Genomic DNA, 115,420 nt, shown 5'->3' on the forward strand with positions numbered 1-115,420 from the left:
GCACACACACACACGCTTACACACATGGAAGTGCAGATGCCCAAAAATAACATCCGGCTTACGCCCCAGCCTTGATGGGATGCATCCTTAATTGAACAGTGAATTCATTTAAAGGTACCAATTCCCATGCCAAGTGAACAATTAGGGTTCTCAAAAAAAAAAAAAAAACTTTTCAACACCTAAAGGAACAAATGACGATTTAGTGAAGTTAGAAAAAGCTACATTATATCAAGGCCACAGAGTGCTCATAAAAGCAATTTAATTGAAACCAATTACCAATAAGACATGAGCCACAACATGCAGTATTTCATAACTTGCTTTATTCACTGTAAAATGCAGTCATTGAAGATTCTAATATCAAACAAGCCAAGTAAGGTTAATAAAGGTGCTGTCTCATGCTTAAACCTTGAAAGGGTAGTACTTGTGGCCACTGATCCTGCACCAAAAAGAGCACAAGAAATAAAAAAATAAATTGAGGAACAAACCGCACGAGATGGCCTACTTGTGTGCGGCAAGTTGAATATTGCAGTATCAACCATGCGAAAAAGTGGGGCAGGGAATGTGGAAGCTCCAATGACAGCTTTTAAAGAACTTGGTGGATGCCACAGGGTATCTCTCAAGCTCACTCGGAGCAGTAGCCAATCAATGTGCACTATGTGGGGAAATATGAAAATGACATGCCAGCTGGGTGTCTCTGTCAAGAGTGCCAAAATATTTCTAAAATAACATGTGGCAGATACCACAATTATAGTCCTTATGCTAGGTTACTCAGAGAGGTGGCCATTATTTGCACGAGAAATTTAAATGCATAATTGGCCCATTACTAAAACTCACTAGTTAAATTATTAGCTAATTAATTTATGACACGTGTTGATAGGTACTATTTGTAGCCGGGGAAAGAATCCTGTCGATGAAACCATATTTGAGACAAGTGCTTTGTAATTCTACTTTATTAAAAAAAAAAATGTAGCTTTACACACTGTAGTACAAATGTAAATGGACTACGTACGTATTTCTTCACAAAGGTTCGGGATATAGTGTCATTTTGAGAATTCGTTTTAAATGCACCGGTCTTGTGAACCTCCTCGCTACAATTTGTAAATTACAACATGTGCCATAAGGTAATCAGTAGGCTTGTGCGAATATTCGAGCACTTCGAATATTTGAATGAATATTACAGTATTCGAATTCTCTTCGAAACGAACATAAATTCTAGGAAATTTCGAAGTATTCGAAATGAACGAATAGACATATATAAACCGCATGTAACCCCCTGTAAAGGTGGTTTAACTGCAGTAAAGGTGTGCTATACCGTGAATACACCTTTCCAGGAGAAATCTGCACTGCCGCTAAGCCCCACTTCAAGGTTAAATGAACATAAAGTAAAACCTCGTTAATTCAAAGTCACTGGAAGTGTGAAAAATCCAATTACGCGGGTTTTCGAATTAACCAAACATACAAAAAGCGGGATGCAAGGAACTTTGAATTACTGGAAGTAATCAGAGGTGGTCGTTTGCTGTGCCTGCTAGTTTGCGGCTACAAAGGTTATGTTTTCCAGCAATACCTGGCCCCAATTTTGCTGCTAAACTGGGGAAACGGCGGGCCTCGCTGCTGCCAGTGCAAGAAAAAAAAAAAGAGGAAAAAAAAAAGGTCTCGTGGTCAATTGAAATGCGCGCCTGCGGAAAAAAAAACATGCTTCGCTGCAACACAGTGGTGACACGCGGGCAGCGTGTCGCCTGCTCCTCGCAGCGTCAGCGCATCACGATACGACCGTTCGCCCATTCTTCCTGTTAAACAATTTAATAATGACCAGTGTGACGAAATTCGCGATGTGTTCTGGGTGGAAAAGATGATCATTGAAGTTTTCGAACTGAGTTTTCGAAGTAGGTGTTGCAGGCAAGTACTCCGCCAGCAGTATAAGTGTGCAAATTGCTGGAACAACCGCCAATCGGAGGTTTGCATATATCGCGAATTCCGCCAGACCGCCCTTTATTAATTTCTCTATTATTCTCCCCAAAAATGAGTAAATCGTGACGCACTGACGTTGAGAGAAGCATGCGTCATGCTGCCCGCGTGTTACCGCTGTGTTGCAGTGAAGTACGTCTTATTTTCCGCAGGCGCACATTTCAGCTGAGCACGAGACTGCCTTTTGTTTTGGTTTTTTTTTCTCGCGCTGGCAGCAGCAAGGCTGGGATGCTTCACTTGTCACCCATTAGTATCGCTACACTGCACTGCCTTGTGGCTCCTAAGGGCCATCGCTTCTGCAGATATGCGGCTAAATCGGGATCGGGAATTGGCACATGGCACCCAAAGTTTTTGAATTAACCGGGCTGGTACTGACCGGCGCTTCAAATTATCCACTCAAATTTACATTGCAAAATACGGGGCCACAGAAATCCTTCTAATTATGTGAGATTTCGAAATAACCAAGTTCGGATTAATGAGGTTTTACCGTATTATCCTCACATCGATTCATCATTTTTTAAGTTTAAAAGCTTGTTATAACGGCTTATATGCTATAAGTACAGTAAATTTTGAAACGTAACATATTTTACAGCTTATCACTTGCATTCTACCGAAAGTCAAATCCTGCTATTACTCAAAGTTGCTTCCACTTCCCTTTGAACCAAAAAGAATGACATATGCATATGCCTTGTTTCAACTTTAAAAAGATTGCGCTGGTTAGTTGGGTCATGACAAATATGCTCATTTTTATTTATAATATGTAATATAAACTATTCGAATTCGCTTCGGACCTAAAATTTACTATTCGCACAAGCCTAGTAATCAGTTAAAAATTTAATTAGTGAATAGTAGTAATTATTGAAATAAGCATTTCGGTTTCTCTAGCAAGTAATGTCGGCTTTTTTGAGTAATCTAGCTCAAGGGCTCGAATTGTGCTATGAAATTAGATGAGTTCAAGAATGACGTATTCACGCATGCACACACCCACGCATTTGTGCTAGTTCTTTTTTTTTGTTCATACTGTACAAGAGTGGAATCAATTGTCTTGTGACCAAGTGTGCTGTTATAACAAAGACTTGTTTTTTACAAGCTGTACCCCCCCCCCCCCCCCCCGCTTACATGCTTTAGGGCAAAGCAGGGTATTTCTGAATAAATAAATAAAAAAACAAATAAACTAAAACACATACAGTGCTCGTGTTTTGTACGCTATACACATTTTGGTTGTTTGAATGTGCCATTTTTGCACTCGATTAATCTTATGCCAAAATTAACTACCAACTAATCCAACAAGTTCTTTTAGAGTTGAATGGGCCTTTTTCAGGTCTGAACAATGCCTCTAGTGGAGATCGCTGAAATCGAAACTGGGGGTCCATGGCCTCCGAAATTGCCCGCTGCGTGCTGGTAGACATTCTCGGAAGCCTGGTAATTTTCAGAAAAATTTGCAAACTTTCCACTCCAGGTGGCGCTCAGTTCGCTCCTGTCGCCACGCTGTGACCCTCAAAAAACATGGCGCACATGTCGTCACCGCCGACGCGCACGCGCAGACTACCCTCATGAAAAAGGCCCATTGTGCTATCTGCTACAGGTGATATTTTAAGAATTTTTGGCAGTTTTTGTACAAACACCCTGGGTGCACCATGTAGTGTCTGACGTGCGTTGATTTGTTAGTGTTGCAGGCAAGCAAGCAGTAAAGAAAAAAAAAATGCCAGTGAATTCAATCGTCCGATACAGTGCGCAATTTTTTAAATGTTTGTTCGTTGAAATTTCTTAAAAAATGCTTAAAGGTTGGTTCACAGTGTGGAAAATGATCAACAACAAACATTTACAGAAAATAAAAACTATGTTTGATAATTTGAAACCTTGTTGATACACAATTGTACAATGTAATCAACAATAATGGTACGCTGAGCTTACCACGAAAGAACAAGGAATCTGTGGTCCCTGTTGAAACCATTGATAGTGTCCATTTCTTCTGGTGTGAGCTTGAAGTCAAATACCTTGGGGAATAATGCAACCAGCAAAGAAAAGATATCGTCAATCGAAAATGTAAGTGCTGCTCATGCAGGTATGAAACACTTTGTTTGAAATATTCCAATCTGCTTAAACTAAAAGCTGTAAAGCAATGAACTACACATTATTAGTGCAATCAGTATGTTATTTAGAGTTAGCACAATACTCATAGGTACAAAAAGTTCACAGTGAAGGTGCTTAGTAATATTTTTAGCAAATTGTAATGCAGAGCACATTGCTGTCGCAATGAAGAAAGTGCTAGATGGTACACAAAGTGAAGACATACAGCAAACCTCTAAGTTCCTATATGAAGTTACATATGTGACACTACAGTCAAGCTTTGCTGTAATGAAGTGGGTTAAATGTGCTAATGAAAATAAGTTATTATAATGCCCATGGAATTCAAACCTCACAATAAACAAAACTTCCTACATATGAATACATTTTTTATGAGTACATTTGTTTACTTCTAATTAATAACAAACATTTACTGGTTATTCCATGCCACTTAGGCCTAAATCTGGCGGTGGGCGACATTGTCTGCTGTGGCAATTCAAAACTCTCAGCTGTCGGCCCCTGCAATGCACTAGATGCTACTTTACTATCCATGACATATGGTACATAGCAATCTGCACTGAAGGTATGTATGCCGATAACCCGAGGCTGAGATGAAAAATGGGAGGTAGGGTGGGAGGCAAGTCCAATATGAGCAAGAGGTGTGTTACAATTTATCTGGCTACATGCATGCAGTCAAAATGAAAATTTCAATTACAACCATATGCATTATTATAAAGCATACATACATTGAAGTTGGAGATGATCCTCTCTTTCGTCACACTTTTTGGTATAACAATCACTCCTCTTTCGATCTGATAGCGAATCAAAACCTGGGAAACAAGAACACATGAGGCTGGTGCTGTCTACTGCATGAAAAGCAACAAAGTTCCTATCTGACAACACTACCTGGTGGTCCAATGTCAAGTGGGACAGAGTTGCATGCTTTTAACATGTAAATTTCAGTGCTAATGTTTGCCTTCTTGTTTCTTTCCTGCATTAGAGGTTGTACTGTTTTATTTTACATCACTTAACATGTAAAGCACAAACGAAAACTTGTTGATGGCGTTGCCGTGATGTTCCGTATCAAGTGCCCTGCGAGCAGTCTGCTGTGGAATCAAGACAGAGCGTGTGGGTGCTCAGAGGGGAGACTGTGAGCAGGACTGTGAGCAGGGCAGGAGAGGGGGGAAGGTGAGTGCGTCCAACATGAGGGGTGGAAGAGATGGTTGCAAGTGAAGTGTGTATCTCCCTCTTTAGTGAGTGTGGCCTTGAACCGCCAAGCAGCGGCAACATTGGTAAAGAATTAGTTCAGAAAAAAAAAGCTTACAAATTGAGCGAAAAAAAAAAAGGTCCGGAACACTTGGTATAGTCTTCTGCTTTTTTCACGGTAGGGAAAGGGTTAAAGAGATGCCTCTACATACTAGTTTCAAAACATGTAAATCCATGTGGCAGGTCAGTTTTTAAAAAATGACTGACGAGATTAACACAGCACATGCATATATGAACTTCAAGTGATTGAAGGTGTGTAAGAAATTGGAATGTCCATATATATATGGCTGACAACAGTGAAGGTGAAACTTTTGAGTAGAAATTTCTAATTTTAGGCTAAAAATTTCGAATGCTGATTTTGAAAATTAGACTTACTTTACCAATCTTTGCACTCAGATGTTTATAGGTGCCCTCCAGGAATATGACAAGCAGAAGGGTGTGTATGGGTTTCTGTGAGAGTTCCAGAACTACAACACAAAGAGGAGAGATGTATACCTGAGCAGGCGTTTTCCCATGAGCTTCAGCAATGGCCTTGATTGCAGGCTCTTCCATGAGAAGTGGGTCTCCTGGCTTCGCCCTGAGAAATGCATGTATAAATTATTAATTTACAAAGATACTCATCAGTATAATTTCCTATAATGAAAAAATAGAATTGGATAAATACTGTATATTATAAGTCCTGAGACACCTCAAACATACAGGGAAATTGATAATAAATTTTTGTTAGGGTACACCCAAATTGCTTTGGAAGTTTCACAGGTGTACTTGCAAGCTGCAGAACTAGCATACAATGTCATTAACATGACAACACTACTCGTTTGTTATGGTGAGCATTGCCTACTGCAATGTACATTGAAGGCAAGTAAAATTATCACACATAGAAAAAAATATTGCAACAATTAGGTATACTGCATTACTAAACATGGCTACTTGTGCACTGTAGGCTGCAGCTGCAGTATATGATCAGCATAAGGTGTAGAAGAAGAAACAGCCAAGAAACATGGCAGAGTTTTGCAAATACTGGCAGTTTCTTGAGATGTTATATCAAGAACTTAGTATAATGTGTCATTGTTCATAGCATACCTTGGTATGTAAATAATGAACACAACATGTTTCAGACCTTGTCTGCACATCTATGTCATTAAAATACAGTAATACAACTGTACAGTAATACAGTACTAATACCACCATTGTAATACAACTTTGATGGTGACTGACTGCTGGGATTACATGCCATGAGAATGTGAATGCCTTCGACTGGTACTCTTCCACTCTCAGGAGCTTCAGAAGCAAAAGCAGAAGGAGATCAATTTGCGCCCTCGTTTCTCAAACAGGTATAATAAGCCTTTTTACGGCTCTTGTAGAGCCGTAAAAAGGCTCATATATCTTCATCATATATAATTGTGGCAAGCAACACTACTGCATGGTGCACAGCAAATATTTCTTGAAGCAGAAAACACTGTGAAGTAAAAAGAACAAGGCAGAACAATATTAAGTTGTCCTTACAGCTGTCATTGATTTATTTGAAGTTTTTCATGAACAGTGCTCCCTTAATGCTTGGGCAGCACGGTTTTGTCATAGTACATGGAATACAGTAAAACATCATCTATGCTGACAAGTCCAGCATATGTAACTGTGGCTATTCTTCAAAGTGTGTTTGCAAAAAAACTTTTATGTACATTTGTAAAGGCAACAACACAAAAATATCGAGCAAATAAAAATTACTATAAGGTGACCAATTGTATCAATTTTTCAGCCTGAACTACTGTTATATAGCTAAGTGAAAAGCCACAGCAAGATGAAATACACATGGTTCTAATTGCTGTCACTGTCTTGGACAATGTGCACAGAAATGCACGCAAGAGTTCAATGGGGTGGTACACGTATTGTACAAATGTTTATCTTCACTGAATGCAGGTTATAATCATACTGAAAGCTCCTCTAGGAATACTGTACAGTCGAACCCACTTATAACAATACTCAAATGCAACGAAAATTTCATTGTTATAACCGATAATTGCTATAAATGGGTTGCACGAAAAAAAAAAAAAAAATGCAAAATAGGGGGACGCTGGCTTGTGAGAAAACTATAATATCGGATGGGATATGCCAACAGATATCAGTGATAAGGATGACAAAGCTGCCGATTTTTCAGACACGCTTGAAAATTTTGACGCTTTCATCGGACTGCCACAAGCCCTATAGAGCCAATGTATGACTGCATCTGTCATACATTGGACGTTGCAACACTTCCAAGCCTCAACTTTTTACTTAAATTGCATGTCCGAAAGTGCGTTAAAGGGACTGTCTACCGTCCTTCATCGCTTTTCTGCTTTGTACCGCAATAGAAAGCGTACCGTCTGAAGTGTCCCACCTTGCAGCGGTTTCTCTGGAAAGTGAATAGAAATTTTTAAAACAGAATTTTTCAATCTGAGTTCGGTCTTCTTCCATTGGCGTGAAACATGCCCACAACACTGGTTGGTGGACGTGATAACGATTGTAGTGCCGGTAAAAATTAAAACCGAGAGCACATGTGATTACCGTAGGATTACTTTATTTTCGCTGAACACTATTGTAATGAATGTAACAGTCGTTTTCAGCGCGCTAGCGGTTAAATGAAGCCTTATTATACGATTACAGAACACTTGTTTTGCTGTAATTGCAGTCTATGCGGTCATTTTAGCACTGCTGCCACAATCGAAGCCAAGTCGATTCATCAAAAAGAGACAATAAATGCGCGCCTTCACAGCACAGCACATGTGAGACATCCTACCAACAATACAGCAGCACAGTACGACCAGCGCGGAGAGCCGCATGGCATAGCACATGAGTTGAAGCAGAATAAATCGATGACGGCGCCGCGAGCAGCGTCACCGGGCGCCTTTTGAATGCGTGAGAAAAAAAAAAAAAAGGCAAAAATTACTCTCTGACGCAACCGAAAGGTACCTCAAGTGCGTAAAATACAATTTCAAGTTATACATGTTTGTTTTTAAGCAAAATGAGTCTACCTGCAAGGATTTCTTGTCCTACCAGTGGATTGAACCACATCGCTGTTGGGTGACGCTAGCGGTCGTTCTTTCACGATTTTCAACATAAAATTAAAAATATAATTTCTTTTTTATGGGGCAAAAGCATGCTCATTGCCGCCGATGTGACGAACGATCTCATTTTCACCACAATCAGAAAAATTTTTCCGAGCGGTAGACAGTCCCGTTAACAGAAGCCACCGCCGTTCCCGCACCGCAGCGGATTTCAAAAGTCAGCTTTGCTGCAATGCCACAACGCTATGCGGTGAAGCATATCGCAAATCCGAAGGGGCGCTGGGGGGTTGTGGGCAGGGGTTTAGCAGCTTGAATTTCTCGTTTTCATCTTTCTTTTCAAGTATTTTGCGCCCCATTACCTTTCAGCACAGACACCCAGCAGCCAGAATTCACTGTTATAACTGACAATGCGGCATGCGGGCGTTGCTGTAAGCGGGTTATTTCACCATAGAAAACATACAAAATTTGACGGTGCAGCAGCTTCTCATTGCTGTAATCGATATATTGTTAAAACCGGTATTGTTATAAGTGGGTTCGACTGTATATGTTTTGGCTGTTGCCATACGGTGGTAATTTACAAAAACACTTCCTCAAACAATTGCACAATTCAACTTACCATGGGCGATCAGGAGAACCCAAGGGACTGTAGCCAGTAACAGCGATGTTATGCTTTTTGCAGAAGTCAATCAGTTCACTCTGGTTCAAGTAGGGATGGCACTCAATCTAAAAATGGACAAAAATAATCAAAATAAGTAAAAGTCAAGCTAAAGTGCTACCATTAGAGATGATCATTGAAGAGAGCCACCCAGTTCGGTGCACAAATTTAGCTTTTTGTGAAACTTTTTCAAGTGAGCACAGGTTACAATGCATATCACTGGAGTAGAGTCCTGTAGAGCACTGCACGGGCCCGGGCCGGCCCGAAAGCCCGGGCCCGACCCGGCCCGCGGGCCGGGCGGGTAAGGGATTGTTGGATCGGGCCCGGGCCGGGCTCGGGCCCGTGATCTTCGGGCTCGGGTCGGGCCTGAGCCAGGCCCGTATTAGGCCCGGGTCTCATACGTATCTGTATAATTGCGTGTGTACGTTGTTTGGCTTTGTTTTTGTTGTTTTGTGGGGTTTAACTCTCCGAAGTGACCCAGGCTATATGAGATGCTGTCGTTGAGGGCTCCGGGTAATTTAAACCACCTGGAGTGCATTGGCGTGCACAGAAATTGCACAGTACAAGACGCCTACAATTTTGCTTCATCGGTATGCTACACGTAATTTCAAGAAACGCCTAATATAAGTTTCCTCCATTATAGTGAGTGAAAGGCGTTCTTGGGTACCGTGTAAGGAAACGATAAAGTGCCTAGATTAGTGTATATAAGATGTGTTCACTTCAGCGCTCTAATATACAGTTGTTTTGGAAGCCCTTAGTCCGGTCTTGCTTTAAGGCATGGCGGTCACAGGAAGACGACGAGACAGCCACCTTCAGGGAACAGCGACGACGGTGGCTCGCTTGCTAACGGGTGTGCCTCGCTTTGACAGATCTATGGCACTGCAGTCGCGGTGACTCGAGGAAGAAGGGCGGGACAAAGAACCTTCTTGCCTTGAACACGAAAACGTAGTGTACGTTGGGTGCAATTTCCTGCCGAGGAGACAACACGACAGCTTTAATTTATGTAACGCTGCCCAGCCTGGTGTATTCCTCCCAGAAGCAGCTAGAGCACTTTTTTTTTTCATTCCATTGTGCAATAGATGAAGTTCGCAGGACACTTGCTACTTTTACTCAACAGCCCTAGCTCGTATGCGGTTGATGTAGACTAAAAATGTCTGCCATGTTTATTTTTCCCATTTTATGGAGGTATTTTATAGTCGTTCTTTGAAATGTAAAAATAAGATTGCGTGGTTAGCACTGCGTGCGTACATAGAACAGCCAGCCATGACTCCAATTATATTTTATATTGCCCTGCAATTATTTCGCAAGAGCGTTACGGGCGTAATTAACCGAAAGTATACACAGTACCAGTGAAAGTCGCGACACTGAAAGAAGTTCCTTAAACAATCTCTAGATAATATCTGGTGTGCGGCAGGTATCTTCACAATCACCGAAGGTTGGACAGTGTCTCCTTTATGCTCAAGGCATAAGTAGCTGAAACGGGCCGGGCCGCGCCGGGCCGGGCCCAAACCTTTCGGGCCCGGGCCGGGTACGGGCCACATTTAAGAACACCGGGCCGGGCTCGGGCGGGCCGGAGCAGGGAGTTTTCGGGCCGGGCCGGGCCCGGGCCGGAAAAATCGGCCCGTGCAGTGCTCTAGAGTCCTGGCCTTCTGGTGAAACTTATAGCATCCTCAGTGTTTTAGTGCTTTTTAACAATGAGGGGCACTCTCATGCTGGCCCCCTGAATCTCTAGAGAACTGTCTCTAGACAATCTCTAGACAACTCTAGAGTGCTGCAGAAGCACCATCACAGGACCCAGCAACAATAGATTTGGTAGCATGTAGAATGGTCTGTGTACTTTTAAAGGCAAACTCCGGCGATTTTTCGAGGTCGATGGATCTCACTGAAGTTTGCTGGGTACGTTCCTTTGCACGTTTCCGTCATTTATGCCAAATTACAGGCTTGAGACATGCGCAGATTGTTTGCAAATGAATTTTAAAGATTGTCTGCAAACGCCCTCCTGGCTTCCCACAATTACTGGCAACATTGCGTTTGTGACGTCAGTATTGGGAAGGCGGCGGAAGTGACGCAGCCGAGGGCACCGCTAACTTCGGCGCTTCGGCCGCTACAGCGAGCGTCTGCTGTGCACAAGGCGACAGACAGCGTTGGTTTGGCCGGCGCTTAGCTGGTCGTCCCGACTGTCACAGTTTTCATACTCCGCGCCGGCGTGACCAGCATGCCTTGCACGACTTCCGGTTCGTTCGTAACAACGTCTACGTCATATGTAGGCAGTTCACTTGGTTGGGTTTCAGTTTCGGTGTTGCGCTTTTTTGCTTATTTAAAATTATTCTCCAATTTGCCGAGTATTTCTGCTATCGGGCCCGCAACACGAGCGTCTCAGGAACATAAAAGCACCATTACTTTGACATGGCCAAAAAATCGCCGGAGTTGACCTTCAACAAAGCTGCTCGGTTTATGGCATTATTTCTAAAGAAGAAGAACAGTGTGCTGTAGAATGCATCTGTACCACAAACTGCAGGTTATGAGCCTGAAAACTTGATTCCGAGATAGCAACAACTCATTGGAAGGTTGCTGCTAGTTGCGCTGTCTCATATGCAGCAAAAATTCTGACCATGAGTGATTACGTGCACGAGGTGACAAGGAACCCCTCACTTTCCAGGTTGGCAACCACTGAGACTAGGGCAATGTTACGGATGAAAGGAACAATGACAGCTAATTTCAGAGTAAGAAGCACATTAGCTGGCCCATCCAAGTGCTTGAAGTATGTTGTCTTGACTATAGGCTCATGGTACATGGCACAAGCAAACTTGTGAGTGCATTTGTATCTGGAACCAGCTTGAAGGCCTCACTGTGCAAAAAGCAAGAATGTCATATGCACAGTCTGCATATATGTGACTGATACTGATTATGTGAAAAGTGAATAAAGTTATTGAAATTCACTCATTTTTTAGTCTAATAAAGTGTCAGTATTGTATGTAGTATGTTGCCTTTCTTGTGTATAAAGCTCTGTAATAGGCCCAACTCTGCCTCAGATGTTTACGTGCAGACTACCGTAAGTCATTCTTAAATCTTTCCACAGCACATCACAACCCAAAATGTATCGAAAAAATGGTGCCAGTAGGATCAAAGATTTACTTTTGGAAAACATGATCTGCAGCTATAAATATAATAAATTATGCAATAACCACAACTGACTCTTTTATTAGTTCAAGTTCCCTAAAATTTCTATGAATAGCATAGCACACATGTAATTGTGGAACTGAAACCAACGAGAGCTCAAAGCATGTTCATTTAATACGAGTACTGAAACCAGCATGTTCATGTCAAGATATGCATTCTAAAAATTTTGCGTCGATACACTTGATGTGTCATATATCATCTTGCTATCGTGCTTACAGGCTTCCTTGTACGCACTGAGAAGCTACAAGGAACATCCACATCTTTTTGTCACAGATGTCGGGACGACCACAAAAAAGAAAAAAAAAACTGATTTTCAAAGAACTGAAACCTAAACTCTGTTGCTAGTTTAAGGATTTTAACTAAATAGACATTTATTGAGAGCGTGCTGGCTTCAGTTGTGTAACTAGTACATCATGTTTCCATGCTAAAACTGAATGTGTGAACCTGTAACATAGCCGGTTTGATCTTGGCTGCTTCTATGAGACGAAGCAGCTGGTCTTTGTTGAAGTTGCAGACCCCAATGCTCTTGGCTAGCCCCTTTTCCACGCATTCTTCCAAGGCCTGTGCAGAAAAAAAAAAGAAAGCACAGTATAAAGAAAAGGGTAATAAAGAAGTTTTATGTACAGCCAGTGTGTCGGAACGGAACGAAAACCAAAAATGAAAAACGAGAAAAAAAGAACGATATTTTTCACCGGAACGAAAACTTAACCGAAACTTTATCTATTATTTCGTTCTGGAGTGAAACCGAAAATTTTTAAATTGTTTTTCGGTTCACGAGAAAACTTCGCAATCCTGAACAATTGAGGTCATGCAACGTGAGCAATTATGCATATCTCAGGGTACAGTATTAGCGCATACCTCAGGTAGGAATTCCAAAGCAAAGATATGGTGAAATTGTGCAAAAAACGGAAACAGTGGCAACCAAAGATGTTTATATTAACGCAATGGACTTTTGCACACCTGTCACGCAGGCCAGCGTGAATAGGGCATTGTCGGCGCTGAAGTTTGTCACAGCGAAAGTTGTTTTGAGATCACAACAGCCGATTTTGGTGCCATAGTTATCCGCCAGCACCGGTGTCCATAACCACTATCGCGTGAAAAAAGAAAAATTAAAATGAGAAACAAATTTCTAAGATTGGATGGGATTTTAACCCATGCCCTCCGCCTATCAGTCGAGTATTCCACCACAGTGCCACGCTGGTGCTTGTAACTCCTTCGCAAAAATACTCTATACAGGCGTCATGTCGGGCAAGGAATCATGTTAACAAACGTAATATAGCGTGGCAGAAGAGTAAATTACAACCTGACGTCACACAATGCGAATTGCGCCATCAGTTGGTCGTTGAATGCTTCCAACCCGTTACAAAGGGCTCAGCCATAATTCTTCATCGTCATCAGCCACAGCACAAAGTGCACATAATGCCTAATACAGATGTGTAGTGGGTACCACGATTCTCAGAAGAATGACGAAAAATGGCATAGCGGGTGCTTCGCTACTTCAGAAAAATTACGATGATTTATGGCATAGTGGGTACCTCGCATGTGTACTTGTATTAGGTGCCCCAAGAGAGTCTACAGCGGGCTCTAGAAAGGCTGCTCTTCCAGCTTTCGCTGTGACTTTGCTGCATTGTTCCGTGCAAGACCTGGTGACTTTTTATCAGAACAGCGGTCTCGCACATCAGAGAGTACACTCAGTGACATGCTGCTTCTAAGATCACGCTCACTCCCTTGACACAAAGCATTGAGCCCGCTAAAAAAAATCGTAATTGACTTTTGACAAAGTAAGTGCTATGACCTTGAAGGGTATCCTGGTTTGTGCTAGTTGGTAGGAATTCGTGGTAGAGTTACTTCCACTCCTCTGACGAACGTGGGAAGAACATGTTTTACCCTTGTCCCACTTTCTTAAGAGGAGGGCAAGTAGCTATATTACAAAACCAATGTTTTTTATGATTACCTTAACTTCAAACTTTTGCGTACAAAATAAAGAACATTTTTTTTCGTTTCGGAACAGAAATGGAACGGAACTTTTTGCAGTGGAACGAAACTAAAAACAAAACGAAAAACATTTCATTCCGACACCCTGTGTAGAGCTTGCCAAATCTGATAATCAAGCTTCTAAACTTACCGCCCAAGTTTCAAGGAAGTCCACATCACTAAAGATGAAATCTCCATTTTCATTACGAGGAAACATATCACCACCTTCCTGCAGAAAAACAAAGCAGCAGTAGCACCAGTCACGAATGAAAGGGCCCTTAGACAACACTTTCACAAATATTCCTAAATCATCCACAAGGCTTGGACTATGTGACCTCTTGACAAAATAAGCAGGGAAGTCGGGAAAAATTCTTGGCACAACTCAGGACTATAACACAAGCAAAACACTTCCAAGACCAGAGAATGTTCAGCTCTAGCAGGAGACTGCTTGAGAAAAGTAGGCTATCATTGCTGGGGGTTACACTCAAGCACGTTAGTGATTACACAAGAACCACTGCCTTGATGTCGTCAGGGCCATAACTAGGGGGGGTTGAGGGGGTTCCTCTTTTCACACTCACCTGGTAGCCCATTGGCCAGTGCATGAGATATAGGTCAAAGTACTCCAGGCGCAGCTTTTTCAGAGACAGCTCACAGCACTCAAACACTTTGCTCCTGCTGTGGTATGTGTTCCAGCACTGAAATGTCATAACATTGTTTGTTTATATACCAGTGCATTGACTTTTATCACCGGGAGCCTGCATTGCATTGTTTGAAGTAACAGCTATAAAATACGACTCAGTTTACGATGACAGTTGTGCATCAATCGACACATTTCTTGCTAGATGCATATACATTACGCTACAGTTAAATCCACTCATAATAAATGCGCTGTCACATATTAAAAAAAAATGGTTACACCAGTTTTTTGCTGAAGTTGTAATCCCTAAAATAGAGCAATGACTGTGCAAAAAAATTGAAGAAAACTTTATTTTAGAAGTTATTGTAGTTATGAAGCTGTTTATTATGGACAAACACTTATCTGTAAGGACCTCTGTGGTATACTGTGCATTTTATGGATGTGAAATAGGTGATCTTTGGTGCATTCATTTAATCAGCGATAGTCAGCTCAACCTTTTTTTATACATTCTTAACTCCCGACTACTCCATCCGCAAATCTTGTTACTAAAGTCAACATCTCTGTGCACAGCTCTGAGGCAATTCCTTCATCTGAATGGAGATAATCTGCAACGGAACAGGTTCAGCAAACCACTCAAAGAGGCCCTGCAACATTTTTTGTTATGTGGTGTGTGAGGATGCTCACATGTCCTGCAAGCCGCCATCTTCCCCGTGGGACACAGGACAAGCAGAGATGCCACTGTGTTCTTATGGTAACACCACCAGGTGGCAAAGGTACAGGGGACCATGAGCATTGGTGCTCTGTCTCTTCTGCATGATGAGGAACTCCACAGGGTGATTGCATGGATTGTCCCAATGGACTTCTCCACATTCTCCCAAATGCGCACCCGTTCACACGAGACAAGACCCAAGAAAGACATAGGCTTGGGTCTCCGGCAGGGATAAACTTTAATCCCTTGTTGTCCGAGCGTGGCGAGTCGAACATTTCGCATTGCGTTGCATTGTGTGCGTTAAATTGACATGCTATTATTTGCATAATTTGACTAGCAGGCTTGCTGTGTAAAGGGTGCAAATAAACGCCATTTTGTTGCTTCGGTTTTCACTATGATGTACTGTGTAATTTGTTCTTTGAGCAGAAGAGACCCCCCCCCAGGTATACATAAATTACATACATGGGACAGAGCCTACTGTTGGAACGAAACATTATCATTGCACTGACATGAAAGGGCAGTAAGACAACACAGAGATGGGGCGAGTATTGCCGGTATTCCTCTATCACCACAGCCTCCCCCATGCTATGTAAAGTACCTCAAACATGCCACGAGCAAAGAAACGTCTGTGCGTGCCAGTTGCAAAGTGCCCACTACACGTATGTAAGGCAATATGTGCACCTACGCAGCTGCACACTATGTTGATGGTGATGCTGATGATGATAGTTATTGCTGGGTGCTTTGTAATGGGTGGGCCTTTAAACCACCCACTCACTGTGCACTTCCTATGGAGTGACACCTGGTGCAATTCCACGATTCTGTCATGCAATATTAAACTGAGAATTAAGGTGGATCCACATGAATCAGAATGTCAATCTCCTTGCCAAGCAACTGGAAGGCGCATTGTGTCTAGCTGTGAATATGCATGTGCTTGTTACCCATGAAACATAGTGCCGCTGCTCCCTAAGCAAATTATAAAATAGCACTATTCTTTCCATTTTTAAGACCATGTGTTTGTTATGAAAGAGATCACTATACAGTCAGCTAACATGTATTTAACGAGTGCAGAAAATGTATGAAAAATCTGCATGAAAAAGTTCTATTGCTGGCAATTTACATCAAGCACTCTTAAAATGTTGACACTTTCAAGAACTGTAAATGCTAATGAGCACTCGTCAATTATTGAGTGTCTATATAAGACAAGCTTAGTTGGATCAGTTATACCAAGTTAACAAATCAGTAGCCTTTACATGCCCAATATATTTTGTTTATACATATTCAAGTCGTTGCTCCTGCAATTTCACGACTGAAGGCAAATTCAAGACAGCTGAGGTTTCACTGTAGTCATCCTAGTTGCGGATTACAATGCATGGTTACATTACACATTCACATTCCATCTAGGTCTATTGAAAAATGCGGCCATCGTAGAATAATTGCAACACGAAACTACTAATACTGCAATATTAAGTGGTGTGATTGACTGAAGTTTAATATCATTCAGGTGCCCAAACTTTATGCTTTCACGTTAATTCTCACGTACAAGAATGCTATCAGAACAAACAATGTAGATATGTTAACAGTGTTCAACCTTAAAAGTCATGTGCCCATGCATAATCTACGCCGTGTCACCTCTTGGTCGATACCATTTTGTTGGTCTACTTACAGACTTCAAACAAGTGCCTATAAACTTCAGAGTTACCTCAACACACTTGAACGAAATATCACACTGGAAGTAATATTGAAAAATAAGTTAACCGATGTTTTACTGCTTCTGCTATAAACGCCTATGTTTTTCGCTACTAGGACAGGGTTTTACCCTTTAAGACAGTTTTTTTTGCAACTACTTGGATGGTGTTTCGCTCTGTTTATTATTCTCTTTACATTGTGTTGTCGTTGTTAAATTATAAATTGTTAGCAAAAACGTTCACATTGTTTCTAGTTTTTTACATATATTTTTTGCTGATCCCTGCTGTTTGTATTTTTGTATTGTGCATTTTCAAAATCAAAATGTGATGTAAAGTTATTAGAATTTTGTACGCTTGTTAAAGTTAATCTGCGTTCTTGCCACACTGCCATGTGGGGTGCAATGGGGTTTTTCTCAAGCTGCTGAATGTGGCTTTTACCCTTGCATCCGCACTCTCCTTATGTATATTGAAGAGGGAAAGATTTCATTTCATTTCAAACTACTTTGGCGCAGCCTCTGGAGCAGCTAATGCCTCACTTTGGAGCAGCAAATCAGCCTTTTGGAGCAGTCGCTTGTCACACATTTTAGAACACAACTGTTTAAGTCTCTAAGCGAAACTAGATTTACCATGTTAAAGAAAGTATATACAAGCACACATGCACGTATATTTATATCTCAGAAGGTAAAATTAGCTCACAGCTCCTCGCTTTCCTGTGGACAGTCCTAAATTTCTATACATCCATCACACCAGGTTGCCTGACATTTCCTCTCAATACACTTCGTATTTTTTATTCAGTGTGGCTTTCCCTGATGCTTCAAGCTGCGCAAATCTTCCACTCATATTCTTTTTACTATCGAAAAGAACTAATATTGTGATGATGTTTGCGCTTTCAATACAACCTAGGCGTTCGGGTTTCATTTGACACCGATAGTACATGCTGTCGCACTTCATAGAAAGAATCGCTAGGCTTTTGGTTTGTTGGCGGTTAATAAAATAGAGGGTTTAATAAGTAATTAGTGTATTGTGTCCGAATTCCAATGCTGCGGCATGCGAAATCAGAATGAAAGGCTTCGCATTTTATTTAGACAGGTTCGTTAACTTGAATTTCTGCCGAAGTAAAGAAGCAGCTCCGATATACCGGGATAGTGTGCTACCATGCTTTGCTAACAAAATCACACAGGCCACTGCAGCAGCTGTATTGTTGATAAATCCTGACCATTGTATGGTATGAAAACTTATGTGCCCTGCATGAAGTCTTCTGGAAACCAGAACAAATAGGACTACAATTTTTTTGTAAAATAAACTAACTCAAACAAAAAGATTTATGTGCATGCACGTACTACTTACTGTAGTTAATACAATCAATCTTCATACAAAAGACTGGAATTTCACAAAAACTTGTAATTTCAACAATTATTACATTTTTTCTGGCTCTACAACATTCAGTAACTATCTTTACCCGACTTCCCACCCCCCACTTCACAGCCAAAAAATTCAACATGCGGGATTAACGGCTGAATTGAGTCTAGACAGATATTAGAGTACTGAAATAAACCTTGAGTACGTAACAATTATTAATACTGTGTGCTGCCACAATACATGGCAACTTCAGCTTCCATTTGCCCCATGCACGGTGTTGATGCCTGGGTCAGTATACCAAGCTCTTGCACAACCTGCCAACTTACACGACTTTACATGCCGCCATTCACTTGCGCTCAGCAAAAGTTTACGGCAGGGCACGCGCTTCGGTGCTGAAGTTGCCATTTACGAAACACTGTGTGCATGCCCTTGCAGCTGGGCAAGGTGGTCGCAAGAGGCAAAGGTGTAGCACAAATGGTGGCTAGGCATGAACATTATTGAAGCTCAACCATGAGCTAGCCGGCAAATGCGATTTACTTTCTCATCAGCATTAGCTCAATCAAATAATATTCTCTGTTGAGTGCATAGTTAATGGCCTTGAGAAATTATTTTTCAACTGCACAGCTCTCACCTCTCTGCTCCAATGACCACTAATAATTATAATGGTAACGTAGGTATGTATTTCGATTGCATGTCATCTTCTTTTTTCCCCCGAAAGACTATTAAAATGATGTCTTGTCGCACACTCAGCGCAAATTATACAATTTCTTTCGAAATGTAGCAGGATGTAGCAGATTTTACCTCTTGGCGCAGTTTGGTGCAGCAAACACAACACTGCATTCAGTTTTATCCATTATACACTTTAAGAGCTTACACAGGCTGCTCAAAATTATACACACACGAGCCATGAAATTTCATATGTATATTCAACAGTGCATACCTTCCCTGTGATCCAAAGGTCTTTCCTCTCCACAGTGCCATCCTTAATTTTGTCTTCAATTGCTCTTCCTACTTCTTCTTCATTTTGGTATGCAAATGCACAATCAATGTGCCGGTACCCAGTATCAATGGCAGTCTTCACAGCCTCGTACACTTGACCTACTTGAGACTGCCGGGTAAAAATAACAAAGCACTTTCACAGCACGCCAGTCAAGTCACAAGGCAATGCATAAGTAGGTGTTTGGAGAATAGATAAATGTGGCCTTATTTACGACACCAGGGTGTTAAACTGGTGAATAAAATGTTTTAAGGATGCACTTTACATGTTCCCTTCAACCCTGCACACATAAACGATAACATATTACAAGAGCTGTTTTAAAGAAGCAAGTAAGCACTATACAGGTTGTCCCGTGTGACTTGAGCCGAGAATTTAAAAATGAAAGGCACCCAGAAGCGAATAACGCATACTATTCGCACTAGCCCATGGACCACATTATTTTACTCTCACACCAGCGTTTTAAGCAAGTATAGGTAGTCTTGACCCCAGGTAGCATCTTTCAGTGCAGCTAGCACAGGGGCTGCGGGTTTGACTACGTCACAGCTGATGGCGAGCGAACAGTGGCAGCAGGCATGTGATAAGGACAGGCTGGACACTGTCGTGGTCATTCACTCCACCTGACCCGCAGCACCCTGTCAAAGATGGCTGCCCCCTACAAGTGATGAAAATTCTGGTCTATAGTTTCTCAGGCTATTTTTCATTTTCGCCTGAACTAACTTATTAATTATGTTTATTTACCCACCTTTTTATCTATTGGTTGAAGACCCAGAGTATGACCACAGAGTTGTAAAGCACCTCCAGAAACCATCGATTGTATTGTTTGACGTATGATACGTCTCAGTCTCACGAAGTCCTTTTTTTCCGCGTTGCAAAGAAAGCACGCGAAATATGAAAAAAGTCATGCGACGGAGCCCTTGTGCGCTTCTATCGTGCTGTTCTCAAGCATGCAATTGGTAAACAAGGTCGCCCGCGTGACTGCCCATGGGGAAGCAGCGTGTTTCGATGGTGGCTGGCATCTTGGAATTCAGCTTTTGTCGGATGACGGTAAAAATTCATGCTGCAGGTTGAGCGATGCCGAGGCGATAAAGCGCCCACAAAATGCTCCAGGTTGAGAGTGCTGCAAGCTTGAGAGCAGCACAATAGCAGTGCGCAAGTTCTCCATCACATGGCTTTCTCATATTTCATGGGTTTTCTTTGCAATGTGAAAAAAAAAAGGAATATGTGAGGCACATCATACAGAAAACAATTCAATCTGTGGTTTCTGAAGATACTCCACAACTCTGCATTCATACTTTGGGTTTTCAGCCAATAATTAAAAAGTTGGGTAACTAGAAATAATTAATGAGCTAGTTATGAGAAAAAATAAAAAATAACCTGAGTAACTATAGGCTAGTGTGAAAGTATGCATTAGGTTCAATTCGCTTTCGACGCGCCTTTCATTTTTAATGTCCTGGCTAAAGTTATGTGGCACTGTTGCAACTTGGAGCGTACGAAGCCCAGAACTTCCTACTTATATGCAGTGATGAGAAATTTCTGAACAGGGAATGCCCTCCAATGACATTCCCTGTACATACATACTGCATTCACACAGATCTACATTAACCAAAATGAAAGCTCACAACCACTAGCCTCAATGGTTCCTGCCAACAGGAAAATGCATGGTAGAATGTTTGTGACAGTGTACAACACCTTTACTTTTTTTTTCATACGCTAGGGTATATTTCAACTGCCATGAATTAATTTTTATTTTAAGGGGATATGGAAGGGTAGATTGACCAAAAAAGTGATTTCTTTTATTTCATTACTAAAAAATAATACACACTCTCAGGAGCAAAACCATGCATTGGTGAGCGCGTAGCCCTTTAAAAATGGCGCCAAAGACCGCGCCTCCTAACAGATATGCAGGCTCTTTTCCATCATTGTTTCTGCATGTATGCTTTTATTAAATAACAACTATGGCTAGATTGGTTGAATATATTCACTTCCTACTATTTTCATACTTTTTGCTCGCAAACTTTCCCACCAAAATGCTGTTTTAGCGCATATATTGCTGTACGTTGTGAGCATGTTCCGCGCGTGTTTTTAAATATAAAATCGTCTTTCTCTTACGATCAGTTTTCTGATAATTTTCCGAACTTGATGTACCTTTTCTGGAGAACTATCTGACCGATCGCGCTCAAACTTTCCCAGATTACACCTAAATCCCTTCCAAATAGTCTGAACCTAAAATTTTGAAACACTGTTTAAGTTATGAGTAAGAACAAAAAAGATTAATTGGAAAGTCTCCCTCACGACGCGTGACAAGTGAGGACAATATATATATATTTTTTTGTAAGATAAATGTAGGAGCCCGTTTTTGATAGGTTGGGATTAATACCAATATCATGTTGAATAAGCATGCCAAATTTCACGGTCATACTATTTTTGGTTTTTGAGAAAAGGTAAATTTAATTTTGTGCACCAGTCTGAAATTCGGTACTCAATCAGAAGCAAGTAAGAAAAGCTACAGGGTCAATATTGCTACATGCATATTGCCAGCCCCTTGGACCATTGCGCGTGTGCGCCGGACGAAGAGAAGGAAGATCTCTTTCCGCTCGGGCTCTGAGCTGAACCGGCCAGCGCTGCAACCGCTACTGTAAATATATCGTGTAAATAGCCTACAGTCTACCGAGTCGTCATTCACGTAACAATATTGCACAGACTAAAGGCCAAAAGCTCTCTTATTGAGCACGTAAAATTTCACAACAAAATATGGTACAGTTCCTGAGATATAAAGCTGAAACCAGGACAACCTGTTCACCCTACCATACCTCCTTACTAATGTAAAGTAAGGGTGTGCGAATATTTGAAAATTTCGAATAACAAATAGAATACTGTTATATTAGATTCGGTATTTGAATCGAATAGTGTATATTCAAAATACCTAATATTTTTCACACAATCAGCACGTACGAGAAAACCCTGAAGCAACGATACATTGGAAGAGCAAGGGGTCATTTTTACTAGCTTTAACAATTGAATTACCAAGATGCATGCAGACCCAGCTTTTAAGGAACTATCGACGCTATATAGATAATCGGATAAAGGCAGTTTCACCGAAGCGAAAGTGTCACCAATCCACTATCATCACCTCGAGACTGGTCATGGGACGGCGGAGATTGTGGCTGCATTCGGATAAAGAAGTGCAATTTTTGTACACGTTTACATGACTAACAACAGGCCCAAGCGTTATGTTGATGTAAATTGTTCTTGAAGATGTAGTATTCACATTTTATAACATACATAACCGGACCGCTCACACAGTCATTTTTCACTTGTGAACGAGGCTCCCGTACGGGGGCCGAAACGTCGTGCTTTTATTTGCTTTTAATCGTGGTCAAAGTGTTGTTTTAATTGTCTTCAAGATGCAGTATTCAACAATGATATTTACCTGTCTTTGGTGCTAAGGCCCATGATGTGATAACTAATTTATTGAATGTTCAGCTGCATGTGCAGTGCTCGGTTAAACACTGCTTAAGTCTTATGCTTCAGTTTTATTTAAATGCTGGTGATAAATTGCTACCTTGAATACTGTAGTCACTGCTGTATTTCATTGTACAGTTACAAAAAATTGCGGGATGCTTAAAGGGACCGACAACTGCCCAGAACATGAAATGAGATGACTCCACTGATGGAAAGATTGTCCGTCGCATTGACTCAAACCAACCCTGTTTTTTTTCGTGAGAGATAGATTTACATTTTTATTAATTAAAAGTCACGAGCTTGGCGGCAAAAACATGAACGATCCGATGAACCCGGCCACGTGACCATTGATTGCTGTACGTGGTCGACGATTTGTTTGTTAGTATTGAAATGTTGTTTGTTTCTTTATATTAAAAGGTATTACACCTGTACACAGGATGCATATGTTGGTGAAGCATGAAAGTTAAATTTCAGTGCAGTTCCAAGCAATGGCGTGGCTCTGTGGTAGAACACCCGCTTCCCACGCAAACGGCCTGGGTTCGATTCTCATTTGAACCGAAGATTTTTTTAATTATTTATTTTATTTGCATCTTTCTCAATTTTTCGGTCACTGAGAAGAAGATTTTTTGCTCACAACCAACGACGCTGGCACCGACGCCGACACTGGAATTTCTGCGAAACGAGCTCTTTAAGGCTATCACGTTAAAATATTCCAAATGCTCTAGTCACTGATGCATACCTCAGTTTACATAATTGTAGTAGATTTTGTTGCTTAAAAGTAACCGTAATGTTCCTTTGTTAAAGTTTGTGAATATTTGTAGCAAATAAAGTGTTATGGAATTCTAGAGCTGTTTCAAAAATGGTTGCCTTACTATTCAAATAGTATTTGAATCTTATTCATATTCGATGTCATCACTATTCGATTTGGTTTTAATATTCACTATTCGCACACCCCTACTGTAAAGAAAAACTGAACTATTTCATGACCTTGACAGAGTTAAAATCATGTTCTGCATTTATTAACAGAACCAAGGCTGAACTGCCACTCCCTACCAGGGATAATGATGATTATGAAAATGTGCACTGTGCTAGAGGTAGAACTTCTGCAACTTCCATTGTGTCTTGGTTGCCACACTCACACTTAACATATTCCTGGAAGCCTCTAATCTGCATGCTGTCTATTGACAGCGTTTGGGTGATCATGACACCGATTTATTTAAATATAGTTTGTGGGCACAAATTATGACATACAAAAGAAAAACAGCCCACACACTTGGCGTTTCATATGTGTGTTGTCATTCTTTTGTACGTCTTAACTTGAGCCCACAGACAGACCATCTTAACAGACCGTGCTAAGTAGCCCAAGAAAATGAACTGATTTACTTGCCATAACTGAGCAAAACCCGACAATGCTGCACGTAATTGCCCTAATTGGTCACCAATATAGAGCTACGTAAGTGTACACAACATGCTATTTACAGTGAAACCTCGGTGATACGATCACAGCTCATACGAATTTCGGGGTGATACGAATTTTTCGTTGGTGCCGGCCAAGGCCCATTGGCCTCGATGTAATGGAGTACGGTTGTTGCGAACCGATTTTCACCCAGTGACGTTTGATACGAACGTTCGCTACCACCCAGGTTCGATATCTGCGCTGTCGCGGAAGACGCGCCAAGCACGTGCGAGCGTGGGAACGCAAGCGTGGGCATGCGCGCCACACCGCGAAATCGTCAAAATCACGGTGTAAGAAAAACACTTTTCTTACGGTCAGAACAAACCTTCAGAAACGAGTCACGGCCTCCGAGATTTTGTGTGCGAATCTTTCAGGCTCTTATGTGCCTCCGTGTTCAGATTACAGAGGACATTAGAGCCTTTTTTTTTTGTCTAACGCGTCGACGCAGGCTGCTGTCATTGTACCGTGTTCATACGTGCCTGCCTCGTGCATCAGACATCATGTAACAGGTGGACGAGGACCGAAAGAAGGCGAGGACGGTCTTGGCGAAGGAGTCAGGCCTCACAACGTGAACATGCGTGACCGTTGAGGTTGCACTTGTACGGGCACGGCCGTAAATCTCCCCAAAAAACATCCCCAACACCTCCACGATAAAAAAAATCACAACACAGGACCATTGTTCTGTAATTTTGTGGCCTTGATCCATCACGTGCAAACGCTTCTTGCGTTACTTTCGCTGCAGTACTTCAGTGTCATGCTACAAAGCATACTAAAATTTGGACGGAGCTACTGCTGTCGTGGGTCACAACGCACCTGGCTCATTATTTAAATACGCGCGTACGGGCCGTATATTTACGAGTGCTGGTATGATTGCCGACATCTAAAATCTTAACTGACAATCATTCAGGGTTCTTCCTGACGTTGCTGCGGCCCTTAAAAAGAACAAATGAAAATGGACGCCCGCTTTCTTTTGTCGCATGCTAATTTTCCATGCCTTCTGGTGATACGAATTTCGGATGATACGAATATTTTTGATGGCCCCGTGAGATTCGTATCACCAAGGTTTCACTGTAGTATACATACAGTTATGTGAACAATGTAGTGGGAATGTGGAACACTTTCACAGCATTAAAGTATAATTTCATACATGCTTACATTAAATGCAAGAACTTATTAATGGTGAGGCGGGTGATTTTTTGTCAATTCACAGATGAATGCATTAATTTATTTCTTTATTTACATATGCTATTTATGGAATATATTTTTATATATACTATTATGGAATATATATTTATTTATATATACAGCTGCAGAATGAATAAAATATGTTCAGAATACTAATGGTTTTTAAGTGTGTAACAAGCTGAATGAGTGAATTCTGTGCGACTAGGGAGCATGTATGAATAGATGAGCTAGTAAATGCCCTCAAAGCTGAAACTTCTCAACGTGGCACAGGTAAGCTTGCATGAAGCCAGCTGCACATTTCCATTGCAGACTTCAAACCGTTATGCGAGCGCGGGATCATAAATTGTGGCACACCTGCAGTACATGACGCTGTAGGAAAGTTTCTGTGCTCATACTGTGCTACGCTAAGTGAAACAGGCTTGACAAGAAGCCATATACAGCAACATGCTCCTTTTATGTTAACCTCTACTTTCTGAATTACAAGTAGTGGCACAGAGATATAAGGTATCCGTAATACGAAATTTTCTAGCCTACTTGCTTTACTCATTAGATCAGTTGAGAATTAGATTAACTGTCGTATCTGATCCCTCAAATAATCTGCTAGATGTTCGCTGCTGCAGGCAAAAGGAAAAGATGTCAAACTAACACGGATGCACATCATGATGTCTTCACGCCAATATGAGCTTCATAATAATGTTCTGTTAGTCATGAAATTGGACAGACAGTTCAGCATTTTACTACAAATCCCCAGGTTAGCAAGGTCCCGCAGACTTGCATATCTCCACATGGTATCATAAGGCCTTCTTAAGGTCCAAGGAAACTGCGAGTCAGTGCTGCTTGCATAAAAACGCTTCTCGTATTTCATGCTGCAGTTGGACAAGATGCAACCTCGAGCCAACTTGAAATCACATCAATTTCCTGTCTGATCCAGATAAACTTTATAATTAGGTTTTCGTCCAGACGTAACTGTAGTCGCCGCTATCGTTACGTCCAGTTTAAAGTCCCTAGATTTTTCCCTGTTGAAGATGTGGTTTACCACAGACGTGAGTACATTATTCTCCTGTTGCTCAGTGAAGGCCCTCTGCGCCCTTCGGGCACGGAAAACTAATCGTGGCTTCGCCCTCGCTTCGCGAGTGCGGCCATTTCGCTATCGCTCAATGGCCGGTTGGCATGGTCACGGTCACGCGCTACTGGCCGCTGTCGCGGCCACGCGCTGTTTAGCCCGCGCGCCTGCCCCAAAGGGGCAGGCGGAGGCGCACGTAACCCACGAGCCGCGTCGCGCTTCTCTGGCAACAGACTTCAGCAACACCTGAGACAAAAAAAAAAAAAAATTCGCCAGCAGCGAGGTTCGAACCAACGTCCTCGCAGTTCCAAGCACGACACGCTAGCCGCTGCGCCACTGAGGCCAGTCGGTTCGGTAAGGCTAACGGGCTGTATTTGTATTGCCACGCTGGACGTAACTTTTAAGACTCGTTATTTTACGTCCAGACGTAACTGCACCGGCTCGTACCGTTACGTCTAGACGTAACGCTAGACACTCCCTAATTTAAAAAGCGCGCCGCTTCTTCCCGACATGTTTGTTACCTTCCAAGTTCCAAGGCCAATCGCGGGAATCTTGTATCCTGATGAAAGAGTCACGAGGGGTACCTTGCTCGCCATGTCGCCGCACAGACCGCAAAGCTGCGCTTGTCAGTGGACTTTTCCGGCACCGAAGGACGTATACAACCTGTAGAAAAACGGTTCAGCATGTTTGTTGGTGGGCGGAAGAACACGATATTCAGTCGTCAACTTTTATGAGCAGTGCCAGGTGCAACAAGAAGCACATTAGTCCCCGACGCAAGCGCAAAATAAAGATAGGAACCAACCCAACCAACCGACACGCACAACCGCTATGAATCGCGATGCTAAGCTTCGCTGTGTCAACCGGGTGCCAGTGCTGGCCCTACGTAGGCGCAGTGTGATGGCCGTGCGGTGGTCCAGGGTCCAGGGCCCGTAAAGGGCCCAAACACACTCGCCCAATAAAGTTCTTCCTTCCTTCCTTCCTAAGCGGTAACAACAAAAACTACGAAATTCGGAGGCTGGCCAACGCTAGCTGTCAGAGTGGTTAGAGATGCTCACCGGCGTGAAACGTTGGGCCTGGCCGAGTTGGCCGAGTGTCGACGTTTGAGTCTTTGAGCAGCTGTTATTTTGTGTGTTCTTGTATCTTTCTGGCGTTCTGACGGCTTGGCAGTTTCCGCAGTGTGACTTCACCCGCACAACAAACTTTTCAAACAGATTAGCTAGGGAAATAGTTCTTATCGTGTGCCGTCCCTAGCACAGCCTAGCATCCCTAGTTCCCTAGACCACTTGTGCCTAGCCTAGCCTAGCATGAGACCGCGGTGACCACGGACCGCGATGCGAAACCAGCGAAACCATTGACCTGCGAATGTTGAAAAGTTACCCGAGTGCAGAGCACACCTGTCCCGGATTAGCGAAAGAAAGTAAATCTATTTCGTGCTTATGGAATCTCTTCTAGAAAATGTTATGAAGGGCCCCTGTAAAGCGCAGCCCGACTACTACGAGGTACTTGGATGTGACGAACTCTCTTCGGTACGTATAATCTCGCGGCATTTTTCCGAACGCTCGTTATTGTGACATCATTATGCGGCGATTAAGTAAGTATTACCTTTATCGAGCTTAGAGTCCACACTGCTGGTGAATCTGCAGGAGGCCTGTGGAGAGCTCTCAATCGATAAGGCGCGCGCGCGAGGTCGTCTAGAGATCAACAAGTGGCTGCAGATTACGGAAACTTCTTTAGCCTCTCTCCTTTCGCTTTATCTAACTCGAATATGTCTGCTCGAACGGCTGCTTACGGGGCTTGCGTTTGAAGGTGGCTGTCGCATGCGCGCTTATTCGGACATGTAGCATATATTGGCTGATATTGGTTTTGATTTACCGACCGGGCTGAAGAACCTGCGTTTGTTCAATCGTTTAAAAACAAACAAACAAAAACGTACTGTACGTGTACAGCCGACTCTCAGCTAAAGCCGGTAATCGGCAAATAGATATCTGAAAAATATCGCATTAATTAATTACGTCATTTCCTAGCTCTTATATATATATATATATATATATATATATATATATATATATATATATATATATATATATATATATATATATATATATATATATATATGTCTGCAACGTACGTCTTTTTGTATTCTCGATCTCTGGATGTCTGCTGGCTTATTTTCGTTTTTTTTCTTTCCTTTTCTTTAACATAAGGTGGTATATTTCGCGCACCGCGTTTATGCTCCCCTAGAACAACAAAAAGACGTACGTACGTAAGACCTGTACTTAAGACGTATACACCAGGGCTGCGCAAGACATGTTCCACGAAATGGCGTAATTAGTGTGCAGTATTTTTGGAATATTTATTTGCCGATCCGCATATGCAGTGTTATCCGGATGCTGCATTAGGGAGCATGGAAATTTCATGTAGTGAACATCTGAAACAGAAGATACGCATAAAAGGCGCAGCTTATAATATACATGAACGCATATCACCCGCATCTACCTTTACAGTAAATCTCGTGAAAATATTAAACATTCACCTAAATTTGCTGGCGGTAAATTAAGCCCTTTCGCGTATCGCAGTCAGTCTTAATTATTTGTAATGCTTCGCAAATTTAATTAAGCACCACAGCTGCCATAAAAGCAATATTGTATCAATTAGTAATATAATATATAATCACATTTCTTGAAAACAAAGAACACGTGAAAAATTGTGTATGTAATACCGATATGTCACACGGTAACTTTTGATTGCGATGTGGTCTGATCCGGATCAGATTTCTTGATCGTGATTGGCTCCCTTAGGCAAGCTGTAGAAGGGAGTCAATCACTGTTGTGAAATATTTGATCACAATCGGGCTTAATCGCTATCAGCAGTGCACCGTGTGACACCGGTATTAATCAGGACCTATAAGAGACCTAATTCGGAAAACTTTGGCCTCATTGCAGGATGAACAACTCCTCTGCGAGTATAAGGTAAAAGCTCTTAAATTCCATCCAGACAAGAACCCAGGCGATCCAGAAGCAGGTACCCTTTCATTAACTGGAGTACACAAAATATATGATATATCTGCAGATTATGTTTTTGTTGTGATTTATATAGCGTAACAAAATACAGTGTGTACCATAGTGTGCTTCCTTTACATCTTCATTTGGTTATCTATCACATAAATTTGATAGAGCACATGTGCCATGGTGGCTCCGACTGAACCACCAGGCCAGTCCTGAAACCAAACACTACAACCTGCGAATATACATTTTGAAAGTGACTGGACTGGTTTAAATTCTTCTCCATTTATTTTGCATGACAGCGCATTGTGAGAAGGTTGTGTTTATATAGTCGTAATTATCTCTGAGAACACAGTAGCAAAGTGCAAAATGGCAAAGAAGGACCTGGATAATACAATATGATTCTGTTCAAATTTTGCTTCATTCATGCACTTTGTGGCTGGAGCAGTGGTCCACCTGCATTATCACTAGGCTTGGCAATTTGTGAATGATGGAATATAAGGATAGAATTGGTTGAAAATAATTGCTACAATACCGTTCAAGGTTTCTTATTGCTTCATTGCTTTTCACGCAGTTTTGCCCCACAATGCGAGCACCTCATAAATAAAGGCATCATTATTACCGCATGCACATAATACTACCATTGGCGATGCCTACAAGCATGTGTCAGTAAGCTGCATGTTTTTATAAAGAAAGGATGCTTTTGGACAACAGGGGAATGTATTCTGGGCAGTAGTGAGGATGTCCTCTTTTGTTACATAGCCTTTTGCTTGATTTTCATTTTATTTTTTATCGCATGTGTATCCCTTTAGCAATAAACTATAACAAGCCAAAGTAAGAACTTGTTATATACATATATATATATATATATATATATATATATATATATATATATATATATATATATATATATATATATATATATATATATATATATATATATATATATATATATATATATATATATATATATATATATATTTTTTTTTTTTCCCTCGTATCTCATTTTGTGCATGTTTGCATGTTGAGAGGAGTGATTGCATTTGAATAAAAGTGAAAATCAGAAGTGCCCATGTATTTAAGTTTTTGTGAACGTTAATATGTGCCATGTGGTAGGCCTCCAAACTGTCCTCTTTGCCTTACTTCATTGGCCATATGTAACGCACTTTAAAAGACTTGAATGACCAAGCAGTTAAGTAATTTAACCACGTGAATAATTGACAGCATCCTTGATTAGTACCGAATCTGAGACATAATGTGTTTCTCATGCTCAGTTAGATTTCTTTCTTATTCATTGTTCATGACCATGTGATTCTGGTGATAATGTGGGCAGGGTCGTCTTTTTGGGCTTTGTAGGCGTCTGCTCATGTTAAGACTTATGTTCTTGGTATTCAGAGGTGTAAATGAGCTTTGACAGGTTGCCTTATATGTCCCTTTAATTAAGAGATCAAAGCTATATGCTGAGGAGAAAATGGTTCTTGTGCCTCAGCTTCTTGTACCTTTATTTAGAGAGAAAGCCACCCCTGTTTAATCATGCTTGCAAGCCTAAGAGCTGCAGCTTACAGAAGTCAACACACAGAAAACCAACTGCCATGCCATTTGTTGTAAAGAAAGCTACACAATGTGTTTGAAAGCACAGCATGCCACAATGTGTTTGAAAGCACAGCATGCCATTTAGTGCATATATTCTTGTTGGGAGACCTTAAATGCCTGAAGCACTGTGGACTGTTGTTAAGCTTCAGTTAGTTTATTGGCTTTGAAAGTTGATCGAACAAGCAGACAGGCTAGACTGGCCTTAGTCCTGCCACCGATTCTCACAGAAGTTCACCCCACTATCCTTTTATTGTCTCCACGAGCATAAATGGAATGCACTGAGTGCAGTCACTGACAAGGTGCCATGTTGGCAAATGCAATGGTGAAGTTTTTTTTGCTTGCTGCTTTCAAATGGGTCTTCTGTACACATACTGCAAAAATGCAGTGTGCAGATTTAAAAACAAAACTGAAACTCCAGGGCAAAATTACCTTGCTATACCTTTCCCCCCAAAAAGTGTGGTCTTGCATAAGAACATACTAATAGGATTTTTTAAATCGTTAAAAATTAATTCTGAAATTAAAAGAAAAGTTTATCCTCATAGTATTTTGTTAAATTGAGGTTCGAAAATATGTGTACCTGATGGTTTAATGAAAGCACACCTTTCTCTTTCTGCAATCAGCCAAGCAGTTCCAGAGCATTCAGGAAGCACGTGATGTCCTGCTAGACCCCGAAAAGCGGAAAAAATATGACAAGTGGAGAAAGTCGGGCCTCAGCATGTCATTTCAGCAGTTTGTCAACCTTAATGTGACGGTATGTTATTGTCTGTATTGTGGTGATGAATTGTAGTTTGTTGATATGACAGAACTCTTTAATTGGTTGTGGCATCTTTATAAATTAGTTCATTTCTATGACTGCATTTTTTTTAATTGGACACTGTGTGCTTATTACTACTTTAACTTGCAGTATAGCATGTGAAAGAAATATTTGTTTAACAAACTGTTGTTAGAAGTGTTCCGAGTAAATTGACTGTGCAGCCCTTGGAATGTTATGTCTAAAGTGAGTGGTCCCCAATTTTCATGAATTATCACTTGTGTGTATTTTAAATATTCTTAAGTACACACGGTGTCTGCTCAGCTATTATGCACCAAGTTAAAATATGTAAAGAACAAGAACAAGAGACGGATCAACACAATTAGTACCACGTGCGTGTAGTTTGGAACCTTGTTTGAGAAACCGTCAGTAATTTCCCCCATTGTCAAATTATTTAAAGTAATTACTTAACATATAAATTGTTATAACTGAAAAAATGCCAATGAGAACCATAAAGCATGTCAGCATGAGCCATTGCCAGCAAAGTGCACATTGAATTTACTCTTTCCAGCAAGCAGAGAAACCATTGAACAAGTGGGAAAGCAAGGTGTTCACCTCAGGCTCGCCATTCAAGGCAGCCTGAAAACATGCTGTTATCGCTGCTGCTCAGCCCAGTCACAGACTAGTATCTTGATTTCTCACCGAGTCTGTTTGGTGGCAGTGTTCTCCCGCATGCAAGGCTGCACAGTCACATAGTACTATTTTTCAAGTTTCATGGCACTTCTTTATTTACCGGGAAAAGTAAAAAATGCGCTGTGTACTTTTCTGGAAACGCCTCATTTTTATGTCTCTTATGGTTCATTACAATCCCTTGACATATTGACAGTTGGAATGTCAAAAAATAGAGATTACTTTTATTTGCTAATTATATGAAAGTACCTAAATAAGCCTGGCAGTTTCTCAACAAGATTCTCAACAATATGCACTTGATCTCATTGGCATAGTATAATTTGTGTGTATGCATGTTTAAAAACTTTGTTGCTTGAGGGCTGCAACCTTGCACACGCTTGCATGGAACAACTGTCTCTAATATGATTGGTTTCATACTTGGATTCTGCACTGCTGTCCATCTCGCTGTAAGCGGAACTCCCGTTAAATGGAACATATTCTCCTGATCACTTCAGGCTCCATTTAACGATACTCTACTGTACAGCGTCCAATAGGAAGCTATTATAGCACACATGTTGAAGAACTTGCCTATCATGATTGCCTGTTTATTGTAGCCTACCGTTCACAGCATAGTGTTTCCTACGAAAAATTACTGGAGCGAACTCTCGTCCTAGTGTCAATGGGAGCTGCGAGTATGGTGGTTCAGTTGTTGCAGAACTGATGGGCAGTACATGGATTTGCCTCAACTTTTTTCTCCTGGCTTCAAATGGCTTTGTGACTTTGCTGTGCATTGATCATTTCCAACATTGTGCATTATAGTAAATGCAACAATCTACAATTATTATGAATGTGTGCAGTGCCTAATTGAACCACTCTGTTTTGGAAAGGATGAGTGCTTGTACATCTGGAAAAATAATGTGTAATAAATAATCTCATGTGGACTTTTTGAAAGCGTAAGCTAGAAGATTGCTCAAACCCATGGGCTAATTGTCATTCTCATGGTAGCTGAGCGATTGCAGTGCAAGTTTCCTACTGCTCATTTTGTAGGAAGCTCTATTGGTAACAGCAAGCAAGCAAGTGGAGGGATCCAGAGAATACTTAAAGTAGGAATAATAGTGGCATAAACGAACATTGTTTCTAAATGCTGATTAATGAAGGCTGGCACCCATGCTCTTACTTGGCTGTAAAAGCACTACTAGATTCTCTGGCACGTCCATCTCGTCTCGATACCAGCCTTCAACTTGTGTGTCGTGCACGTGCACCACATATATGCTCTCCCTTTGTCAATACTAACTCAGAAGGCTTACTGTAATGAAAGATGTGTTCAGGACAGGCTACTGAATGGCAGGAAGCTGGTTCATTTTAGAAAAGGCATGCAGAATGAAGGACAAAGTAAAGTGGGAAGGAAGACTGAAACATGCAAGAAAGTACATGAGTAATATTGAAAAAAACTGTGTGACTGCTGCCTGTACTTCTTCCTCACTCCCTTCTTATATGAAACAGATAAAAATTGTAAAAGCATGACTAAATCCATTGAAACCTTCACATGACTAACGAGAGAAATTTGCTGTAATACATCACTACAGAGGCATGGCTTGCACACAAGTTACCCTACTCTACTGTGTGTGTGCTATAAATGTTTCTGTGGATTGCTTTGTGTAGCTTTAGTTATCCTGAAACTCCTAAACCTAGTTAAGTTGAAACCTGTAGAAGCCATCAGTGTAGCATATCATACAATATTACCTGTTCAGGCTGAAGTGCATTAGTCACTTTTACAATTACTAAATGTGTTTTAGCATTATCACTTGCCAAGTTCTGCTGGCACAAGTTCAGTGTATGTAAACACATTTAAATAATAAAAAAAAATTCTCCAAAGTGTAGCTGTAGTTGCTTGTTAAAAACAAATTGTAAAAAGCAAAAATGCAGTTGAGCATATTTACTGAACTTAATTCATTGCATGAATGCAACATTACTTGAGGTGATAATTTGACACCCTTTACAACTATTTTGCTTGCATTATTTTCTCAGTCTCTTCACTGGGTCACCAAAAAGACAAAGGAGCCAATGCTGATGGATCGCTCTCATCAGGCACCTATCCAAACACGTAGGCAACATTCTTTACTGTAACTTGTTAAATGGCATTACTGATGCTAAATTGCCAAACTGACTGCAACCATGTTGTGCTCAGTTTGCCATATGTATACACCACTTCATCTTGGTGATGTGCACTTCTCAGTACTGTAGTACTGCACTAAGTCTTTAGCATCTATTGCAGCTCTATTTTGGTTATTGGATTATATGTCAAGTGTGCCTGCATGTGAAATGAAATATGTGCTATTGCATGCCCGAGGAGGCGTTTCATTGTTTCTTTGGCCATACATTGCGCCCAGTGCTCGTTCTTTTGTTTCTCTGTTCCAAATTGTGCTACAGGGTTTGTGTAAAAAATACTGGTATATGATTTGGTAGACGTTGCGGGGCTAAATAGTGCATTAATGGACAGAAAAGAGGGAGAGGAGAGCGCAGAACAGAAAGAAAACATGTCTGAGTAACATAGTCTTCTTTTAGTGATACTCGTACAGTCTACTTATTTTTGCATTGCAGGTGCAGATGATTCAAGTGATGTTTTGTCGAATTGGAGGAGCAAGGAACCTGCTGATGAATTGCTGAGAAAATTCAGAAATTACGAGATCTGATCTATCTTGAACAATTATTGTTGCATTTACGCAGTAAAGGCTGCATTATGTGCTGTGAATGTAAATATGTACGCGTCATTAAAAAGTGACAATGTCGCAACTGAATGATATGAGCTGCAAGCCTCAATTCACTTTCCTTGGCACCACACCATCTCGCACAGCTAACACACGCACTTAATGCAAATGTTTCAATGACATTTATTCACAGTCCATGTGTGACATCCCGGCCGCGGCGGCTACATTTTCGATGGAGGCAAAAATGTTTGAGGCCCGTGTACTTAGATTTAGGTGCACGTTAAAGAACCCCAGGTGGTCCAAATTTCCGGAGCCCTCCACTACGGCGTCTCTCATAATCATATCGTGGTTTTGGGACGTTAAACCCCAGATATTATTATTATATAGTCCATCTGTGATGAGAATTGCTTCTGTAGCAGATTTCAGAGATTGTGTATGCAAGGGTTACTCAATAAAGACCGAGTCTGGGTATGATGATCTTTCTGTGCCGTTGCTGCTCTATCCCCTTGCGTTTTGTGGTTATGTTTTGGCTCCATTAATTTCCACTAGAAGCTGCATAGCTGTCTATTGTGGGGAGGATAGTACTTTGTTGTCTCCATTCTGCTGGTTGTGGTGACATTATGCAATTGACGTTTTGTGATAAAAACTGGTGTTTGATAATGATGAAAGATTGTCTCTTTAATTAATGCCTCACACCCTTGTTTGCCACTTACTTGTGCTATTGAACAGGTTTTAAAAATAGAAGTACAGCAAGAGAGGACAGAAATAAATAGGGGAAACAGGATTCTACCTGCTGTGCGGAAGTTTAATAGTACCTATAAAATGCGAGAAGTTGTCCAGCTAATGTGCCTGATCAACTCTGCAGACAGACACATTATGTAATTGCATCAATGCCAAGAAATATGAGCCGATCTGTCAAATGCAGCAAATTTTTTTAGTAGTGGTTGCCAGGCTTTGGCAGAAATGCAATTACTCCATAAATCTTTTTAATGAAATGTAATATTAAAGGAAGACTCTTAGATTCTACTGCTTCCAATAGCAACTTTTAAGTTGCTATTGGAAGTCAAATTACGTTTTTGCTGAGCTGAAAATTTTTCTGCTAAGAGTGTCGCTTTGCTGAAATTTTATTATAAAAGTTAGGAAGCGTCCCTGTGCTGGTCACTCGTACCTGAAGAAGGCCGCTAAAAGAAAGGGACAAGGTTCTTTATAGCAAACTTGTTGAAACCAAACAAATTTTTTCATTATATATGAGGAGCTATAAATGTAGTGATTTCACAGCCTAATAGACATTGTTTCAAGGCTATGAATGGTGAAATAAGCCAGCCATAATATCACTGAACTCGGTGCAAGTGCACTGCGAAAATTTGTGACCTAGTTTAGTTCCTGAACTGGAAAAGAAAATACAAGGCCACAAATGGCAACCAAATTGAGCCATGTACTAATGGCAAATACACACGCACAGCTTACGAATTCAGTGGTGCCATGCTTCTTGAACTGCGCAAGCAAGACATTGGAATGAGTTTAACGCTTCTTTAGGAACATACCCCTGAAAAATTTTTTGTAAGGGAACCAAGAGTAAAGAAAACTAAACTGCAATTTTAACTACCCAGTTCCCCCTCGCCTCATGGGATTTTCACAGGTGAAGTGGTACAGCTACTTCAGTTCCCAGGGGGTGGGTACTCTAGGCGGCTCGCACCTGTATCATCAATGGGAATGGTGAATGGTTGAGTCGAGTCGAAAAACCTTTAGTGCAAAGAAATTCGGGCAGAGAATGGTAGGGCGGAAGGGGATGAGTGTGGTGATGGCACTTGCCTTGGCATAGTGTGATCAGGCTGAAGTGGAAAAAGTGTGGCGGCGACGCTTGTGTCAGTGTAGTGTGGTGGTGCTGCTGCAGTATGATGTAGAGCACTGTGAGAAACCAGAGATGGTGAGATGGCGCAGTGCACTCATGCCAGAGGAGCAAGCGGAGAGCCGTCAACAGCAGCAATGCGAATACAGACAGTGGAAGTAGGACCATGTCAAAGTGGAGAATGTGGCCAAAGACCATGAGTCCATGGAAGAACGTCACCATCTGCAGTCACTCAAACGACAGGAACCAGTGGAGAAGCGTCTACAGCAGAAATGCAATTACATTCCTCACCGATAATCTGTTCCCATATGAATGTTGTGGCCCCACAAATTTTTTAATGTCCTACCCATCCTTCCTTTCTGTTAATTACTTCTGCCCTGTGCCAGCCCTCAAAGGCTGGCATCACGCAAAGCCAATAAAGGACTAAAAAGGAGCCATGACAGGGTGGGCAAGACATGTTGTTAACAATTGCTCCTTCCCACTTGCTAGGAGATATGGAAGGGTGTACATGCATATGTCCAATACGACCAATGCCCACGAGCCAATGTGAAGCTTCGTCACTTCATTTGTACAGTGATAAAATAACTAAATAAAAATAACCGGGCTTTGGAGGCTGCAGGAGAGAGCATGAGACTCATTTTGCAGGACTGCATGAAGCGATTACAGAGCAGTAATGTTTTCTTACCATGCTGAAAAAGTGTTTCAGTACCCATTTATGGGGGATATGGGTAAAAAAAAAATTTGGTTTTTCTTTAAAGAAAAATTTTTGTTTCAGATTTTGGTTGCAATACTCTGCCTAAATGCTATTGTTACTTGCAAAGAGTCAAGGCACTTCTCCAACCAAAAGACATGAAAAATTGTTCTAATTGAGGCATGGTGGCTGTAAGGGCTTCATTTTTTTTTTTTCGTTTGTGATGAACTGCATGAGGATCACAACCGCAAGTTTTGTCCAAATGGTGAGCTTTCCTGGTGCAAGTAGAAAGGAAAGCAGCTCAGGCTGAGTCAGTACCAGCTCATTGCCCAATTTTTACTAGAGCTCGGGCAAAGGCCACGCTTATTATATATGAGGATCTGCCAGATGAAAAGCTGTTGTCACGCTCTGGTGAAAGCAAAACCCTAAACAGCTCTGCGTCTCAGCTGCAAATTTTGGTTGTTGCACTTGAAAAGATGTACTCCATGGTTGTGGGGCATTCTCTGGTTCAACAATGGCCACAAAGACTGATGAAGTTCGTTAAACAGCATATTTTATTGGTGCAAAACATTACGACGCACTGTACAGAGCACTGGAATAGCAACAATAGCAGTCTCTACAACAAAGACAAATTGTAAAAGCGCTTTTGTTCAAGTATATTCTGCCATTAACATTGCTGTACAACTTGCAAAAGAAAGTGTCCATTAGAACAAACTACATCTGTAGGACAAGTAATAATGACAAGCACAATTATACACAAAATAAGATACATCCACAACTGAAAAAAATAAAAAAATAAAATTGAGCAGATGGTAAATTAACAGTGAAAAGGTTTGTCAACCAATGAACATTTTAAAGTAGTAGTCTATCCATATATATATCCTTTTGACTGCATATGCTTATAACTTGTAATTAAACTAAACTAGACTGAAATACTGTTCTGTGTGAAATGATGCCCAGTGCACTTTATACATGTAGCATTTTTTGTGTTGCAAAATGTACCTAAAAGTGGGTACATTATTGATACTCCATATCTGTTAGAAACACTGTCACCTTAGTTTTCTTTACTAACAACTAAATTCACAGCCTTATGCACATACCAGGACATTAAAAATATGCACAGCAGTGAACACTATATAACATTTGCTGAATAGCAAACAAAAGAGCTTTCAAGTATTTCTATGTTGAATGTCTAAGGCTTGTCTACTCAGGCATAATGCTAATCAAACATGGGCTTCCCCGCTCCCACCCTAAAAAGGACCACACAAATTCTTGCATGACTACTACATAAGGGATGTCCATGCGGTAAGGTTGTCAGGACATAACAGAGTAGGACGCCTGTCTATTTCCATTGTTCCTGGAGTATGCATGACGGTAGTTTGCGCTTCATTGTGTCACCTTGCGTCTTCGTTCATCACCAATGCTCATCCTGTCCCCGTTAGTGTGTGGTACATAGTGCAAGAACAATGAACGGTTACCAAATAGCCCAATTTATCACTCTTTTACACCCACCTATTATGTAATGACTGGAAACTGGTCATGACCCTTCAGTTCAATGTAAACTCGCTGTAACAGAGTGTATGACGTAAGTGTGAAGTAAAAAAATAAAATAAAAAAGACTCGCTAGATTAGACAGGCACTAACAAATGGGCGAGCACAAACTCATACTAAAAGAACCTTAAAATCAGCAGATTTTCATGTACTCATCAAAGCATTTCTTTGACTACGCACATTGATCACAGGCAGTGATAGTTCAGCTGTAGAGATGCTACGCAGAAGCAGTATAACACTGAGTGCCCATACGCATTGTGCATACAATTTATGCGATGACGAATATGACGAAATCAGGATAATTTAGAATTAACATTAGACTACCCAAAAATTTGTAAGCAAACAGCAAGCTATTTCTCGCACTTCGCATGACGTGAATTGAAATGAGTGTTTCTCTTCAGATAATGGACGTCAGCCTCCAGTCCAAAGGCTGACTCTGCTTGTTAGTGCAACAAGTAACCTGGCAGGCCTTAACACTTTGGATAATTCTTTCTAAGCCACACTGAACAAGGAAAAGGCAGATGGAACTCTAAGCATAAATGACAGATGAGGGCATTTCCTGTTTATTTTGTGGTCATGCTCTTCAACAGCTCACTGCATTCTTTCTCCAGCTTGGCGATGTTTGCGTCAACCCTGCAGTGAAAGTTTAATTACCAAATGCAATCTCAGTCATGCAAGTCACAAACATTTATCACAAAATTTACATTTAAAGGTACACAAAAGGTAAACAACAACTTAGGTTACAGTGACAGATTAATGTTTGAGAATGTATAAAACTTCAACACTATAGACAACAGCACTTTAGCACAGTAATCGAGAAATTAACACGAATACAAGTTATGACTTGAACTCTAGTGAGACATTTTAGTGATATTCAGATGATGTAGGAACTCCTCAGTATAATTCTGTCACTAGTACTCAACCACTAATAATAAAAAGATCATTGTAGTGCACTGTGAGACTGAATAAAATGCTACTTGTGCATTTTGTTTCAATTCTTAGGGAAAAACCAAAAACTTTTGGCATTATTCTTGACAACAACGCGGGTGACTGAAATGTACTGTTCTCGCTTGGCTCTACACCGCCCATGCACTCATGCTTGCGCACTGGCCTTCCCCAGAATCGGGTTAAAAAAAAAAACTGAATTTTTTCTGCCCGTGCCTATACTCATCAAAAGCCCGCTATCGATGGCTTTCAACTTAAAATTTTGCCGCGTTAGAAGTGCTTACGGACAGCTAACGTTATCCATCGTATAAAACAGGCACTACTTTTCTAGTTCCACGGTGTCATTTACTTTTTCCGCTGCAGAGAGAGCTTTGAACTGCCTTTTAAGTCTAGAGGGCCGAATGCTCGTAGCTTTAAAGATGGTGTCGACATCGCGCGCACCTGCCTCTCGGAAACGGCAAATTTCGGCAGATTATGACGAGTCTGATTCATAAGTTTTTTATGATGGCAGCAGCGAAGACTCGGAAGATGATTTTGACTCATCCGACAGCAGCACAGACAGCGAAAGTGTGTCGAACAGCTGCGGAACGTCAACAGGTATTCGCCGGTAACTTTCGTTTTGATCTCCGAACTGAGTGGTCGCGGTCACGCTCCGTTCTAAAGATATCCGGCATGTTCTAAAGGTCACAGCTGTTATCTGCAGGGTGCCAACACCGTTTGGGCGGGAATGCTTGCTGGCGGCTGCTCAACGAGTGGAGTTTAGCGCGAGAAGGCAACCCGCAGCGGACTTTGCCATTGTGCTCCGAAGTGCCGTGCGGTATTTCGTCTGACCCATCTATTTGTTCGTGCCGTTCTTTGCCTAAGAAATAATCACTGAGATGTGAGACACAACTAATGAATATGCATGGATGTATACTCTTGAGCCAAAAATAGAACAGAAAACGAACATTTTCTGCAAAACATGCTGCACAAGCCTGTGCTTCACCGCATCACGCAACTGCATTGCGCGGTGGCACTATAGCCACTTGGACTAACGTTTTCTTTTGTATTTAAATAATGGTTGCAGATAGAATGCTTATATTTCAAGGGATTTCGTATATGACATTTTTGGTCAGAACGTATATTCTGAATTTTTTTTTTTGTGTTCACTTGGTGCAAAGCAGCACTGATTTATTTACAGAGTGTTCTCGTTTTTGTTAAAAAATTTTCCTACTTAACTTTTTTTTCGACAATTTTTTTAGTAATGTTTGCTTTATGGCTAATGCCATTAGAAAGTGCATTCCTTGTTCTACAGATCAGTACCATATATTGTAGTATCAATAGTTTTGTGTGGCAGTAGAAAAATTATTTACTAGAGTGCCCAAAAATGCCCTATTTTTCCGCCGACAGGGAGATTGTTAAGCAGCGTCAAGCTCCCAGAAGCTGCATCAACACAGAAACACCAGACCACACAAATACATGCAGCGAAGAACAGTGCAAGATTTTTTTTTTCCTTTCACTTTTTTGGCAATATGATTGCTGCCCAAGTTTTAACCCCTTAAGGGCTTATGACGACCTAAGCTCGTCACGGGCAGTCGCCACTTTTTTGCTTATGACGACCTGTGGTCGTCATGGGTCTTCCGCAATGTTCCAAGAGGCTTTTGACGAGCCCAGCTCGTCAAATGGTGCGTTTCTATTTACAACACAGATGGCAGCACGGGTTCCATCATTGGTGCTTTTGTTGAATGAGCTTTTGCGCACTTGTTGGCGGAATGCGCGCCTTGTGTTTCCCTCGCGTCATAGAGGTTTTTGACGAGCCCAGCTCGAGAAATGGTGCTTTTCTATTTACACCATAGATGGCAGCATGGGTTCCGTCAGTGGCACTTTTGTTGAATGAGCGTTTGCGCAACAGTTGGCGGAATGCGCGCGTTGTGTTTCCCGCGCGTCTTATAAACAAACATGATGATTTGATAGATTAGTGGAGTTTATTGGCGCAAGGGCCAGATGTGGCCAAAGAGCGCCAGAGCGATGATAATGAACTGTGCATTACGCAGTGTGGATAAAACAGATGTGACGTGGCTGTAAATGGGCCTAAAAACAGTCGCTGTAAGTGCGTAAGATATACATAGAGTAAAATTATGGCAATAACAAATGATGTGTGCTATGGAGACATAAAATTCATTAAAAATAATACGAATATCAAATAAAAACCTGACGTGGAGCACTAGTGCCTCGGCAGAGCCCTTAAAACAAGGGCATGGCCCTTGTTTTAAGGGCTCTGCCCTTAAACATGGCCACATGGCAACATGGCCACAAACATGGCCACATGTTGACGGAAATGGCAAAAACATCCACAAGGAAACCAGGATCTGGTGCAGGTGGTGCGAGAAGGCTCTCTGCACAGTGCCGTGCTTCGAACGCTATCACACTAAGTGAACTATCAAGGAATAGTGCATTTTGTGCGCGGCAATTCAATTCCAACCTTTACTTTCTAGAGTTGCAGAAATTTTTTGCAGAATACACCTCAAATGCCCCATGTATTATAGAGTAATACATGATGGAGCGAAGAATGGCCAATAAAACATTATTATCTGCCGAAAAAAGTTTTCGCAAATATTTTTTTGTTTTGAACACATTACTGAAGCATTTCGCATCATAAAAAAAATTGGCAATTTTGGAACATATTTTTTTGTTAAATGAGCCCTTAAGGGGTTAACTGACAGCACTACTTCCCAAGCAAGCAAATGAGGCTTTCGTTGTGGCATGAGCTCCTCTCCCTGTCGCTGAGTGCCTGTCTCATGCCGCATACTTCCAAGTACTTGTGTTGTCTGCTGAAAAGCCACTTTGATGATGTGAATTAAGGGAAGATATGACTACCATTTCTCCTGCTTTGTTATAATTGACCATATTTACTATGCATTTACTGCAACCTTTTACAGCAATTGGCCTTCACCATATGACATATAGGTAAACATGAGTGAGAAGAATCACGGGAACACATGGACTTTCATATTTAGTACTAACAGCTATATGAAGCTTTCGTTTTCTGCTGGCTTTATACGGTTATACAGTACGCTTGTCCTGCAACTCTGCAGCACATGAAAATAGGGGTGCAGTTGCACAAGCAGCTAGTTTACCAAACACTTGTTTCATCTCATACACCACTGAGTAGATAAACATTACGCAAAGTTTCGGAGAATGTGAACAAGGGCACAGGTCTATAAACAAGTGCGTGCCGCCTCGGAAAATGGCACTGCAGTTTTGCCTCAGTTGAGGATGATCAATTAACAGCAGAATGTTTCTGGTACTTGAATAAACAAAGTTTCGACCGAAAACTTCCTTCTACTCTTGCAACACATCAGAACAGCAAAACATATGCCTATGAATTAGAGGTTAAACAACTTAAAGCCTTATTCTTTTTTTTTGTGGTGGTGGTGGTGTGGTGGGGGGTGACCTTGCTACAGGGTATTGCAAAAGAACACGTTGCTGGACTAGTCAGTTCGTATTACAGAGTGGACCAGACCATGAAAAATTATGGCCGTTTAGCATGAACAGAAAACGAGGGAAGGGGACAAGGGGAGCGCAAAAGGGCTGTGCTCCCCTTGTCGCTCGTTGTCCCTTCCTTCGTTTTTTGTTCACGCTAAATGGCCATAATTTTTTATCGTCTTCTTTGTAATGGTATTACATGTGGCTAAAAGGACAGTGATAGCATTGTTTGTCTACCTCTACTACATGTCATCTATACCTTTATGTTTACATTTCGCGTGCTCTTCCGTCATTTTGTGACATAATGCACATCTGGGCCCCCCAGCTGTGCATTATGGATGTATAATAGCATCCATATTAAGTGGAAGTTAATAATAATAATAATATCTGGGGTTTAACGTCCCAAAACCACGATATGATTATGAGAGACGCCGTAGTGGAGGGCTCCGGAAATTTCGACCACCTGGGGTTCTTTAACGTGCACCTAAATCTAAGTACACGGGCCCCTTAAGTGGAAGTTGTGGTCAGGTGGGTGCAACTACGCCTTGAATACAACAGCAGCATAAAAATGTTGCCTGGGCACTGGCCTTGCCAGCCATTCCAAGCGAAAAGGCCAGCCAGTACGCCACTACTGTTGTTCCCTCAGACACCTTGTGTATGGTCTCATTAACTGTTCAATCTAAGTTGAGAGCATCTGCTATTTACATATTTTGCTCATGTACATTTAAAAACATACTTACAATTCAAACACAGTGTCAGCTTCATCACACTGTGCTCTGCTTTCTTTTAACTGTTCGTCCATTTGCTGACATAAAGAACTCCAGGAAGTACCATCCCCAGCAGGAGGCAGCGTCTGATCCCGAAGAGAAGGCACATCCGGCTGCACACATGTCTGAAAATAAATAGTTAAAAATTTCACAATGTGCAGCACAAAAGTTAAAATGGTATGTTTTTCAAAATGTCATTGTGGCACTTTTAGTACTATCCTGTTATTGCAGCTTCACGTGTAACATCTATTGAGTGGAAATATTTACTTGAATGTTCTACTAAAATGAACTGTCACAAACAAACAAACAAACAAACAAGCAAGTATGACTGTTTGAAGACTACCTGTTATTTGAAGAATATCTCCTTTTACAGTTTTCCATTTTAAATTTCTGAAAGTGCTTAATTACTAGGATACTTGCCAGTGGAGACACTGAATTTTCCATCAATTCAAATCCTATTTTATGAATGTCAATTTGTGTGACAACATGTTTATCAGCAAAATGTCCATTGTCTTGACAGGAGAGCACCCCTAGTCTCAGATTTCCAAACTTTTTCATTTTTTGCAGCAATAATTTTTTGTATTTAGCCGTGTGCAGTATGAATCTGTGATTGTAGCCTTGCCTTAAAATATTGTAGAAAAAGAACGCCTTCAGCATTCCAAAAAAGAACAAATGATATTGTAAGCTGGTATTGTAACAATAAAATACTTAAGGTGTGAAGAACCTTATTTGCATAGATTTCTGACTTTGCAATTTGGTACGAGTCACAGTGGTAAATTTGTGGAACATCCCTTGTCACAGACATGCACGTCCACATTTGCCTTTGTTTTTCTCTCCCTTAACTTTTTCATTTCTAATCCTTTTGCAGTATCTCATGTATACCATGAGGTGTGAATCATTTTCTGCTCTATTTTTCAGAAATATTTGAAGAATTTTTAAAATAATATAATCTGTTGAGCTTCAGACAGGCCACTGACATGCTTCTGATAAAGTAGAATGTCCCCTAGCTTTATACTCTTGGCACCATATTTTGATGACGTCATGTGACAAATAAGACACCCCAATGTTGCAATCGCATCTTTCTGTCATCACAACTTTTGCAGGCACAGCTCACTGTAAAAAAAAAAGTGAAGGCCAGTTGAGCAGTGCTGGCAATGACTCGCCTTCATTTTATTTAATTAGGCTGTAACTTGCCTCGCCTCCGTTTTATAGGTGCCATTTTTTTTCCACTGAACCACCAGCTGTGCAGGATTCCTATATGTGCTAAGGGACAGCCATGTAGAAATGACAGCATGATAATATGCGCACATTGTGTCAATAAAAAAACGAAACATGGAATTTTTGTTTTATTAATTTTTTCCACTAACACACATAGAGGCCCTCAAAGAGAGCATTACATAGGGACCACATTATAGAAGGCATAAAACCAGTAATTTTCCCTGTTCCTGTGCATAAGAAAGTTTCATGAAGGGATTTTTTACCGTGAGAGCTATACAGCAAAGCAAACAGCAGTTAGTGAGGCTCAAACTTGCATGTTTATATTTGCTCGAACACAGATCAAGTGTTCCCTTTTCTTTTTGTTGTTGATGTTGAAATAAAATTAAACAAAGAAGCAGTTGCTGTTTGCTGGTAACAGTTACTTTTCTTCACTTGGTTCATAATGTGTGAAAAAAAAAAAGATAAATTGTAGGATTAGGTGACTTGTAAATAAAAGAGTTTATGCAAACAACATCAAGAGTAAAAATAAAAAGTCTTTGTGTCATAAATGCGATTTCTTGCCGGGACATGAGGACGAGTCCAAATTATCCAATTATCTGAATTACAGCATTTCATATAAGCCATTGTTAACTCATTACAACAAGGGCCGATTCATTGGCTGCTTTACCACACACATTCATGGACTCATATGTAATACAAAAACAAAAAGGCAGGCCCACGTCTTGAAATTAGCTAATAGTTTAAGTAAGGTGGATAATTGGGCAAGTTGGTATATCTTCATCTTAACACAGCGCACACACACGAACACAGAAGAAAAACGACGACACGAGCGCTTCTATCAACTGAAATTTTTATTCACCACACACATATAAATATACACATTGAAGGGTCACATGATGAAACATATGCGTATCAGTTTACATTTTTATGACATTAGGCGCGAGTTCGGCAGAACAAGATATCACACTTCTTACGTGGCATCTAAAAAGCTAATCTCCTTTTCCAGGAGATTAATTGAGGCCTGACTAATACACCCCTCTCCCCCCTTCTTGATGTGGAAGGCTTCGATGATTTCTCTGACTGTGCGATCTTGATGTCCGTATATGACGCTTGTGTCTTTGAGGACAGGATAGCAATTGCACTTGCTACAATGGGCAGCCAAGTGGGCATGCTCATTTTTCTTTAGCGTCGTTCTGTGCTCTCTGAGCCTTATGTTAACGCATCTGCCCGTTTGACCGTTTGAGCGAAGCGCTCGTGTCGTCGTTTTTCTTCTGTGTTCGTGTGTGTGCGCTGTGTTAAGATGCTAATAGTATAATTGCGGTCAACTTCCATTCATTCGACCCAGAAAGGACTGCTGAAAATGATCGTATTATCCAGCAGTAAAAGTAAGCAAGAGGCAAGAAAAACAACACGGCACACTGCTGACTAATTTGGCAGAATTTGACCAATTTGCAACACGTCCCCTTGAGTCAAACACAAACACACATTCTATGGGCCCAGAGCAGAAAATTAACTTCAAAACAACACCGGAGTGCTTAAACTACATAGAAATTGAATGTGCACTCGTTTTATTATCAAGAAAACAGCACATCTCAGATTCTGGCAGTAAGAAAAAGATAAAATCAGCAAAGTTTATCTTGATGATATGAAACGATGTTTGTCGTCATCATTATTAGGCAGCATTTATCGCTATGGAGAACAAAATGTGTCATCCTCTTTATTGTCAATTGTGCATTTCATGTCCTGCCTTTATCTAACAGCTCCTTAACACTCACAAACAGGATGGTCACCCATGCCAGACTAACCACTTTGTTAGCCCATCCTTCAATGTGTGCAATCCTCCAGAATGCCGACAACATGTGACATAGCTCAGTGACACTAGCTGAACAAGTAAAACAGCTCCTCGAACTCCAGACCTGCACAGATAGCCAGGCTTTTATAGGAGCACGTGCACTAGCTCTCATTCTAACCAATCGCCGTTAGTGTCATTATGACCTGTTTGTCTTCTGCTCAGCAGCTGCCTGGGTGGCACTGGAATGAGCATGTCTATCTTCTGTTGTGACTAGAGCTGTGCGAATAGCAAAATTTTGGGTGCCAAGCGAATTAGAATATTGAAGTGTGAGTGTGAATCGAATAGAATATTTTTCAAGTATTTCTCGAATATTTCTGGAATATTTTTCTAATACTTCGAAGCGAAATTGCAGAAAAAAAAGTTGGAGAGGATTCCTAAGCATATTCTTATGAGACAGCAACATGAAAGTGTTTCTTTTCGCTAGGTTGAAGCGCAATGTAGAGGCCGAATTTTATTTATGTACATGATTTGGCGCAACCAAAGCGTTGCCAACAACACTTTACATGTGGTAGGCAAAGATGCCATTTCCTCAGCCTCTCCTCCTCTTTCAACTTCTGTGGAAGCCCAACTGATGTGGCGGATAAGGGTGTGCTCCCTTCAAGTTTGGAGTCCCAAATCTGCCTCGTAGACATCGATATATAATAACATCTGAAATTTTGGATGCTAAAAAGCTTCGGCGTCCGATTTTTCGGACTTCCTGCCCAAATTTTAGGTCCAAAACAGCATTAATTGAGCCCACACCTTTGCCACATCTTTCATCTCCATGTTGGAACCAGCGTTTTCTTGAGTTAATACACTTGCGACCATAGCGGAGCTTGAAAGGCAGCTTTGCCGCAATACGGGGGTGTGATGAGGTGAAGCATATTGAAAATCTAGGGACCACTTCCAATCGGACATTGTCTCTTGACTAAGTTCAACCGTAACGGAGCTTGAAAGGCAGCTTTGCCGCAATGCGGGGGTGTGATGAGGTGAAGCATATTGAACATCTAGGGACCACTTCTAATCGGACGTTGACTGTCTCTTGGCTAAGTTCGACCGTAATGAAGCTTGAAGGGCAGCTTTGCCGCAATACGGGAATGCAATGAGGTGAAGCATATTGAAAATCTGAAGGGAGCACTTTCAGTTTAACGATGACTGTATTTGTTCTGGGAAAGTTCGAATAGTTCGAATAGTAAAAACTGCAGTGCGAATCGAATCGAATAGCAAACACTATTAGAAAAATATTCGAAATTTCGAATATTCACACACCCCTAGTTGTGACGCATTACCTGCTGGCATACGGAATGGAGTAAAACTCTGATGATACAATAACAGCTGGTATGAATTTTGGTGTGAAAGAAATTCGTAATATTCCCCGACTGAAATAGATTGCTTACAATAAGAAAAAGAAAGGCTGTTCCAAACACATTTCCGTACCACTGCAGGTTACATGAATGCGCAAGCAACAGCGGCGGCAGCAAAGCCTGTGGAACGACCGGCACAAACAAACCGGCACAGCAGGATCTGGGCGAGATCCATAGTCCCCAAGCAACTATCTATGTTACGAGGCTGCACAATCTCTCATTGATCCTCTCCGTTGAGCGGACCGGACCATGCTCAGCACACATCAGAGGAGAAGGCTAGGAAGCGTGCGAGAGCCAGCCAGTGCTTGTTCTGCGGGGTGAGGGCAGGCATGTGCTTCCCCCCCAACGCTGTGTTGGGCTGACCCTCAGTTTCTTTTTCACCAGCAGGCCGGCGGCAGCTTCTGTGTGGTGCTTTCCACTCGCGTACACAACGCTCGCCTCGCGGCAATCGTGATGCATTTCTGCTCAGCAAGTCAATATCGCTGTGCAATGTATTGTTGTGCCGAACTGGATCATGATCTGGATCAATGTTGCAAACCAGTTCGCCAACTGTTGAAAAATTGTTTCTCCAAACCATAACTGACCCAGAGCGAAATGGAGAGCATTGAACTGAAACCCAAACTGAACCTGTATATTCTTCCGTGCAAATCCCTGGTTACATCTGGAAAAACAAATTCTTACAAGACAAAGCAAACCTGCAACAACGCCAGTGAAACCTCGAATGGCAAACTAAAAACATATTATAGTCATGCAGATATAACTGTGTGCTTACACTCTCTGATCGAAGCAGGTTCCAGATAGACTGCTGGCGCTGCCGCTGCTTAGTAGACAGGTCTTGGCTGATAGACACTATACGGTTGGACAACTTTTTTATAGAATGATGCAAATTGCCAAGCTCATGATAGACTCCAAGCATACTTCTGCAAAATAAGAATAGACAGACACAAATGTGTTTGGTAAAAATGTCTAAGCAAGCATGTTGCATAGCCACATTGTGCTATGCATACAAGCATTGCAAACAAGCAGACAAGGAAGGAGAAGCAAGAAATTAAGATGTGATGGCATAGTCTTGGCAGTTTCTTGATGTTGCAGAATTCCTTTTAGAGTAAAATGAGACCAAATACGAGTTTACTTGTGGGCATGCATGCGTCGACACCACTTATTTCCATTTTTTTATTTACAGAGATTGAAGAAGGAAACTTGCTGCAGATTTCACCACTTTAGCTAGGTTACTTGAAAAGGTAGACATTACTTGCATGACAAATAAATGAGTTAATCCACAACCTTAAACTACTAAATTTTTAAACGCGTTTAATTGGCATGAGTTATAAAAATTTGTTTATTTAAACTTCGTTTGTCACATGTTGCAGTGCAGAAGTGAAACCAATGAGTGCTCTAGGCTCATACTTTCACTAGGAGTGCTAAGACTCCCCCAAAGTTACGTCAATAAACAATGGTGTTAGAGCAGTAAATTAATTAATGAACCACCCTATCCCATAATTTGACATTAGCTAATAGTAAACACTGGAATGCTGGATTGATACCTTTGTTATACACTTAAAATTTACTTGCATTTGCTTCATTAGTCAGGCCAAGGGCTGAACATGTGACATCAGTCTGAAAGCCACATCAGTAAGCAAACTGTAAAAGCAAGGACACTTGAGCCAGGATGGAGTTGTGGAACCAGAAAAATTAATTACTATGTGCCTAAAGTCAGTGTCTCATCTCTAAAAGCTGGATCCAAAAAAGCCCTGCCAACTTTTGGCTTTGAACAGTTACACTGACACCTCTAACCTCAGTTCAAAAGTTCTTTAATGGTTCTTTTGACAGCACAAGATACAATGCAACCAAGGTTCATAAAGTACCTAAAATGCGTAAGGCAGTAGGCACGTTTCACAATTTGCTGCACTAGTTGGTTTTGCAAATTCCCAAGTCCCTGTTTCAGAATGTAATGGCCTTTCCTACAACATAACTGCTATAACTTGCCGAACTGTCTTCCCGGAATCATCACTGAATTAGCTTAAGCCCAAACATCAAATATATAGTATGCAGTTTTAATTATGCCTTCCCTTATGCACCATAGTTATAGAGGAGTCTTCAGTGTTATAACATTTCGCCCATCTCAATTGTTAAAACTACCCTTCTCAAAAATCAAAATTTTCTTTTTTAACTTCCAAGAGATGGTTTGGATGGTGAGGAAATATTGACTCATGGAACTGCATAATGCATTTCATTTGAATCTATCGCAACATATGGACAAATGGGGTTTCTTAGCTGCACAAGCGATTTTGGAGGTCATGCTCTGCTGGGCACTGCTGCCTGCTTTTGCGTTGAATGAATGCGTACGGTTGACACCTCAATTCCACAAGTACGAGCAGGAATGTGGTATAAAGGCGGCATCAGTATATTCTTATACCAAGAATTGCAATGACTCTGGCCAAAGCACTTTTTTTTTCCTGCTGAATAGCATACTTTTTTTATTATCAGTAGTTGACAAATCTGTATTAATTATAATAAACAGGACATGTTATGTCCATGATGCTAGTACTTGGAATTTTTTCTGTGACAGTGCTAATCTTGTCTTTTGTTTAGGAGAGTTCTACACAAGGTAAATGTAATGCTTGGAACACCTCAGAGGCACTTACTTTAGTGTGGCTTGGTAATTTCCTTTACTGTCTCTTCACAAAAATATACTATAAGGGCTCAAGTGACAAACCTCATATAAGGGCTGACATGCTTCATGACCCGCTCCTGTTCTTGGTCAAGTTCCCGAATAGTTCCACACATATCCATACACGTGCTGGACACACTGTCATAGTCTGTAATGAAAGTTAATGGCCATACAGGCGGTCAGGATGTAAATTGTACAACCATGCACTAGTTTGTGATGCACATTTCGCTGGATGTCAAAAATGAATTTCATAATTCAACAACTGCACAAGCTTTATAGGCAACCCTGAGTATCACTTACAAAACAGCCCCAATTATGAAGGCAGAGATGATGTGTCACTTGAGATGAGCACAAACAAGTTTTTCTACCATAACCGAAACAAAAAACAGCATTAATGCAGTCACACATGTTCTTGTATGTGTTTTTCCCAATGATAGAACTTTTCTTATTCACAGATATTCATCATACATTAAAACAAAACTTCATTTGTAAAGCTACTGTTATACATGCTTCAGAACATTTATTAACAGGGCCCTGAGTCACCCTTGGTCTTGATGAGAAATTTTCTGTCGATGGCGGAGCTGTGAACATCTCTGCCAAGTTTTGCAGCTGTGCGCGATACATAAGGTTCGTACATTCATAGCAAAGTTGAGCTCTTTCTAAACATCCTCTTTTCAAACAAATGCCTGTGCGTGGCTGTAGTCCGGCTATTATCTATTTATTTATTTAATATACCTGAAAGGCCCCCTAACACAGGGCTTTACATGAGGGTGTGAGCAAACAATATAGGGTTAATAAAACAATGATTCTATGGCATTTCTAAATTTATTCGTGTTGTAATGATGGATGACACTTGAGGGAAGATCGTTCCAGTCCCTGGCTGCCCAAGCGAAAAAGGAGTGATGGTGGGCTGTGGTGAAAGCAGGAGGTGGGTAGACAGCCTTGTGGCGACTTGCGCAGGCTGAAGTATGATGGGCTGATTGAATGAAGGGTTATAATGAAACGTATGATACATTTTGTGATAGAAGGATAGTAGAAATCTTATGGCATAGGTCAAGGTTAGGTAGACCTGCTTTTCTTTTAAGGGTAGTAATACTGGTATGATATGAGTAATCTGAGTAGATGAATCTAACTGCACAGTTTTGAACTAATTCGATGGACTTACTTAGGTTAATTTGGTGTGGGTCCCAAATGGCAGATGCGTACTCTAGTTTTGGGCGAATTAAGTGTTTTGTAGGCTAGTAATTTGACTGATGGAGGGGCAAGATGTAAGTTATGACGAAGGTAACCGAGAGCTCTATTAGCATTGTTAACTATTTTACTTACGTGAAAAGACCAGTTTAGATTCAGTGAGACGTTAAAACCGAGATTAACAATGAGATGTTAACACCGAGATATTTAATGGAACTGAGGGAAGAAACTATGGAGACATTAATATTATAGTTAGCGGTGTGGGTAAGTTTTGGCGTCTATGAAATGAAACAAGTGCAGTTTTATTAGTATTTAAAACCACGAGCCACTTGCGACAACACTCGTCAAGTTTTAGTAGGTCACCCTGGAGAGTAATTGGACCTGAAATGCTGAAATTGGACCTCAAAAAGGAACAGCCACAAACATAACTTCACACCGTCTCAACCACGTACTAACCTATCAAGTTCAGCTTCTTTCCGCACGCTATTGAAAAATGGCATTTATTGCCTGGTACAGCTAGATCCTTGCCTTTAGAAGATTTCTTGCATGAATGTCTTGATTCGCGCTATGTTTCTTAAGAGTTGTTGTATTCGTTTTTTCTTTTCTCCTTATGAAGTTGCATTGCTTTATGTTCTGTTGTATACCTAATGCATAAAATCCACTCCTGCGACAGCCCAATGGGGCTGCAGCATGTCAAAATAAATAAATAAATAAATAAATAAATAAATAAATAAATAAATAAATAAATAAATAAATAAGTCTGTTTCATTTCTCCAGTTATTGTGAACTTATTTTTTTTTTGCAGAGGACACAATTTGAGAATGTGTTTGTTCCAGCCATCGGCATAGCTAAGAAAAAAAAAAAAGAGGGAGGTGGTTCAACCCCTCCCCTTTATGGTACACCACATGCTGCACTATAGTGTCATTTGTTTCTATTCTTTAGTTCTGGGCTGGCACCACTGACTGGCAGAGAGCACTGAATCTGTCTGATGGCTGGAAGCCCGCACTTTCTGAACGCATGAGTGGCATGAACGAGATCATCGTTTTCACGATGATCTCATGGGGGCTGCGACGTTTCTGACTAAGTAACATTCCTCAGTGTAGTTATCCGACTGCTCACTTTTATGCCTAATCACTCAAGGGTGTGCTCAGTTGCTGTAGATTGGTTCTTGGCTCGTGTGTCTTGCATTACACTAGTGTTGCATAAATAAGAGTGCCAAGTATAGGACATGATGCTTTAAACCAATGGCCGCACACCACTCAGCAGTAACAGCTGACAGTGCATTCATTAAGTTTAGTGCACCATTTTAGTCAGCATCACTTGCATGTTTCTATTTTTTTTCTCGTAATAAAGCCAAAGTGCACATTATTTATGGCAAAGTCAAAAAAAAAAAAATGTGAATACATATGGCAACATCGTTCTATTTCAGCTAAGTTGACATATTGCATAGGCACAAGGTATCAGAAGCTTTTGCCTGTTTAAGTGGCATACTCCTGAACATTCCTATGACCATGGAGAAGATGCACCCAGCACAAGTTCCAACAACGCTCGCTTGTTCTTGATGCATTTCTTATTCTTTGTGTGATAAGCGCCGCTGTAGGAGCCAAAGGTAGCAGCTCCTCCCTTTTGGCTATGTTCTCCGTGATGTCAAGCTGAATAAGCTGCTACTATAATTAGCTTGAAACCGCATTCCTTTGGTTATATTAAAAAAAAAACGCAGATAATATGACGAGGCAACTTACAACAATTAAGGGAATTCTGAACATAAAAGATTCATCCTAAGTATAACTGTGATGGAGGCACCTAGTGTTTTCAGACAACTACTGAAAACAGATGATGTCGCATAGCAGACGTGACAAGCCAAATCTGGTAAGACCTAGGAAATAAAGAGCACAAGCATGGAAAAAAAAATCATGCCGACTTGTATTTATGCCATTACAGGATGTTTTGAGTTGTGGAAAACATTTTGGTTTGAGACAGTTGATCGTTCATATTAAATAAGGAGTGGTACAAGACAGGGTCAACATGAGTTGACAGGATGTATGCCAACAGCCAACTGAAGGTTACTCACAAGAACAGTTTTGGGATGTATGCCGACAACCAACTGAAGTTTATTCACAAAGAACATTTAGTATTGGAGTGCATGAACCTGTCACACTGTCGAATAATATTGAAATGAAACAAAACAGCATATCAGTCATCTAAACAAAATTTGCCTAAGGGCATGATGAACTAGGCAAGAGGACAAAAATCAAGCAGTAACAGTAATTAAAAATCAACAATATCTCATCAAGAATGGACAATGAATGCATACTAATTAATGCATTTGTCCCTTCACTTAACATGATATCTGTGGGCTTTACAGAAAAGTACATTGAATGTCAAATTATATAAAGCAGAAACATTCATGCAGGGCTTCTGACATGATGTAGGCCCAAAAAAGCAAATTCAAATAATCCACGAAGTCTATTTTGTTTTTAAAAATAATGACTGCACACAAGCTGAAATATTGGGTGTGCGGAGATCTGGGGATGCTGGCATAGGCAGTCACACAAAGTTACCATGCCTCTAAGCTCACTCAACCTCTGGAACTGCCGCAGATTACTTGCAAAATAGGGTGTGTGCCTTGCGTTTATTGCCCTTATCAGCGTGTAATGCATCGCCCTTTATGACTTTGACCTCCTCGGGCCTAGTTGACTGGAGGAGAGACCTTTGCTCCTCCTTACCAACCCCCTCCTACCATGCTTGCCTGCCCCTCTCTCCTCACCCCAACCTAGGTGCCCCCCCCCCCAAGTGCCTGCCAAGACAGTGGACTCTATAGAATGCTCTTTCTCACGATTCCAGGGTGTACTGCACACAAGGCACGATAGAATCTTATCGCACCTGGACCTTGTATGGTGTATGGTGTATGGTTATCGCACTTGGACCACCATGGTGGTGGCAACAAGTTTTTGGTTTCAGTGTCCTTGTAGCAACTGTTTCAATAATAAAAAAAAGGCTAAGAAAGGGGGGGGGGGGACGAGGTTGATGTGCAATGAGTTCAAGTTTAACTTTGTTTGAATAGACAAAGCACAATATCTAAAGGAAGAGAGGAAGCCTTTTCTTTTTCCTTTTATGAAAGATAAACAATATCTAAATCTTGCATCAAACTAAGCCATGAAAAGGAATGGATACAATGTTTCTTTCCTTTCTTTTTAAACACAAGAAAATGTTTATACAACATACCTCTTTTTTGTTTGCCTTTCTCATAAAGTTGCAACATTCGGGCCATACTGGAGAGAGAAGAAAAAAAAGTGTTTATTTCATCAACAAAGGAAGACAAAAAGCCGAAGAGACAAGAATTGTTTTCACATATACAAAACTCACATGTCGTCAAGAATTTCCAATGGTGTACACTGGCCATATGGTGTCCTCTGACTCTCCTCAAGTATGGTGCACAGTTTGTTGAACTTGTTGAAATAGTGCTCAACTTTTTTACGCTGGGAAAGAAAAGCCAGACTGTCTCATTGATGCCCCAGTTCAAGCTATCCAACACATACAATTAAAGTGCTTTTGCTAGGCAGTGACCGCAATTTATCACATAAATAACACAATTCAGTGCATCGAACACTCGGCAGTGACACTGCCATCAAGCACAATGGTGACAAGTTCTTTTATATTCCTGCTAGTAGCCTTCACTGCATTTCTTCTAATTTGCAACAGTACTGTCCACAGTGACAGCACCTGCAGTGCTTGTTTGTTGGCAGCAGACTGCCCCTTAGGCACGCGCTCAATGTAAATGGAAAGGGGAGGGGAGGAGGGTGAGTGATTTATAGCAGAGCAGCCCCCATTTCTGTAGAGGACTTGCTGTTATTTTCTGCACTTCCAGTTAATGTATGAATTCTTACATACGTGTCCTAATTTCAGTTCTTGTAGAAAGCTTGTGCCCACCATTTATACCTCTGCCTAAACAGAAACACCCCAAAAGTTTCAATATTGTAGGCAGTATGAAGCTTGCACACCAAGACTCCACAATGCCATTTGGCAGAGTGCGGCAGTTCCATAGGATACCATGTATATTTAACCCCAATATAATGAAGCGTCCGTCTGCGATTTCCATATATATCGAAGTTTCACTGCTGCCATCAAGGAAGACCAAGGCAATAAATTGAATCTTCTACAAATGCCACTGGAAGACTGGTTGTGTTACACAAGGTTTTTGCACGCATATTTTTGAAATCATGCACCCCACAAAAGAAAGCAGCCACTGAAGTGCAGCAGTGTCTTTTTCTGGCGGCAGTGGAGAGAGAGAGAGAGAGAGGGGGGGGGCAATGGGGAACTTGAATGCTTGCTTCCTGACTGCCAGAGTGGGGGACACAATGAGCATGCATATGAGCACCCTAGTGCATTCTACTGCACACTCTACAACCAGCGTAGTTCCATATTCCACACTGCCCATGCCTTGCACCAGCGCCCAATTGGGTGTTTTCGTTGTTGCCACGTGTCAAGCAGCAAATGTGAGTAGCCATGGAAGTGGCAGTACTAAATGCAACGAGCTCTCACTTATTTAACAATCGCAATCAATCATGAAACGAGTGGCACTGACAAGGCTGATATCTGTTAAAGAACACAGTCGTGGTGAAATGGTAGAGCAAATAATTGGGGGGCGGGGGGGGACCAACTGCTCAGCTGTGCATGGGTATACTGATCTCAAGGCGTGGCCTTTCTTTTCCATTCTATTCTATCTATCATTTCCCTGTCCCCTCCCCAGGATGCTGTGAGTGCTCTCTTTTGGGTTGTAGAAATTGGCTGTACAAATCAGTTGTAGAAATGGGCTGTAGAAACCTTAAATTACTAACTATGTACTACTACTTTTTTACGGAATAAGGACGGAAAATTGGGTGAGTTGGATTATGTTCATGGCTTACAGCGGATTAATGATGTGGACAAAGAAGAGAGCCAGACCTTGTGTCATCCTCTCTCCTTTTCCCGCATCGCTTTGCACTGTTAGCCATGAATATACATTTCTTCTTAAGCGAACCAGATCGCTGAGAAAAAGGACGTCGCCACTTGTTTCAGGATATGACACAGCTTGCTCTCGTGATCTCAAAGTGAAAAGAAACTATTCTGGACTCTGAAGAGTAGAATAATTTGCCAACAAAAGCAATAAGAATAGGCACTTTTACTGCACATGAAAGTTCTTTTGTTGAGTGTACAATTACAACAAGCTTTAAGTAGTCGACCATGTTTTTCGAGCTGCTTGCAGTTACCCATAAGGGTGCTCTGTGATAAAATTTACTTACAAGACTACTGTTGAACCAATGCGTAGTAGCAACCAAAATTTGAGACACCAGAATGGGTCTTGCTCGATTCTTTGGACTAAATGTGTGCGCAATGTTGAAAAACAGAAAGTTTGGCCACCACAAACTAAGGTGCCATAATTCAGCTTGTTGCCTTGCATTCCTTTCAAGGAAATTGAGACAGAACATATAGCATCTGTTTCGCACCACTCAACACCTGAGGTTTTGATGGCAAGCCATGGTGGCAGAATGGGCACAATAGCTTTGCTTACACTGATTACCAGAGTAGTACCTGCATTTTTTTTTTTACTTTACATGTGATGTACGGCCACTCTGAAGAGGAACAAGTGCCGATTTTACTGATTTCATTACACAAGAGATTTGAATGTGGTTCTCAGTTTAAGACTAATGTCACTCTTTCCCTTTCCAGTCACTGTTGCCCAAAACAAAGTAGCAGGTCAGAGTGCTAAGGTCACCATAAGTACTCTCTCTTTCTATAAAACAAAATTGAGGCACTATATAGGTAGCACTGAATAATACACAATATCTTGGATTTCACTTTCACAACCAATGGTGTTAAAAACCAAATGTTCAGCAAACTTTCATAATGTTTTAGAAGAGGATGACAAGCTCTCCAAGAAAGGATTCCTCATGGCACATGTAGGTATGCAATAATTTTACTATAAACTGGACAGTTTAAATCTAGGACACTAGGCAAATAAAAAAACAATGCATCTAAAAAGCACACTAACCCTTTAATTATTGGCATAAACAGCATCCATAATTCAAGCTATGCAAAAGCTTGGAACGAAGTTACACAAACAAGAAATATGAATAGTAATGGGCACATTATTACTAAAGTTGTAATGAATAATGATTGCTGGGGCTTTACATGCCAAAACCACAATATGATTATGAGGCATGCCATAGTGGGGGACTACGAATTAATTTCTACCACCTAAGTGCAGCTAAATCTAAGCAAACAAGTGTTCTTTGCATTTTGCCCCATCGAAATGCGGCTGCCGTCATAATACTGAAGTAGTAGGCCGAATAATACCTCGAGTAAATATTTTAAATTGCAGAAGCAATTGTATGTGACAATTATAATGTACCATACACTTAGTTCTGGGTACTTGGGCCATATCTCCTAAGGCTTTTTACTCTAGCTATGAGGCAAAGGCATCTGCTGCTTCAAATCTGCTTGGGTTTTAAAATCAAGCCAACATACCTGGTTGTAAACATCACTGAGCAAGTCATCACAGACACACCACTGCTTAAGCAAGCTGGCTGTATCAGCTGAAGATGCACCTGTTAGAGATGTCACAAAAGCTGAACTTTACACAAAGCATTAAAACCTTTGATACAAAGAGCTTAAAAGTGCTAATGCAGGTAACACAATGTCGATTGTAGTCTCGCTCCAGAAGCAACACAGATAGAACAAACTCAAAATTTAGAGTCCCTTTAGCAAATGCTAAAGAAAGCACAGGCGAAAGCCTATGCTCTCACAAGATACTCATTAAATCACTTTGATAGTCTCAGTCAATTGCACTATTACTTCCTATTACGCTTGTTCTCTTTTGGTGGTCTAAACATCACAACAGATTCTACATGCTGAAACTTGGTTGCCGAGGTGTTAATTAACATTCTTATTCACCTTCAATTCTCTTGAACATTTCAATCACTTAAACACTTGATTCATTTTTAATTCACACATGATTCAACGACACACCCTAACTATTTGAATTCCCAAATTCATATTCGATTCACTTTTAAGTAACTAATTCACATTTGATTCACTGTTAATTCACCTTCGTTCACACCCGATTCATCCCATGCACCTTTTGTGGAGAGTAATACTGAAGAACTTTAAAGGGACCGTCTGCCGTCCTTCATCGCTTTTCTGTTTTGTACCGCAATAGAAAGCGTACTATCTGAAGTGAGTAGAAAGTGAGTAGAAATTTTTAAAACAGAATTTTTCGATCTGCGTTCGGTCTTCTTCCATTGGCGTGAAGCATGCCCACAACACTGGTTGGTGGACGCGATGACGATTGTAGTGCCAGTAAAAATTAAAACCGAAAGCACATGTGATTTCTGTAGGATTACTTTATTTTCACTGAACACTAATTTAATTAATGTAACAGTCGTTTTCAGCACGTCAGCGGTTAAATGAAGCCTTATTATACGATTACAGGACACTTGTTTTGCTGTAATCGCAGTCTATACGTTTATTTTAGCACTGCGGCCGCAATCAAAGCCAAGTTGATTAATCAAAAAGAGACAATAAATGCATGCCTTCACAGCGCAGCACATGTAAGACATCCAAACAACAATACAGCAGCACAGTACGACCAGCCGGAGGGCCGCATGGCATAGCGCATGAGTTGAAGCAGACGAAATCGAAGGCGGTGCCGCAAGCAGTGCCACCAGACGCCTTTTTGGATGTGCGAGAAAAAAAAAATTACTCTCCGACGCAACCGAAAGCTGCCCCAAGTGCATAAAATACAATTTCAATTTATACATGTTTGTTTTTAAGCAAAATGAGTCTACCCTGCGAGGATTTCTTGTCCTACCAGTAGGTTGACCACATCGCTGTTGGGTGATGCTAGCGGTCATTCTTTCACAATTTTCAACATCAAATTAAAAATATAATTCCTTTTTTATGGGGCAAAAGCATGCTCGTTACCTCCGATGTGACAAACGATCTTCCCATTTTCACCACAATCAGAAAATTTTTTCCAAGCGGTAGACAGTCCCCTTAAAGAATGCTGTTGGCATTCGTGATTATGTAGTTACTAGCAAAAAAAGTTACTGTTAATACTTTTTCTACTGCACGGAATATGTCTCATGACCATTGGCGTGCAGGGGGTCCCGCATTGTAAAATGGGGGAGGGGGAGGCACTACAGCCAGGCAACTAACTGCTTCCCCGTGTTGCTGCCTTTGATGCTTATCATAAAATGAATTTAAAAAAACCAAACAAATCTTTCCTACACAAACTACATGGTTTATTTCCAGTGAAACAAATTTCCACTTATGTATTTTACTGCAGTTGCAATGCTGTGCAAAATGGTTACAACACAACACAAGGCGAAGAATCCAAGACAAGACAGGCCTTGTGTTGCATTGAAACCATTTTGCACAATATGACCCAACTAGCCCAACAACATGTTTTGATAAGTCGTGATGCTGTACACTAGGGGTGTGCGAATAGTCAAAGTACATCTCGAATCGAATAGTGCCGAATAATGGCCAAAAATGTCCAATATTGAATCGAATATCAAATAAAACAGATTTTATTGAAAATTGAAAGAATGAACAAAGAAGTGATATCTGCTCCATGTCCTCAGACACATAAGGCGGTGAGTGACTGCTACCGAAAACTACAAATTGTCATGTAGAGACACAAGCTGCTGCACATGACCTGGCTTCAGGCTCTCTTGCCGTGATGTTACGGCGTATCCTGCCGTTGAAAACATGCGCTCACTGGGCACCTTAGTAGGAGGGATGTGAATGTATCTCAAAGCAATGTTGGCGATACCTGGATAAAGTGCAGCTCCATGCTCTTTCCAGTATTTCAAAGAATCATCCTGTCTTGGGATCAGGGGCTCATTGAAGTATTTTTGAACCTCTTGACTATAAGGACTGAGCTCAGTGTGCTGGTTATTTTTTGATGCTAGCACTTCCGACAGTCTCCCTTACCTTTTCTGGAGCCATGACGGACGGAAATGACGTAATCTCCTTTAAAATGAACATGCGCTCGGTTTCGGACCAGGATATCGGTGAAAGCTTTAACAAAATGCCTAGTGTAACCAAGTTGGCGTTAGTTTTAGCCACCCCACCCTAACCAAGTTGTGCCATTGGTTTTTGTAGTGTTTTAAATATTCGTCCCGTCGAATTATTCTAAACTATGAATACTGGCTATTCGAAGGTCGAATTGAATTATTTGATTAGGTATTATTCAATTCGAATTTGTAACTCGAATATTCGCACACCCCTACTGTCATAGGTAATAACAGCCAAACGTTTTCGTAAGCTGCTATTTAACACAGTTGTACACATGGTCAAACAGTTTCACGATACACAACCAACATGTCCATTTCCCACTTGCAGTATTATTCCTGCATTTTATTTAGAACGTTTTTAGAGCTCTTCGTCATCATTCAAACTGGGATATACAAGCTTTGTGGTGCTTTGCAAAATAATAAAAATTAAAATATTGAAATTTCCGCCTTCCCCCCCTCTTGATTTTATGGGGGTGGAGTTGTCACAGCTCCCCCAAGTGCACACCTTTGTTCGTACCTATATTCATACCTGTGTTACACAGGTACTTTCAACTGCCTTTGAGTTGAACAACAGGAAACCCGAAAACTGCAGTCTAACTGAACAGCAGTTTTCCTGGAGTTACACAGCACTTGCCATGCTCAGTTACATCACATGGTCATGAGACAGTGCGTGGGTAGCATCTGTAATGACTAAAAAAACTTTCAATAGTCTTTTTCTGACAATAAGTAATTTATGGAGAGCGTTTTAGTTGTTTTAGTACAGCATTTAATTTTTTTTTTATCTAACAGCTGGCTCAATAGCCAAAACAATGCAAAGCCTATTGGTTTTCTTTTTTGCATGCATTTTTAGAGGCTTCACTGATTTTTGTCATGTGCGTGGTTCCAGTAAATGGCCTTCCCAGATTCTGATAAGTATTCCAATCATCATTTCCAATGGCACAACCGCTTGTTCTTCACTGAAGTGCTCGTTATTTCTAACGAAACTGCATTCGTTGCAATAGAGGTGGCTGTGTTATCAGTTGGCATGCATCTACTGGGTTCGTCAGTCTCAGCTGAAGTGAACTGCTGTTCAGATGTCAACGGTAGCTGCCGTGTAACACTGCTATGGTTGAGTTCAACAATTGTTCAGCTAAATGGAAGTTCAAAGTGCTCGTAGATGCTTCCACATCATTCAGGATTATGCACACTTTTCATTACAGTGTGCGTTGATTTGGTTTGCTTTTTTCTTTTTTAAAGACGATAGTCTTTCTTGGGGAACTTAGACGCAGACATTTCGGTCTATCTGTCTGTCTGTCTGTCTTTCTTTCTGTTTGTCTGTCTGTCACTCGAATCAGCCACGCGGCCAAAGTTTAACCACTTTCTGAACGCCCAGCCATCTTGCACTGGTATCGCCGTTCATACTTGTGAACACCGTCGATCAAAAAGCAAATGTTACGCATACCTGAGGCGCAACATCAATGCGTAAGTATTAGGCGGTGTGTTCCTTTACTAGAAAATACATATACAGATACGTAATTCTAAAGTCCCTAGTGTTTCTTGCGCTGCGCTGAAAATGCTAGTGTTTTTTGGGCTGCGCTGCAAATGCGACGTTAGGAGCCAGATGCTGCGATTCAACATAGAGGAGGAGGACTCATGTAGTACGGCCGGCAGAAGACTATCGTCTTTCGACGACATTTGCAGCGAAGCACGCAGATACGCGGCCAATTTTTCCATTTACTTTCTATGCTGCACTTCCTACGCCACCTTGTTCAGATGGAAATGACTGGTCATAATTGTGAGGAGGAATATGGCACAAGTGGCCAATAAGCTGTCAGGTTGTGCATAATATTATATGACTATTTGAAAAATGGCTATGATTTAAACATACCAGGAAGGTCAAGCTGCCATTTGAGCAAAATTATAGTATGTTCTAAACTGCATTCAGAGGTGTACTATTTGGCTCAGATGTGCGTGATAATGTGACTTTGCAAACCAGTGTTTATTTACTAAGGCTTTTACTTATTTCTTAGTGACGTTGACTATGAAAATTAGCTTTAATGCTTTTTCATATTACTGACAACTAGAGCTGTGCGAATAGCAAAATTTTGGATTCGAAGCGAATTCGAACATTGAAGTGTGAGTGCGAATCGAATCGAACATTTTTCGAATACTTCGAAGCGAAATTGCAGAAAAAAAAGTTAAGAGAGGATTCCTGAGCATATTCTTATGAGATAGCAACATGAAAGCGTTTCTTTTCGCTAGGTTGATGAAGCACTGGCGGGGTGGTGTTTCATAGTTGTCTTATCAAGAATGAGGCAATGTAGAGGCCAAATTGTATTTATGTACATGGTTTGGTGCAACCAAAGTGTTGCCGACAACACTTAACACGTGATAGGCAAAGATGCTGTTTCCTCAGCCTCTCCTCCTCTTTCTGTGGAACTTCTGTGGAAGCCCAACTGATGTGGCGGACAAGTTCCAAATCTGCCTCCTAGACGTCGATATATAAGAACATCTGAAATTTTGGATGCTAAATAGCTTCGGCTTCCGATTTTTCGCACTTCCTGCCCAAATTTCAGGTCCAAAACAGCATTAATTGAGCCCCCACCTCTGCCACATCTTTCATCTTCATGTTGGAACCAGCGTTTTCTTGCGTTAATACATTTGCGACCGTAGCAGAGCTTGAAAGACAGCTCTGCCGCAGTACCGGGGTGTGATGAGGTGAAGCATATTAAAAATCTAGGGACCACTTCCAATCGGACGTTGACTGTATCTTGGCAAAGTTCGACCGTAACGGAGCTTGAAAGGCAGCTTTGCCGCAATACCGGGGTGTGATGAGGTGAAGCATACTGAAAATCTTGGGACCACTTCCAATCGGACGTTGCCTTTTGGCAAAATTCCGACTGTAACGGAGCTTGAAAGGCAGCTTTGCCGCGATACGAGTGTGTAATGTGGTGAAGCATATTAAAAATCTGAAGGGGCCACTTTCAATCGGGTGTTGACTGTATTTGTTTTTGGGAAGTTCGAATAGTTTGAATAGTAAAATTCCAGTGCGAATCAAATCGAATAGCAAACACTATTCGAAAAATATTCGAAATTTCGAATATTCGCACACCCCTACTGACAACTGTATAGCCAAGCCAATCTGAAAAGATGCATTATAACTCTCAGCATGAGAATTATATGTGGTATGACTAACACACTTTCTTGACATGAAGAAAAGGCTTCGTGGCTTTGACTAACCTTTGCTTCTCTTCCAATCCTGTAGAAATTCAACATCTGTAGTGTAGCTAAAAAAAAGAATGACAGAAGATGTTAGGAACGCATGAATATCGCCAAACAAGAAACATGTCAAGGCATCGCAGAAACACCATTAGGGGGTTATGTAATAAAGAGGAAAAAAAATTGAGGGAGAGAGAAAGAGAGACACCTGCAGAGACGTAACTTTGCATTCTTTAGATGTTGCCTGTATGATCAGTACAAACATGTAAGGTTAATTGTGCTTAGCTGCATTAATTAAAGGGGCCCTGCAACATTTTTTGAACACAGTAAAAAAAAAAAAAAAAAAAAGAAGGCTATCCATCTGTAGTCAGGGCTCTTGAATGTTATTGCATTGCATGTAGCAGGAAATTTATAATTTAGTGTCAAAAACAGCCTAAATCATTCATTTACTCTCTCCTTGGCAACGTTGTCATCAACTATGCAGCAGGCGGGTGCAAGTAGGTGCGACAGGTATTGGCCGATTTCACAAATGCCGTGACAGAAGACAATCTCAGAGGCCACATGCTGCGTGGTGTAGGCTGAGAAATACTCAAGTTGAGTTGAGTTCAATGAGTTGAAAAAATACTCAAGGCTGTGATGTACGGCAGACTAATAACTTTAGGGTGGTGCATCGCACCATTGTGGTAGTGGTGATGAAAGGAGAGAGAAGGCAGGCTGAAATAACTCTGCTTATACTCGAAGGATTTGAAAAATTCTTGCAGCAAGAGACTCATGAGGCAAGTTAAATAAAGAACATTCTGTCATAACTCTGAAAGGAGGTGCAGGGCTCCTTCAAAGGACACTAATGCAAACATGAAGTTGATTTGGATTGTTAAGGTACCATTCAATAAACCTTGAAGCGCTTGTTTCATGCCATGAAAACACTTAGTTTAAGGGAAAATAGCATTTTCAGGATTGAAGATGAAATACCAGCAAAGAAACAGCGGACACAGAAAATCAATCATGCATGAACTGACCCAACTATCGACATTTCTGCATTTTCAGGGTCTGCATACCCCTAATGCAATTCAAATTGCTTGCCCCAAAGAAGGAGAGAATGACAGGGGACAGAAGCTTTCGTTTACTTGCAGTTTGAGAGAGGTTTGTGATTAAGCAAAGACAGTGAAGCATGCACATTAATGAAACTAGTTAATTGAGAGTGTGCTACCAGCAAAACTTTTTTGACAACCCGTGTTGACCACATCATTGTCAAGAGATGGTGTGTTAAACATGGTGGCTGTGACGTGTTTCTAGCATGTTATTAAATCTAGCGTTTTCAGAGCCCAAAAGCATAGCTTTTGAGATTGGTGGATGTCACCAAAAGAAAATCACCACTGCGATGGAAGTTTTGCACCATCTAGGCTAACATTAAAAAGACATTTTCTCCATGAATCAAGTACAAATGCAAAGCTAGCATTTTATTCTATCTTACACTGTGCTGCAACAATTTTTTTATTACATGTGGTTGAGTACCAGTGACAAAATTATACTGAGTACACGCTTCATCATCAGCCTAGTACTAAAATGTGTTGGAAGCTAAGCAGGGAGAGGTGGCACGGGGGAAGAAGGTACGTCATGTGCGCCTCGTGACCTTGAGCACTTTTTCTTTTTTTCTTCGAACACCTGGCGTACTTTCAATGCGATTGCACGCGCGCAGGGGCAAGTGACAGCCTCCCACGTCGGCCGCAGTAACTACAGAGCGCGCCATGTTCAAATCAGCCAATGGCGTGGAGCTTGTGTCAGTGACGCCATAAGCATCATTTTTCTTGAGAGAAGAGGAAGCGCTTTTTAGCTGCCTTTGAGAATTTATTGTAAATCCCAGGCCGCGTGCTGCGCTGTAACGTTTGGCTCGCGTGTTCTCGGGAGCCTCGACTACCGATCGGCAGCATTTTCTGACCACACTGAAAAAGTGTTGCAGGGCCCCTTTAAGTGTCCGTTTAAGAAATGAAAAGAAACTAAATATGTTAACTTCATGCTAATAAAATGCTTTCCTACACTTTGTTCATAGTTTCGGCAGAGGACAACAGAATATAAAGGCTGGTGCAATACTCAAGCTAGGCAGAACTCAAGAACCATGTAGCACAGTGATGAAGCACTATCAGTTGTATTAGCTTGGTAGCCCGAACAGAGGAAAAAAAAATTTACAGTGGCTTAGCTCGGCTATGCCAGGATATACGTAGCGTTACCTAAGGTTCGACAGGTTATTCTTAGCTTTCCTGGTTGTCAAGCTTCTCCACTTTTCTGCGCCGCTTAGCAGCATTTGCGTTCTCTTTCTCCATGGCTATACCACACTGGCAAACGCCAGCCAGCCGGTCTGACAACTGGCTAACTCCCTGTCCTTCCGTTTTTCTTTTCCTCCTCCCTGCTATATGTATACCCCCACTGATACGTCTGCGGATGCGCGCAAAATGAGAGGCACTATCAAGAGGCTCCGGCACAGCGTCACATGGCCACTGCGCAACAGAGGCGCATAGCTGCGCGCGTTCCGGTGCCAGTGCGTCTGTTGCAGCTATGACGTCACTCCTCTGGAATGCGCAGACCGGTGAGGCGCGCGGCGGCGGCGGCGGCGGCGGCTCCGGTGCGCCGTGTGACGTCACTGCTCCTCGCGCATGCGCAGCACGGCTCTCGGATTGCCACGCGAAACTGCTCCACCTCGGCCAGTGTAGCTAACGCTACAAAATTAACCCCTCTCCAGCAAGCTTATAATGCGAGTGTAAATGCATGCAGACACTACAATGGATTCACTGTATCCTTGAATTTCTGCAAACTAGCTCAACTTTCTGTTGTTTTAAACAACAATAAATGATGCGCAAAAAAATGTCTTAAATGTCTGTTCTTTAATTGGTTGGGCCCATGGTAACACCCAAGGCTATGAGAGGTGCCAGCTGCACAAGAGAGCTGTTTTCTAAATAAAAGTGTGGGAACATGAATGGAAGTAGTAAAAAGGAAGCAGCAGTACACTCATACAGCAAGAGACTTGCACAAATTCTGCAAGAGAGAGAGAGAGAGAAGAGGGCGGGGGGAGGAGGGGAAGAAAAGCTAGTACTGAAAAATAATGTTAATGTGCTTAAGAGTGTAAGTGTGAACACGTATTTTCATTAGCTAGTATGATGCCCACTTTTTAAATTCATGTTCTAGTACTAAGGTCTTGTTTTGGCAATTTTAAACGTAGCAGTGCACCTATAGCTAGTGCAGGAACAGACAAATGAAATGCCAGGTGACAGTAACTTTATCATAATGAAAAAAGGGAGCAGGCTGAGAACCAAAACTGTGCCAGTTAAAAAAACGTAATTAGCTGCAAATTACAGCCAACCATGAACAGTGGTTGTTATGACTATTTCTTTATTTCTTTCTTTATTTATTTATAAAATTACAGCACTGCTGCCCTCAATACAAAAATAAGGAAGTGCTATAAATAGGCAAAAAATAGGAAATAAATACATAGGAAACATTGTTCAAGAAATGTCACTTTTCTTGAAGTGTTCCATCTTGAATTTCCACTTGTTTACATTTTTGTTTATCATATGTACTTCTTGTTTCTTAGTTCAATGCTGAGGGGTAATGCCAACAAGGACAAAGCAACTTGCCTTTCATGCACAACTTTCATCATTGCTGTAAGCTTGTTCACATCAACATGAATGCTTGACAATGCCTTCTGCAGAGCAGGTATCTCTGAACTCAAGTGTGCCCTGTTGAAAAAAACATGTTATACATTCAATACCTCTCAACTGTAAAGAAGTCTTCAGTCACTAGCAGGTACCTCTGAGGCATGGTAAAAAGGCCTGAAGTCAAAACAGCATGTGACAATTCGTGCCAAGAAGATGTTCTCACCGACTGCCAGAATCTTAAGACAAAAAGCTGCACCTGAGCTATGCAATCATGCAGTAGGGTCATACCACGTATTTTGACCACCTGGTACTCTTAGAATCGTAGCATCCTGAAGTTCCAGCACTCTGTTTACATTATTTCAATACAGTCACCATTGTTAGACTTCTAAGTTTGACAGTAAGGGGTAGCCTTGCAAACAATTATTAATCAAGGTTGCGCGCTAATGCTTCATTAAGAAATCATTCACCATTAGAAAACAACTTCTATCTTTGATATAAGCCTGAACAGACAAATACAGGCAAGTGTAATTTGTCTAGCAAATAAAAAATAGCAGCACCTGGGTCATTCCATGCCAAATCATCCAGCGTTTTTCCAACCATCACAAATATGGCTGAAAAATTTACACGTTTTTCTTGAAGTTCGAAACTCATTCTGCTCGTTTATTTCTGTTACGAAAAATTTTCCCACCTATTTGTGAGAGTCTGTAATTTTGCGCCGACTGAGCTAAAGGGCATCAAACAACAATTTTTTTTCAAAGGACGTTTATGGGATGCACTCGATAAAATGGTATTTCCGGCAAGCTATTGAAGTGATGTAACTGTAAAAATAATGACTTATTTATGTGTATTGATTCTTCGAGGGCTTTTTGCACGAGTGAAATTGAATAAAGTTGCAAAGTTTGATATTTTTTTCCAGGAATAAGGCAAACTAAAAGGGTAGAAATGAATTATATACTGGTGCTTAGTTTCTACAGCGCGACTGGACGCGGACGGAGAAGGAACACGCAAACACACACACAGCGCTGACTGCAACTTTTTGCTATTTCCTAACGATCAAGCTAGGCTTTCGAGATTATATCTTTTGCACAACTTTACTGCCTCATTTCGAAGTTTCCTCAGCGACATCGTTAGGAAATAGCAAAAAGTTGCAGTCAGCGCTGTGTGTGTGTTTGCGTGTTCCTTCTCCGTCCGCGTCCAGTCGCGCTGTAGAAACTAAGCATGAACAACCAACTAGCCCGCCAACGCACTTTAGTCAATATACTGGTGGCCTGTTCGACATACTACAAAAGAAAAATAATTTAGTCCCTGAAGGTGTAGCAGATCATCTGAAAAAAAATTGCGAATTTCACTTTTTTTGAGAAAAGCTCTGTATTCAGCATAAAAAAACTTGCTTTGGTGGTCAGACTAAAAATATGCACGATACTTCATTTCAAAGTTCTATGTATTAGCTGAACATAGGGAAAGTTACAAGAGGGTATTATTTTTTTAACTTGAGAAATATTTTTTGAAATTTTGTATCTCCACCAGCTTTTCGCCGACGTAACTCAAGCGGCATGAAGCATTCGCAATGGCAATCTTCAGCCCATGCCCTTTGACCTGTGATGCAGATGTCAAACATGGTGCTGTCTATAAAGCAATGGAAAAGGAAATCGGGTTGCTTTATAGACAGCACCATGTTTGAAGTCTGCATCCCAGGTCAGTGGGCATGGGCTGAAGATTGCCGTTGCGAATGCTTCATGCTGCTTCAGCGCCATTAGCATTATGTTGGAGAAAAGCTTGTGTATATAAATACCCATACTAATAAGAACAGCAGCAATTGGGCTAGCTCATGTTCATCTTGTAATGCATGAAGTACCAGTGACAAACTGAAAAACTGAGACACACAAGACGAGAATGATGGAATGCAAACTGCAACCATTTATAGTCGCCATAATGTTGCCCTTATTATGAAACATGGTCACGAGCAGATGTACAAGCAGCCAGATTAGAATGTATAAAAACAGCAAACTAAAACTGAAGAAAAACTTGGAAAAATGAATGCTAATAATAATAATACCTGGGGTTTAATGTCCCAAAACCACGATATGATTATGAGGGACGCCGCAGTGGAGGGCCCCGGAAATTTTGACCACCTGGGGTTATTTAACGTGCACCTAAATCTAAGCACACGGGCCTCAAACATTTTCGCCTCCATCGAAAATGCAGCCGCCACAGCCAGGATTCGATCCCGCAACCTTCGGGTCAGCAGGGAAAAATGAATGCACTTTACCCCAATGCTTAATGCCTTCAAGATTTCTCAAGATGCTTTTTTTCCTTAGTGCAGGCAACAACAGTAACCCTTCGTATTGTGGTATACATCTACATATTTTGCAGTGCACAGCTCGATTTTCAGGCAAAACCTGCTGCTGATTTATATATCTATGCTCTCTTATTCTGTCAATGAGGAAACACCCCACCTGACCTATCCGCAATTACAGTACTGCACGAAAGTGGGATTTTGTAAAAACTTTTTTTTATAAAATCAGTGAAGTCATTCTTGTGCTTGTGCATACTACTTGTGACAGAAAAACAGCGAATAGTATGCTCACAGACACAGACGGCACTGTCTAAAACTTTTTGCAAGGCCTGGTTGGTGTCAACGTACTTATTTAATAATAAAAAAAAGTCATTATTGCAGTAGCAGGCACAAAGAGCTGTACATCCACTACTGGCAAGGCTTTCTTTCTCTCTGCTGTGTCCTTCAATCAAAATGGAATTCTATAGTAACATTTCCTAGCCCACCAGGAATCAAGGCACCAAGAAATATGTTTTTGGCTGCAGTACCAGTAATTCTTGAGCAATTGCAGTGTTGCACTTATACCTCGACATGCACACACATGGATTGATTTTCATATTGGAGAAGACCTAGAAAAATCATTTAACTAAAGAAACATTCTGCGCTTAGGCTTGCTGCCATATAAGGGTTTGATTGATATCATTTGCTTCCATACTGGCCTCTATTTTCCTTCGTCATCTTCAAGCAACCGTCCGTTAACGTGCCTCAAATGCTGCCAAAACCACCTATGCTCGCAAAATATTACTAGCAGACACTTGCATCCATCAAAGATACATGCATGCATGGCAAAGTTTTCCAAGGTTGCTAAAATGCCACATCACAATGCAAGGTATGTTGCTGTATGTACTTGCTTTACATGTAAATGGTCCGCCTGTATAAGGCGTTCAAGTTAAACTTGTGTGCTGCGCTGCTGTGCATGCGCTACATCCCCTCATCCCTGTTACTGTATACGATCACTTGGTGAACAAGTGACTGGTGTTCAATTGTAATAGATTCTACTGACTTAAATTCCAAATGACTTCAGCTGGGCAGTCGATTTTCAGACCTTGAAACTAATCTCAATGGGGCAATAAACCATTTCACGTCTAAATCCATCTCTCAGCCACGCCTTTAAATGTGTTACTGGGTGATTCCACGTAAGATCGAACAAACGATGGCTGGTCGACCTCTCAAATTTATTTCAAAATTTTATATATTATTGCCTGATGAGTGGAAAGAAGAGATCCGCAATTTGTTTTGCCGCCAAAAATTTTTTCGAACCACAGGAAATCAATAATGACGAAGAGGTGGAGTGGCGCGCTCATCCGCTCTGCTCTTTTGGCCAACTTTCGTTATGAATTGCACAAAATATATTAAAGTTAGGTAGCTGAAATTTATTTGCCTAAATGTATGCACGTTTTTGCTTTTGCTCAGGTATTTTTAGTTTTTATGTGTAGTGTAGATGTTTTTATAAAAAACCTCAAAAATGGCCCAATCGGCAAAATTTTCTTTACTTTGAAGGTCTTTATCTCAAAAAAGCCTTGTAGCATGGCGACAAAATTCTGCATTACGTTCCTCACATGCGTATCTACCAAACTGCCAAATCTTGTATTTATATAACTTTTCAGTAAAGAGATATGATCGGGCTAATTTCAAGAAAACACCGAACAATGGAAACTTCTGACGACAATTAAAAAAAAACCCCAATTTTTAAATTTCTTAAACTTTGTCCACTTATTCTCCTCCACATCATCTTTCACAATCATTAAAAACATGTTGCATAATATCGTTGCACTAATAGTTACGGCCCCTCCAATAAGACCCTTAGGCAAGGATGGGCAATTCCGACTTCTTGCCCAGCAAGTGTATAAAATGCAGGCAGGATTGTATTTCTTTTTACTAAAAGGCCAGCAGGTACCCAAAAAGGTGTTGCCGGCACTGAAGACGTTAATTTTGAAAATATTTGGTCACTGCAGCGGGCACGAGCGCGGGGCTACCGATCAGGCGCGCGCGCACCCGAGATGCTCGTTGTAAGAGACGGCGCAGTGAGAGCTCGTTTTCGCGTCCTCAGACCGATTGAGTTCGAAACAGCAACAGCTCTCGGGTGACTTGAACACACGTGCACCGGTAGTCGCAGTGATCTGGTTAATTGCGTCGATTTCTTTTTCAGGGGGCATAAGAATGTCATCGTTATACAGTGCGTTCCGTGATCTTCTTTCATTGCAGTGGTAGCAAAAGCACGCGTAGCACAAGTAGTCCGTCTCACTGACAGTCACTGATCTTTCGGGCGTTAAACGTTCCTTCAAAGCATTTATGTCTAGGTAGGTAACTCTGCGAAATTTTGGCTTCTTTGCATTAATTAAAGGAGTACTGACACGATTTTGAGACATCGCAAAAAAAGGACATTTTTTGCTTCGCTGGTATGCAGTGTCCACGCTGTCCACACACTGGAGTCGGAGAACACGTATAAAATATTTTAATTTGACTTTGAAGTTTTTGTCGCTGAGCATTTGCAAGCGACATTATCCCGACAAGTCAAGACAGTTCCTCCGAGTTCGCGAGTTCTGCGTCCTGCATGCAGCCTAAATCGTAGAAATCACTGTCAGGGTCACTGGACGACAATTCACTCATCGTTGTCTATTGCACCACGAGGAGATGACGGATTTCCCGCTAGTACGTCGCGAATTTCTGTATCTCCGTGACATCGCACTGCTATGAAACGACACTGAGAAGCCACCCCCTCGATATTGAAACCGAAAGTGTCTATTTAAGGTGGCGCTAATTAAAATATAGGATGCATTCCCAGGCACCAATAGTCGTTTTAGGTTTCTCAACACCAGTATTTTTATTTAGAGCAACAATCCGAAATTTTTTTTAAATTCGTGTCAGTACTCCTTTAAGCTTCTTGTGCTTCGAAAGGTAGTCTCCACAATAGACTCATTGAGAGCTATACTTTCTCGTCATGAGACGCACAGGAGGAGTAGAGTAAGAGCAAAGCACAAGAACTATCCGCGCCGAATGAAGTGTGAACAGCGCACCGAACACGCGGCCAGTTCACGCCGTCTGCTGCCGGCATCTAATATAGACAAGCGCATCCGGTTACCGATAGTGTTGCTTTTCTTTCCTTTGACAATCCATATTTTGCTTTGCCACTGGAGCGCCACGTCCATGCTTTCCACTGATCGCAACTGGCGCAGCGCAGTTTCTGTGGCAGCAGTGTGCGTGAAGCGAGCGCTCATAGCTCCCTTATAGAGTTCTCATCTTGCTTCCACCTCCGCCGTGTTATCAGCGCCTAGCTGAGATGCGAACAGAGGGCGGATAGAATAGCGAAGCTCCAGTGCACGTGCGTTCAAGTCACCCGAGAGGTGTTGCTGTTTCGAACTCAATCGGTCTGAGGACGCGAGAACGAGCTCTCAATGCGCCGTCTCTTACAACGAGCATCTCGGGTGCGCGCGCGCCTACTCGGTAGCTCCGCGCTCGTGGCCGCTGCAGTGATCAAATAACTTCAAAATTAACGTCTTCAGTGCCGGCGACACCTTCTTAGGTACCTGCTGATCTTTTAATAAAAAGAAATTCAATCCTGCCTGCATTTTATACACTTGCTGGGCAAGAAGTCGGATTGGCCCATCCTTGCCTAAGGGTCTCTTTGGAGGGGCCGTAACTATTAGAGCAACGACATTATGCAACATGTTTTTAATGATTGTGAAAGCTGATGTGGAGGAGAATAAGTGGACAAAGTTTAAGAAATTTAAAAAATGGGTTTTTTTTTTAATTGTCGTCAGAAGTTTTCATTGTTCGGTGTTTTCTTGAACTTAGCCCGATCATATCTCTTTACTGAAAAGTTATATAAATACAAGATTTGGCACTTTGGTAGATACGCATGCGAAGAACGTAATGCAGAATTTTTGTCGCTCTGCTACAAGGCTTTTTTGAGATAAAGACCTTCAAAGTAAAGAAAATTTTGCCGATTGGGCCATTTTTGAGGTTTTTTATAAAAACATCTACACTACACATAAAAACTAAAAATACCTGAGCAGAAGCAAAAACATGCATATATTTAGGTAAATAAATTTCAGCTACCTAACTTTAATATATTTTGTGCAATTCATAACGAAAGTTGGCCAAAACAGCAGAGCGGATGAGCGCTCCACTCCACCTCTTCGTCATTATTGATTTCCTGTGGTTCGAAAAAATTTTTGGCAGCAAAACAAATTGCGGATTTCTTCTTTCCACTCATCAGGCAATAATATATAAAATTTTGAAATAAATTTGAGAGGTCGACCAGCCATCGTTTGTTCGATCTTACGTGGAATCACCCTACTATTCTTAAGTGCAGGTTTCAAACTCTCTAATATCTAAAGCAGTTCTTCTAACGCATTTTTTGTCTGGGTTTATGCTGAAAGCTTAGCAATTGTTCATAGAACCAACGTCACACATGTGGTTCCTGGGCAGTGCATAGAAGGGAGGGATGAATCAAGAAAGAATAATGCTCACTGGAAGCTGCGGAAGGCACGTGGAACATTCTGAAATGTGTGCACTGACTGACGAACAGTGTAGGCTGCTACAGCCCATTCCCTCCTGATCTCAATGCTCTTCAAATAGGTGCGACTGTCTGAGAGGCGAGTTGTGCAATAATGCAGCTGTTGAAGCCATAGTGACTCTTCGTCCTTGTGACCATCATCAGATGTGTCAATGAGGTAAAGCATCACCTCTCCAGCTTCCTGCACAAAACAAAAATATGAGTGTGGGGGGGGAGTATAAAAGGTAGAACTAGGAAGTGTGAATATAACAGAAAAATTAATGTGCAAACCATTTATTTAGTTTGATACACTAAAGGCCGTGTCAAGCATTACACAGGGAAAACCAAACAACTCGTTCATTAGTGAGAATTAATACATTGCAAAAACAATTAACAAGTTATACAAACATATATAAGTATACCGAGAAAAAGTCTACTTATATACTTTAAAAGTAAAATAAGAAAGAGAGCACCCTGCAAACTTCATAAATGTGGTGTGTTAAGACATTTTCAGTAATGCATCATAGAGCACCCAATTAAATGATCAGAAAAAAGAAATAACAGGTTAACCTCAATGCCACTACATAGTGTAAATTTGAAGACCCCTCACAATATATTTCAAAATCCTATGACAAAATTAATTCTGAATCTCAAGGTGCAACAGAACTTTGTCTGGCCAGGCTGAGGTAATCAAACAGAAAAATACCAAATTAACTTTGAGATATAAGAATAAGTGACTTTCAAAAAACCTTGTTCACTCAGAATGCAAGCACCCAAGTGATCTGTAATACATTTGATCACATGAAAAAACACAAGACATGAAGATGGGCAAGAGAACCACATTACAGTTGATTGCACTGATGGCTGCTCACAGGTCTTATATAGCTGTATGCTGCCATGTGTACATGCACATGAGGCTTTTCTCACTATGTGGGTACACAGGTGTTTACAGCAACATTCCGTTCACATATTGCATGAAAACTGAAAGAATTTTTCATTGAGCAACTTTATGCATGAGGCGACATCCTAGCCACTATTTGAGGAAGGCTACCCCTTTGAAGAGTACAGTACTGGTGCAATGCACACATACCGATTTCCTCTGTGGTTGTTTCTGCAATACAGTTAAACATGGATATAGTAACGAAATTGACAAATTCCCGAAAAATCTGTTACAAACAGGTTTTCATTATATGCAGTTTCTGCACGAAAATTAGGAAAATAAACACACAAGTTAAACAAAAGGGGAACTAAAGGCAGAGCTCACCCAAAATATTCATTTAGTGGCAAAAAACTGCATTATTTTCCTCTATTGTTTGTTTGTGAAGGATGGCAATACTGGGCGTTCGTAGGACATCAATATAGCGCTGCTCCGTCCCCGTCTAGCTGTGGCCTCGAAGATTGGCTCTGGCTACGCGCCGTCGCGTTGCTGGAGCTAATTGCGGAGGCCATGGTCTAGCGAGCCCACAGTGTGGCACAAGACAGCAAAGCACGTGACGAGTTGACCTCCAAAGATCCGTCTTTGTCTCAGACAGTTTCCATTAGCGTCTAATGTGACATCTCCTCAGCACTGACGGCACAGCCTTCCATAAATAAATAAATAAATAAATAAATAAATAAATAAATAAATAAATAAATAAATAAATAAAAAGTCACAAAGCTGCACGTAGTCAGGGGCTGCTCCATGCGCGTGCAGTGAAAGCATGCACGCACGCACAGCATTGAAAACGAAGAGCGAACGACACGGATACCACGGAATATTCAGAAAAGAGCTCTCCATATGAAGTGAGGCCCCACATATGCAGCATGAAATCGAAGCGTAAAGACATGAAGCAACAATGTTTTTCTTTTTAGCGGCATCACCTGGTGTCATGTTAACGAAGCACAGTTCAGAGACTTCTGCAACGACCGAAGAGTGGCACTGCCAACGCAAAAGCTGTTAATGGATTTGGAAAGGGATTTGGAAAGGGGTCATGGTTTCTGGTCTGACGTTCGGCAATGTAGTCTTGTGCATGAGATCAGAGGTTCAAGCAAGATTAAAAATTAAGCAATGTGGCATAGGTAGGCTTGCTTTAGGAGCACACGGGAATACTCCAAATCACGGGGTACCGGGTGACATGGAATGGACATCATTCGAGGGCAGGGAAGCTAGCAGCAAAATTTGAGGAGCGATTGAGAGAAATGAGGAAGGAGCGTTGGGCTAGGAAAGTTTTCAGCTACTTGTACATCAGGAATGTCCATACAAAATGGAGAAAGCAAACCAGAAAATGGACAAGTAAATAGTACTTAGAAAACTGCAGGAGACCAAGCCAAAAGGAACTATTGGTTAAGAAAAAGGTGAAAGAAACGGAGAGGGACATGTGGAAAATAGGGATGATTATTAAATCAGCACTGGAGACCTACAGAACTTTCAAGCAGGAAATTGCCAAGGAAAAGATCTGCGATAATTCTCGAGGTAGTTTTCTGCTGTTTGAGGCCAGGACGGGAATATTGCGGACCAAGACATACCAAGCCAAATACGAAGGAATAGACACATTATGTAGTGCATGTGGAGGGGAGGAGGAAACGGCTGAACACTTGATACTGTTCTGTAACGGGCTTCACCCTATAGTTCAAGATAATGGGGCAGAATTTTTCAAAGCATTGGGGTTTAGGGACAGTGAAGGGAAAACAGCAGACTGCGGGTAGAAATAACCAGGAGGAGGTTATATGATTGGTGGCTACAATCAAGGCACGAGTGAAAATTAAATCCTTCACTACATAGTGCTAGTACTTAACTCCACTATGTATTACGGCTAGGTGGTGCGAGCCGCCACCCGATCTAAAGGGTACAGCCTTATCTATCTACCTATTCATCCATCCATCCATCCATCTATCCATCGTTTATTTTTTTTTTAAGAAAGCCAATGTGGCAGCACCCGCAAGTGGCTGGATGAGGGTTGAAAAGAGGGAGGAAAGGGCACACCCGCGCATGCATGGGTGTGCCCTTCTCCCACTTTCCGCATGCAGAAATGAGCACTCGCTGTCGCCTCGCAGTCGCCAGGGCTTTGAGCGCACCATGCGAGACGCCGCCGCTTCACGCTCTGTCGGCGGTGGGGCAACCGCAGAAGATGCATGCAGCTCCTGCTCGTGCCAAAACGACAAAATTCAGGGCAAAATCCCCAGGTCGTCGGCAGCGAAAATTTGTTATATCAAGGGTGTCTCCCGCTGCCACTTTTTTGCACACAGGTCGCAAATACATGTGCTTCTATGGGGTAACGGTGGGGAACAGAAAAACTTCGTAATATCGAGGAATTCGTTGTATGGAGGTTCGTTATAGGCAGGTTTAACTGCAGTAGATTTTCCTCATTCATCGCCCCCTGTTCACAGCAATGAGATCTGGCTCTCCACCACCAACATTTGGGCGATGGCGCTGCTGGAGTACATGACCACAGCAGATTCAAGGTTCTTAAGCACGCTTGAGCAAAGTTAGCATTTTTGTGATTGCACAGAGCTTGCATGGTTATTGGTAATGCTTGGCAGCAGTGTCATGCTAAGTGAAGAAATATGCTAAGTGAACATTCGCTTTCACAGTGACATACACTGGGCTCATACTATTATATACAGGTTTGAAAAGATCTGCGAGCAGTTCACCAGTGACAACAGCTTGAAACACTTAGATTTGATAATAAGCCAGTTCAGTTATTCAGCCCCTTTACCACATGAGTAACAGTAAGGAGATGAGGATAATGCTTTCCACAGACCTGGAACCGCTTATAGTGGTCTTTTATGTACTTGACGTCTGCAACTCTTCCGCTTTCCGTGAGGAGCAACTGGTCTGCAGGCGCCAAGTCTGTGGCATTCTTCAAGGCTAGTGACAAGCTGTCCATGAAAAGGTCTTCACTGCTGAATGCAACTGATACCACGGACATTGTACCAATGCAGAACACGTGTACTGTCTGGAAAGGAAATTTTTTTAAGGAGCTTACATGAGGCACCTTGTAAAGCAATGAGCATGCTTGCACACTTTGAGTCAACAATTGCTGTCAGTAAGACACCTAACTGCAATTAATATGCACCAAATGCCAGGTGTAGTCCAAGTATACCAGAAAAAGACTGCAGCAAAATACCAACCCCTCCCCTTTAGGGCCTGCTCACGTCGTAAATTGTACAAAATCTACAGTGCAACTCTGCCAACTTTACAGAAGCTGGTCATGCTGGCGCAGAAAGAAAGCATGCAACCTTATTAGCTGACAGTGTAGATAGTAATTGCTGCAAGCAAACTGAGAAGCCTTCTGGGCCTGCAGAAGCTAAATGCATGCCAGTATGTGTGTAGGTACAGAATAGAGGGTATAAGAGAGTGTGGACAGATTTATTTGATAGCTGAAATGTACACAGCCTTAGAAAAATTCTTCTTTCGAGAACGACTCACAGATACCACACAAGGGCCACGTTTTCCCACTGAACGCTGCCTAACACTTTTCAAGAATGGGGTAGCGCACCTTCAATTCACATGCACCACACACACTGCTAAGACTGTCAGCCAAGGTTCCACATTCATCTACATTCCACAGCATACACAAATATCAACATCCCCAAACACTACAGGGCAAAGAGGGCTTCCACATAATGTCATCAAAAATTGGCTTATCAAACCAAGAGAGGCCGCAGTCTCGGAACATAGATCATTGTTCTTCCATTCTCCCTCCCAAGACCCAGTGGACTTCTAGGCCACAAGGAGAACAGAGCAAATGAAAAGACCAAGGACAAGAGGCTCAAGGAAACAATCACAACTTTCTGGCTTCGTCTACCAGAAAAAGCCGCCAGGTTTTAATATACAGGGCCAGGTCTGGCTCCATGCTGACCTCCAACATCGGAAAGTGATGGTGGGATTCGGTGGGATCACAGAAGACATCAGCCAACACTGAAGAAGATGCAGATGCCCCTGAGGAATCCGACTGCCCCCTTATTCTGCCCACCATGTCACACAGAATAAGCCAATCAAATCTCAAGCACTGCCATGCAGGATACAAAAGAAATTCACTGCACCAAGTGGCACCACCAGCTACGAGGAGCGGTTCGCCCCACCACTTGTTCTCCTTCTGGACACACAGAAATGGTGGCCCCTATCTGCACAGGAATTCGTCAGAGAGACCTGCCTCAGAGCAAACTGACCAGACCTCAGCTCCTATATAGTTTAACCACCTTCATACCTCTGTCTAACAACACTCACACCCTATACAGGCCATAGAGCCATCCCTTCTGCAAATTAAAGATTTTGCTCGTACATTCCTTCATTAAGCCAAGTGAAATAATTCTCCCACAAAAAGACAGTTGGTCATGGCTAGCAGGCTATAGGACAAAAAGACCAGCAGTCAAAGCACAGCCAGCCTAGTGCTCTAGGCAGACTTCAAGGAAATTCCTTCAGCAAAGGATACTGTTACATGAATGTTGCCATGCATTACTAGGCAGTGGTACTGGGTTCAATACAAGGATGAATATTTCATCAACAGAAACATTTTTAGATAGCTGTATTCGCTTTGCCCACAGGAAGCAAGAACAACAATTTCTTTAGTAACAAAAATGAAAACATTTACTTTAGCTTCCATAGAACCATATGTGCCTAAACTTCAAGCTTGAATGAAATAGCATATGATTTGTAAATATTTAAGAATGAGAACTATTATGAAACCAATTTTCAATGTCAAACCGGGTCAAAGCTATGAAAGTTGCCTAGGTATGTTCAGCATTTATTCGTCCTATAGTTACCTTTTAAAAGTTAACTTTTAAAATTTTACTGTCTTAATATTTTGAACCTGGTGCACATAATGTAACACTTGTGAAGCTGTACTACTAAGTATGAGACATTCCTAATTTTCATATCGGTATGAAAGGGCAGTGTACAAAGATGACATTGCATAAACACAAGAAAAAGAAATTAAACAAAGTACATACTGGTTGTGCGAGTAGTTTCTCAAGAATTTCAAATACTGTTAAGCCACAATGGCGACTCCTTAGTTCTGGCTGTGTCTCAAGCAAGATTTGAAGCCACTTCTCAACATCCTTTTTGAAAACACTGGCAGGAAAGAAAAAAAAATATAGATGAGCCAGACAATCATCAGCAACCATAGCGCAATAAAGAACACGGGACAAGGAAGTGACCAGGACAAGCGCTCACTATCAACAGAGGTTTGTTGATAGTTGTTGATAGCGCTGTTGTCTGGCACTATTTGATTTGTATTCGATTTGGTCTCACAAATCACTATTTGCCCACTCCTATGAAAACACCACCAAGAAAGGTGGTAGCGCAACCTCTTTGATGCCTGAAAAAGCACGAGAACAGCTTAATCCACAAGTGGGTCATGACGTACTTGCGAGGATATAGTGTATGGCCCACCGGTGGGTCACAACGCGCATAGGTGGAGACCTAAAAAATACTGCTGCAGTGAATGTGTTAATGAAATCCACTTTATGCAATTACGATGATCTGTTGGCATGCATGCTCTGTTATGTACCATTTTCCTAGTCCAATGTGGTGGTGTATGAAGGGTTTAAACACACACACGAATGAGCACATAAATATTGAGACTTGTAAACTGAGACTCGTAAACAAATATTACATATACCCCCACTTACTTCATAGAACATGTTTGCAAACAACGTTTTTCATGCTCAACAATAAAAAATGCTGGAAAATCTGTGATTGCCATAGAGTAATCTAACATACTCTGCATGAAAATGTTAGATCAGCTACTGTAATGCAATCACCACAGCATGAACTCTCAAAACACTAGAAGCACTCATTTTTCAGGTAAGCAATACTACCACCATAAGCAGCGCAATTAGTGGACTCTCTGCCATAGATAATCTGCAGTCAAAACAATATCCTGTGAGGTAATCACTACAGCAGAACTTTATTATATTTTGGTGCTTGTTATGCTTACAGGTAGTCACATTTAACAGAAGCATTCACTTCTTTTAACATTTCCAGCACTTTTGAATTTGACAGCTGTCAATCAAAACCACTCACCTGGTCAAGCACGTTTCAGAAGGTAGAGTTTTCCAGTAGCAGCGCTCTCCACTAGGTGCTATGTCTCCTCGAATATCACCACTCTTCTTATTGTGCACTAAAGGAATCCTGGGAGAGAAATCAACATACGAAGTAAAGCAAATACCGTATAAACGCGTGTAAGGGCCGCACCCGTGTAAGGGCCGCACCCCGTTTTTTTGAAGTGCATATTCTAAAAAAAAAAAAAAAAAAAAAATGCGCGTAAGAGCCGCACCCACACTTTCCGCAACCAATACGTATTCAAAATGCGCGCGCGTGTAAGCTTCTAGGCGTAGTCGATAGATGGCGCAAGGAAACGCAACCATCATCATCGTCACCAGAGTATATAGATATATATATTTGGATTTTATTCGTGTTAAGATGTTCGTGAAGTGGGCTAAAATTTTAACTTTTTATTAGTATTCATAGACCCGCCAACTAAAGGTTAAAGCAGGATTTTATCTTTAGCTTCTCACATCTCTATACAAACGCGCTATTGGCGCTATTCATATCGGCATTAGCATCACCAACTTTGGCATGGCGTTCGCGTCGTTCGCGTTGTTCGGTTTTTGCAGTTCAGCCAGCCGTTTGCTGTAGTTTTCTGCACTGTTCGATGACCTTCGTGCTAGCTTGTTTTCTACTCGGCGTTCACGTTTTGGCAAGATGGGCAAGTACCTGAATAGCTACACGGCTGGCTATAAGTTGAAGGTGATCGAGTATGCTCTCGAGCATGGGAAACGTGCCGCCGGCAGAAAATTCGACGTTGACGAGAAGTGTGTTCGACGTTGGTGTGCTCAAAAAGAAGCCTTGCGAAACACCAACAGCACTAAGCGCGCTTTCCGAGGAGAGCAGTGCAAGTTTCCCGATTTGGAAGAAGACTTGCTCCGCTATGTGACTGAAGTGCGGAATGATGGTCTTGCACTCGCAACGGACATGCTGCGTGTGAAGGGACTAGCCTTGGCGACTGTACTTGAGTGGACCCCATCTGCGTGGAGCTCGGTGTCGACGGACATTGTGTCCCGAAGTTTTAAAGTCGCCGGGACATCTAACAGCTTGGATGGCACGGAAGATGACTGCATGTGGGGTGACGGCGCTTCGCAGCACATCATCTCATCTCGGACTCCAAGTCTGAGGACTCGCCGAGTGACGACGATTGAGCACGTATGTCGCAAGAAATGTCGTATACTGCAATAAACGCTCTTCGTTCGCTAACTGGTGCGTTTTTACTTAAAAAAAAAAAATGTCGCGTGTATGGGCCGCACCCTGAAAATTGGCCCTCATTTCTTGAAAAAAAAGTGCGGCCCTTACACGCGTTTATACGGTATACTGTGACAGCATGGTCACTGTTTATTACGGTTGCATGCCATGTTACTTCACTTCTATTATTCCAATGCACCTACCACTGTGCGGGAGAAGCTGTAGGGGAAAATGGCCGCTGTCCTGTGATGACTTCATAGGCAAGAATGCCCAGGCTCCAAAGGTCTACCGCCCTGGTGTATGGCTTCTTCTCAAAGAGCTCAGGTGCCTTATTGAAAAAGCAAGCATTCACTGTTAGATTTTCACTGAAATGAAACTTAGACATTATTTACCACATCGCAAGATTGTAGAACTGGTGCAATGTACGCTTACAAGCAGACATCATTAAGACGGACAAAGATTCACGGAAGGTAGTGACACTGAAGGTAGCTTTTACTGCCCGCCCCTTCGTATCAATCACTGTATTGATGCGAAAATAAAAGTCATTGTCATTGTTATTGATGATCACAACATAAACCGAAGTTTATATTGAGAAAGTGCCGCTAATATTTACCATATACACTGTAAAATATTACTGCAACGACGTTGAAGGAGAACCCAAAACTACTACTTTGTAACCATTGAGCACTTTCATCACCAACGTTGCCCACCTACCGAGATGGTACAAGGGACAGTTGCCACACAGTATGCTGAAACCAATATAACAGGCTGCAATTAACAGCTCAAGGACCATGACAGATATTAAACAAGCAATGAACAACAGTAAAATAGGGGAGCACACATAAGCCAATTTATACTTATGCTTTAAACAGTTCATTCCGCATTTTGCGGTGCATGCTGCATCACATTACCATGGCTTCGATGACCTGCTGCACACATGCAGTCAACAGCAGTCAATGTACCACCCTCATGTTCTTAGCTATAGCATGGTTTCTCAGAACTGTGTTAGAATGCTGTCAGAGTGCTGCAAGGTTTTGATTTCATGCAATTCTTATTGCTTGCTGCAATTAACAACATAAAAGTTCTTTATATTGGCATCAGTGATGAGCATTCTACGAAGCAAGAGGCTTGCTATATCCTGCCAGCACATTCACAAAATTCTGATAAGCCAAGTGATCACTAAGAACATAACAGCAGGATGCAAAAATGCAAATCCGCTGAACTTACACTGCACATGCGTAGCAGCTCATCACAGTACCAGTTGAGGGTTAGATGGTGAAGCACGAATTGAAAATCACTCACTCCAATGTATATATTCCATTCCACAATTGTAGCACATTACCCTCAACCAAAGTGCAGCACGTGCACAAACTCATGTGTGCTGAATAGAAGCAGAGGGGCCACTGACTCAGCAGTTCTGAACTGCCTAATCAGGCAAGCCAATAGCAACAATGTGCACTATCAGATTTAGGCACCATCAGCACAAAACATTCCCGAAGTCTTCTGTATAAATTGACCGTCTCATTGTTGCTGATATACTGGTATGTTTCTGCATTTCAGACCCACCATGTCACTGATGCACTTGCACTCTATCCATTCACATGTGCACAGTAACATAAATATGGTGAACTTCAGAGTGGATCTACCATAAACTTCTTTTTTCCTGTCTATGGGTTTGTGCAATCTGGGATTTCATTAGCAGCTGTAGAATGCACCCTGTCATGGGCATGGTTGTGTTGCATAGAGTACAAACGTCGTAGAGGGGTGGCTACCAGACTTGTGTCCACTACGGTGTGCTTATCCATTCAAATATTTGCTATGTAGCTTGAGGCCACCACCCTTGCATGTTTCTGGCATCTGTCATGCGCTTACAGGCTTTCTTCTTACATGTCTTCCTGTCTCTGCTTCGATGCCTCCATTTCAATGACAAGAGTGCTCCTTTAACTGGTGTGCTTTTTCTGGGATGGCTCTAACCTGTGCCTTACTACTTTCACGTGTTGCTCTCTTCTCTGCCTTGTTTAGAATTAAACAAAAGCACTATTTTCTTGGAGTGTGACTGCTTGCACAGGATCTTCAAACACTGTTTGGAGGTCCGGCCCTTCAGTCTCTGAATATGAGCCAAGCTCAGACTTGTAGGATGACAGCTTGTTTGAGGAAAAGGTAACTCCCACGGCACAGCAGAGCCATCACAGATGTGTGCATGTATTTCTCAATGGCGTTCTTTTTCTTTCTGCTACATTTTATTCCTTCATCAGATAGAAATGACAGGACCAAAACAAGAGTAAGTTTGCCATTATGCCTGTCATTATTTTGCCTTCTGCATAACCAAATCTAAACCATTGTGTTCGTATTACAATATGGTGGAGAAAGACCTGACCCTGGATCAGTGTCACTTAAGAAAAAAGCCAGACACTGGAAAGGTTTAAAGGGCCACACCTAACATACTTTTACATTATGAGATAAACACACATGTTAGACTACAAATGATGCACGTCATGGAACTGCATCAGAATTGCATACCTGAACCCAATATTCGGTGCTGCTTTTGCAGTATTCGAAACAAAGCCGTTTCGCAGTGGTTCAACGTTAACTAACTACAGTTTTCCTTTTGCAAGCGGGGATGTACTTGGAAAAGCAAACCTAGTGACTGGCAAGTGAGTGCCGTGAGTAGCAAACACATATGGGTGTGTTTCGTTTCATATGCATAAAAATCTCAAAGGCTGTGCTTTAGTTGATATGTTTACATTGAAACCCACACACTGGTGGTGCAAGGATTTGTACTCAATGTTAAATTCTTTTTACTTGGTTGTTATTCCTGCAAATTCTGCTTCAATTCATGCGGCAGTGCATAGCAACGGAAGTGGACATTAAGTACCAGTTGTGGGATAGCACGTACGCCCATTTTCTTTCCTTAACGCTTGCATGATCACGGACTGGCAGTGGGAACCAACAGGCCACGCGGACGGGGAGCACCGCTGCCACTTTTCTAAGAACTCCCTTCAATCCCGCTGCTTCGCGCCGCGCGCTAATCCTAGTTTCTCTGCGCGCAGGAAAGGGCACTTGTCTCCTGCGAGGGAAACCCTCGCAGAAGACAAAAGGTGATAAAAAGCGAACCGGACAGAGGGACAGGCTCTCTTGTGTCAGCAGTCACTCACATCCCCTGAAGAAACCACGAGCCACCGCCGATTGACCAAAGCAGTAAGCCTTACGCTTTGTTTTCTACATAGAGTGGGCTCTCCCTCCAAAGGGACACTAAAGGCAAATATTAAGTCGACGTTGATTGTTGAAATAACGGTCCAGAAACCTCGTAGTGCTACTTTTGTGCCAAGGAAGTGCTTATTTTGAAATAAAATCACGTTTTAGCGGTCCGCATCGCCTTAGCGCACTTCAAATCACCCGCCTGAAAGCGGTGTTTCTCACGTCACTGCTGCCGTGCCCAACGTTGCCTGCCTTTACTGCACGGCAGCGTGCACTGGCGGCGTGCGCCATTCGGGCTTCCGGCAACATCACATGCATGCGGCATTTTGTCGAACTTTCTGTCAGAGCAACTTTCACGAGCGCGCAAAACACACACGGCAGTACGCGATACGAAAACTACCAGTGAGACGTAACCGCGTGAGCGAAGCAGGGTGCCAGGCAAAGCGCAGTTCGGCGAAAACTGAACCTTTGAACCACGCGCACCGTTCCCCATGGCAACGCCAAGGAGGTTCTTTTATCCATGAATCAAACAGACACGAACAAGCAGCATCTTATTACGTCTCTTGATGCACGGAAGGTTCTTTTTTATTGCAGCTAGTTTGATTACGAGTGATTAATTGTAGTCGAACTCTCTCACGTCATCGGGATCATTTCTAAAATGTGCCGCTCGTGGCGCTCATCGTGTGATACATTTACCTTAATTTCTCAGTAAGTAGGGCACTGCTGTTGATAATATTGCTGTTTTAGACATTGTCATACATTTAGCTTTCACTCTGACATAAATTGTTATTTGCCTTTAGTGTCCGCTAAGCAACATTTTCGTGCTGTTGCTACAGCAGCAATAAAGTGTTTGTTGAATTAGGCAGTTGCCTTATTCGCCCAAACCCGTTGTAGCTGTGATTACACGCGTTATGGGAAGGCGATGTTAACACGTGCACGGTACGACTGTGTGCAGCTGCAACTGGAGCTAGGCTTCAGCACCAGCCGGCCATAGAGCAAAGCCCCTCACAGTATAAAGATTAACAATATAGCCATACAAAGTAATATAAAAAAAAGAACAATGCTAGCCCCTGTTGAGACAGCAACCTAGGTCTAGTGGGAATCCGATGTCTGAACACAGGAACGTGGGTGGAAAGCTAGTGGGAAAGAAGTTGTTCTATCTCGGTTTGACGGCGCCAAAGCCATTGGTGGTGTTACCCTCTTTTGGCTTCACTTTCAAAGCACTGGTACTGCAGCCGTTTCGAGCACACCCTAGGTTTCAGTCATCCTACTCAAAACAAACTTGATTCGCACGAACAAACGCTGTTATAAATTACTACAGTGCTCTGAAGCTCACTAGTATTCTTCTAGGGCTTAGACAGACCGGGCTGTCAGATAAACAAAAACAAAAAACTAATTACAAGCAAAGAATGTCGTGCTGGTACCCTTCAATCCCGACTAGTACAAAATGGTAGCCCTTTATTTTAAGTTGTCTTAGTTTAGCCTGTGCCACCGTCGTTGTTGTAGCAGGCGTTATGCAGGTCACGTGACCAAAGGGGGGAGTGAATAAATAGATAAATAAAACGAAATTATAATTTTGGCGTTGGATGATGATGATGATGATGCTAAATGATGATGATTATACTTGAAATGGGTAAGCGCACATATTTCAAATTTAGCAGCAGATTTACAACACTTCGTGATCACGCTAGCCAATCACATACACTCGCGCGCTTACAGCTTCACTGTCCGACGGTTTTCGCAGCCTGGAACTGGCCGAAATTCTTTTTCTACTGTGGCCGTAATTTATACAGATTCACAAGTCGGCAAACTCCCTCATAAGTCGACTCACTCAGACTCATATCGAGCCGTGAGTCTGGGTGAGTAATATTTCCGTGAGCTCGAGTCTGAGTTAGTCTGGTTGATGAAAATTTTGTTGAGTCTAAGTCTGAGTGAGACCTACACGCAAAATATATTTCTTGAGCGAGTCTGAGTGAGCTCCACTTTTTCTGCTGACCTACGGCCCTATCTACTCATCATCAGCATTACTATCAGCTTTATGGTGGCTAACATGTATACGCACATCTACTCGCACTTATTTCAATACACTAGCTTTCATATGCCAGCTCAATATTTATTGGTAAGAGATGTGAGTTACAGAAAAGCGGGTGGTGCCTTGACCTCCCCCGCAATCTCTTTCACAGGAAGTTCTTGATATAATTAATAATTGTTGGGATTTAACGTCCCAAAACCACGATATGATTATGAGGGACACCAAAGTGAAGGGCTCCGGAAATTTCGACCACCTGGGGTTCTTTAACGTGCACCTAAATACAGGCCTCAAGCATTTTCGCCTCCATCGAAAAGAAGTTCTGAATAAATTATCTCGTGTGAGTCACACCTTTCAATAAAAATGTCCTTACATAATTGCAACCAGATAACTAATATTTGAGTGTACGAGGGCAAAAGGCATATCGTAGAACACTGATTATGCGAGATAGTATTGACACCAGGATTGAAAAATCTCATTATATGCTAATGCACTTATGAGTCGATACACTCAGCCTCGCTGACTCAGATCGAGCCGTGAGTCTGAGTCAGAGCGAGTCTGGGTGAAAAATATTTTGGTGAGTTTGAGTGCAAGTGAGTTCAACTGAGAAAAATTTTAGTGAGTCTGAGCCCAAGCGAGTCCAGTTGAGGAAAACTTTGGTGAGTCCAAGTTAGCCCTAAGTGCAAAATATATTTCTTGAGTGAGTCTGAGTGAGCTCTGCTTTTTTTGCTGACCTATACACACATTCTAATTAAAGTGCTATAAACAGTAACCTCCATAAAATTTTTTGTCTACCCCTCCTTTACTAAAGTAAAACAAAGTTCGTCAAAATGTGGTAGCTGTATCATTATGCAGTCATTTGACAATTGCAAATGCCAAGCTAATTTAGCAGCGACTGAAATGGATAAAAATACAACATAGGTACAAAGCAAAATTAGCTAAATACTAGGTCAACCATAAATATAATATGACACCAAAGAAGCACTCACAAGGTATTGCAACGTTCCCACAAATGAATTGCATAAGCTGCTCTGGTCAAACTCCTTTGCATAACCAAGGTCAATGATCTTGTAGACTGCCTAGAGAAAAATAAAATGAAATAACTGCTTTACAAGGAAACTGAAAGGAAATGAACAATAGATCACACTCATAGTTCTGCAATTCAGCTGCCCTGGAAAGCTCCACAAATGCGAACCAGGAGTTTTTGTCAATGAATAAACCTTTGTACTTATAACCAAAGGTAGTAGAGAAATGGCATATGGCCTATGGAAACCACTCCCTATGGACTATGGAAACCACGTTAGAAGGGTTACGAGTTGGACTGGTTGGTACCGTATTTCATGCTTAGTGGGGTGTAGCGAGAAAAAAAGAAAAGAACAAGAAACGAGTAATGACGAAGAAAAGTGCTTACTGACAACTTAATTTATGCATAGAATGATGGTGTGAATAGTGAAAAACAGACAAATTTCTGTGATGGCATACAACATGTGAACCCACAGCCCAGAAACTGAAACATAACATAGAAAAGAGGAAGAAGGAAAAGAAACAAAATTATTGTGGCCGCATGCCGTATGCTCCAGTAATCTTCGAGAAATTTCAGCTCCCTTTCCAAAAGACAAAGTGAATGTTTACTTATGCATGCATCTCCCTCAAGAGCAATGTTGGCTGTTTAGACCATGGTGCAAGGTTGTTCATCCTTATGCTGGAAGATTATGGACATTATTTACTCAAAACAGGAAACCCTGCTCAAACAATGAACTATGTACGTAACGGTAAGGATAGCGTTTTAGTAGGCTTGTGTGAATATTCGAGCACTTCGGATATTCGAACTAATATTACAGTATTCGAATTTGCTTCAATTCGAATTTAAATTATTCGAAATTTCAAAGTATTCGAAATGAACGAATAGGTGTATATTAGTCTGCATGTAACCCCCTTATAAAGGTTGTTTCACTGCAGTGGAGGGGTGCTATACCGTGAATATACCTCTCCAGGAAAAATCCGCACTGCCGCGAAGCCCCGCTTCAAGGTTACACGAACATATTACCCTCACATTGACTCATCATTTTTTAGATGCGAAGCATCTTATGGCGGAGTTCAATCCGGTGGTGGTGGTGTGCGGCGTGACCACCCTGACTGCGCATGCGCATCGCCCTCCTCTCCTACGTCCCCCCCCCCCCCTCTCGCGTGCCTCATTCTCTCCTGTGCACGCCGCGATGAGCGCCCTCCTACGCTCCCCACCTCTCGCGCGCCTGTCGACCGCGTTCCCCACTCGCCCTGTGAGAATTAATGGCCAGGCTAGAGGAAAGACACGACGCGCGTAGCGTTCTTCTTTCCGTTCCACGACGCGAGGTCGATAGAATGCCCGACGAACGCCAACGGAACGCGATCGTGCAAGTGTTCCGACTTCGCACCGCCTCCTGGTCCCCTTTAGCGGAAGATGGTGTAATTTTTAAGTTTAAAAGCTTGTTATACCGGCTTATATGCTCTAAGTATAGCAAATTTTAAAACTTAACATATTTTACAGGTTAACACTTGCATTCTACCGAAAGTCAAATCCTGCTACTATTCAATATTACTTCCACTTCCTTTGAACCAAAAAGAATGACATTTGCACCCCATGCCTTGTTTCAATTAAAAAAAAATATTGTGCAGGTTAGTTGGGTCATAACAAATATGCTAATTTTTCTTTATATGTGACATATACTATTCAAATTTGATTCAAAATTATTCGACCAAATCACCATTCGCTTCAAACCTAAAGTTTACTATTCGCACAAGCCTACTTTTTAGCCCTCCACTGCTGCGCATGTGGTTGTGTTCCCTGTGCCCTACATGCTATGTGCCATTAGGATGATGCCCTACTCAATCTTGAAAATCTTGGAATAGCCTCACGGTTTGACTTGGGTGTAGGAAACAGCTATCTCCCTGTGACAGAGTTTACTGCCAGTGAGTCACACCCTTGTCAATTGGTAGGACAGTGGCTGTCACCCATGCGTGAACTATGCGATATACGTTACAGATGGTTGTTTGTATCACAGGGTTAGTGCAGCCTAACAATGGCTTCAATGTCAACAGGAACCTACCTTTCCATCAACCTCCTTGATAACTATGTTTTCAGGCTTCAGGTCCCTATGGATAATGTGGTTACTATGCAGGTACTGCAAACCTGCTGTGACATCACTCAATACACAACGTACATCTCTCTCATGAAGGCCACAGGAGTTTTCAGGGCGTTGCAGCACCTGTAGATAAAGTATCATGGCATGCGAATGCATTATAAAAACACAACATAAATAAAAAAAGTCTTTTTTAAGCCACGACCTGCACATATGAACCTTCTTGGTGCATGAAGTAGGAAAACCAACTTACACACTATTTTTAAATTGTAACTAAAGGTTTTATGACTAAAGGTTTCACGGGCAAGATACAATGCAGGACGTTCCCACCAAAAAGTGCTCAATTCATTACACAATATGTTCATGCACTTTTCCAGCTGCACTACATATTTTTCTGGGAGCTCATTATTAAGCTGCTCATTGAGTAAATAAGAAAGGGCAGACTTATTAACACAATCACATACTCCAGCTCCACATGCGAGCACGAAAGAGCCAACAATTGAACTCCCGGACAACAACATGGACGAAGGGGATGATCCCCCTCCGCTAAAACGCAAGGCCCAGGCCAGAAATGTTAAACAAGATAACGTGACGGTAGATAAAGCATTAGCCGATATACAAAAGAGCCTTGTGGAGATACAAAAATCAAATGAAAAAAGGGACGACATGATGAACCAAATGGCTAAGGCGATAGCAACTATTATGAATAGATTAGACGTCTTAGAAGCAAAGCAGTTGCCAGGCAGTGGACTCTCCTCTGGTGCAGGAGAAGCACCACAATCTATACCAAATTCTCAGCCACAGAATTATATAAGGTCAGCTTCTCTCCAACCTCCTGCGTCCACGCCATGGTCACACCCGCAGTGACGCGGGCTAAGAAAGCGTTCAGAATGTGGCAATGGAACTGTAGAAGTTACGAAAACAAAAAGTCAGTTTTGCAGCAGTATTTAAAAGACAAAGATAAACCGGACGTCATAATTTTGCAGGAAACACATGGTATCGCAAAGCTAGCAGGATACAGATCTTTTGGCTATGCCGAAGGGGAGACCAGGGCATTAACCACGCTGGTAAAAAGAAGCATCGCGTGCGTGCAACACAATACAGGTATAGCGCACATAGACAATATTTTATTGGAACTCCTGCCGCGAAAGAAGACAGGGCGCAGCTTATTTATTCTGAACATTTATAGCAACCCCATGCAACATAAGCATAAATTCAAGAACCTATTCCAGAAAACACTTAGACTCGCTGGAGAAAATCTAGTTGTTATAGCAGGAGACTTCAATGCGCCGCACACCGCCTGGGGATATCTATATACCAGGCCAAAAGGAAGGGCCCTGTGGAATGACTCGCAAGAATTAGGCCTAACGCTCGTCACCGACCCTGGCAGTCCAACCAGAATAGGCACGGCGCTGAACAGGGACACAACCCCAGACCTAACTTTCACCAAAAATATTGAACAGGCAACATGGCACAACACACTACAAGATTTGGGCAGCGATCATCGCATATCAGAGTTACACTTCGCAGATGGCCCAAGTAGCCCCAAAGAAAGAGAAATCAAATTAATAGACTGGGAACTGCTTCGTCGAAAGCGAGAGGCGACGGAGCAACGATCCATCACAGACATAGAACAATGGACTAAGGAGCTCAGTGATGACATCAAAGCTGCTACTAAAATAGTGCCGCCTGAATCTAACTTAACGAAATGTGACAGCAGGCTTCTCCACATGTGGGAAGCTAAGCAGTCACTCCAACATAGACTTAAAGGCCAGAAGCATAACAGGAAGCTGAGAAAGCGCATAGCGCTTCTTAACAAAGAAATCGAACAATATGCTAAGCAACTCAGCAAACAACAGTGGGACGAGATTTGTAATTCCATGAACGGGCAATTAAGCACCGGTAGGACCTGGCACTTGCTCAGGTTCCTACTTGACCCTGACAATAACAACAAAAACAACATTCAAGCCATTACTAAGCTAATACACGCTTATGATGGAACAGAAGAGGAATTTCTCAAAGAATTAGAGCAGAAATACATCACACAGGCACCCCCTTGTAACCATCCTAGCTACAACGGTAATGCAAACTCAACACTAGACGAGGAAATTACGGAGGCCGAAATCCGCGCGGCCCTACAAAACTTAAACACCAAATCAGCCCCAGGACCAGACGGTATCACTAACAAGACACTTAGAAACCTCGATGATAAATCAATCACAATATTAACAGAATACATGAACGAGTGCTGGATAAAAGGAAAGGTACCAGCCCAGTGGAAGAAAGCGACGATAACGCTCATTCCAAAGCCTGGTAAGAAGCTTGAGATCGACAACCTCCGACCGATCTCCCTAACATCCTGCGTCGGAAAATTACTCGAACATGTCATTTTACACAGAGTAGACAACTTCTTAGAGGACAATAACATATACCCAGATACGATGATAGGATTTCGCAAAAACCTTTCGACACAAGATGCGATGCTTCAACTTAAGCATCAGGTAATCGATTATAAAACGCGCTCTACAAGGGCGATCTTGGGCCTTGATCTTAAAAAGGCTTTTGATAATGCCAGCCATGCAGCCATATTGGAAAACATCGAACGAATAGGACTAGGGCAGCGGACATATAACTACATCAAGAGCTTCCTATCAGACAGGAAGGCAGTCATCTCCGTCGGAGGCCTGAAGTCGCCCGAGATCGACATCGGCGGTGCCGGCACGCCGCAAGGCTCTGTCCTATCCCCGATGCTGTTCAATCTCATCTTGATAGGGCTGCCGGAGAAACTCAATAAAATTGAATCCCTTCACCACTCAATCTACGCGGACGATATCACTATCTGGGTCTGCGATGGTAGTGACGGCTCAATAGAACAAAGACTCCAGACAGCAATAGACACAGTAGAGGAACACCTCATAGGAACAGGTCTCACATGCTCTGCAGAAAAATCCGAGCTTCTCTTATACCGCCCCACCCTTAGGGGCAGGCCTCCCAACGGATATGACAGAAATGAGGCTTACGAGGAAATTGAGGTACACACCAGGGACGGCCGAAGTATCCCCATAGTCAACCAGCTCAAGGTACTGGGCCTAGTAATCGAGAACAAAGGTACGAACGGGGAAACCATAAGGAAATTAGACACGAAGGTAACAAACACCATGAGATTAATCAAACGCATTACTAACAAGCACCAGGGTATGAAGGAAGAAAGCATCATACGGCTGATACAGTCATTCGTAATCAGTCAGATCACATACATAGCAGCCTTCCATAATTGGTTTGCAGCTGAAAAGACCAAAATTAACAACCTGATAAAAAAGGTGTACAAAGTAGCACTAGGGATTCCCATCAGTACGAGCACGGATCTCTTTCTAAAGTTAGGACTCCACAACACACTGGAGGAACTCATAGAAGCACACCAAATATCTCAGGCGGAACGACTAACGAAAACCACAACTGGGCGGAATATACTACGCAAACTAGGAATGAATTACCACAGTCAATACGGAGAAAAGAGGACAATCACGAGAGAAATTCGTGAGAAACTGCTAGTACCGAATATACCCAAGAACATGCATCCAGGTTACAACAAGGGTAGACGCACAAGTAGAGCAGAGAAAATGATTCAAAGCTATGGGTCAGACGACAGAGCCGCCTTCGTTGACGCGGCTGAATACCCAAACAGAAATAGCTACGTGGCAGTAGTCATAGATCATAACCAAAAGCTTCTTACCAGCGTGTCAGTTAATACCAAATTTTCCGAGACAGCAGAGGAAGTAGCCATTGCACTAGCATTGGTCTCCACGAATGCTCAATACATCATTAGCGATTCACAGGCGGCCATTCGAAATTATGCTAAGGGCAGGATCTCCCCTGAGGCGTGGCACATCATCACTGTTAACGAAGCCATATTCTCCAATGCAGAGAAGAACGACAGGCAACTGCTCTGGTTTCCAGCACATACAACTCCAGACATTCCCGCAATCAACCCCAACGAGGTAGCACACTGCGAAGCTCGAGTTCTTACTCGCCGAGCTGAGCAAGGAGTGACTTCTATCGGTCAGGGGAACGTGGAGGAGGAGATGTGGAGAGAAAAAGATCGTTTAACAACATTTAGCGATATAACCAAATTCTATCAAATGCGGAGGCGAATTTTACCACCGCCTCACAGTAAACTCAACAGAGCTGAGTCCGTTGCTTGGAGGCGATTACAGACAGAAACCTATCCGAATCCCGTGCAATTAAAGACTTTTTACCCTGATATATACACGAGCGACACATGCAAGCTATGCAAGTCGGCTAGAGCCACCCTACAACACATGTTGTGGGGATGTCCAAAATATCAAGATCGCATGGCAGTCTCCCCGGAGGATCTACGGGCGCGGTGGTCGACCGCGCTGCTCAGTTCAGAACTGACGGAACAACTTTGGGCCGTCCAGCGAGCCGTGGAGGCAGCGCGGGAGCAACAGCTCCAAGCGGCCATCTAGGTGGCCCCAGGCCCGGGCCTTCCATTCGCCGGATCTTAAATAAAGCTATTTCACTCACTCACTACCATCGTCTAGATTACCATTCAACTCAAAAATTTCATTACATGAGACAAGGAACAGAGTGCATATGACAATGGCAACAAGCCATCAAGATGAAGCTTAGGCACTCCTGCCACAACATAAAAGTTCATTCACGTAATTCAAAATGGGCCATTTGGCTTGATGATAGAGCTCATTAAAATGTAGGTTGGATGCTATGCAAATGTGCTTACCTACACTAATATACCTACAGTGAACGTCTTCCAATAAAATACTACAGAAGCAGCTGTGTGCTGCCCCCACGCAATTCACATAGTACTATCCTCTCTCGGTCATTGTTGTCACAATCATATTTTTTATGAACACTGCCAGGATAAAGGCCTCTTCCAGCAAACTCCAGTTGCCCATGTGTTGTGCTAGCCAATTCCAAGTTATGCCTGCAAGTTCCTCAATTTCATCATGCAACCTAATTCTTTATCATCCTCTATTGTACTTCCCCTGGCATTCATTTGTGACATTAATATACCACACATTATCTGCCCTATGAACTGCATGGCCTGCCCAACTACAGTGCCAACTAGAATGTCGGCTACACCTCATTTACTTTATAATTGACAATGTTGTCTTCCTGTCCCTGAATGTTAAATTTAAAATTTTTTAATTCTATTGCACAGTCTTATTAACTCCTCAGTGTCCTTTGTTAACCTTCAAGTTCCTGCTCCACGTGTTAGCACCAACAGAATGCAATGACTGTATACTTTTCCAAGGATAGTAGTAATATAGTGAAGCAAAATTTGATATTGGGCTAGCTGGTAATCCGTCTTCAACAACCAGTGCAGAACGGACAAGGGACAAGAAAGGGAACAGAAACAAGCGCTGATGATCAACGTGATGAGTATGGACGGAGGGAGGGTTACACAGTTAATAGGGCCCGATGAACTAGATATATACTGAAGCAAAGTTTGAGATTGGGTTAGTTGGTAATCCATCTTTGACAACCAGCACAGAATGCCCTATGAACTGAGTAACCCTCCCTCCGTCCATACTCATCACGTTGATCGTCAGCACTTGTCTCTGTTCCCTTTCTTGTCCCTTGTCCGTTCTGCGCTCTTTGTTGAAGATGGATTACCAACTAGCCCAATCTCAAACTTTGCTTCCGTATATTTCTAGTTCATCGGGCCCTATTAACTCTGTAACCCTCCCTCCGTCCATACTCATTGCGTTGATCATCAGTGCTTGTCCCTGTTCCCTTTCATGTCCATTCTGCGCTGGTTGTTGAAGACAGTGGTAAGCTGCAAGTGATGATTTGGTAACACCAGCCATTTGTACTCTAACCTATTTTTATTTTTTGGTAAATTTTCTCGTCAGCTCCTGCACTGCACAAAGTCAGTGAAAGTATGCGGTGAGGTGGAGAGAACACCAGTGGGAAAGGCGGTGAAGGGGAGCAAAAAAAAAAATCCAGCCAGCTCCACTTCACGAACACTGTTGAAACAGCAAAGCTGATGCTCCTCCTTCATCATGCTATTGTTCTTCTATGTTTTTTCAAGGGTTCCCTTCGTTGGCGCTTAGCTTCGGTCTCTCTTGCGCGAACATTGCAGTTGGCTCGGCGACGTCATGCCCATTCCCGCGCCAGTTCTCGCTGATGCTCCCGTCGTGCAGCTTCTTCATAGAGAGAACGAGAAATATTGGCCATTCCGAAAGCACAAACTCCTGAACACTGACATGTTCTTTTATACTCCACTGAGCCTCACCCTCACCCCATCTTGGCACATTTCTCGAAGGTTCACTCCTCCTCCGGGCCTTGACATCCTCCGCCCTAGCCTCTCGCAGTACGGTGCAGTAACGCCGGGGGTGTTGGGTGCAGCCTTACCTTTCCTACCGAGCCTCTCTCTTGCCACACTGCAAGGCCATGTGATCGCTGCTACACCAACGCATGGGGAAGCCTCAACTAAGAACAGCTTCGCTGTTCAAAAGTTGGAAAGGATCTCTAAGCATATCCTTATGAGGTGAGCGAAAGCGTTTCTTTTGGCTAGATTATTCTTACGTAGGAGGTGCTGCAAAGTGGCGCTGCCGAGTGGTGTTATAAAGAATGAGGCAATGTAAGAGACTGATTTATTTACATGATTTGGTACAATCAAAGTGGTGTGAACACTGTCATGTGCTCTTCTATTTTGCCGCTGCGACAGGCATCAAAATGTCGACACGTTTTCTGTCGATGTTAACCCTAAGCCTACAGCTTTGACATCGGAATCACTGCAGCTACTTGTTGCAATATCACTATGCATGCTGCTGCGACGCTGCCTCCACAGAAGATGAAGGCCAACTGATACGATGGGCAAGGGCATGCTCCCTTCGAGTCAGGACTTACCGGCCAAGCTAGGTAACGCTTTCACATTAAAACGATGGCAGTCGTATAGTCTTCACCAAATTCTTATAACTTTACTACAGCAGCATTATTTCAGACAATTCTTGTAGCATTATTTTCAGTCAAGAATCGTATAAAGCTGTCGCTATATAAAAATTTTCAAGCTCAGAGTGGTTTAGGGGCCTAGAACAATAAAGAGAATATTCACCTTTCGAAGGTTCCCTCCACTGCAGTACTCCATTACAAGAAATGGCAGGCTCGAAGCAAGCACTAGCAGCTGTTCTGGCACGGGAAGTCCTTTGACAACATTGGGGTGGTCCAACTTTTTAAGGATTTCAACCTCTTGCACCCAGCGTTCCTGCAGCTTGTCTGTCATTTCTGCTACGCCTCGCAGGCACTTTTTGAGTGCTATGGTCTCTTGAGTTTTCTATACAAGGTAAAGGAACAAATCTTTCAATATTTTTATGTCCAGGGACAGGTCATGCTGACTGAAAGTACAGTGCCCTTTTAAATTTTCTGACATTGTGATGATATGTGATAACATAAGCAGCAACGGTATAAGGCCATGAAATTCTAGTCTCTGGCTAAACATATAGTTCTGCATCCACATACATTCAGAAATGTCCCGGTTAGAGAACTATGCTTCTACCTTATTTTGCTCGAAAACTATGGGTAATTTTCATGCCACCAGTGAACATTTGTGAAGCTGAATGCATTAATTAAAGTGATAGAGATGACATAGTAATTGTAGTAAACTTTGCCGTATTTATTCTCTAGGTTTGTTTATACAACATCGATAGTTACTAAATTGCTACTTACTAAATCCTACTTAATTAAATTACATTACAATGAAGAAACGAATGAAGGGGAATGGCTCAAAGGCTCGTTTTCTTTGTCAGACAGAACCTAATGAAACCAAGAGCCAAGGATGGTATAGGGGACATTATTTGTAGTCTTCTAACTGTAGTGTAATCTACAATCTTTCACGGTAGTGTAGATTACAACGAAGAGGGATATCGGCCGAATGCTGCACAACACTGCATGGTTATATAGCAATACTATTTCCTAATATGCTACTTACAGTGACGAAAGTTCCTTGCGATACTTAACACTACTGAAGCGCTGCGCGTAATCAACACGAACGCTGCGCCAAACTTCAACTTGCCGTGTTGTGCCATAGTGTTATGCTTCCAAAGGTGCCCCGGTCAAGAACTTTTCCTTCAGTCCAGCATCCGATAATTAGCCGGTCCTCCTCGGTAGGGTTCAGCATATTTTCCATCCCGTCTTCGAACCAAGTGTCAGCATCTGTATAAGTGCAAACGCTTGTCAAAAACAAGCTCCGAAAATTACCTGCGCCCTACGCCTCGATGTGAAATATACAACAGACTGTAGCGACAGTAGCACGACTCCCGTCTGCGGGGTATCTCTTCCAGAGCAATGTTTCGCCCGTTTACAAAACGCAGCAGTCTTGATAACGATAAAATGCTGTCGCGGCGTACCCAACAAACAACGTGAAGATCAAAACAAATAGCACGGCAAAGAATACGTGCTGTGACAACTATTTAGTCATGCTCACGGCGATGCACAAGTGCGACGACACACCCACAAATGAAAGTTAAGTTCGCGATCAAAGTAATACGCGCAACATACCCGGCTATCTATGCGTACACAAGCGCAGCAAAGGCACGATACGACGGACACGAACACAGCCAAACAGCCGCACAGGCCCGGCACGGTCGCACGGTGGGCACGGGCACGGCGCGAGTTGCGTTTTTGTCACGTGCACACGGCTTCCGGATCCGGTTTGCTGCAGACGGACTTGCGGTCGTTGCGGTCAGTTGCGTTGGTTGCGTGTTATCGTCGCGCACAGTACTGTACTGCGCACTTAAATACGCAGTAGTCCTGTAAATGCTGTAAGCTCTGCACAAGCGTTGGCGGAACCAAGGTCGATGTGTCCAGCAGCCTGCAAGTGAGCTGTAGCACTATGAGTCAGAGCGAGCAGCTGGGCCAGCTGGGCTGTGGTGCCGGAAAAGGCGGGGGCGCCGGAGGAAGCATTCGCGAGGCTGGTGGCGCGTTCGGCGTAATGGGCGCTACCAAGGAAGAAGCTTACTTCAAGAAAAGGCGAGCTGAGCAACTCGAGCAAATGCGCAAAGCGCGGGAAGCGAGCTCAAGCGTCGTGTACGAACACAAGCGTGGCACCACCTTACAGAGATGAACATTTGTCTACAAATGTTTGCCAACAAAAAGACCTGATTTTAAAATTAATTTGTGATTTGATATTGGATATTCAGGTTCAAGGAATTAAATGAGTTCTTGCCGAGTTCATTTGTCATGCTTGTTACACCAAGGCGAATCCGCCTTGTCTAGAGGTTGGGATAGACTAGGAGGTTCGTGTGGAAGCCGAGCTGTAGCAAAGGTACACAAAAAATAACAATTCATTGTAGTGATAGATAGTGGAAGCTTATTTACGCATGGTCCATTCGAGCAGCATATTACAATGTGTCTTCAGAACAAAATGAAGCAGGTTTGCGGTCCGGTTGGAGTGGCCTAGTGCGTAAAGTATCCTTGCACTCCCCTCGATTGACGCGCCTGAGCAAGAAGGAGGGGAGGAGATGGGGGAGCCCCTTCCTCCGGATCCAACAGTGTTTTCTCATAGGAACTGTAGCTGTGACCTGAACCACTTATGGGAATCATCCAGGGGCATAACCAAAAATTTTTTCGAAGGTGCTCGGAGGGGGTCTAAATCCCAAAAACCCCGCGGCTACGCCACTGGGCGCAGCTGGCAGGTGACACTCGGAAATAATGGGAATTAGACACATTTTTCTGGAAATGTTAGTGCTGTACTCGATAGTCAGAATATTAAGCGCTTTATTTATGACGTAATTTGCGATGGGTTCGCGTTGGACAGCCTCAGAAGTAGACGGCAAAAAGGAGAAGAGCTATTTGAAGTAAAACAAACACAGCACATATACTGCATATACTTTATGGTTGTGTTGATATCACCATTCGTACTGCATCATTGTATATTATGAAGTTTAAACAGACAGGGTGTGTGTGTGTGTTTAGACAATCCAAATATTTTTTTTTATAAATATGCTATGACATTCAGGCACCTGTCATCTTCTCACACGAAATCTGTGTCTAGGAGGAAATACTTTGCCGTACCTAAAGTTAAGTTGAAATAATCAGTTAAAAAAGACTCGTTCACTAACTTTTTAATAAAATTGAGAGCAGTTGTTTATATGGAAAAGTTGTAGGCCTTGATTGGGTAAATGGGATTGGGATTGAATGGGTATATGGCATACCCATTTTTTAGAAATCCCAGCAAAAACGCGTAATTTAAGATATTAATTATGCAAATTGAAGGCCCCGATCAAGGCACGGTATCGAAACTTAGCGCGCTGGGCGCGCGGGAAATGCGGCCGCTGTGTACGTCAGACCAAAACTTTTGCCGTGACGAACTTAAAAAAGCGCGTCGCAGCAGAATCTGGCCAGAAAAAGCGGCAAGTCACCTGAAATACGCTAGTGGACTTCTAATTCTTCGCGCGGAATGTGTGTTTATCGCTGTTTCTTTCTTAAACTCTATATAGGCGCAAATAACTCTTTTGCTTGTCTGCAAGGAGAAGCGCGCCGCAGTGGCTTTCGTTTTGTGCTGTACAGTGAAAGAAAAGGTGGTCTTACTAGCTCACAGCACGAAAGTTTCAGCCTCACAACGCCTCGCGTGTCATTTTTGATATGCCATGGTAACCTCCATGGATCGAGGCCTTCAATTGCGATGATTATTATATCTCAAATTAAGTTTGTTTTTAGGGATTTCTTAAAAATGGGTATTGTGGTGTCTGGCCTAGTGCCGCAGTTTTATCGTCAGGTCGATAATACGTAGGCGCGCGAACCAAATAAAAGGCATGCGCCGCACACCTGCCCGTGGCTTATCGGGACCAGCCACGCACCGACGAACATGTGGCAATAGGTCGCCTATCTGGAAACTTGTCTGCTCCATTCGCATGAACCACGCAACACAACATGGTATGCCATAAATTACGTCCATTAACTTCTCCATATGAACAACTCTCTGAAGTTAATCATTTAAAATATAATTTTCTAGTCATTTTTGTTAATTAAATTTCAATGTATAATGTTAGCTGCGGCATGGTTTTCCCACCTCGACGCAGATTTCGCGTGTGCAGACGACAGGTGCCTGACTGTCATAACATATTCTTTATTGAAAATCTGTATTGCCCACCTTCCCCAATAAAAAGAAAAAAAGAAACACCCTATACATATATGGTACGTGTTTTTTAAGAGAATGCAGATTTTTTTATAGAACTGCTGTGAAATTCAGGCAACTGTCGTCTTCGCAGACGCACTCTCTGTATCTCTGTCGAAGCGGCAACACTTTGCCGCTGCTATATTTACACTGAAAAAAGAAGCTAATTAACGAAAGGTATACCTTTTACTATCCATATGTGGGCAGTTGTTTGAAGGCAATGTTGTAGGGCGTCACATTTGTGGCATATTCGTTTTATTATTTTTTTTTTAGAAATCCAAAAGTTCGCACTTGACTTGCAGTGTTCACAATCGAATTTCGATGCCCCGATCCTGGCGATATCGAAATCGAGTGCGCAGGAAAGGCGGCCGCTCTTATATCAGGCCGGAGCATCCCGCGACGAAGGATGGAGTGACAAACTTTGAATTAATAGGTATACAGTGAACCCTCACTTCTGCGAGCGTCGGTTTAACGAATATTTCATAATAACGAACTTTTAGAAAATCCCCGGCAGTTTTCTTATGCATTATATCAAAAAAACTTTCAGTTAAACGAATTTCTGAATAGTGAATATTTCAGTTGAACGAATTTGGTCCGCGGACCCGGGCTAATTTTTTAAATCAATTCAACGAAGTTGAAGACCATGTGCAGGGTGACAGTGAACTTAATTGTTACCTGTGCAGAACTATCAGATGTGGAAATTGTTTCCAGTGTTCGTCCGGAACTAGAAGATGAAGAGTGTGACGAGAAAGTTGTAATGGCTGAGGCAGGTTCAAATCTTGTATCTCTAGCTGAGGCTGTAGGATATATTAGAAAGTTGCCAGACTTCGTGTCACAGGTGTGCTAGAGGCAGTGCACAGAAACGTGGACTCTCTGCACAGTTTTGTCTCTTCTTGCAACTGAAAATTACAGAATTCTTTTCAAAATAAATTGCATTTGATACTTTTGACTCGATATCTGATGTACCCAATGCTGTTCCATATTCTAGTGAATATATATATATATATATATATATATATATTATATATATATATATATAGATATATATATATATATATATATATATATACAATTCTACCGAATCCAGGAATCCAGGAAGACCTATATATATATATATATATATATATATATATATATATATATATATATATATATATATAGGTCTTCCTGGATTCCTGGATTCGGTAGAATTGTAGATGCTGAAGTGAAGTGGACGAACGAACGAAAAACGATGCTTTATTGCCAACGTTGCGGCCCCCTTCGTGAGGGCACACATGCATGTGTGCCCTGACGAAGGCCGGTCCCCGGCCGCAACGTTGGCAATAAAGCATCGTTTTTCGTTCGTTCGTCCACTTCACTTCAGCATCTATATATATATATATATATATATATATATATATATTCAGGGTGTTTTTTAGACGATACAAATTTTTATAAAAATTCTGTGACAGTCAAGCTTTGTCGTTTTCGCACATTAACTCTATGTCGAGGTGAAAATACTTTCCCGCAGCTAAAATGACGTTGACGCGACTAATTAACAAAAACTCGTTAATTAACTTTTTAATTCTTGACTTGGGTGCGGTTCTTTATATTCCAAAGTTGTAGTGCATGATAATTTATGGCATACACATTTTCTAGAAATCAAAAAAGTTGCGCGTAGTTCGAGATATTCATCATCAAATTTCAAGAGGGATATCGAAACTCATCGCGCCCGGCACGCACAAAGCGCGGCGGAACACCAGAACGACACGTGACAGGGAAATGAAATTTGAATGAACGCCTCGAAGCAGAGAAATCGGCAAGCATTCTGAAATACACAAGTAGACAGAGTAGAGTAGAGTAAACCCTTGAAGCTGTGGCTCATACCCACACTGGGGGATTGGCCAGGAATAGTTTTTAAAGGCAAATTCGAAATTGAAGTTCAAACTTTGTTTAATTAATACTGAAGAAGTATAAATGAATTAGAATTAAGATTTAATAATAATAATAATAATAATAATAATAATAATAATAATAATAATAATAATAATAATAATAATAATAATAATATAGAATAAAATTGAGGCAATAAGACCGAGAATTTGGGGAAAAAAAGAAAATAAAATAGAAATAAAAATTTGGAAAAGTAGATTTTATAACCTAAATCTTTTCGAACCTTTAATGGTAGGCCACTAAAAAAAATTTTTTTTAGGAGCAGCCAGCGTTGAAATAACTTTTTCTTCAAAACAAGCATGTCTTATTCAACTTACCCAGCCATTTATAGTGCAAAATATTGATTATTTTTGACAAAGATATCTTTGTCAAAAATTGCCTTAAACGTGGTAGTCACGCCAGCCGTGGTAAGTGACTAATGGGTGTAAAGCTTTGACATTTGTGTAACTAAAGGTTGGAGCTATGCAATGAACTAGTACACACTGAGAAAAAAGTTATGAAAGTTGGCGTCACATGACTTGGAGAAAATTCTTATTTTGAGAAAAAGAAAATCACAGCATATCCACGGAGTGAATGATGATGAGTGGGCGAAGCTGCGGAGGTTCATCGGTAAACCGTGAATCTTCCGTGAATTCTGCCCAGTACATCATCACCGACGTGAGATCGGGCGCGTTTATACTAAAGGTTCGATGAGTTATGACGACTTGCAGCTCACTTTAATTTTACATGTACGCTGTGAATTTTCATTGTTTAGAAAACCATTGCTTTAGAAAACATCTGGCGTCTTTCGTTAAGCAGCTGGCGTCTTTTCGTTTTGCTTTAGAAACATCTGGCGTTCTTTCGTTTTGCTTTTAGAAAACATCTGGCGTCTTTCGTTGGTTTATTTCATCAATCAACGGCGTTTTGAATAAAATTTTTATTGTTTAACACGCACAGGAGAAATCTCACCAGACACTACCTTGGAGGTAAACAATGGCTGCTAATGGCAATGAGACACAGAAGAAGTCGGCTTTTAGCTAACACTTACACTTCTACTTCTACTAACGTTTCCTACTGGAACATGCCAATGGCTGCTAATGGGGAATGAGAGACAGAAGAATTCGGCTTTTAGTTAACGCGCACGCTGCGAATTTTTTATTGTTCAACAACGCACAGGAAAAATCTCCCACCGGCACCACCTTGGAGGTCAAGATCTGGTACTAGCGTTACGACTGGTTACGCACTACTACGAGGGACGAACGGGTGCCGCCTTAAGGAGCTTCGCCCCTAAAACGCAAACAAAGATTTCAGAGCTTGCAAGAGGCGTGCGTCCCCCCTGTGCGCGTTTTTAGAGATTTATTTATTGAAAATACCTCAAGGACCCTGTACACGGGGTTTTACATTTAAAAACAAGTAGAAACACAAAGTTATATTTAATGACATCCTCTTATGTAACAGTCACAATAAAATTTATAAAGTATTTTGAATATCATTATTATAGAAGAAACAACACTTACTTTCGAAAAAAAAAAAACACAATTTGGTTTCGGCTTCGCTATACGTGCATGGGGTATGGAAAACTTGCTGTAACTTGCAAACTAATGATGATAGGAGGATAACTTTTGTTGCAACATATTTTTGAATGTTTGGGCGTGCACAAAAAATAAAAAAATAAAAATCGACCTCGTTAAAAAGTTCTATTTTTGAAGGTGGCCTACCACCTTAAGAAACTCCTGCAATGCATCAGCAATCTTCCCGTCACTGTGGCCAACAGAAATAGCCCCGAAAGACAGTACATTTTGCACATTTTATTCTAATCTAAGCAGACGGAAAACGACACCTAAGGTAATGTTTGCATGCAATGCGTGGTGCTTCTCTTTCTTTCCTAAACTATAAAGAGGCGCGAGATACTATTTCGCCTGTCTTCAAGACTAGCCCTGCCACGGTGGTCTAGTGGTTATGGCGCTCGGCTGCTGACCCGAAGGTCGCGGGATCGAATCCCGGCCGCGGCGGCTGCATTTTCGATGGAGGCGGAAATGTTTGAGGCCCGTGTACTGAAATTTAGGTGCACGTTAAAGAACTCCAGGTGGTCGAAATTTCCGGAGCCCTCCACTACGGCGTCTCTCATAATCATATCGTAGTTTTGGGACGTTAAACCCCAGACATTGTTATTATTATTGCCTTCAAGAATAAACGCCGCAGTGGCTGCCTCTGAGTTTTATGCTTCCCAAACAAAGAAAAGGTTGATATTCCGGTTTTCTTGTGCGCATTTCGAAAGAAACAGATAAGCACCAAATACGTGCAAAAGTAAGGCGATGCGTGGGCACAAGTGATATGATTTGCAGCTTTTCACGAAAGCATACGGCCGCGGCGCGCCTTCATTCAAATTTCGTCACTCCTTCGTGACGGGTAGTTCCGGTCTGACGTAGCAGAACGGTCGCGCTTCGTGCGCGCTTCGTGCGCGCTTTGCGCGATCAGTTTCGATTTCGCCCTTGACATTCGATGAAGAATATCTCGAACTACGTTCAACTTTTGTGACTTGTAAAAAATGGGTGTGCCATAAATTTGTACGCACTACAACTTTCTAATACAAATACCTGCAATGAAGTCAATAATTAGAAAGTTAATTAACGAGTTTTTGTTAATTGGTGGCATTAGTGGCATTTTAACTGCGGCAACGCATTTCCGCCTCGATGTGGAGTGCGTGTGGGAAAACGACAAGAGCCTTACTGTCACACACACACACACACACACACACACACACACACACACACACACACACACACATATATATATATATATATATATATATATATATATATATATATATATATATATATATATATATGCACCACGGCCGCTGGATAAAATACACACAGGGCGTTTTTTTTTTTAGAAAATACAGATTTTTTATAAAAATCCTATAACAGCAAGACTCCTGTCGTTTTCCCACACGAATTCCACGTCGGGGCGAAAATTCGTTGCCGCAGTTAAAATGCCACTAATGCGACCAATTAACAAAAACTCGTTAATTAAATTTTTGATTATTTCCTTGAGGGCAGGTGTTTATATAAATATGTTGCAGTGCGTGCCAATTTACAGCGTACCCATTTTTTAGAAATCACGAAAGGTGGACGCAATTAGAGATATTCGTCATCGAATTTTAAGGCCGAAACCGAAACTGACCGCGCCCGACTCGCAAGAAACGCGACCACTCTGTTCCTGCTTACAGTGGCCTGCCTGTTTTAATAACTACATGGGTCACACAAGAATGAAGCCTCAATTCAGCGATCGCGCGGCCGCAGCATATGGGTGATTCCACGAGAGATCGAACATGCCTGTCCGGTCGCAATTTTTGTTTTGCCTGGGTTTTTTATATGTTATGTGGGCACATTCAAAGTGCACGGAACTGAAAATTTTATTTCCAAGAAACGCTCCCAGCGCGCCAAAAAAATATTTGAAGGTGGCGGCGCGGGCCTCCTGTTTTTGGTCCCTGCAATGTTTTCGGATTTCACGGCCGAATTTAGCGCGAACTATAAACGTTGTGTCGAAAAATTTTTTTTTCTGGTTTTAATACGCATTACTGTGAATTACATCCATGCTTTCTTTATGCCGTCCTCAAAAAGAAGAAAATGTGACAAAATGGCAAACACGGCCGAAATCAAAAAAGGGTCCTAAGTTTGAGGCGCCTTGGCGCCTTTGCTACTTCAAACAGAAACTTGAAAACAATGTCAACTATAGAAAAGAGCCTTTGCAACATTTATACGGAAGATCATTTTCCTACGGGCAGCGCAAAAAAAGAAAAAAATAGTTAAAGAAACGAGTTTTTTTTTAAAGTACATTTTCAAAAAATAATATAAAAAAAACTCCGGTCTCAATTTTGACGACACTTTTTTATTGAAGAGCCCTTATGTCAGTGAACACACGGTTTTAATATCATATGTCCTCATTTGCTTTGTTTACGAGATATAACTGGCCAAAATGACCCTTGCTGTGTGTGCTCACTTCATTGCGACTGATGGTTGTCATCAGCTTGCGTTGTGCGTAAATCTCAGTTTTAATTATTCTGCTGCAGCAAAACGTTGCTCTGGTGGCTCTTCGTCTAGAAAAATGTGTTCTCAGATTTTATTTGGTTCTAGCGTGTGCAAAAGTGGGCTGCTGCCGCCCTCTAAAGGGTGATTCCACGAGAGATCAAACATGCCTGTCCGGTCGATATTTTTGTTTTGCCTGGGTTTTTTATATGTTATGTGGGCACATTCAAAGTGCACGGAACCGAAAATTTTATTTTCGAGAAACGCTCCCAGCGTGCCAAAAAAATATTTGAAGATGGCGGCGCGGACCTCCAGTTTTTGTTCACTGCAATGTTTTCGGATTTCACGGCCGAATTTAACGCGAACTATTAATGATGTGTCGAAAATTTTTTGTTGGTTTTAATAGGCATTATTGTAAATTACATCCATGCTTTTTATGCCGTCCTCAAAAATAAAAAAAATTTGAAAAAAATGCCAAGCCCGGTCCAAATCAACAAAGTTTGCTAAGTTTGATGCGTCCTTGGTGCTTTCCTATTTCACACAGAAACTTCAAAACAGTGTCAAGTATTTCAAGGAGCCTTTGCAACATTTATGCGGAAGATCGTTTTCCTACAGGCAGCGCAAAATAAGAAGAAAATAGTTAAAAAAGCGAGATATTTTCAAAAAAGTACATTTTCAAAACATAAAGAAAAAACTGAGGCCTCAATTTTGACGACATTTTGTTTTGTCGAAGAGCGCTTATGTCAGTGAAAACACCATGTTAATATGTATGTCCTCATTTTCTTTGTTCACGAGATTTAACGGGCCAAAATTACCCTTGCTGTGTGTGCTCACTTCAGTGCGATTGATAGTTGTCATCAGCTTACACTGCACGTAAATCTAGTTTTAATTATTTTCCTGCAGTAAAACTTTGCTCTGATGTCCTGTCGTCAAGAAAAATGTATTCTCAAAGTTTAATTGTGTCTAGCATGTGCGGGGGTGGGCTGCTGCCGCTCTCTAAAGGCCTAACGCGTACGCAGTTTGCAGCTTACAACCTCAACTTACCCGCCAGTATTCGCTAATCAAAAGCATGCGAGACACCGCGAACACATGGTTTAGGTCACTTTGTCAAAACTCTCCTTGCACACAGAATAAAGCATCTGTATGCAGCGAAGGCCAACTTAATCTGTAACTAAATGCCACAATCAGCAGGCCCGCTGTTATGCAGTTGTTTTCTCACTACCTGCTTGCTTCCCTTCCATTACGTGCATTGTACGCTCTAACCATCTTCCCCATTCGACGCACACTGTGCCTAAACAACATTTGTAAAACGTTAGCTCAATGATTTCCGAGCCGTTTATTTCACTTCCCGCTATCACATGTTTTCGGCGTCGCAGATAACGTCTTCCTGTATCATCTCGACCTTTACCTCAGCGTTTCAACAGCCAGAAAACGTGCGGTGCGGCATGATTAAGCCATGAGTGACCGAAGCTGCCCAATTTATTATGTTTTGTTGCCACTTTACTAAAGTGCTTGCCCACGTCGAGGACAGCAGAGGTCATTGGTGGCGCCATGCAGACGGACATTACCCTTAGTTTTGACAATGAGTGTGGCTATACAAATTGATTATTACAGCCCAAAGTGGTTAGACACCCTTAGCCATAAAATGTTAAACCATGAGCAGTTCTGGAAAGACATTCATGACAGCTGCGCAAATGTGAGAAAATTTGTGCGGCGCCGCTCAGTATAAACGTTTCGACTTGCTCTAGGTCTAGCTGTTCACTACACGCGATGCACGCGGCCCATGACTACGTCCGATTGTTCTGTGCCGATTATTTACGCGTTTACAAAAAGAAGATTGCTGAGGAAAACGTTTTCGTTGCGCAAGTTTTTTTCTTTGCTCTTTTTCTTGTTGCCTACCTCCAAAGCTACTGTCATAGGCTGAGGACCTTCGCGACACCTGGGAAGTCTGCTTGCATTGCTTTACGCTCCCCAAGGAAAACATGTCTACATCTAACCGCGATGAGGTAGACCAGGCATTCCTTCAGGAAGAAGAAGCGATTGAAATCTTGAACAGGCGCGCCCATCTTTTCTCTGATGATTGTAGGCGATGGTTGTAGGCTGCAAACTGTTTACACGTTAGCCATTTAGAGGGCGGCAGCAGCCCACTTTTGCACACGCTAGAACCGAATAAAATCTGAGAACACATTTTTCTTGACGAAAACCCACCAGAGCAAGGTTTTGCTGCAGCAGAGTAATTAAAACTGAGATTTACGCACAACGCAAGCTGATGACAACCATCAGTCGCAATGAAGTGAGCACACACAGCAAGGGTCATTTTGGCCAGTTATATCTCGTAAACAAAGCAAATGAGGACATATGATATTAAAACCGTGTGTTCACTGACATAAGGGCTCTTCGATAAAAAATTGTCGTCAAAATTGAGACCGGAGTTTTTTTATATTATTTTTTGAAAATGTACTTTTTTGAAAAAACTCGCTTCTTTAACTATTTTTTTTCTTTTTTTGCGCTGCCCGTAGGAAAATGATCTTCCGTACAAATGTTGCAAAGGCTCTTTTCTATAGTTGACATTGTTTTCAAGTTTTTTGTTTGAAGTAGCAAAGGCGCCAAGGCGCCTCAAACTTAGGACCCTTTTTTGATTTCGGCCGTGTTTGCCATTTTTTCACATTTTCTTCTTTTTGAGGACGGCATAAAGAAAGCATGGATGTAATTCACAGTAATGTGTATTAAAACCAGAAAAAAATTTTTCGACACAACATTTATAGTTCGCGCTAAATTCGGCCGTGAAATCCGAAAACATTGCAGGGACCAAAAACAGGAGGCCCACGCCGCCACCTTCAAATATTTTTTTGGCGCGCTGGGAGCGTTTCTTGGAAATAAAATTTTCAGTTCCGTGCACTTTGAATGTGCCCACATAACATATAAAAAACCCAGGCAAAACAAAAATTGCGACCGGACAGGCATGTTCGATCTCTCGTGGAATCACCCATATGAGCATTTATAACTGGGTATACACACAAGTTCTTGAGTGGACATTATCGAAACATCTCGAAAATATTTCTTTAGAACTTTAAGAAAATTGAAGCCTATACGGGGACTTGTGCGCGCCGTCAGGAATATTCTTTATTTCTTTTTTTAATAAGTTCTCGGACGTTTCATTATCATTATTTCTCATTGGCGACGCACTGTATGTTTATCGGTCTGCTCAGTAAGAAATTTCCCGGTGCTTCTTGTACATCCATTGGTTGGGGCTCAGACCAACATGAGCATATGCTGTGCCTTCTTTTTAAACATGATTTATAATGCTCATTTTCCATTCCAGTGAACTTCCAAGTATCTATACCACCAAAACGCGCATATCAAATAGGTTTTGCGATTGCCTTTCGAAGGTGAAGCTGTCTACGAGGCGAAACATGCAGTATTGTGCGACGCGAAGGCGAACAAATATCACATAACAACGTTCGCTGAACTAGTTCTTCAAACGACGGTAGTAGACAAGTATTAGCAGCGAAAAATAGAGAAGAAATAGAAAGGTTTATTGTGGCAGAAAAGCTGAGAGGTCGGCCTGACTCCATCTTCTGGCCTTATTGCAGCAAGTATATAGCTGCAAAGCGGGGCGAAAAGAAGGTGTAGAGGCCACAATGGAAAGCCTTAATGCGCAACATTCTTGGACGAGTTCTCCAGCAATTTTGGTAGCGAAATTGTGTCCATGAAGCAGCAGGTGTCGCACATTTCCGACAAGAATAAAACAAGGTTGAGATGGGCCGACTTGAATTTAGGAGTGAGTCAACCAAATTTTGGGGTCGATATATGGAGGCCAGCTTGCGGTAGAAAGGCGTCATTAGCCGGCCAGCGTGCACGTGCCAGTGGCGTAGCCAGGGAGGGGGGGCACACCGAGCCCCCCCCCCCCCCCCCGAAAAAATTTCTGCCTACGCCACTGGCACGTGCGCACGTCTCAGTGAGCGCTTTCTACCGAACATCGCATGCAGCCCCACGCCGAAGCAGAAGTCCTCCTCGCGGAAGAACTGGCTGCGCGCGCGTGTTGTGGCCGATGGCTGTTTACCCGCTCTAAGTTTCACAATTCAAGCTTCATGCTGCTTCTTGCCCTGCAGACACATGTGAAGGCTGACACCGGGCTCCGTTACGTACGTCCATACATTGCGGCACCGAGCACTGGCCTACCATATAAGACAGCCTCACAAATAGCGACTGCATATTGTACAGCTTTCAAGCGTTCTCAACACAGCACACAGCCGAAGTGGGAAAACCTTCCAATTTAATCACAACTACAGACCAGGTGGCATTCTAAAGTTTCGTTTTCAGCGCGCGTCGGCGCTCCCGGAGCAGACGACGCTGTCGCTGTGACCACGTGATCCTGCCAAGCACGTCACGCCGACGGTGGCGCCAGCTTTTGTAGTGGTTGGCCTCGCGCCCCATTCTCCCGAGGGAATTGTTGTATAATTGAACCAGGCATTGCAGTGGTATTCTTATGGCATACGGATCCATACACGGTCAATGTTGATTTCGCCTCTATATCCTGTATGCAACGAGCTGCTGCTTCACTGCACTAAACTGCACACTCATTCCCGTACCTATGTAATAATAATATCTGGGGTTTAACGTCCTAAAACCAAGATATGATTATGAGAGACGCCGTAGTGGAGGGCTCCGGATATTTCGACCACCTGGGGTTCTTTAACGTGCACCTAAATCTAAATACACGGGCCTCAATCAAATTCGCTTCCATCGAAAATGCAGCCGCCGCGGCCGGGATTCGATCCCGCGACCTTCGGGTCAACAGTTGAGCGCCATAACCACCAGACCACCGTGGCGGGGCCCCGTACCTTTGTATGTAATTGGTTGTTTACTTAGATAATTACATATACATGATTAAATTGAAGAATGGAAGGAAAGGGTAATTTACCGGTGACCGACTGTACTGTAAATTTCTAGCGTGAACTCCTGGCACTTGAACGGCGGTCAGCAGTGGGTGTGGGAAGATAGAAACTGAGGGAACAGAGGTTGACTAGTTACACATGTACAAAGGAGCGAATATACTCATATTTCGCTTGTGGAGCAACTTCTAGAGTTTGCCACCCGGCCCCGCCAACCGGCATCGTGAGGTCACGCATAGAGCAGCCGGCTGGCGAGGCCCGACTGCTTGAGAAGTCACAACCGAGTTGCCCAAGCTACCGCCGAGTCTGCGCTTATCGCAGAATGAGTGAGGCTGAATTCACCTTCAAGGTTATGGCACCTCATCCACTTTGTGCGCACACATGTCACTGACAAGCAGTCGAACACAGCTCGCGCTCAACCTTTCGAACAGGCGACCGCACACATATATGCAGTTTTTCTGGTTACTTACCGAGCTTTGAAGCATATGACCAACCACCACACAGGTACCGCCAGAAGCTATCCCGCCAACCCATCGCAGGTGCCATTCTGCACTTGCATTGTGAGCACCGAGGGGCTGATAAAACTTGCCGACGGCAACGCTGGTACGTGTTTTTCAATAGGTCGCGCACCATTACATATCGATAGTGCACCCATACACCGGCGATGGGAGGCACGCATTGAGCCCGAACTGACGAAGAGCTTTCTGGCAGACGACGGTCCTCTTGCTGGCCGCTCCATTGCTCTCTGCCAAGTTGACGTTTCGTTTCCTAATCTTAGGATGGCCTCATTTATGCACGCAAATGAATACGCGAGATCAACAGTTGCAGATTATGGCGAATGATATCCGTGTTGATGATGATGGTGGTCTTTTTAGTATCACCTTTTAAGCGGGATGGACATGTTGTTCACCTATCCGGTTTGTTTAATCCGCTTTACACCCCCCCCCCACAACACACACACACACGCACACACACTATATATATATATATATATATATATATATGTGTGTGTGTGTGTGTGTGTGTGTGTGTGTGTGTGTGTGTGTGTGTGTGTGTGTGTGTGTGTGTGTGTGTGCACTTTAAGAATAGGTTGCTCAACTTTCTGTGGATTTACAAAAATTATTCGTGATAAAAAGTTCAACACAACGTGATTG

General features: G+C 42.0%; 3 protein-coding genes across 4 annotated transcripts; 1 reads left to right on the forward strand and 2 right to left on the reverse strand.

The window, feature by feature from the left end:
- Nucleotides 1-351: 351 nt before the first annotated feature.
- LOC119396249 (aldo-keto reductase family 1 member B1) lies at nt 352-28,323 on the reverse strand. Of its 2 annotated transcripts, none has more exons than XM_037663394.2 (11): nt 28,304-28,323; nt 27,223-27,364; nt 19,479-19,646; nt 14,727-14,843; nt 14,300-14,377; nt 12,619-12,735; nt 8,956-9,062; nt 5,794-5,875; nt 4,779-4,862; nt 3,880-3,962; nt 352-436 (listed from the first exon to the last, which is right to left on the reverse strand). In XM_037663394.2, exons 2-11 carry the CDS (start codon nt 27,295-27,297, stop codon nt 400-402), a joined length of 948 nt encoding a protein of 315 aa, XP_037519322.1. In that variant the 5' UTR covers nt 27,298-27,364; nt 28,304-28,323; the 3' UTR covers nt 352-399. The 2 variants fall into 2 exon arrangements, with proteins under 2 accessions (XP_037519322.1, XP_037519313.1); XM_037663385.2 differs by lacking the exon at nt 28,304-28,323 and adding an exon at nt 27,757-27,871.
- Nucleotides 27,985-35,479, forward strand: LOC119396265 (J domain-containing protein). The gene is made up of 5 exons (XM_037663406.2): nt 27,985-28,227; nt 29,644-29,722; nt 31,917-32,047; nt 34,745-34,820; nt 35,318-35,479. Exons 1-5 carry the CDS (start codon nt 28,138-28,140, stop codon nt 35,407-35,409), a joined length of 468 nt encoding a protein of 155 aa, XP_037519334.1. The 5' UTR covers nt 27,985-28,137; the 3' UTR covers nt 35,410-35,479.
- Nucleotides 35,480-40,063: 4,584 nt separating this feature from the next.
- Nucleotides 40,064-100,942, reverse strand: LOC119396275 (inhibitor of nuclear factor kappa-B kinase subunit alpha). The gene is made up of 19 exons (XM_037663428.2): nt 100,813-100,942; nt 100,328-100,467; nt 99,371-99,589; nt 92,239-92,397; nt 90,142-90,231; nt 84,129-84,253; nt 82,711-82,818; nt 81,636-81,756; nt 79,445-79,639; nt 75,680-75,906; nt 68,851-68,952; nt 65,246-65,292; nt 59,475-59,554; nt 56,334-56,446; nt 56,193-56,239; nt 51,822-51,924; nt 49,878-50,025; nt 44,666-44,817; nt 40,064-40,148 (listed from the first exon to the last, which is right to left on the reverse strand). Exons 2-19 carry the CDS (start codon nt 100,439-100,441, stop codon nt 40,079-40,081), a joined length of 2,220 nt encoding a protein of 739 aa, XP_037519356.1. The 5' UTR covers nt 100,442-100,467; nt 100,813-100,942; the 3' UTR covers nt 40,064-40,078.
- Nucleotides 100,943-115,420: the final 14,478 nt, after the last annotated feature.

This window comes from Rhipicephalus sanguineus, chromosome 1 (genome assembly GCF_013339695.2).
Source record: "Rhipicephalus sanguineus isolate Rsan-2018 chromosome 1, BIME_Rsan_1.4, whole genome shotgun sequence".
Classification (NCBI taxonomy): Eukaryota; Metazoa; Arthropoda; class Arachnida; order Ixodida; family Ixodidae; genus Rhipicephalus; species Rhipicephalus sanguineus.

Coding starts and splice junctions, on each gene's coding strand:
- LOC119396249 (XM_037663394.2), bottom strand. CDS start 27,297: ATGGCGAGCAAGGTACCCCTCGTGACTCTTTCATCAGGATACAAGATT. Junction 5,876..8,955: donor GGTTCTCCTGATCGCCCATG/GTAAGTTGAATT, acceptor TGCATTTCTCAG/GGCGAAGCCAGGAGACCCAC. Junction 4,863..5,793: donor ATGGGAAAACGCCTGCTCAG/GTATACATCTCT, acceptor CTTGTTTCCCAG/GTTTTGATTCGCTATCAGAT.
- LOC119396265 (XM_037663406.2), top strand. CDS start 28,138: ATGGAATCTCTTCTAGAAAATGTTATGAAGGGCCCCTGTAAAGCGCAG. Junction 28,228..29,643: donor GATGTGACGAACTCTCTTCG/GTACGTATAATC, acceptor GCCTCATTGCAG/GATGAACAACTCCTCTGCGA. Junction 34,821..35,317: donor TCAGGCACCTATCCAAACAC/GTAGGCAACATT, acceptor TTTGCATTGCAG/GTGCAGATGATTCAAGTGAT.
- LOC119396275 (XM_037663428.2), bottom strand. CDS start 100,441: ATGGAAAATATGCTGAACCCTACCGAGGAGGACCGGCTAATTATCGGA. Junction 92,398..99,370: donor GTGGAGGGAACCTTCGAAAG/GTGAATATTCTC, acceptor CTTTATCTACAG/GTGCTGCAACGCCCTGAAAA. Junction 44,818..49,877: donor ACCTGCTTCGATCAGAGAGT/GTAAGCACACAG, acceptor ATTTATTTTCAG/ACATGTGTGCAGCCGGATGT.